The sequence below is a fragment of the Tachysurus vachellii genome, chromosome 2 (assembly GCF_030014155.1).
Source record: "Tachysurus vachellii isolate PV-2020 chromosome 2, HZAU_Pvac_v1, whole genome shotgun sequence".
In the NCBI taxonomy this organism is placed as follows: Eukaryota; Metazoa; Chordata; class Actinopteri; order Siluriformes; family Bagridae; genus Tachysurus; species Tachysurus vachellii.
In genome coordinates, this window is record NC_083461.1 from 33,393,438 (window position 1) to 33,537,616 (window position 144,179).

Sequence of the window (144,179 nt, forward strand, 5' to 3'; positions counted from 1 at the left end):
TACACCCTGGACAGAGTGCCAACCCATCGCAGGGCACACACACACACTCTCATTCACTCACACATTCTGGACAATTTTCCAGAGATGCCAATCAACCTACCATGCATGTCTTTGGACCGGGGGAGGAAACCGGAGTACCCGGAGGAAACCCCCGAGGCACGGGGAGAACATACAAACTCCACACACACAAGGCAGAGGCGAGAATCAAACCCCCAACCCTGGAAGTGTGAGGCGAACGTGCTAACCACTAAGCCACCGTGCCCCCCAAATGTATATTATAACACTTTTAATGGTTCAGTTAAACATTCTTAGCTGCCAAAATGGGTTCTGCTTAGTTTTTAGAACCTTTATCCTAAAGGCAAATCTATCCCAGTTAGGTTGGGGTAAGATGAGTCACAAAAAGTATTTAAGCAAGCAATAAAAAAAAATCTTTTGAAAGTATCTCCAGGAAGAAATAACAAGTTTTATTCAGTATGTGGAAAGAAGACCACAAGGATAATGTGGAAAGTGATTTATATCCAGAAATTTAAATTTTCTCTTTCCAAGTACATTCTGTTGATGTCAGGATTACGATGAAGTAGAGGCATTTTCATATTTAATTGGTTTTCTCACAAGATATGATGTAAGAGCTGAAGAAAAACGCAGAATTAGCCTTACCTGATGTAGATTTGTCAAAAAATAGCAAAGGGGTAAGATGAGCCAGGCTAGCTGCTTACATCCTTTTTATATACAGTAGGAGCTACAATTAAATAATTCATCAAATAATAATAATAATAATAATAATAATAATAATAATAATAATAATAATAATAATAATTCATTCTTGAAAAGATGGCTTAAGAAACCTTTCCAAAAAACATTTAATCACCTAAAAATAAGGAAAAATAAATTCATTTATAAAGTAAATGTATAAAAATATATAAAAAATTATAAAATTGTATTTATTTATTGTATTATATAAAGTTATCATTTAGTGCTGTTGGTTTTTTTTTTTTATATATATCTTGTAGCATGTAATTTTATTGGTTTAATTTGCAATAATTTAATATACAAATTAAAATTTCTGTCATTGGACCAATTCATATTGTAAACAAAAAGGAAAAAGAAAAAAGAACTTCTCTAATCCAAAGCAAAAGCTGCAACAGTGTAAGAATGTATAGCAAAATATTAACACATCTCTATGTACCAGGATGGCAGTAACAACATATTAAAAATTCTACAATCATAGCATTAAGGGTTTTCGTTCTAACCAACATTCACGTTACAGATCTGTAGCTCTGACTTATTTTAATGTATTTAAATAAATGAGGATTAGCACACTTAGTCATAAGTGATAGTCGATCATTCAAAACTAGCAAGAGTTGTAACAATCACAGTACCACTATCTGTATAGTTCTCCAAATATCTATCTATGTATTCAGAATGCAAAGAGAGTAGCCTGAAGCTATTTTATTCTTTCGTATGAAAGATTCCAAAACATAAACAAAATATTAGCCCATGTTATATCACCATGACTCTAACCAGGCAGTTACTAAGGATGAATGAATGTATGCTGTCCATCTGTTTTATTTAACATGGTCTTGTTTTGTTGCATTCTGTTAGATCCCAGTGCACACCTCTAATCACAGACCCTGTGGATGTTTCTTTTTGATTAAAAGAAATTTTAATACAAAAAAATCATTAATACATATTATTTTTATATCTGTTTAGAAAACATTATTTCTTTTTTTCCTTCTGAGTCATCTATTCATATTACTGCTAACTAATATTTACGTACATATATTCTGGCACTGGTGTTTGAAATAAAACAAGCCCAAATATTATACTTGTGAAATTCTGAATAAACTCTAAATGCATTTCCATTTAGCTGAACAAATATCTAATATATATAATTTAGCTGAATTTAGCATTCCATTCCCTTTCAGTTAGCTGAACAAATGGAGCCTCATTGGATGGTATAAAGTAAAAACGGAAAAGAAAATTAGATGAGGTCATGCTTAGCTGTTGGCAGAGACTGTGTTCACAAGTGGCACACAGAAAAACCCACTAAACCAACCACATTCTCTCTCACACACACATACACACATACACCCTTAAATCTATTCACATTAAATGAGGTAAAAAGGCCTATTTATCAAACCGTGTAGTGTCAGTTCCCAGTTTGTACTTCCTTGTTGACTGATACCATATTACGTTGCTATCTTGACATACTGGTTACACCGTACATAAAGTAGCAGAAGAAAGCGAGCCAGATAATGAAGCCTAAGTGCCTGGCACATACACCAATGGCATTTGAATCAAGCAAAGCCAAGAGGGAGAAAAAGAACTGATTAACACTAAAAACACAGGACCAAGGGATTCCGTATGCATCACTACAGAAGCTGTTTATTATCCCATAACACATATAATCATCTGTACATCAGGAAAACCATAAGAAGACTGGCTGAAAATATGGTATGAGAGTTTTCCTTTCTAGCAGTGAATCCCTTTAAAGGCAATCGATGTAACATTAGTGACATCTTTGTGTGCATTGCCAGCTTCTGCTATGGCAGGAATGAATTTAAGCAGCTTAAGACTTAACTTTAAGAACTTTCAGAACTACATCCTCAACCATTTCAAAGATCATGGATTTTCATCTCCTAAAACCTCAGACACACTTGGCTGAGGGAAAAATATTTAGAGATGTATAAAAAAGATGGGTGGACCAAATTTTCTCTCAGAACAGCTTTGGTTATTTGTGACATAATATAATAAAATGGTGCTGGAAATTATAATTGTAGACTTCCTATGAACCCTGTCAGCCTTTTTTCTGCCTGTTTAAATCATTGCCCAACATTATTCAAATGTTTCTTGATAAACAAAATGATGCTGGACTCTAGTTACATTCTTTAGCTGTTTTTTTAAATCTTCTCCCCTCTCTAATTATTTACTTTAGTCATAACGTGTTTTTTTTAGACATTGTTGCCTGGAATTGTAATAGTAGGATCACTTTATCCCTGATTAAATATCACCCTCGTCCTCACTCTCACCTATCTTGCCTTCCAAAGATGTTCGGCATACCAGTGGGTTTTATTGACTTGTTGGAGCAAACACAATGTGCAAGCTCTGCCTTGTAAAGCATGCTTTGGTCACATTCAACAACTGCTATTAAGCAGTGTGGGTGGAGTGGGGGGGTATAATGGGTCTGCTAGGTTTATATTATCATCTACCATTCAAGTGGAAGTGAGTTAACCCCAATGGCCTGGTACAGTTAACTCCTGAATTACTGGTACCCTTCGAAACTATCATTCTCTCTCTTTCTCTCTCTCTTTCTCTCTCTCTCTCTCTCTCTCTCTCTCTCTCTCTCTCTCTCTCTTTCTCTCTCTCTGGTTCATGTTGACTTGATTGCATTAAACAATTCCTACAGTTTCTTTAGATGAACATTTATGCTGCAATTCTCTTGTTCTGCCATATCCCAAAGGTTTTAAATCCACTTTCTAGGAAGGCCACTGAACAAAACTGAACTCATTGTCATGGTCATGTAACCAATTTGAGATGACTTTTGCTTTGTGGCATGGTGCATCATCATTCTGGAAGTGCTGCATTCAAGTAATGGATTGAGGGATATTAACTTGCCTAAAGTGTCAGAAGAAAACATGCTCCTCATTATTACACCACCTCCACAAGCCTGGACTGTTGACACAAAGTAGTATGGGTTCAGGGAGTCCAAATTCTGACTTTACATTCTGTGTGCCTCAGCAGAAATCGAAGACCAGGCTACATTTTTCCAATCTTAGGCAGTCTAGTTTCCCTGATCCTGTGTTCACTGCAGCATCAGCTTTCTGTTTTTGGCTGCCAGAAGTGAAACCCAACATGGTATTCTGCTTTTGTACCTTATACACCTCAAGGTTTGACATTCAATTTTGAATTTTGAAATGCTTTTCTGTTCATCACAATTGTAGAGCAATCCTCACTTATCAATAAGGCATTTCTGCCCATGGAACTGCTGCTCACTGGATGTCTATCTCTTTCCAGCAGCCAAAATCCCAGCAGATCAGCAGTTATAGAAATTCTCAATCCACCCCATCTGGCACCAACAATCATGCCACGTTTAAAATGACTCAGATTACATTTCTCCCCAATCTGATGTTTGATGCGAATATTACCTGAAGCTACTGGCCTGTATGTGCATGATTTTATGCTGCCACATGATTGGCTGATTAGATATCTAAATAAATGAGTATGTGTACTGATGTTCCTAATAAAGGTGCTCAGTGTGTGGGTATGTGCAATAACATTAATGCCACTGAGAGGTGAAGAGAATAACACTGAATATCTCCATTGGCGCATGTCAAGTGGTGGGATATATTTGACAGGAATTATGCAGTCAGTTCTCGCTGTCATGTTAAAACCAATAAAAATGGCCAAGTGTAAGGATGTGATGGTTAGATTACTGGATCAGAGCATCTAAAAGTTTCACACACATTGCAAATTGTTTGGAGGCTTTTCTAGGCTTTTTTCAGGAAGTCCTTCTGGAAAATGACTTGGAAAATTCTGTGCCTCAACTTCACCAACCAGATGTCAGAAACAGGTGCCTCCTTGGAAACAAAAACCAGACCCAAATGCTGGGCTAACAATCAGATATCAGTTTTATTTATTTATTTGTTTGTTTATTTATTTATTTGTTTGTTTATTTATTTATTATTAAAAAAGGGCAAAAGATAACACTAGAAAGAAAACTATGCAACAACAATACAAAAACAGGATGGGAAACAAAAGAGGCATTTAACTACAAGGACTCGGCAAACAACACATGTAAGACAACTGGTATAAATGGGGAGGCAATTAGAGAAATATAAGGGAGGGTGAAGGGGATCTGGATCCTGCAAACACACTTGAGCACAAAATAGTCCAAGCCATCCAATGCACCAGAAGTGGCAGTTTACGTGTGCAAACATATCAAACATTTTACATTTAAGTCTCCAGTCTAGACAGATAGATAAATAGATCTAGAATCTAGAAAAAACATGTCTGGGCAAGTCATGGCCTAATGGTTAGAGAGTCTGACTCCTAAACCTAAGGTTGTGGGTTCGAGTCTCAGGCTGGCCACGACTGAGGTGCCCTTGAGCAGGGCACCGAACCCCCCCAACTGCTCCCCGAGCGCTGCAGCATAAATGGCTGCCCACTGCTCTGGGTGTGTGTTCATGGTATGTGTGTGTGTTCACTGCTGTGTGTGCACTTTGGATGGGTTAAATGCAGAGAACAAATTCTGGGTATGGGTCACCATACTTAGCCGTATGTCACGTCACTTTCACTTTAAATAGTGAAATTTTATGCTAATTTTCATGAAGAGTGCCAATAATTCTGTAGCTGACTGCACTTCTGTATGAAGTCCAGCTGTATCCAGCTGAACAGTAGCATGTTAATGGTATTTCCTATGGACAAATACTAGCACTCTGACAGTTCTGCCTTAAAGGTGCCCTTCCACACAAAACCGTTTTTACTTGTATTTTTTGATATGTGTTAGGTCCATATATGTTTGTGTTATGTCGTGAATTTGAAAACGAACTGTTACCTCCCCGGTCAGTTCTAGCCACTTAAAAGAAATAAGGGGAGAAATCAGGTCAGTTGGAAAAGCTGGTCACTCTGACGTCAGAGTGACTGAGCTCATTACTATTCATGAGCTCTCCCACTTGAGACCGCGCCCCCAGAATTCGTGTAGCTCAGTGAGTTTCCTATACAGCAAGGATGGCTGAACGTCAACGGGCCTGTGAAGAAAAGAAGCCATTCTGCCGCAATTCAAGGTGATTGTAAACAAATTTCCTCTAGCCTAGGCTACTTATTGCGCTGGGTGAATGAATAGTCATGCTCTCATATCCTAGCGGTTAGCCAATCGGAGCCAAGCAGCATAGCTCATTTGAATATTCATGAGAACTGGCGCAAATCTTCCTGCAGGCTTTCTATACCACACTAGAATGGCTTGAAACAAGGTAACCAAGGCATTATATCCACAAAAGAATGTTACAGAGTCCATGGTAAACTTCAGACATTACCACAAAAGTAATGAAATACGTGTGGCAGGGCATCATTAAGGTCCCACAGCCTTCCAGCCATAGCTGGTAACAAGTGAGCTGCCTGTACTCATACTGACCTGTGTCAGAACTAAACTTAACTACACTGAATTTACAATATTGTCAATAAATGAATCAAATCAGTCACATAATTAAATAAATGTGAAATCAAAATGTTGGACACCTGAACTGTTACTCAACTGATATCTCTGAGCTGCAGCACAGAAAGTGTTAACTGCTAGGCCCTTCTAATGTAATAATTCTGTCATGACCAGCAAACATGAGGAAATAATGAGTTATTAAACAGTATAAACTTGCCCTCCACTGCATTTTACAAGAAATGTTACATGTACATGTCATCAGGGTGACTCCTCTCCTAAGAGAGCTGTACTAAGGATCAAGCTTGTGCCAGGAGCAATACAGTGGGTCTGATGCTGAAGGGCCAGTTAAAACAAGAGCAAGTGTCCTGTATCCAGAGTGGAAAAGCTGTAAGTTGTTGATTAAGCCTATAAAGTAATGAGCTAATCGGGCGAAGTCTTAACCACAAATCAGGCAGGGGATATAAATATACTAAGTGTTTATATGAGAGAAGATCGGGGGAATGGCATTGGTGCTGATAGTAGCATTAGTAGCAGCACATCTACTAGCGAGTAGTAGCATTGTTTTACATTCGTTTCTGGTTAGTTGGTGGAAACTCAGTCGGTCAGTTCCCTAAACCGTTCAAGATTATAGGGTCTTAATGAAATGTTCAACCTTCATTCAGTTTGGAGCTCCTGTTAAGCTTGACACTCCAGAGGTGCTGTATGATTAAAATGATGGAATTACAAAAATGGAATATTCCATTTAGACTCAAATATTCGGGAGCAATCGAAATAATATTCTTATTAGATTAATGAACTTTATGTGGTTTTTGGAAGGTGGGGGACACAGTGGACAGGGTGCCAGCTCATTGTAGATCACAATCACATACACGTTTACACATTACAGACAATTTAAAGATGCCAATTAGCCTATAGTGCAGGACTGGGGCAGGAAACTGAAGTACCCAGAGTAAATCCCCAAAGCACAGGAACAACAGGTTAACTCCATCCATATAGATATAGATGTGAAGCAAACCTGATAACCACTGCACCCTAAAATGGCTTTTGCATTCAGGATAGTACTATATTACATCAAAAGCAATTTACAACAACACAAAAACCATCGATCTGTCAGTGTCATTGTATCAGTGTCAGTGTAAATGAGCGTGAAATATTACTGAATATAAAAAAAAAACATCTACAATGGGGAAAAACACCATGGTTAGACAATTTACGTTGATAGTTACACTTAAAATCTGTCATATTCAGTATGATCAGTGTCACTTCAAATGATTTGCCACTTACATTTTATATGTCTTACAGTTTTATGGCATTTCATGTCATTTCTGGCATACACGTTTATTAGAAAGTATGTTATTTTGCCTGGTAATAAAGTAATGCAACTCAAGTTTTAGTTGTCGGGAGTGAAAAAGGGGATACTTCAAGCACACGTCCCTGTATGAAGCAATACAATGTTTCATGCAGCACTGTGCAAACCTTAATCTATGTTAACAATGGTATATTGTTGTGACATGCACAAAATAGGGTTCATTAAAAGATTTGCTCTGAAAGTGAGTCATACAGAATGAAGGTGAATGAAGAAGATGGGTCGTGAACATACAGAGTTGTTTACCGCTGCAGACTGAGTGCTATCTACACTGTCAAGAAGTGATTCAAGCAGATCAGATGCAGAATTCCAGCAATGCTTATCTCTGTGCCAAGCTTCAGTGGATTGTTGTTTTTTTTTTCTTTTCAGTTTTGCCATTATTCTTCTTTGCCTAGCAAGGAGTGTTTCCAAAGATTTCCTATAATAAAAAAAACATATACTGCACTGAATACAGTTACTAAGCTCCAGAACTAATCTGTGGAAAAAATACATTGCTGTAGTACTTTTTTTTTTCCTTCTTTAAATCCTCTCAGCAATTTTTCTATCACTCTAAACCACATTTCACCACTTTCTTTATTCATTCTATTGTCATGCGTCACTAATTATAATTCTCTGTCTGCTAATGCTACTGTTTTGCTTTGTTTAATCAAGATGCTTAATTCCTGTTGCTCCTGTATCCTTGGATTGCTCTAAATAACCTTATCCTAACAATTAAAAAGATAACACTGCCACCTGCTGGGAAAAAGTAAAAAGTTTCATTATTAAAAATCAGTCTATTTTTATTCTGAACTTAGATATTAAACTTAAAGGAGTTTAAATTTATAAAAGAACATGTAAAACATAACTCACGTTAAAGGCTGAATTTACATACAGACATTTCTCTCTCTTTACATTTATGGCATTTAGCAGACGCCCTTATCCAGAGTGACTTACAATTTATTTCAATTTATACAACTGAGCAATTGAGGGTTAAGGGCCTTGCTCAGGGGCCCACAGCTTGATGGATTTGGCATTCGAACTCATGACTTTCCGGTCAATAGTCCGACCCCTTAAGCACTAGGCTACCACATTCCTCTTTTTCCCTCTCTTTCTCTCTCTCTCCCTATATAGGGAGAAAATATATAAATATATATAAGAGGAAAAATAAATAAATAAATATAAATATAAATATATATATATATATGAGCTGAATGGCCTGATGAATCATGTGTCTTGAATTATTTTGAATCATTTTGTGTTTTTGTGTTGCTTACCTGGGGAAGAGATGAGATGGCCTAAGGATGAATGTTCTGCTGGAACACCTTGAGTCCTGGCATTAGTGTGGAGGTTAATTTGAAACGTACCACTTGAACTTCTGCAAAAACTGTTCAGAACATGACAAAGAGCTCAAGGTGTACTTGGCCTTCAAACTCCTCCATACATCGTTTGGACATGCTGGACAAATCTCATCTTCAACTTACAGGACTTATAGAGGACCTTCAGAGGTCTAGTGGAGTCCATGACTCAGTGGTTTTGCCAACACAAGGGAGAACTACACCATATTAGACAGATGGTTTTAATGTTATGGCTGGTCCATGTAAATATCTGTGGAGTTCAGTGAGAGTGTCACCAAAAGTGCTTAATGAAATATTTTTAAGCAATACGGGTAAGCTGAAGAGGCAGCACCCACCAATGCCAAAGTTACAGTTAACTTAGTATATGTAGTGTATGTAGTGGTGTAAAAATGTGTTGGGGCCCTTCCTGTTTTTTTTTTTTTGCATGTTTGTCACACTTTAATGTTTCAGATCATCAAACAAATGTAAATATTAGTCAAAGATAACACAAGTAAACACAACATGCAGTTTTTTAAACTATGGTTTTTATTCTAAAGCTTTAGAAAATCTTTATATCCTTTCCAGACTGATACATCTAAATCACTTTCTTTCTCATTTGTTCCTGAATTTCTTTGGATCTTGGCATGATGTGTAGCTTTTGAGGATCTTTTGGTCTTCTTAATAATAAAAACCTTCATTTAAAAACTGCATGTTGTGTTTACTTGTGTTATCTTTGACTAATATTTAAATTTGTATGATGATCTAAAACATTAAAGTGTGACAAACATGCAAAATATATATATATATTTTTTTAAAATAAACTTTTCTTATCCCATCTGAGGATGTTGGGGTCGGAGCGCAGGGGCAGCTATGATACAGGGCCCCTGGAGCAGGGAGGGTTAAGGGCCTTGCTCAAGGGCCCAGCAGTGGCAGCTTGGCAGTGCTGGGGCTTGAACCCTGATCAACAACCCAGAACCTTAACCACTAGAGCTACCACTGCTTGTGAAATGGTCTTACTATACACCAATGCTGACTTTGCATTGATTAATATTGAGGCACTGCTTTGTTTGTGTGTAATAAAGAAGCAATCCACCTATATAAAGTTCATGAACGAATTGTTGTATTTAAAATTAAAAGTAAGCTTTGTGTGTAACCTGATGGAAACACATATATTTAGTCAGCAGGGACTAATAAACTGATTAGCATCAGTGTGTGTCAAAAAGAGACTACAGCTTCATAAATGCAAGCAAAAAAAACAATTTAAACTCTACTACTCTACTACTTTATTCAATTACTACACTCTGTCAAAAAACATTATCACTCTCAATTTACTGTCAATTACTTTTATTGCCCTGACATACAGATGGGAACCCAGATTTCTTCCTACATGTGTTATCTGGATTTACATGGTGCACATGTTTTAGCCTTCAACACCCCGATACCTGCGTTCGCTTTGTTGCGTTTCCAATCTCAGAGCGCAGCGTGGAAGCCAGGAGTCCCTGCAGCTACAGTATATGATACTTCCTGTAGGTGGCAGAACACAATAACCGGATCTCCTTATTGTGCATATTGTGCACTGAGGGTCGATGCCTTTACTGCAATATAGGGAGTCTATGTAGGGAACACGGGTACATTTGGTATACAGCTCATGCGCTCTCGCATCCATCCGGTTGGCCGCTGCACACACGAGCCAAGAAGGTTGATGGAGTAACAGCAGAGCATCTTTATTCACAGCAGCTCCTTTTGTATCGGGATCACCATTTCTGGATCTCAGACTTCTGGAAGTTCGTTTGGATGTCGATATGGGTTTTTTTTCTTATTGCGTCTTGCACGCCGTGTGACAGGCCGTTAGGGATGTAGTAGGGTTCAGCAGGGACTGACATTCGTTAGCTCGAGCCGGCCTGAAAACTCAAATATGTCCATCCGGATGCCTTTACCCACTGTAAACGAGAGAGAGACTGAAAATGTAAGTATGGAAGACTTATTACATATTTATGCGCGCTCATGTTGGATACAGCCTTTGCTTTGGTTTGGATGGTTGTTTCAAAACACTAAAAACATCAAATACCCGAGTCATTTGTACAGTAGTATATTTATTTGGTCAGGGTGTTATTATAAATTGTTGTTTGTATTTTGTGTTAGAACTAGATGTGGTTAATGAGGTGCTCTGGAATTAACGCGTACTATAACACTTATAGCCGGTAATAACCACTGTTCACATCCTCAGACGTTCCAAGTTGAATTTTTTTATTTAAAGACTAAACAATGAGCTGAAGAAGGACTTCTATTAGTTCCTTTGTGGTGTTCCTAGATGTCCAGGCTACAGGTGTTATAAAGGAAATGTGTCCAATTTTATAGTTTATTTACATTTTATTTGGCAGTTTTCCAGAAAAAATAAATCCCTGTTTAGCAACTCGGGAGCAAGGAAATACTCCCTGAGAAGACATGAGGGGAAAAAAACTTATGATGAACCAGAGTAAAAAAAAGGAATCTCAGGTTATTAAGCATTACTCTTGTACTACTGCATTCTGTATTGTCAAGCAGCACTAAGGATGTTTAGTATGAGCTTACCAAGAGAGTAAGGCTCCTGGGATGAGCGAGGAAAAGTCTTTATGATTACTGCAGTTTGTTAAAAGTCCACGGAAAAAAGGGTGAGAAGGGCATAAAAATAAGCATCGTTCTGAGTAGATGATCGAAATAATGTAGAAATATATAGACATACTATCTGTTTAGATGTTCTCTTTAAAAAGTAGGTTAACATGTACTGTAGGTTTGAAATTATGTCTCAAAATCCCAGATCTCAGAATTTATGTCTCAGAATCCCAGATCCCAAAGTACAATTTTACATCTCTGTTTTCGATCGTATTAATATATGACATGAATAATGCACAAGTAACTTGAAAATGAAAGTTTACTCAGAGCTATTAAAAATGTATTAAAAAAAAAAAAATAACCAGTTATTCATGTTAGGAACTCATGCTCAGGAACTAGCTTTTCTAAGACAGCTTATCTTGATATCCCAGGGAATATATCCAGTCGACTGCAGGGTACCGTATACACACATACACACCTAGAGACCAATTTAAAGTAGTCAGTCCACTATGTACTGTACCAGCATGTTTAACATTGCTAAACCTTGCCTACTCTCATCAAACCCAATACTGATTTACTTCAGTTTTATTGTTTAGCACTTAGCACTTAGCACTTTAGCACTTTTAATAATGGACGTTGCTGCAAATAAGCTTTACAGAAATTCATATAAATCTAAAATGAAATTAAAATTTTATTACTGTTGGATTTATCTAATGGATGTAATTGTGTTAATTGTAGCCATAGTCCTGCACAATGAGGATCTGCTCGGTTGTAGAACCACAGTTACATTCATTCTTCTTCCTTTATCACATACTGTACTGACAGTTTTTAAATCTTGAAGTTGTTTGTAGCTGTAGTAGCGAAGTCCTGCACTTCAGGGTCTACACCTTGTTTTTGTTAAATTTTCAAATACAGTGAGCTACTGAACCAAATCCAGGGAGCATTGCCATGGTGCTGGTACAGTATCCAACAAGAATCCTACATTTTCTTTTTTTTTTTTGGGTTGCACGATGATGTACTTTGACGTAATCTTTGCAGCTCCATCCATCCGATGTTGCAGTTTCTGAAACCCCAGCTTAATGGGAGTGTCTTGGTGACAGATGTCTCTTTCTTTCTTTTTCTCTACATATTGACCTGTCAATTCTTTTGTCTCCCAAGACACATGAAACCAACCAACCACATCTTTTCCCAGCTGCTGCTCTTGCTGCATCACATCTCAGTGTAACACACTTGGAGGAAAGTACTAACTGTCCTCTTCCACGTGATTGAGAGAACCTGTCATCTTTCCTACAAAGAAAGCACAGCCGATTTTGTTCTCCTGACTCCCAGTCATGGATGGCTGTAATATTGTCAGTATGTGAACTTGCTCTCTACTGACAGTACTACAGATGTAGGTCTTAAGCAATGACAGCCAAGGGTGCCTAAAGGTAGCCTGCTGCCTAAAATTGTCTAGGACAGTGATAATGCAGGAAGTGATAATATAGTGCCTGCCAGGCCTATGTGCCACGGACATGCCAGGATTTACATGGACTGTTTTGTCAGCCTGTATAGCTACTGAGACCATCGGTGACTCTACTGGTGGAGTTCATTTCAGCCTTCTGCACATGCCATTGCAGCATTTTTTTTCTCAGGCCTTAGACTCACTATACTTTTGAGTGTGTATAAAGGCTTTTTAATGCAGTTGATGCCGTGTGGGATAACCCAGGCACTCGCTTGCTTGACTATACCACAAATTAGATTAGCCGTTCAGTCAGATTCAGTTTCACTATGGCTGCTTTGGAATCAGAGTGTGCGTGCTGCTTCTGAGCCACACTCCTGCATTATACTCTGAACATCAACACCCAGATGGCCTACTAACTAAAGTGTTTGGCAGAAACTGAAACTTTAGGATCTGTTTCTGTATGTATGCGAACACTCCTGTGCATTTCCTTAGAGCTGTTTCCGTGCCAATAAAAAGGCAGCTCTTGCGTTAAGTCCATGCCTGCTGCTCGGCCCTCTGCTGTGGGATTCAGTAAAAGCACTCGCTCTTCTCCTCCCATGGGGCTGATCATCCGTGTCTCCTGCTCATTTTTGTTCCAGCTGACGCAACGTGGTGAAGGAGAGTACTTACATTTCGTCCCATCGAGCGTTGCAGCCGCATACTCTGCTTACTTCACACAGCATCAGAATCAGAAAAGAGGAAGGGAACGAAGAGCCAGCAGTATTTCCATGACCTGCGAGGAAGCAAGGAATTCCATAAAGTATTCAATATAGTAATTCCATAAAGTAATTCCAACATGTTATGAAGGATTCATTGCACGTGCACCAATACTGTCATGCTACTAACACACAAATCACCATAGTAATAAGTAAAACCCACAGAGAACTGTCTTCCTCAGTGCACAGTAACACACACTCCTTGGACATTGCGGATTTACAGGGAAGAAAAAAAAAAGGATTAGCACAACATACTCAACATCTTTGCATCCATTTATTCCCTTTTGATGACATTGTTCTTTATTCCCTCTTGATGACATTGTTCTTTATTCACTTGTGAATAAACAGTAATCTTTTATCATATACCACTGATGTGAGGTCATTGTAACAAGGTCAAGGAAATATTCCTGGGATGGAGAACTGATAGCATGAAGAACCTACAGTATGTAGACATGTAAAAAAAAATCTGTATATATATTATTTGGAAAAATAAAAGGGCTTTTCACAATGTACCCCAGGGTTTAGAATGAGCCAGAATTAAATTAGTGTGAAAAATCCTAATTTTTTTTATCTTAAGGTCTTAAGGCATGTTTTTTTAAATATACATCATCATGCTGAAAGGTTAGGAAGTTGTTGTGTTATGAATATTTAATATTTGCACAGACATAGACAGGAAAGAGCAAGGACATGACATCCACAATTTATGTGCACGCACACACACACACACACACACACACACACACACACATTCATCAGAGTTGTTCTTGAAGGAAACAGTGAGTGCTTTTCATTTTGGAAGTTGGTGCTTTTATCTGTGCATCATCAAGGGCTCACAAGGAAAAGCATCCAGCGTTCAACCTGTGCGGTCTCGATTACATAGCAAAGATAAAAGTGAATAGTCCCTGCTTTTTCTCACTTTATTTGTTAGATAGATAGATAGATAGATAGATAGATAGATAGATAGATAGATAGATAGTTAGATAGATTGCATAGCGCAGGTACATAGCAATGAAATGTTGGTGTTAATTCTGGTTTTGTGGAGGCGCTCATTTACCTTCATGTCATCGGGTTTCTGAAATTTTGTAAAGATTCTATGTATAGCTACATATAAGTGTACAGTAGGACAGAATGAACAGTAAAGTTGTTTTCAGTACCTGCAACTTGCCTAGCTACTTACAAAACTGTTCACCACAGGATACAGCAAAGGGGAAATAAATAAATAAACATATATATATATACCATGTTCCTGATTATGATGCAAGTAACATATCAGTAGGATTTCATTAAAATAAATATTCAGGTTTTATTTTTATTTCAGAGAAAGTCTTTCTTATGTTTTAAGACAACTGGTGTCAATCTTAGACAGGTTACGTAATTAGTTTGCCATGTGATCTTAGTTAAAGGGAAACTAACTTAAAGAGGTTGTTCAACATTATTAATCAAGTCAAAGTTCTTATGCAATATGGGGAGGAAGAAAGATCTTTCTGAAAATGAAAAGCGTGAGATTTTATTCTTGCAACGTCTTGCAAAAGGCATGGAAACAATTGATATATCGCTAAATCTGAAAAAGAGATCATCGAACTGTCAAAAGATTTGTCAGTGAATTACAGCCAAGAAGAATTAGATCAGATAAAGGTTTATTAAGAAAGGTTTCTGTCAGACAGATTAATGTTATTAAAAGGGCAGCTATGAAAAAGCCACTGTTGAGCAGCAGACAGGTATTTGAAGCTGTAGGCTTCTCTGGAGTCCCAAGAACCTCTCGAATGCAGGATCCTTCAGAGGCTGGCAGTTGCAGTCTGCTATGGTATCGAAAGAAGAGTCATGCCTTCCGGACTAAAATGATTTTCATGCAGTATAACGCACCATTCCATGCCGCAAAAAACACCATTGATTCCCTGATTGCTTTGGGCATAAAAAGAGAAAAAAAATCATGGTGTGGCCACCATCATCCCCTGACCTCAATCCTATTGAGAACCTCTGGAGCATCCTTAAAATGAAGATCTATGAGGGTGGGTGGCAGTATACTGTACCTCCAAACAACAACTCTGGGAGGCAATACTGGCATCTTTAAATGAAATACTGCAAGAAACTATACATGGACTTACAAGTTCAATGGATGAGAGAATTGTTAAAGTTATCTCCAAGAAGGGTGCATATACAGTATTAATATGTAACTTGATCTGTAAATAGGTTTTTTTGTTTTAAATTGGGTTTATTCTTGGAAAAATGATCTATCCATGCAGCACACATGACAGAGTTCTGTTTTGGGTTTATTATAACCTATTGAATAGTTTCAAACTGCAATCTGCATAATTATGTGGAACATATTTTGCTTTTTTTTTTCCTTCAAAATATCAATAAAACTGTTTGCAGGACAAAATTAATCCTTAACCTCTTGAGACCCGAATGTCCTCATATGAGGACATAACAACTTCATTGTCTATATATTTATTGTACCAACCTTATATGAGGACTGTTACTGTAGGTATAATTCTTTTGCCAAACTGCTTCCTTGAAAACACATTAAATTTACAGTTAAAAGCTATGAATTAAGAGAAACAGTCAGTAGAAATAGTAGTGTACACAACAGTAGCATACGGGTCTCAGGAGGTTAATGATACTGACTGATTTGGAAAAACAATAAAAAATGGCATGTGCATAATAATTTGGAACACGGTGTATATATATCTATATATCTATATCTATATCTATATATATATATATATAAATATATATATATATATATATATATATATATATATATATATATAGATATAGATATATATATATATATATAGATATAGATATAGATATATAGATATATATATATCTATATATCTATATATATATATATATATATATATATATATATATATATATATATATAGATATTTATTTTCGGATAAGCAGTAGAAAATGAGTGAGAGAGATGAGTGAGATATTTATCCCCTCTAAGAAGTGCTTGGTTTGGTAGGGTCTTTCAAAACACTAAAAAGATCAAATACCCAAGTCTTTTGTAGTATATTTGGTCTACATGTTATTATAAATTGTTGTTCTAGTTAAACATTTAGATATGTGTTATAACTAGTGTGATGTTATTCGTAGTCCACCTGAGTTTATAGAGTGCAGGTGCCACTTCAGTCCTCTTCAGATGTGGTTAATGAGGTGCTCATGTAATAAACACTGTTCACGTCCTCAGACGTCCCAGGTTGAATTCTTTATTTAGGACTAAACATTGAGCTGAGTAATGACTGCTATTAGTTCATTAGTGGTGTTCCCAGATTTCCAGGCTACAGGTGTTGTAATGGAAATGTGTCCGATGTTTTAGTTCGTTTGCATTTTATTTGGCAGTTTTCCAGAAAAATAGATCCCTGTTTAGCAACTCAGGAGCAAGGAAATACTCCCTGAGAAGACATGAGGGGAAAAACCTTAAGGTAAAAACCCTACATATATATGTACTGTATATACTGTATATAAAACCCTGGAGTTCAGTACTTGACCAGTGGAAACATTATTATTATTATTATTATTATTATTATTATTATTATTATTATTATTATTATTAAGAAGAAGAAGAAGAAGACGAAGAAGAAGAATCCTTAAATTATTGTCAAATTAGCATCGTGCTTTGATTTAATTAAAACCATTGGGTTCTATTCAGTAAATCCGGCTTAATGCAAAGAACCATATTGGTTTTCCATAAACTCTTAAAAATAAAGGGACCAGTTTCTTTGTTGTGGAAAAAGCTACTTTGACTATAAATATTTTTTTAATGGCACTAAAAAAGGGTTTTTTAAAGAAACATTTACTGAAATGAATGAACTGAACCTTTTTCCACATAGAAAATATTTTGTGCAAAAGGTTTTCACAGTGATGCCAGTGAAGAACCATTGTTTATGAATGAACCTTTCAGTGAATGGTTCTTAAAAGAACCCATTTTTTCTTAGTGCCCTAAAAAACATTTTAATTGTCTGAAGAACCTTTTTCGACAAACAAAACCTTTTTGCAATGGAAAATTTCCGTGGATGTTTTCATACAATCATGCAAAGAAAAAAGGACCAGTTAAGAACCTTTGTTTATAAGAGTGTATATGGATCAAGTTATATGATGGAGCTTGTTGATCAGGTCATGAGCTGAATTCCCAGGACCACTAAGCTGCAAGGCCATTAACGCTCAACTGCTTAATTCTATAAAGGAGATAAACATTGCTCTGGATGAGGGCATCTGCCAAATGCAGTAAGTGTGAAATTCAGGCTCTATATAGAATCATTCCTTTAATAGTGTAAGTCATGCAAAGACTTCTTAAATGAATTTGGCTGTATATTTGGAGTTTTTGTCTTGAACCGCCTGTCCTCTATTAGTATTTATGTCCAGTACAGAAAGTACAGAACCAGAATTCTATATAGAACCTCAAAAAGCATGTGAGTCATGAAAATCCTTAAAAATCTCCCACTGTTTCAAGTTAAAGTTCCTCAGGATCGACTAGGAGCGCTGAGTAATCCTCCTACCGCTACACCCATGTCCCCTTGTCACTATAGCTGGATATTTTTGTTCTTCCTACAATTATCTTACACTTTTGCTGCTGATGGAAGTGTGATCTTTCACCACTTTTTGGTTTATCCTAAAAACCAACAAAGAGAACGTTGTCATTAATAAAATGTCCTTACAGAAAGAGGTTTCTTTTCCTAACTCTAGATTAAATGACCATAATATAACCCCTGTATTTTCTTCTGAATGATGAGTATATATTGAAAAGTAAAGAGGAAATTATAAATCCATTATTGAGCCCCAATGAGTTATTAAATGAGAAAAGGTTGGTTTAGGTTAGGAACTGCTTCTTGTTTGTTACAGTTCAGTACAACAGAAGCTCTAACTACCACCTGTGGTAAAGAAATGGACTTCTTACAATCAGTATAAATAAATTAATACAGTATAATGATCTAAAATGAGTCAGGACTCATGCTGGCTTCCAGGGTGAGACGTGTTTTTCCCTCTGTTGGTTGAAGATTACGGTCAATTTTTAGATCCTTATGAACAAGCACTTGGGGCATCTCACAGATATGGGTTTGAATATCATCATTTGCTTTGAAGAAACATTTGTGTGAAAAAAAATAGTTTTTAATTTCTTTGAATATGTTGCCCCTAGTAGGCTAGATAAAACCAAACATACTTTACATTTTTGAAGCCTTCAGTGTCTACTTTCATATGAGTCATTAATTACCACTGTGGGGTGTGACATGACAAATGCCCCCTTTTCCACCAGAAAGAAAGGGGTGCTGGTACAGAGCTAGTGCTGGTGCTTGTTCGAAGTTGGTTCCACTGGCGAGTCTTCTAAGAACTGGTTTGCCTTTCCATGGGCTAGAGAGCCATCACAGAGCCAAGTCTTACGTCACTGTATACAACGTTATACAGCAACGTTAGCGCAGCAGCGGCAAACACAAACACAACATCAACAATGGCGGATGTTGCTTTACTGTTAATGCTCATGGCTTTGCGAATCTACATTGGCATTCAAATGTGGCAAATCCTAATTTAAAATGATACAAGTATGGCGCTAACAATGTTCTCTTTTGTCTTGTTGGTCCCAGTAGCCCCGCCCCCAGCCCCTGACGCAAGCGGTTATTAAGTCTAAACCATAATGTTTTCGTGCTACTTAAAACCACTTTTCCTGGTTCAGAGCCGGTGCTTTGAGTGTCGAAAAAGAAAGAACTGGTTTTAAATAAGGCTCTGGCTCCGAACCAGCACTCAAACTGCCTAGATGGAAAAGGGGCAAAAGAGAGATAATGCTGGAACCGGACACAACAAAACAGGAGGAAATTCCCTCTTTTTTTTTTTTTTTGCCCTGTGGGAAAAACAGTTAAGTTGCACCAATGCTTGATGCCATATCTTATCCCAAAATCAACTCGAATAAAGAACACGAAGTCATGCAATAGAAAGTTTGTTCTTGTAAGGGGTTTGGTCTTGTTAGTAGCCAGTAACACATAATACTATTTCACTTCTGGTAACTAAAGATTTTAAGCTAAAGCCTGAGACGCGAGTGATGCGAGGAGATTATTATTCTCAACAGCGTGAATTATTTTCATGCCTCCAACAGCAGAAATCTTAAGCTTTAATGTCTAATGTCACTAATGTACAAAACCCAAAAGACTGCACACTCATTCACCCGAAATTGTTAAGTGTTGAATGTTGGATGCTTCAAGCATTCAACGATCACAGCTTTGCTTATTTAGCAGAAGAGCGACGGGGCTACGAGGCACTGATGCTGGAGGAGCAAAATTGTTTAATATACAGTAGCTGGCAACAATCCAGCGAACAAAACATCTTACATATATCTTTTAAATTATTTTAAGTTGTTTGATTCCTTTTTCAACATTTCAACCAAGGGAGTCCAGTGTTATCCTGAAAGGGCTGGTGTGGGTGCAGGTTTTTTATTCCAACCATGTCAAACCTGAGTCTATTAAAAGCCAAGAATATCTGATTAAACAGGTGGAATAAGGTGTGGATTCTGCTCAATTGGTATGAAAACCTGCACCTACACCAACCCTTTAAGGATATGATTGGAGGTCCTTGCACCAGACAGTATGGTACATAGTGCATAGTGTAAGTGTGTAGTGTGTAGTATGTTATTTGGGAAACAGCAGTGGTGAGTGTCCATGTATGTACTGTGTATTCATATATATTCTCCAACAGCATCTAGTTTATTCTTATTGATGGCTGTTTTAGCAACTCATAGATGGGTGTAAAACTCCTCCGCTGACAACGAAAAGAACACAGAATTTAAGTTGTTTAACAGAAGCTCCTGTGGTTTTAGCAGATTGTTGAGGCTAGTCAGCTTTGCAGGTCCAATCTAAAGGAAGCTATTCCACCAGGAGATCATAGACATATTCGTTCATGAGTCATCCTACCAGAAGTCCTGCTGGCTCTGTGGCATAGCAGCGACATCACTGATGAGCTCAGGGTCTCTGGGCACAAAGGTGATTTCTTTTCTTTTCTTTTTTTGGGCTTTCTGTAGCCAAAAAAATGCTAATGCTGCCAAAAATGAATGCAACCTAGTAGGAGCCACTTAGCATGGTGTGAATGAGATCATGCCATCTGGTCCCTGTTAGCTTTCATTCACTGCTAGTGATGGTCAGGGCTTTATTAATTTACTGCTCTTCCATGCAGTAGTTTAAGACTGTTGAGGCATAGGAAAACTTTGCAGACGAATGCAGGGAAAGTTCAGAAAGGTTATTAGATTTGACGTAAACAGAGAAATAGGTCATGCAAAGCTTTCTACCAGGAACGTGCACGCAGAACGTCCCAATCAATAGGACACAAAAGGGAGAACAGGACAGCCATTAAGGTAGCCTGATTTTAATCTAAATTTCTCTTGTTCTTCCTAATGATATAATAGAACCCAATTTAATCAGAAGTCATTTAATCTGAAACCCAATAATCAACATTGTAAAGCCCTGTCTGGTGCACGCTTATCTGGGGGACATTGAGAGGAGGAGCGAGTTTCTAGCACGTTTTATATATTAGCTACATGTGATCCTATATTTTATTTCATCCAAAATTTCAAGAACAATTTAAAAATACAATAAAAACAATAATCACAAAGTATACAAAAAGCATCCATTTTCTTTTCATAACTAAGAAAGTGGTTCATATCCAGATTGGGTCACTGATACATGCAGTACGAGACTAAATACTGCAAGTAGCAACATCTGCTTGTCCGACTGCAAGGCGACGTCTGTATAGGAAATCAGAGACTTTGTAGGCAGACCGAACTAAAATGATCAGACAGCCACCGATTTTGGCGAAAACAGGAAGTAGTGCGGCCATAGATTGTCTCAGAGGAGAAGACACCAACATGACCGATCTGGACGGAAATCCGTCCAATTCTCAGAGGAGAATCTAATTCTGTCCAGATCTGGCTTAAAACTGCAGGATGATCTCAACTCAAAACTATCCGTTATGATGTTTGATTATGATTTTTCAACACCTGGGTTCAGTCATGGAAGCTTAAAGAAATTTTAGCATATATTAACTAAACAAAATGATCTTCATTAAAAGCTGAATTCATTAAAAGCAGGAGCTAATTTGACTTACGGTATAAGAGAAATAAAACACTTAAGCATGGTAAGAGTAACCTTTCCTCAGCTAAGGCTATCATGCTAGTTTAATAGAACCTGAAAACAGCCGCAAATAGCTCAGATAGGTCAGTGGAGGACAAACAAGAATCTAGCTCAAAGACAATTAAGTGTGTTAAATACTAACGACATGCAATATCTTGGCTGCCTGAATCCCCCTTAAACCATCAACAATAAGCCAGCTGAGCATGTAGAATAAAATCAACACATATTATACACGCAGCCAGTCATCAGATTGTAACAAGAGTAACAGAAATAAGAGACTTTTGCACCTCCTTATCCAAGCAAAACCATATCAAGAAACAAAAGGTCAAAAACAGTCATTGTTGGTAGAAGTTCCAAAGGGAGGAACACGAGAAGCAGGAGAAATACCACAGACTTAAAGAGTGTTGGGGAAAATGAAGGTTAAGACTAAGACACCCAGGGCTGTGTCACTGGCCTAAAAATCCAAAGAACTGAAAAAAATAATAAACCACAGTCTCAGTCTCTGACGCTGGTGTATCATATGAGCTTGTGTCTACACAGCAGAAGCCCCGAGTTAAATTTACACCCTAATGTGTTTATATACTGTAGTATGTCCAACTGGAAACAAATGAACTCTGGGAGTTAATTTAGCACCAGGACTTTTGTTCACCAGTGTGTCCTTAAAAACGTTTATACCACACCCTGGGTCGAATTCTCGTATCTGATTGGACAGTTTTATTTTCTGTAACTTCACATCTGATCCAAATTTCAAGTGTAATTCATACGAATGTTTATACTCAAAATTTGTGTGGAAAATTGTTTTATTTTTTTTTTTAAATGATTTTATTGATGGTGTTTGTTTCTCACAGCAGTGTTTGTAATGTTCTCTGTACTGTTACAGTTACACACTTCCATCCAAACACAGACAAGGTTTAAATACATTTTCCTTTTATGCAATCCTGGATATCTGTGTGCTAAGATGGTAAATACTGCAATATCTATACATTAATCGAACTATCCAGTGGTATTAGACCGCTGACAGGTGACATGAATAACATTGATTCTCTCGTTACAACGGCACCTTTCAAGGGCTGGGATATAATAGGCAGCAAATGAACAGTCAGCGCTCAGAGGTGATGTGGTGGAAAAGCAGTAAAGATGTGCAAGCGTAAGGTTCTGAGAGGCTTCGAATGATGTTTTTTTTTTACCCAGAGAAGAGATGGCACCAGGATGCCATATGGGAAGGAGTCAAGTTGATGGAGGCAGTGTGGTACACAGTGCAGTGCTGCAGACCAAGTCAGACTTAGCCTCAAATTCCCAAGTTCTCAGTTTAATCAAACATCTCTGGGATGAGCTGGACAAAGAAGTCCAATCCATTAAGTCCAATCCATGATGGATTTAATGTGTTGGCTGAACTGTGTATTAATATACAGTATAGAAAGACAGCGATAACAGTTTGCAAACAGAACATGATAATGTATCTAAAAATATATATACACACAAATACAATAAAAGATTTAATGGGTGATGCTAGCTTGGCCTATCCATGTCTCTCTCTCTCTCTCTCTCTCTCTCTCTCTCTCTCTCTCTATATATATATATATATATATATATATATATATATATATATATATATATATATATATTTCTCACTCTCTCTTTATCTGTCTTTATTGTCAGAGGCTATTAATGCTCCCAAAGGAATCTGTGGATTCTTAGATTCTTACATTTCACTATCATAACAGACAGCCTTTGCTTTTCTTCCTTACTGTATCTCTTTTGCTCAGACACAAACACACACACACACACACACACACACATACTGTACACACACACACGTGCACACATTGAAGAGTGTAGGACTACAGCAATACATACAATATTGTTATTAGTTACAACTAACTAACTCTGCATTTACATAGCAGTCTTTTGTATTGAGAACCTGGATGATATTTTACTACATTTGAGGTGGTTCTCTTATTTATTGCCATTTGTTTCAATTAAAATACGGTATCATGCAAACCGATATTACTATGTAATTTATCTTTAAAGATAACAATTGGGTTTTTTTTACCATACAGTTATGCTGTTATAAACCTATTATAAAATGGCAAACTTTGCACTTCAGCAATGCGCAGTGTAGCATTACAGCGTAACCCGAGCCAGATTTTGTTCCCAAGGCCAAAGACAGACAGCAACAGCTGCCCAGGCATTCTCGATGGCACAGGAGCATCTTATTCAGCTTCCATTCTCGCTGCAGCACTAGTTTTCCACTTACATTTTTAAGAGTTCATTGAAACGAACACACTAGGTTTTTTTTTTTTTTTATCTTTTAGGGGTTTTTCTTCTTCTACTTCTGCTTCTTTTATGAAAGAATTGTCTAGCTCAGTTGTTTATTTGGAGGTGGCAGCTCAGTGTGTAAAGTGTTAGACTATTGGTCGGAATTTCGTTTCAGTTCATTTCATTTCAGATTGAATTACAGAATAAACATCACGCAGCATAGGTCGCTACAGAGGATCACGTGGTCTGCATATTACATTTGGTATATTTTACGTCGGATGCCCTTCCTAATGCAACCCTCCTATTTTCTCCGGGCTTGGGACATCAGTTGCTGGGTTAACTGCCTGCTCGGGAATCAAACCCAGGCCATAGCAACAAGAACACAGGATCCTTCCGCTGGACCACCAGGCATTGATCTACATACAGATACAGTTCCAAAAAGTAATGGCACTGATTTCACCTCATGACTTTTTAGAATTATAGAACCACATTGATATAAAAGCTTCACTGCTATCCAAGACTTCTACATACATTAATACAGAACCCCAAGGAGTATATGTATAGCTACATCAGTTAGTCTATAATGTACAATACCATATCAATAACAGCTTTTGTATTCATTGTAACAATTCATTGCAGTTCAATCGATAATCCCAGAGCAGTCCAACCTGAACATAGCAATGTAGCCCAAAGTATGCAGACACATGACATTACACCCACATGTGCTTGCTGAACATCCCATTCCATAACAATAGAAATTAATATGGATTTTGTTCACCCAACTATAATAACCTCCACACCTTTAGGAAGGCTTTTCTCTAGATGTTAGAACGTGGCTGTGGGGATTTGCGCTCATTCAGTCCCTAGATTGAGTTCAGCCATTGATGTCGGGTGATGAGGTCTGTGGATCAGCCAGTGTTCTATTTCATCTTAAAGGTGTTCAGTGCGATTCAGACCATGGCTGTGTTCAGGACACTCAAGCTCTTTTACTCCATACTTGATGAAGAAAGACATCCTATACAATTAGGTGCCTCCATGATTGTGGCCAAAGTTGCAACAGGAAGACACACACACATTTTTACATACTTTTGTCCTTGTGTTTCTTGACTATTAGGTGCATCATAAAATAAATAAGGAATAAAACGTGACAGATTGTGACGTTATAGGAAAATAATCAATGACAGGGTGTGACAGGTTGTTCCCACCACCTATAAGGGCACATCATAATGTGCTTTTTATTTTTAATACTAGAGCAATTTGCCAATGATTACAGTTTAGAGGTGTAATTATGACACAATGCATCGTGAAACAAAAAAGTGATGATTGTAGAAATGTACAGTGGACAACCTCTCTCACTCTCTCGCACTCATGCATTTTCTACCGCTTATCCGAACTACCTCGGGTCACGGGGAGCCTGTGCCTATTGTATCTCAGGCGTCATCGGGCATCAAGACAGGATACACCCTGGATGGAGTGCCAACCCATCGCAGGGCAACAGTGGACAAATCAGCCTTCTGTTAATTACGCATCTAATACTATTCAATTCGATTTTTGGGAGACTTTAGAATTCAATTCAATTCACAATTTTTACAATGGACATTGTCTCAAAGCAGCTTTACAGAACATAAACATAGAGCAGAAGGTAAACATAAGGAGAAGTATAAAGAATTAATATAATAAAAATTCAAGATATATATATAGTTCACAGTATGTATGTATGCATGTATGTATATGTATTTATCCCCAATGAGCAAGTCTGAGGTGACTCAGGCAGCAGTGGCAAGGAAAAACTCCCTTAAATTGGTAAGGAAGAAACCTTGAGAGGAACCAGACTCAAAGGGGAACCCATCCTCATATGGGTGACACTAGAGGGTGTGATTACAAATATACAGTCAAACAAATGTAAATGTATTTATTTTTAGGATATGGTGAAGCTGTAGTATAAAATATTAAACCTCTTTTAACCTACAGACAAAAATGCACACTTAATTTCACTGAAATGTTCACGTGTCTGGAATCAAATTGGATCATGACCACAGTGTAGCCTTACACCACTATAAAGTTAAGCATTTAATGATGTGGGATGTCCATTATCAAGCACTATAAAAAGTAATCCTGTAACATCTTCTTGAAGTTAATAAGACAAAATGAAGCTTGTTTACTGAAAAACTGCCAAAGGAAAAATATCTCCTTCCTAAAATTTTGGTAGAAAATGACATCTTTTTGCCTCTGACTGATAGAAAGCAAAGACACTGGAGACTTCTTCTAAAAAGAAATTACGAGGTAGTTACATGGTGGGTGATGCAGCACAATGGTGATGCAGAAAAGAATTTGTAGAAAGGTGTTGGCTGGTTTGTTGGAGTAAGCGTGTCCCGGCTTGTGCTCAGGCTCCGTTTTCATCATGGTGTATATTTTATGACCATCAATGCAGATTGTTACGTGGGGCCAAGCTTAGGGTTGAAACCATATATTTTTAAAATCAATTCACATTCGACTTAGTACTCAGATAAAACACTTGATTCCCAAATTTATGACTCAGTGCACACCCACTGTCTGTACCTTTCCTATTTACTCCACTTACTGCCCAGATACGCCAGGTTTCTCTCTCAGTAGTGTTATAAATTTGGGCGAGCCAGCTCTTCAGCTCTCACATGGCCATTATTCGAGATTATTGGAGCCACAGAGCACTTAGTAGCTTCCACTGCAGTGTCCAGGCTCTCGGATTCGGCTTACACACCATCTCTTTGTGATGCAGTCTCTAACTCACTTGTGCTGCTGTATCAAATAGCAGTGCAGAGTCAGGATGGACAACACAAATTGCTATAAAGAGAGAGTCTTTTTAGCTTGAAATGCATCCCCAATCTTTCTTTCACATAGCATTAGTTCCACAACGGAAAGTGTCAGACAATGTTTAGGCGCTGTGTAAAACATGGAGAATTGTTTTTAAAATAAGTGTTAAAGATGTCATACACCTAAAAGTATTAGTCTACTTACACTTACAGTACTCATAAGTATCTATCGACTTGGCTGCTTCGCCCTAGAATAACTCGTATGTGTGGTTAGACTTTAAGCCGTAATAAACAATACAAGTATTTATTTGGAACTTAGAAGATTTTTTACAATGATTTTTTATCCTTTTATTTTTTCTCCAGCATACATCCCTGGATGGCTTTTCCACCAAACTGGCAAGCCGCCAGAATCTGCCCCGCTGCAGGAACTCGCTCAGTTCCAGCGTAGACGAGCAGCCGCATGTCGGCAACTACCGCCTACTCAAGACCATCGGCAAGGGCAACTTCGCCAAGGTCAAACTGGCACGCCATGTGCTCACTGGACGAGAGGTGAGGGTCACGAGAGAGCGTTGCTTTCAGGTTATGTCCATGGTGTCCCCGCAGTGTCAGGTTTCGAATTCAGATTCCTATTTTCTGTGTCACATGGAAATATGCTAAGAATTGCATTTTATTAAAATTACAATAAAAATAGATTTACCTATAAATGTGGTCAAGGGACGGAAGGCAATATGTGGAAAAAAAAATCAATAAAATATACATATGCACGCAGGCTGGCTGGCTGTAGAACAGTATGACCATTGTTTGTAAAGTGCAAAAAATGTGCAATATCACAATTAATTTTGTTTAAAGTAAATAATAGCGTGCATTTTGCCTTTTGATGCCAGACTTCAGATTCATTTCAGAACTTGCTTGTAAATGTAGTAGAATAATTGTGAAATGTTGCTGTTCATTATTATAATCATGCTGTTTTTGGTATTATTTTTAATATGAATTGATTTATTTGCTTGTTTATTTTATTTAAAGTAGAAATATACAATATTTTTTTCCATTTGTTAGCTGCTAATTCTAAGCTGTAGCTTGTTATGAATGAAGCACCTGCCTTGTCTCCTGACCGCCACCAGAGGGAACCTTCACCCGAGTTCTAACGACTCCCGAACTACATCTCCCACAAGCCACCGCTCCTGTCATTACCACTACCAGCTGATCCCAATCACAGGCGTTCTAATAAACAGGATCTTGAACTTCCCTTCTCTGCGAAGTCTCGATTTGCCTCTGCTATCGGTCTGAGCGTTTGTCTGTCAGTGAATTCATGGTTTTGACTCTGTTTTGGTTTTTGCTCCCCTTTGTTATTGTCTGCCGCCTGCCCCGACCTTCTGCCTGTATTACCGTTTCTGATTTCTGCCTCACCTTTGATATTGTGACTGCCGATTCTGACCTACGCCTGTCTGTACCTCGAGCTTGTATTAAAAGCGTGCACATGGATCCTCAGTCTCATGACCTGTCATTACAGAAGACTTCGCCGCCACATGATCCAGCCGCTGCCTCACAGCTCGTCTCTCAAGTTCAGCCAGTCAGCGACCACTCCCGACAGCTGGCTCACCTCGCGTCGCTCACGGGAGAACTTGTCACAGCCCTGCAGCACCTGCAAAGTATCCCCACAACCGCCAGCATGATCCCCGCGGCCACTAATCCACGGCTCGCCTTCCCGGAAAAATTCGACGGTGACCCGGCGAGAAGCAGGGGTTTCCTTATGCAGTGTTCGCTGTTTGTGACACAACAACCGGCTATTTATCCTACCGACGCCAGCCGTATAGCCCTGGTTTGCACCCTGCTTACCGGAAGGGCTCTGGAGTGGGCCACCGCCGTATGGAGAGAGGATGGATCAGCGTTCTCTTCCTTCAGCCACTTCCTCGCCCAGTTCCGCAGCGTATTTGATCACATCGCTGGAGGAGAGAGCGCAGAGGAGCGTCTCCTGAATATTTCCCAGGGGAGTCACAGCGCAGCGGAGTATGCTTTAACGTTCCGCACACTCTCCGCTCAGACAAATTGGGGGGAGAGACCTCTCAAGCTCCTTTTCCGGAAGGGTCTGAGCCATGAACTGCAAGCCGAGCTCGTTTGTCGTGATGAAGGGAGAGGTTTAGCTGACTTTATGGATCTGTCCATCCGTCTCGACAATCTGATCCGAGCACGGCGATCGTCCACCCACTCTCCGTCCTCTGAAGGCGCTCCGCCCCCACGTCATGCCTCCGCTCATCTCACTCCCGCGGAGAAAGCACGTCGCATGCATAACCGGCTCTGTTTATACTGCGGCGCGCCCGGGCATCGTCTGCCCTCCTGTCCCGTCAGACCACAGAACGAGAGCAAGTTAGTGAGTGTGACTAGTTTCGTCTCGCATACGCAGACAGACGCCCGATTCGCCGTGCGCCTGAACGTACTCGGCGGAAGTATTGGATTAGAGGCACTCATTGATTCCGGTGCTGCTGGAAACTTCATTTCAGAGGAGTGTGTCAAAGCCAATGCCATCCCCGTGACAGAGTGTGAGGTCCCCGCAGCCGTCGAAGCGATAGACGGTCGACCCGTCGGGGAAGGACGGATAAGATTCGTTACCGAAGAGATCGAGCTACTGGTGGGTTCCCATCACCGCGAAACGATCCGGTTCTACGTCATTACCTCTCCCCGTCATCCTCTGATCCTGGGGTTGCCATGGCTAAAGCTCCACAATCCGATCATCTCCTGGAGAGAACCACGGATTATATCATGGGATCCAGTTTGCGCTCCTCATAACCAGCCCTCCAAAGCCCTGCTTCCACTATACTCCGCAAACACCGCGCTGGCCACTCCCGTCAACCCCGACCTCCCGGCCGAATATCATGACCTCATAGAGGCTTTTAGCAAGGTCAAGGCTACCAAGCTTCCTCCTCACCGTCCCGGTGACTGCAGCATCGAGCTGCTTCCCAATGCCACACCCCCGAGAGGCAGAATCTTCCCGCTCTCTCAGCCAGAGACCGAGGCCATGAATACTTATATCGAGGAGGAACTGGAAAAAGGGTTCATCCGGCACTCCGTGTCACCAGCATCATCCGGCTTCTTCTTCGTAAAGAAGAAGGATGGGGGCCTCCGTCCGTGCATAGACTATCGAGCTCTGAATGACGTGACCGTCAAATTCCGCTACCCGCTCCCCCTGGTCCCCTCAGCCCTGGAACAGCTGCGCCGGGCCAGGTTTTTCACTAAACTGGATTTACGCAGTGCTTATAACTTGATCCGCATCAGAGAGGGGGACGAATGGAAGACCGCCTTCTCCACCCAGTCCGGCCATTACGAATACTTGGTCATGCCGTTCGGCCTATCTAACAGTCCATCCGTGTTCCAATCCTTTATCAATGACGTGTTCCGAGACATGCTGGATCGATGGGTAATCATTTACATTGACGACATACTAGTATACTCTGAAACCATGGAGGCTCACGTCCAGCATGTACGTGCAGTGCTGAAAAGACTGATTCAACATCAGCTCTATGCTAAAGCAGAGAAATGCGAGTTCCACCAAACCTCTACGTCTTTTCTGGGTTACATCATCTCCGCTGGAGGGGTCGCCATGGACGAGTCCAAGGTGGAGGCAGTGTTAAAATGGCCCCGGCCCCAGACTGTCAAGGAATTACAACGCTTTCTCGGCTTCGCTAATTTCTATCGCCGCTTCATTCGTGGATTCAGCACCGTCGCGGCGCCACTCACGTCTATGACAAAAAAAACCTCATCCCGTCTGTCATGGTCACCTGAAGCAACTCGAGCGTTTCACCTGCTGAAAGAGCGCTTCACAACCGCTCCCATCCTGCATCACCCTGATCCGGTTCGGCCATTCGTAGTAGAGGTAGACGCATCCAGCACAGGCATCGGAGCGGTGCTCTCTCAACGACAAGGTCCGGCTAACAAGTTGTTCCCATGTGCTTACTACTCTAAGAAACTATCTACCGCGGAACACAATTATGACGTGGGGGACCGTGAGTTACTGGCCATGAAAGCGGCCTTCGAGGAGTGGAGACACTGGCTAGAGGGCGCCCAACAGCCGTTCACGGTTATTACGGACCATAAGAACCTCGAATACCTACGCGCGGCCAAGCAGATGAATCCCCGTCAGGCCCGATGGGCCATGTTCTTCACACGGTTCAATTTCACAGTAACCTACAGACCCGGTTCGAGAAATATCAAAGCCGACGCACTTTCCCGCCTGAGTAATGAACCTGACCAACCCTCTCGGACAGAGACCATTATTCCCGAGACTCGAATTATCGCTCCAATCCAATGGGACATCATGACCCAGATCTCCCAGGCCAACGCGCTATCTCCACCTCCCAACGATTGTCCCGCTACCAAAACCTACGTACCCGAGACCTTACGCTCCGCCCTGTTACATCTGTTACACACTACACCCAGCTCCGGTCATCCCGGCGTATCAGCCACGCTCCATCTGGTACGAAACACTTTCTGGTGGCCCTCTCTGTTCCAGGACACCCAGGAGTTTGTAAGGAGGTGTGCCGTGTGCAACACGTCCAAGTCATCACATCAGCTCCCGGCAGGCTTACTGCAACCTCTACCCATCCCTCAACGGCCCTGGTCTCATATCGCCATCGATTTTATTACCGACCTGCCCAAGTCCGATAACTGTACCGTCATCCTCACAGTCGTAGACCGGTTCTCCAAAGCATGCCGCCTGATTGCGCTACCCAAGCTACCCACGGCTTTCGAGACAGCTGAAACCTTGTGCAGTAATGTGTTCCGGTTCTACGGCATTCCCGAGGACATCGTCTCGGACAGGGGCCCACAATTCACTTCCCGAGTGTGGGCAGCTTTCTTCAAAAGACTGAATATGAACGTCAGCCTAACCTCGGGATACCATCCACAATCCAATGGGCTAACCGAACGTCTCAACCAGGAGCTCACTCGCTTTCTTCGTTCCTACTGTCACGATCACCAGACTGACTGGAGCAAATATCTAATGTGGGCAGAATACGCACAGAACTCGCTCATCAAGCCAGCCACCGGTCTCACGCCCTTTCAATGTGTCCTCGGATACCAGCCTCCCCTGTTCCCCTGGTCCGGTGAACCCTCTGATCTACCTGCCGTAGATGATTGGTTCCGTAAGAGCGAGGAAACCTGGAGCGTGGCACACCGCCAGTTACAGAGAGCCATCCGCCGCCAGAAGCGCCAAGCCGACATACGGCGTAGACCACATCCTGACTATCAGCCAGGGCAATGGGTATGGCTCTCCACCCGCGACATACGACTCCGTCTCCCCTGCAGGAAACTCAGCCCCAGGTTCGTGGGTCCTTTTAAGGTGCTTAGACAGGTGAATCCTGTTTCCTACCGCCTGGCACTTCCACCAGGCTACCGCATTTCTCCCACGTTTCATGTTTCACTCCTTAAGCCTGCCGACGGTCCGAGAGGGGGGCGAGAGGAAACTGCCGAACCACCAGCGCCACCGCCCTTGCTGATCGGGGACGAGGTAGCGTACCAGGTTCGCAGCCTCCTTGACTCCAGACGCCGGGGCGGCCAGCTCGAGTACCTGGTCGATTGGGAGGGATACGGACCAGAGGAACGGTCATGGGTGAGAGCACGGGACATCCTAGACCCCTCACTTACTGCTGAGTTTCACCAGTCCCATCCAGACAAGCCAGCCCCTCGACCTCGCGGGCGGCCCCGACGGCGCGCTCTTCCTCGCTTCGGGAGCCGCTCGCAGGGGGGGGGCTCTGTTATGAATGAAGCACCTGCCTTGTCTCCTGACCGCCACCAGAGGGAACCTTCACCCGAGTTCTAACGACTCCCGAACTACATCTCCCACAAGCCACCGCTCCTGTCATTACCACTACCAGCTGATCCCAATCACAGGCGTTCTAATAAACAGGATCTTGAACTTCCCTTCTCTGCGAAGTCTCGATTTGCCTCTGCTATCGGTCTGAGCGTTTGTCTGTCAGTGAATTCATGGTTTTGACTCTGTTTTGGTTTTTGCTCCCCTTTGTTATTGTCTGCCGCCTGCCCCGACCTTCTGCCTGTATTACCGTTTCTGATTTCTGCCTCACCTTTGATATTGTGACTGCCGATTCTGACCTACGCCTGTCTGTACCTCGAGCTTGTATTAAAAGCGTGCACATGGATCCTCAGTCTCATGATCTGTCATTACATAGCTATTTGACTAGGCAAGTCGCTGTTATATAGCTTGCTACTGTAGCAAGTCTCATCGTTATATCCGTACACTAACAAACTCCTGAATGTTTATTCTTGTTTGCATCACTGGATGTCACTAGGCACACTGGACACCGGTAGGCTATGAAACAAGTAGCTATCTCAGCAGTATTTAACTTCATCCACATACATTTATTTGTTAATATTCTCTCAACAAGAGCGTTTACTGAGGCGTCGGAGCTTCGGGCAGTGCAGGTGGAGATCCTGTTGCGTCTCACATCCACATTCATAGTGAGCAGTTTATATTGAAAAAAACATATATATATATATATATATATATATATATATATATATATATATATATATATATATATATATATTATTTATTCTTAATTTCTTTAAAGTATTTTATAACTGATGGTAAATGGAGCCAAAGAAACACAGGAAAACATCAGCTATGGTTCAATGCCTAATGTTTAATTCCTTATAGGTGAAATGTTAACCTGATTTGCACGATAACATAAACAGGTTTCTTCCTCATAACATCTCAGGGAGTGGAAAAACTCCACATAATTATTAAAATTCAGACTTGTACTTGTAAACATTGTGTGTAAAAATGACTAAGGTGTAGGAGAAACCAAACTCCTTCTTTCCATCACATCAGCATGCGCTAGCATGAGTTTATTGAAGTGTTCCTGATGTCTATCTCTGTTTGACCTCTCACACACACCTAACATTCGAAAACGAACGAGAACGCTTAAATAAAGAGCATTTTAAAGGTTTAGTGCTTTCCATGGTTTTTAATGAATAAGCAGACCCTGGAGCTATACTGGATCCTTGTTAATTACAGCCAGGCAGCACCAAACTTCCAACCACAGACACACAGGTCATATTTTGTAACAGAAAGTCCACAGAAAGGTAATTTTCCTCATCCCTACTAGACAGTTCTTTAGAAGCATCAGCAAACGCACCATGTGTGCTGCCTCCATGAATAATGTACCACATCACACGTGTTGCCCTTCTGTCCGTCGAAGGTTAAATTATTTACCGGGAAACATGTGAACTCCAGTGGACATGGACGTAGAACCGCATCATCTGAAAATTCACACCGAACATAGGGATAAAGCAAAATTTTAACTTCAAATGTTTGTATTATTAGGAAATGAAAATATCTCATCAAAAGGATGTGATTTTTTTGTGTGTGTCTCAATTACTGGCAGAAATCTGAAATACAACTAAAGCATGTTCTCATTTGTGTTTTATATTCCTAGATCAGGACGTGCAGTTTCACTGGGGTTTAAATACGAGGTGACACAAAGTCATCGTTATGGAGATTAGCCAAAAGTGTGTTGACTTTCTTAAATCATTAATAACTGCCCCACACAAAAGAAAACATAAGGAACGGGGCAAAATGATCTCTAAGGACAACAGTTGGAGTGTTTTAACTCTAACATGCTAACTAGAAATGCTAACCTACTTGCTATGTAGGGATGTGATAGCCTAGTGGTTAAGGTGTTGGATTACCAATCGGAAGGTTGTGAGTTCGATTCCTACGTCCACCAAGCTGCCACTGCTGGGCCCCTGAGCAAGGCCCTTAACCCTCAATTGCTCAGTTGTATAAAAATGAGATAAAATGTAAGTCGCTCTGGATAAGGGGGTCTGTAAATATAAAATGTAAATGTAAACTATAGCTAAAAGGTGTGCCTGAGGAAAGACTACGCTTTCATTTAACCACAAATATAAGCACCTTGAGTTTATTGGATGGAAACTTGGTTCTGTGGTTAGTTAGAAAAAAAACAGCCTAATTTTGAACAAATACTCAGGATGATTTGGATATACAAAGAAACACATACAGAAAAGGATATAATCCCCACTGTTAAGTAAGTTGAAGGATTTATTGAGAATCTGTGAAGTTTGGAGGATCTGTGATTTATGGGTTACTCTGTCCTCCATAACATGATCAAAATGAGTGTCCACCATAAGATAGTTTAGGACAGATTATTTTCAAAGACAAATAAAGAAATATCATGAGCACTGCTATACAGTACGTTCTGAACTCTGCGCAGTGTCTTTGAAATTTAACAGCTTTAAGCTACCAGCGCTTCCCAGATCAATGTGATCTCAGGAGACAAAAGCAAACCCACGTCACGGTCATTTCAGCAATTCCATTATTACAAAGGTCTATAGCAGACATTTCACACCAGATTAGTTTACTGAACCAAAGCCAGAGGGTCAGTGAGTGCTGTAAAAGAACAGCTGCAGAATTCATACACCAGTGTGTGGAAGAGAACATTTCCATGCTAATAACATGACTAAGATGCATTATTATGCGTTATTTGACCTGAACCCCTTTTGAAATCTAAACTGAACAAGAAAAGACCCCAAACTCTGAGAGTTTGTGTACTGAGATGGTCTCAGATTTTGTTTTCCATACAATCACATCAAGCATTATAGGAGCAAACTATGCCATCACGTTGGTGGAGGAAGCTTGTCTCACATTTTCAGTATAGTCATCTAACCACAGACATTTTTATGTCTATTTTACAAAGATTTTTGTAGCTGACTGTATTACAGTCTGGGGAGCATAGAGAGGCTCACCTATGCTCCTTTTGGTCCAGGGAAGTGATTTGTGAGCAGCGTGAAAGGTTGTGATCAGAAACAGAGTGTGGACATTAATGAGTTCAGCTTGTTATGAAGTGCATAAAGGATGCATGCGCCGTCTGCTCGCCTACCCACCCGAGAGGAGCTGAAAATAGATCCACCTGCGCATATCGTCTCTCTCTCTCTCTCTCTCTCTCTCTCTCTCTCTCTCTCTCTCGCTCTCTCTCGCTTTCTCTCTCTGTCCCACACCTACATCAACTGAGTTGCCAGTGAGCTTCTCATGACCAGTCTGGCATTCTATCCATATAACACTGGACAAACATTACGAATTATTGCCAGTAAGTGACACCAATAGAGGCTCGGCATCGTCGCAGAGATTGAACAAGAGATGGGCTAAATTTTTAATATGAATTTATTTTCTCAACCCTGCATCTGCTTTGACTGACTATGTCAAATCATATCTCCTGTTAGGGTTTATCCATCCATCCATCCATCCATCATTTCATTCATCCTTTCATCCATCCATTCATCTTCTGTAGCATATCCTACACAGGGTCACAGGGAGCCTGGAGTCTATCCCAGGGGTTTCGGTGCCAAATTTTTACAGGAGATGATATCATGTAAAATGTCACTTCTTAACTGCAGTGTCTTTTTTTTTCAACACAGGTGGCTGTCAAAATAATAGACAAAACCCAGCTGAACCCCACGAGTCTGCAAAAGGTAAGCTTCTATGAACATTTCATTTGAATGCTCATCATTTGAATGAAATGTTAAATAACATGCCAGTTTTATAATTGTATTTACTTCAAATTTACTTCTTGCATTCCAGTTCCTACGTTTTCATCACCGTAGAGATTGAAATTATGCTTTTGCTTTTGTGCAGTTTATTCTGTTAAGTTCGTTGAAGCGCGTCTGGAGAGATCCCTGAGGCCGATTCCAGACTTACTTACATCGTTGTCTCTTGCATTTTACATTCACATATTCGTGCTTCTCTGCCTTTAGTACCTTAGGTTCTGTGTAATGGCAATTTTGTGGAACCGCCGCTTCCTCTTTTGCTTTGAAATCTTCTACTGAGTGACTAGAAATAACAGTGCACTAGCGTCACACTGATCTCTGCTGAAAATCCAGAGCAGACCATTTAGGGAGTATATAAGGAAGTGGGTCTTTAGCTGTTTTTTTGAAGATAGCGATGGATTCTACTGTCCGGATTCCACCACTGAGGGACAGACAGTTCTGAGGAATACTGTAGTTCTAGAAATAGAGCTCATGCCTTGCTGAGATGGCGCTATCAGGCATCGGGTGTTAACTGATCGCAGGTTGCAAGAGGGAACATAATCTTCAAGGAGAGTGTTGAGGCAGGGGTGTGCTGTTCCAGACAAGGTCTTGTATATGAGCATCAAGGCCTTGAATATGATGTGGGTGGCCACAAGAAGCCAGTGCAGGGAGACACAGAGTAGACTGATCTCTGAGAGCATTTTGATGTGTGATGTGGGTCATTTTGGGTGAAATCATCTTAAAGGGTTTGATGGTAGTTGCTGGGATCACCAGACTTAGTCTCTATCTAACTATCGATTCTGATTGCTCCGCCCCATTGGCTTATCTACCATGGTCTTTTGAATAATCCCAGCATCAAAACTGTATTGCCGTGTTGGTTTATACTGTACCAGTTCATCACAATACTGAATCAGAAGCTGTATGTATGGGTGGACAAAACCCTAACCAGGATGCCTGACCAAATTACGCATCAGTTGTCCTAGCAGGTACAGAAGACTGATGTTACTTTTTAATATCTTAAATTTTACTTGCCAAGCTACCCATTCAAGTATTATTTGCTTTTCTGGAAACTACAGTGTACAAAATCTCAGGACCACCAAACCGCCCACACGATCTGTTGTTTTGTGGGTGTAGCAGCACGCACGCTTCACAAACGATCACAGACAAGGAACACACACTATACCCGAGATCCCCAACAAAGCATGGCCGAACCCCAAGTCCTGCTTTCTGAAAAAAAAATAAACATAAGAACAGTTGGAGTGACGTTGACAGCTGCTGTTGACTATTACTCTTGCCAATGACACAAGAAAATATCCGTGCATCTGTGAAGGCTTGCAAACGGAAAAAATTGCAGCGCTGAACCATGCGGATTACACAAGCATTTGCTACAGGGGTAAATGTGTGTCAGCTTTAGTTTCCTTTTTAGGTAAACACAGTTTATTTGCCATACAATTAGTTATCTAAACTTTTTTATTGATTTTGTGTTTTTTAGGCATTTCATGATGGATTATCTGTGCTACTTGAAACCACTCAATTCAAGGAATTTCCAGGGTTTGGGCCAGTAATCATTTCTATAGTACATAAAAACATTGTTGCTAATTTGCCAGTTTATGTGACTGTTAGGGGGGCACGGTGGCTTAGTGGTTCGCCTCACACCTCCAGGGTTGGGGGTTCGATTCCCACCTCCGACTTGTGTGTGTGGAGTTTGCATGTTCTCCCCGTGCCTCGGGGGTTTCCTCTGGGTACTCCGGTTTCCTCCCCCGGTCCAAAGACATGCATGGTAGGTTGATTGGCATCTCTGGAAAATTGTCCATAGTGTGTGAGTGTGTGAGTGAATGAGAGTGTGTGTGCCCTGCGATGGGTTGTCACTCCATCCAGGGTGTATCCTGTCTTGTTGCCCGATGACGCCTGAGATAGGCACAGACTCCCCGTGACCCGAGGTAGTTCGGATAAGCGGTAGAAGATGAGTGAGTGAGTGAGTGAGTGAGTGAATGAAATGTGACTGTTAATCGCATGTATCAACACTAATGCATTGCTTCTACATGTTAATAGAACACATTAGGACTGTCCTTTCCCTGAAATATAATAATCTGATCTCATAATAATAATCTTTTCACAATGTCCTTTGTTTAGAAATGAGTCCAAGAGCATTTTCATTGAAGTACGAAACAGGAAGCCGGCTCGGCTGGGATTGCAGGATTGCAGTGCAAAAAAAAGTTATTTTTACCACAGACATGAGTTGGTGGTGTCTCAAAAGCATGGATGAAATAACAAGCAGTCTACGTTGACTTCTGTGATGCGATCGATTTTCACTCGTGCGTGCCCCGATGCAACACGATATCTCATCATAGCTGTTAATCTCAATAAAAATTAGCAAACTGAACATCTAAATGATCCGGGCTGTCATATTTCCACCTCTAATCTTACATGTAATGTCACAAATCTTATGAAACAAATGAGGTAGAGCTGAAAAGTCAGGGATGTGGCAACGCTGCATAAGACAATTGGCAACGCTGCATAAGACTTGGTAGATAAAGACAAGTCGAGGCTCTCATTATTCTCACTCCAGAATGCCACGTTGTCTGCGTGTGAGTCAGAGCTGAATATCGAGAGCATTGAATAGCATTGAATATTGTTCTCTCATCTGCTAGGCCCACACGTGCTCATCCTCATCCTACTGTTTCTACTCTGAGTCACGAGAGGCGAGATGAGCTCACGATTGAGTCTCTATAACCACAAAGTTTGTTCTGGCATTGTTTCCCTCCAGGAAGTATGATTCGGTTCAACTGCATTGGAAAGATGAGCGACAATAACAGAGAATATGAATGGAACAGAAAAAGGATCTACACTGAAAAAGGTTTATCAAATTTACTTCATTCAGATAATATCCCTGACCACATATTGCTTTTTCTGTGTTAGAAGATTCTAAAATTTGGATCTGATCATTTCAAACCATCCAATTATAGGATCCGTTAATTTAGAAGCACATTACTGTACACTGCGTTCACACTAGAAAGCTACGAGATGTCATTTGTCTGTTGTTCATCTGTAGCCTCAGTCTCAGAGGAATTGTCATCTGATTCTACGATCCTGGTTGGATTCTACAGGATTTCTAAGAGACTCGTGTCGTGTAGAAGAAAGCCGACATGTTTACAGCAGTGACAATGAACGCTTATGAGGATTCTGGATTTTCCAAATGATGCAAAGTTCATGGTATTATGAGACTCATTCATTTGCAGAACTTTGATAAATGAATGATCTGGTTGCTTTACATGTCAATCAGATGCCCTCTCTGAGCTGCTATGGAGTTCAGACCTTCTGCAGTCAGTCTGAAATTCTGGCTATGTGATGAAACTAGTGGACATCGAGCATTTATTTAATTAGAAACAGTAGTGGCTGAAATTTGTAGCATACAACACACTGTACCATACACATTAAGCTAAGTTTTGATGTATGCGTTACTAGACTGTGCACTATCTTCACTGGCAGAGTAGCAAAGCAAGCTAATTTTATTAGCTATGTACTCTGAACCAGAGGCACTAATGATCCCTGTTACTTCATTTCAAGCTTTATTTTTTCATCATAAAATATCTAAACATTTAAAATTTCAGAATAAAAATTTGATCATTTTTTAAGGATAAAAAGAAACCAGATGTCCTCTAGTTTTTAAGGTTAATCGGTAAATGAGAACAAATTGCAAGCAGGGAACAAAGTTGTGAGCAGGGAACTGAGGATCTTTCTGTAGGAGTATTTAGAAAGAATCAGACAAGGCAATTCATCAATTCATCAATAATTTGAATTTGTCTTTTTAACGTGTCATACTTAATTTGCATTAATTTCTACCGCTTATCCGAACTACCTCGGGTCACGGGGAGCCTGTGCCTATCTCAGGCATCATCGGGCATCAAGGCAGGATACACCCTGGACGGAGTCCCAACCCATCGCAGGGCACACACACACACTCATTCACACACGCAATCACACACTACGGACAATTTTCCAGAGATGCCAATCAACCTACCATGCATGTCTTTGGACCGGGGAGGAAACCGGAGTACCCGGAGGAAACCCCCGAGGCACGGGGAGAACATGCAAACTCCACACACACAAGGCGGAGGCGGGAATCGAACCCCCAAACCTGGAGGTGTGAGGCAAACGTGCTAACCACTAAGCCACCGTGCCCCCTCATTATTACATTGTCTATTAAATTTCTAAATTAGCAGGACATGAGAGAACTTTTTTTTAAATTTATTGCAAATTCTTTAAATGAAATCTTTAAGCACAGAAAATCCAGTTCAGTGCATATCCAGAGTACAGGGCAAATTCATGTGATAATCATTACTATAACCCTGTTGACAAACCATTTCATCCACCACATACAGTCGTTTCTTTTCTTCTCGCTTCTCTTCAGTTCAGTCCTCCTCAGCCACTTATGCCATGTTAGCCAAAATGGAGACATTCACAAGGTAATGCAGCATGCTCTCTTCCATCTGCCCTTGACTCCCTTATTGATTTTCTATAACTTAAAACCCAGCAGTCTCTCATGTGTGCTACATTAAGATCCCTGCATTTTCTTTACAGCTCAGTAAGCAATCTGTGCTAGATACTACAAGATACTTTCTAGCTTTCTCAAGCCACTTTACAATTCGGTCTCCAAGTAGACATATCTAACAAAAAAAGCTCAGCTTTTGTAAAAGCTGCTGAATCATGGCTTGTGTGTTTATTTTGAGGACATACTGTAAAGGTGGTTAAATGGGGTAGGGAATTTATTGAGCTTTGTGGTTGATTGAAGGAATAAAAAATAGGTGATTTTTCACTTGAGAGTCTTACATATTGCCCTGAATTTCCAATCATGTTTATGATGATTAAATTACCATTCACATTTTTCTCAGGAGCTTTACAGCCAATCATGCAGGTGTTGAATAGAATAGAAGAAGAATACATAACAGCACAGTGAATTTATTTCTTTGCATATCCCAACTTTGCTTTAAAGGTTGGGGTCAGAGCATAGGGTCAGCCATGATACAGTGCCCCTGGAGCAGAGAGGGTTAAGTACCATGCTTAAAGGCCCTACAGTGGCATCTTGGCAGTGCTGGGGCTTGAACACTGATTGTCCAATCAACAATCTAGAGCCTTAACCACTTGAGCCACCACTGTTCAACATTATCTCTGCCTGGTAGAATTCCCCAGCACCTTGTATCCATGTACAGGATCTCAGTGTCAGTGTCAAATGAAGAAAACTGGACACTACAGTTAAATTACCAAGAACAGGACATCCCTCCACAGACAAGATGAAAAGTTGCTGAGAGACCTGCAGCAACATTAAAGAAGCTTCCAAAGTACTAGTCACTTCCTGCATGTGAAAACAATCTCTGGTATTTTTTACATGTCTGGGTTACAGGGTAGGATGACCAGACAAAAACCCATCTTCATAAAGGAACAAAAAGGAAAAAACATCTAAACCTTCCTTAATCACCCCAAATGTTTTCTGGTCTGATGAGGTCAAGGACATTTTGTACAAAAACAAGACAGCTTATACTTATATCTATGGTGAAGCACCATATCTATGGTGGCAGCATCATGCTGTGTAGCTGTGTCCCTTCGGCTGGGGCTGGGGCTCTATTCAAGATGCAGGGAATCATGGATAGGGAAGTCTTTCCAGCACTTTTAGTACAATTACTATGGGGATTTACCCAACTAGCCACAGGAGCATTAATTAGGTGAGGCAATGATTTTAGGGACGAGGCCTAGCAAACAGTCAGCATTCTAATTCATCCCAAAGTGGGGGTCAGTGAGTTTGACATTAGGGCTATATACTGGACACTCGGGTTCTTCCGCATTGGCAAACCGTGTCTGTATAGAGCCTGCTTTGTTCACAGGGGCATCGTCATGCTGGAACAGATTTGGGAAATCTTTCAGCGTACAAAGACATTCGGTACAATTGTTTCCTTCCAACTTTGTGGCAACAGTTTGGGGAAGAACCACATATGAGCTTGATGGTCAAAAAATAACAGTCCCAGAAGGTTTAATTTTTGGTTACTGAGGTTAAGGTTGAGTTAACATTTAGGTGGAGGCAGAACATTAATTAGCTTCATTAGTTATTATGTCAATGGAAGGTCCTAACAAGAGTGAGAGAGAGAGAGAGAGAGAGAGAGAGAGAGAGAGAGAGTGTGTGTGTGTGTGTGTGTGTGTGTGTGTGTACAGACATTTGAAACCTTGGGCTTACCATCTGGCCCCTCAGGGCACCATGCATAGCACCTGGCATAAGATCATTTACCACTGAACACTAGAGACCTGTGTTAAAAAAGCTTTCAGTAACTAAAACGTCTCTCAAATGAATTCGAAAAGGAATTTCATTTCTGTGGAAATCATAGCTGACTATGCTGTAGGCTAATGTCTAGTGAAAGTTTAGAGAAACCCTGTAATAGTCAGTTGATGGTTGACACCATATGCAATCATCCAGCTCGTTTTAAGCGGTTTTAGATGCACCTTGTATACATCAACTGCCATTGCAGCAAGGTGCTAATAACCTCAAAAAACCACACACATTTAAATCTACTAAGGGCAAATAATCTGAACACATGTTTTTTTCCGTTTTCTTCATCTATTGCATATATAACTGTCATGCACACGATAGAAAAGGTTCTGCACATCATATATAAACTGCCTGAACTTACACTTTGCCTTTGTTTGCAGAATTGTATTTTATTTTATTAGATCCTCTTATTCTTGTACTTTATTGTCACAAATAACAGCTAAAATAATGTATAGTGGAAAAAAAAAATAAAATATGGGTATTAAAAAATACCCAAACCATGGACCACATCCATGTTTTTGGTTCCCAGTAGTTTAGTGCTAGGCTGCCAACTGTTTGTTATCCTCATATTCCTTGCTCTAGCTTTAATCCTGCACCAGTTCTGCGTCAGAATAATGATGAAATCCTGTCAAAATACATCCAGGTAATAGGGGTCAGACATGACCAGAATAGAAACACTGCTTAGAGGATGGTGAAATATCTGTATTTATGTGTGTATGGTTGTTATTATTAGTAATAGTGTTATTAATAGAATTATTTATTGTCTATCGATTGTTTGCCAATGTTGTCTTATCCTGACAGGGTCCTATGATTCATTATTTTATTTATTTTCCTTTTTGGAAACACAGAAATTATAGTTAGTTCACGTAGTGCCAAATAGATTGCTTATAGATAGAGTACTTGTGCCAAGAATGAGAAGATGCACACACACAAAAAAGACATTGAAGTAAAATGTGGGAAAAAATAAAATAATAAAATAAATAAATAAATAAATAATAATACTAATAATACTAATAATAATAATAATAATAATAATAATAATAATAATAACAACAATAATACTAATAATAATAACAACAACAACAACAATAATATTTATAGTCATCCACAAACATAAATAAATGTTTAATGTTTAATTGAGGTACTTAGAGCTCTGACCATTCATATTTCATGTTCAGGATGAGTGCTGTATGTTGTATGATGGTGTGTTTGAGTAGGAAAATGAATCTGTCCAAATAAATCTCATTCTGGAAAGAGGAAAAGGTTTCAGTCTGGTGTGTTTGGAGTCCTGTCTTTGACACCCTGATGTTTGTAAGAATATCATTCTAAAAATACTCTACTGTCTCCCACATAGCTGTGCATCTCTATAATACTTCTATTTCCAGTGGTTGCTTCACACAAGACACTGCCTCTGATACCAGGCACACATTGTATGACTTAAGGCCTGTTTTAAGTCCAATGATGCCCCAGCAATTACAAATAATTAACTACCTGGCTCATTGTAAATGTGTAAACGTATGTGTTCATCTTCTTTTATTAGTTGCATGGTTGCCTCAGCACTACATATTTTAATCAAGAAACCTAAAGAAGTTAGTTTTTGAACACAGAAATGAAGATCCTCTGAGAAATATTCAAGTTTTATTTTTTTAATGTAGCAACAGATGGATTGCAGTAAGAAATCGCATACTTGCGCTAGTTGAAACTAATGAAATGGTCACTGAGTGTACATGAATACATAGGGCTCTATTCAGAGTTGGGTTACACAGGTACATAAACATGTTTTGTTTTGCATGTAGTTCACTCTACATAGTAGGCATCTTCTTCCTCCAATAAGACATGCATGTGCATTTTAAACACTCAGACATTTTGGTGAATAGAATATGCAGGCTGAAGAAATTACTCATTACTCAGCAGCCTGTAAAAAAGCACTTGATCCAGAACATCCTATTACCAAGCATTTATTTATTTATTTATTTTACAGTTAAATGTGCACATGTATCCAGTGAATTCTGAACCTAGCTTATGAAGCCATACTACTGCATGTGTGTGTAGTATATGTGTGTACATATATACATATATATATACACACACGTGTATATATATATATATATATTTTTTTTTTTTTTTTTTTTTTTTTGCTATTTTGTGTCGTTGAATTCAATGTGCATTTGTTGTATTAAAAATGAAAAAAAATGATCAAGCTGAGCAAGCACTCATCACTCATGAGTGGTACAGTAACCTATTGTAGCTTACTCTGATGTAAAATGCAGTGTTGGTGCACAAAACATGCCAAAACATTTTAACGCTGAGGTTATATTTTTTGGTATTATCGATCTATAATAAGTCAGAGACAGTTGGATTGAAACCATAAGCAGAGTTTTAAACAGAGCAGACAATCTAAACTAACAGGCAAAGACGTGGTGAGAGGGAATTATCTGTGAAGCTGTTACAGAGTCCCCTACCTACTGTAGGAACACCTCCCAGTGCTTCTACAGGTTTGGCTGTGGGGACAGGGAGCAGGGTGGTTGGGATGGTACTAGTGAAACTCCTCGATTAGGAAGGGGCCTAACACATTGCTGGCAGGGACCCAGGATATTTTCCATGGCCTGTAGCTATTCCAATCGTCTACATAATGTATCGTTCCCCTTCTGCACCAAGAGTCTGTGTGAACCTGGTAGGCTGCGGTGACAACGACTTTGATTGTTGGGGGTGGGGTGGAGGCTTGTTATTGGTGGTGGATTGCGGAGTGTGTGCTGTTTTTTTCAGGGGAACGTGTAACGATGGGGAGATGTGGTAATTGGATAGCAGATGATGGTACATGACTGGATTCATCTGTCAAATGATCCTGAATGGTTCAATGAATCGGGGGAGTTTTTTGCAGGGCAGTTTCAGATGTAGGCTACAGGTTAAGGGCCATATCCATTGGCCGGGTTGACATTTAGGATGCGGGTATCTCAGATAGTCTGCTTGCTTTCTATGAAGGTGAACGGCTCTCTGTAGCCTTACATGGACACTTTCCCATATCGCTTTGCTCTGTTGATACAAGCTGTCCATGGCTGGCACATCCATGATCTCATCCATGATAGTTGCTTATGGATCTATGCTATAGAAATTAACAGCATAATTAGTGGCAGTGTTTCAGCCTTGTCGTAGCTTTAGCGGCTGCATGGAAATGTCCAGGCTCACCACTGGATACACAAACACCCCACAATGTTGCTTAACAAAGTAGCTGTAAGAGCTATGCACCTGGTGGTCATTATCCCAGACCAGGGCCACCCAGTCGAGTTCTTTTATAGTAAGTAATTACATCAGGAATGTGCGTTTGGTGTCTTCACGGTAAACTTCTGGCTGGTGAGAGAAGATCAAATCGCATTGTTGCAGGAAACCATGACAGCAGGTAGTGGCTCTGTCCAATTTCTAAGGGAGCGCCATTTTCACAGACTCAGGCCTAGTGAGGGTAGTGTTTGTATTCTGGAGGAAGGTTAGGAAGACAAGCGTCTGCAACTGGGTAATACCCGCTGGATTTTTTTTGCAGACATAGTATTCTGTAATGATAGGCCAAAGACAGGCGGATTAAAATCCATGTGCAGTTTTATTGATCAGAGCAAACAATCCAAATTGACAGGCAACACCATGGTGAGAGAACAGGCAGAACAATCCAATACACAAGCAATCAGTCCACGATGCAAACAAACTCAAAACAGTAAATCCAAACAGCGTGATTCGAGAAAAAGTCAATGGTCATAGACAGAAAAATCAATGAAATAACAGCATGCTTCGGTAAGAAATAGAAACTAACAGTACTTTGTGTTGATGCTAATACTCACCAGGCATTCAAACACTAAACCCCGGAAGTGAACTTGAAACCTGGGAGGGCTCAGAACTCGTGTGATGTCTCCCTCTGGTGGCGGGTATTGGGAATTGTCTGTGACGTCGTACTACACTCTCACTGAATCATGAAAATATAATTTGTTTCACATAAACTGTACAGCTTTGTCACTTAGGTTGCTGGCCATCCAAAACATGTTGAGCCAGGACAGAATTACTGTATTCTTGACAAAGTTTTCTTCAATTCTTAAGAGACATTTCATTAATTTGGATGAGTCAGTGCTCCTGGGCAGCTGTATGTAGGTCAATGATGAAGCTTGGACCAGTGATTCTGTGTGTATTATGTGTGTGTGTCTGTGTCGGTGTGTGTGTGTGTGCGTGTGTGTGTCAGTGTGTTTGCCAGTGTGTGTGTGTGTGTAAATATCAGAGTTATTAGTTTCCAAAACATCATAATACTGCATGAGTCATCTTTCTAATCTTTTCTCCAAATCAGACGATATGAAAGAGATGACGTGTGTATGTTATCCTCTAGAGTAAACCACATTTGTGCAACAGTGGTACACAATAGTGTGTGTGTGTGCATTAAGTAGCAGTGATGGCTTTTGTAGGAAATTATACCTACACTGCTTATTGGTGCAACATCAGGGTTCTGTGTGCTTTGTTAATAATCCCATTCTAAAGAAGAAGAATCCTGATTTGATTTCAGGCTTTGCATCTCCATATTACTGCTTACTTAACCTTGGCTTCCTGCCTCACTTTTAGTGTATTCTGGGCCAAATGCTGTCAGCACTTAGTCACTGTAATGAGCACAGCTTTCCCAAACAACACAAATGCATCCTAACAGAAACCATTATGCATTTTGTAGAATTTATATTTATATGTTTTAAATTGCCATGTATCCAGTTTCAGTGTTAATGAAAATCCTTTGAGCAATATTTAATTCATGTGAATTAATTAAGTCTTGGTAATACCCTAAGGGATACTCACCCAAATGCTTGATTAACATGAGCTCTTCACCTCCTTTCTTGAAAGCATTTTCATCCAGTTCAGAGGAATCGAACATTAAGTTCACCAGTTACCACGATTTGACAGGACCGCACAGTAAACTTGGCTCATTTGCTCTTAATCTTGTACACTCCTTTAACAAATGGGGCAATGGTGGCTTAGCGTTTTGCCTGTTTACTTTGTACCCTTGGGTCTGGTGGTTTGATTCCTGTATATATACATCGTGAGTAGTTTGCAATCCGATTTTATATTTGTAGAAGGATCTTTGGGAAGAATATATTATGTTCCCTTATATATTCATGTTTTCCTCTTCAGTTCAGACCACAGTAGGGTTTGAACCAGATACAGAGACGGTCATTTCAAAATATTGAATTTTAGTTCCTTTAACCAGTTTCTGTGTTGATGTTGAAGTGGATTTGGATCATCATCATCATCTTATTGAAAACTCTGCTCTATCTATTGCCAAGGCTGAAATGCCTGGCAAACCCAAACCTAATATCATGGCATCAGCAACAACTTCTTAACCACCAGTCACAAATCTGCCCAAAGCATCCATTCCATTTATTTTACAGTGGGGTTGCTTATCTTCAAAATGTTGATGGTGTGTATGACCAAAATGTTACATTTTTATATGATTATAATGATGACGATGATGTATTATTATTATTATTATTATTATTATTATTATTATTATTATTATTATTATTATTATTATTGTGTGTATCAGTACTTATGCAGAACACTGTATTTACTTTTACACTTACGAGGTCAGTTGATGGGGTGCAGTAGTGTCCTTAGCTCATATTTAGATTATTAATGTGAAGCAGAATTACCGTCCAGTAATTCCAGCATTATCTTCCGTCCAGGTTTATCAAGAAGCAGCAAGCAAGTGCCTAAACTCAGCATGTAGTTAATTAGTGCAAATCCTATAATCAGAGTCATAGTTTGTAGTGGGGTCAGATAACAGGAAGACAACATCAAACATAATCGGTAACCAGGAGACAGGTTTGAGGATCAAAATGAGGAAACATGGAAAGTAAAAAGTGGCTTAAAACTGAACGAAACTAAACAACAGGTCTTAAATACACAAACTAAACGAAGAACTGGATACAGATGAGAATGATCGTGCAGGGAGGAAGTTTCAAGATAAACCAATAGTAAGACTGATTCAAGACAGGAATCAAAACAAACCTCATATGGTGATGAAAATGGGGAGAATGCATGACACCAGGAATAACAGTAATTAGTCATTTTCTTTTCTCCAACAGCTCTTTAGGGAAGTCCGAATAATGAAGCTCTTGAATCATCCAAATATAGGTATGAATATGTGTAATACAAATTATTAAATACACATAATACACATTTAAATGAACAATTATAATTTGGTTGGTTTAGGCCTTTTTATAGGCTGAAGTTTTGTATTTAATATGCTTTTTTATACATGTCTTTTTTCATTTTCAGTGAAGTTATTTGAAGTAATTGAGACCGAGAAGACACTTTATTTAATAATGGAATATGCCAGCGGAGGTGAGATTTATACTGTAAGATACTGTGAGTTATATGCAATATGCAACATATGAACTCTATTTCTTTAAAATAATCTAGTACAACAACTAGTATTATACACAAACCTCATCATATACTTTAATGCAAACACCTGTAAACCTGCTCATTTATTTAACTGTTGTATTTATTCAACAGCAAATGCATAATATCTTTCAGATACTAGTTAAGGGTTTGATGTTCATCTAAGAATTGAGAACATTGTGATCCCAGAGACTTTGACCGTGGCATGGTTGTTGGTTGCTAGAAGTGCTGGTTTGAGTATTTCAGAAATGGATTATCTCCTGAGAGTTGCAAAACAAGGGTCTTTTGAGTCTGCACAGAATGATGCAAAACCAAACAAAAATCCAATCCAGTGAGCAGCAGTTCTGTGAATGGAGGTGCCTTAGAAGAGATGGTTCAAGCACAAAGAAAGGCTAAAGTAATTTAAATAACTCTTTACAACCATGTTGAGCAGAAAAGCATCTACAGTAAGAACATGCCCCTGTCCAAGGCAAAATGTAAAATGTTTTGTGTTTTCACTTTGGGCTATATAGACTTTCAACACTAGATGGAGACATCCTGAGTTTTGATTAGATAGATTTTGGATTGCTGCTTATTCTTTTGATGGAGCTCAAGTACCTTAAGTAAATATTTTACCTCTGTTTCCTGGAGTTTCACTGCAATCATTGCCTGGCTTGCAGAGTAGTGGCTAAGCTGTCAGGTCATCAACAACTCAACATTTTAATGGGAAAGTGACGGTGGGTTTCTGACTCAATGAGTCATCCAACTTCTTTTCTCACTGGTCCAAGATTGTATACATCACCACAGAGAAAACACTTCCTGTGCCCTATCAAGCCTTCACAGAAGAGATGAGGTTCTGGACGTTGCCTCTAGATGGCTCCCAAGCCTCCAAATTTTTAGAGAAACTGATGCAGTTGGGAGGGACACAGCTCTCTCAGACTGAGTGGACTGGGTGCATGACAGAGAGGAGTTGCCTCTATTCTGAGAAGCCAGGTTATATCTGGTCTACTTGCACAGAGTTATCAGGCAAAGCAGTACTGTCTATAAGAGGTACTGTATGCCTGAAGAAACCTTGACCTCTACTGTTCCATTAATCTGCTCCCAAGCACTAGCCCACATTGGGAAAGAATCTTTTCTCTCTCTGGACATGAGGCCAAAGCCATGAAGGAATCTATTAGAAATTCTTTGCCTGACATCATTCACCCTTCCACCTCCCCAGCAGGTGCAGGATTCTACTTTGTGGAAAAATGATGGGGGTCTTTGCCCTTGGATAGATTACCATGACCTCAACAATGTGTCTATCCATAACCACATCCCTCTTTCACTCATTTAGCTATAGCTTTTGAGCTACTGCACAGAGACACTGTATGCAAAATTCGACCTCTGGTCTGCATCTAGGACAGATATGAGTGGGAGACTGAAATTTAACACCCCAACAGGTCATTATGAGTACCCGGTCATGCTGTACAGCCTGATGAATGCCCCAGTAGACTTAGATTATAAATAGTTCAGGTTTTACATAAAGGTTTGGTTATCTCCAGGCCATTTTGAAAGTGAAAGGACTGAAATTTGGGACAGGACCCATAAGGCTAACACAACAAAAGCTTGAATTTTGCTGCCTTTCCTCTATGTTTCTACCATTGCATCTGACTTTCAAGATCTGTGCTTGGTAAAAAAAAACTAAATCTAATTTGATGTATTGCAGCTTCCGTAATGTGATTTTTAATGTTATTTGAAACCAGATTCTATTGTGGCTTGAATGTGACCTACTCAAACCAGCTACACCAAAACTCACATTTGAGCTTCATCCTAATATGCGTTGTAGCACTGTTAGTAAATTTGGCTCACGTTCTCACGAACTCACGTTCATGCCATGTGTGATCCAGCACCAACAACAACAACAACTGCCATGGTTGGGTCCCTGAGCAATATTCTTATCTATAACCTCAATTGTAAGCTGCTTTGGCTTAATGCAAAGTAAAGATAAATGTTCATTTTAGAAGATGCCCCAGCAAACCTAGTTGAATTGGAAAATAGGGTCATCATTATACCTGACAGCTGTCTGCTTTATCATCACAGGTGAGGTGTTTGATTATTTGGTGGCTCATGGCAGAATGAAAGAGAAGGAAGCCAGGGCCAAGTTTCGTCAGGTAAACTACAACCAAGCAACCGTTATTCCACTTAACCCTGTCAACTGTATTCATTTCATGTCACGATTTAACATGATTTTGTTCTAATTAAGTGTGTATAAGTGTAAAAGTGAAGAAAACAAACAGAAGAAGGATGGTGAAACAAAGAGCTGGGATTTTGTGTGTGTGTGTTTGTGTATACTTGCTGCCTCATTCTCATGCTGTACATCTGCAGCACTGGTGCAGACCAGTAACGGATCTGACCTTTTCAGAGCAATTCACCCTGCTTTAGGTTTTGCATACTAATAAACCGTTGCTCTTACTCCCACCTAGCCTGTGACACTATGCTGACATTGCCATTTTTTTCTGTCAAAGCATTAAGCTGCTTTAATGGGCACCGAAAGACAGTTTGGAGGTTGGGGCACTAAAATTTTAAGCAACATACACATGTTATATACAATGATTAAATTCAATGCCAAAATTTTTTTGGTTCCTTTTGCAATTGTTTATTAATTTGCTTTAAGGGCAGAGAGGTTATAATACACTACTGTAAGTACATGACACACATTCAGCAACTGCTGCTACACTCCAAAAAAATGTACTGTACTTAAATTTTCTATGTTACATGACAACACAGCATTTAAACACTTGAATGATCACACAACTGTTTCTTTTCAATTTGGTCAACTGGTATTTTCCCACCACAGACTGTTCTCCTATATCATGACAGCTACCAGCCACAGAGGGTTTAAGCTAACACGTCTGCTGTCTTCCATATACTCTTGTCACTGTAATTGAAAGGTCAGAGTTTATATACTATAATTCACAGCCAGAGAGCGTGGCTAGGTTTGCTGCATTGGCTCACAGGTACAGATGAGAGGGAACTGTTTAAATGTAAACACTGCACAGTGACAGCAATGGTATATGGTATATAAACTGTAGACTGGCCATTGTTTGTGAAAAGCAAGAGTATACTTGTGAAATGAAAAAGAACTTTGTGGTAGTGCTGACCCCGAAGTGTTTCATTTCACTTACACCACATCATTTTTCAACTCTTTTTTTCTTATTAATTACAGATGACGATGTCCATGAAACAAGTTAGACTTTTGTTATCACTTAAAACGGCAATGAACAGCGTTAATAAAAACATGAATTGAAGTTAGAGTCGAGAATCCAACAGCACTGTGGTATACAGTATAAGCTAATAACTACAGGCTGATAATGTTCACCTGAACAGAAACACAGGTTTCATGCAGTGAGATCGGGAATTTATGTCCATGATAATAGCTAATACTTTAATTCAGTTCCAGTCCTGAAGTAAAGACTATGTGGACAGATACTTCAATTTTCAATTTAAAACTTAATCCTTTGTTTTGAAACAAAGCTTATCTTTAAGTACTCACATATTTAAGGCAGAAGATAAACTTTTGTTTCTAAATGGTACCATCTTGAAATGTCTTATAGTGCATCCTGATACCCCAAAAATTGTCAATTGTTCTTCAGCGTTATACCTTGGATGTCTTTTTTGCTAAATGTTACCTGCAAGTGATTGTTGTCTTTCAGATTGTATCTGCAGTACAATACTGCCATCAGAAGAGAATAGTACATAGAGATCTAAAGGTAAGTACTAATTGTGGAAATTACATTTTTAGAAGAATGAATATTTTACTATTAGTAGTAATATAGCTAGGTTTTAATTCATAACTATCACCTCTTTTTTCCTAACCCAAGGCTGAAAACTTATTACTGGATGCCGACATGAATATCAAGATTGCCGACTTTGGCTTCAGTAACGAGTTCACAGTCGGAAATAAGTTAGACACGTTCTGCGGCAGTCCTCCGTATGCCGCCCCTGAACTCTTCCAGGGCAAAAAATATGACGGGCCCGAAGTAGATGTCTGGAGTCTCGGGGTCATCCTGTATACACTCGTCAGCGGATCACTACCTTTCGATGGACAAAACCTTAAGGTTCCCTTTATATTATGCTATAGCTGTATCAGTAACTTTGCACATCATGATATATGACATATGCATGATAATATGTCAATTTTGCATAGCATTTTTTTCAGCATTACTTTAAAAATAAAAATAAAAATGCAGAAAAAATTTTTTTTTTGTTTTTATAGATATAATTAACTATAATTAATTCTAGCCACAGGGGTTGCAAGCCAGTGACTTCCGGTCCCAAGCCTGGATCAATAGAGAGGGTTGCATCAGGAAGGGCATCCAGTGTAAAAGGTGTCATATCTAAATATGCGAATTGTCAGTGGGAATTCCTTACTGGTCCGGTCGAGGTTCGGATTAACAACGACCGTCACCGGCGCTGTTGACATACAGGGTTCTGGCGGAAATTGGACTACTGTTGGTTGAGGAATGAGAGGAGGGAGAAGGGTTATTAGACGGAGAGAGAAGACGAAAGGCGGGTGTATAGGTCTGAGAATAGGGACTCTTAAAGTTTGTACAATGACAGGGAAAGGAAGAGATTTGGCAGACATGATAAGGAGAGAAGGAAGGTGGATATAATGTGTGTGAAGTGGACCAGGTGGAAGGGGAGCAAAGTATGTACTATTGGAAGGGGATACAATGGTGTTGTGGATAGGAAGAGAAATGGGGGAAGAGTGATACTGAAGGATGAGTTTGAGAGGAATGTTTTAAAGGTGAAAAGAGTGTCAGACAGCGTAAGTTAGAAATTGAAGGGGTGATGTTGTATGTTGTCAGTGGTTTTGCTTCACAAGTAGAAAGAGAAGAAGAGATTCTGAAGTGAGTTAGATGAGGTGATGGAGAGTATTGCCAGATGGGAGAGAGTAGTAGCAGACTTCAACGGGCATGTTGATGAGGGGGACAGAGGTGATGAGGAGGTGATGGGGTGATGAGGTGATGAGGAGCCTTGTTCTCCTTTCTCTCTCTCTATCTTTCTTTTCTTCTTGCTGTATCTCTCTCCCACTTACTCTCTGTCTCTCTCTGTCTATCTCTATCTCTTTATCCCTCTCTATCTTTTTCTTTCATGTCTTTCTCCCTTGTTATCTCTCTCTCTGCCTATCTCTCTATCCCTCTGTATATTTATCTTCTTCTCACTATCTTTCTCTCCCTCAATAACTCTCTCTTTCTGTCTTTTGGACGGTAGTAATCAATTGATTATAAGTCTTGGATTATGTGGTGGGATGGCCGGTGTTTGAGCTGTTACTATAGAAACAATAACATATTAGAGTCATCGCATTAATATTGTTCATGTTACAGCCATAATTACTTTCCGAGCTGCACACACCTTCTAACCACTATTATTATTATTATTATTATTATTATTATTATTATTATTATTATTATAATACATGCATCATAAAATTCTTTATACTATTTGGGCTTATCTGTTGTTTATTAGGAGCTGAGAGAGAGAGTGTTAAAAGGAAAGTACCGCATCCCTTTCTACATGTCTACAGACTGTGAGAACTTGCTTAAGAGGCTATTAGTGCTGAACCCCAACAAACGGGGCAGTTTAGAGGTAACATTCCTGTTTTTTCCTTTGTTTCTTTTTTCCTTCTAACAATTTGTTTACTGTTTGTGATTGGTATGATTTATTTTTTTTTTTTTAAAGCAAATCATGAAGGATAAATGGATGAACGTGGGCCATGACGATGAGGAGCTGCAGCCTTATACTGAACCAGAGATTGATTTCAGTGACACTAAAAGGATCGGTATATACATATTATATATTACTCTTATTGTTTGACCATGGTTGTGTGCCCTGCAATAGACTGGCATCCTGTCCAGGGTGTACCCTGAGTCTCCTAGGATAAGCTTCAGATTTCCTGCATCCCTATAGGATAAGCTGTGTACTGTAAAACACACGCTGTGCGCTAACATGCCCACTTCAACTACTAAGTAGTTGATTAATTGAAGCGGGTGCGTTAGGAGCAGGAAAAACACTGAGACAACGGGGTACTCCAGGGGTACTACTGTACTAGATCCTCTCACGTTATCTTATAAGACATCCTATATGCTAGAATCCATTCTGAAATGATTTTGATTTAATTTACTTTTAAATTATACGAATAGATCTTTAGCCATGGTTACGAAGCGGATTTATAGAAATCTACACATAGTTTTAGCTCCCTGATGAGTCTACAGAATCCAGGTCAGTGGATCCAATGAAGCAAGCTTGGTCTTGGGCATCAAGTTTTAAACAAGTGTAATTTACATAGATTATCCATGTGACACCATCCAAAACAGTAGAAGGTAAGTTATTAGTGCAGAAAACGAGATAAATTAGGCAGCAGAAGTGTGTCCTGATCAGATTAGCATCATTCGAGATCGTTCTTTCGAAGTACATGATGCACAGCCCGATGGGGCAAGAATGAGAGAATTTACTGGAACAGTATAAAAATGAAAAGTGCAAACAGAGAAATGTTTGCAAATCTAACGTTCAAATCATCGAGAAAAGGAATAAAACATTAATTAAGTTTACTGTCCTCATGTCAGGTTCAGGGCTTTATGTAAGCATAATGTAGTCAATAATACAGCTTATAACATGTTTCAATACTCGTGTGCACATATTACTGTATCCTGAATTCTGATAAACCCTGTGGTTTGGGATAAATAAATAAAAACAAATAAAGCAATCAAAAGTACAAAGGAAAACATCTGCACATTTTAGGCTATTTCAGTTGCACAAGAAAATCTAGGTGCATTGCGATTTTTAGTGAAGATTGAATTACAGAATTCATGAGAATTATCAAGGAATTACATACTGATTGTTTTAGAGTCCTGGCGGATTTGATGATTTCAGAAGAATTTATTTATTTATTTTTTTAGTAGGTGTGGGGTGGTGTGTTTACGCCATCTTCTGGTGATGATCACCCCTTTGCATGTTATAGTGTTTCTCATATATACTTCCTGTATGTCCAAATTGTAGTATATAACACTGTAGTAGACACTAAGAACTAAGAACTAAGCAGACACTAATGAAGAAGCTTCATTTTTCAAATTTCGTTCCTTAAATCATTACCTGTATTTGTTTTTTTAGGTCACAGATTGTTCCTGTATTTGTGAGTTTGTATACAGATATCCAATAGAAAGCTCAGCTCTGCTCTCTGTGGTCCTCAGAGCTGATGGTGACGATGGGATTCCCAAAGACTGAAATCACAGAGGCTCTCAAATTACAGAAATACGATGACATCATGGCTACGTACCTCTTATTGGGAAGGAAACCGCCAGAGGTTAGTCCACAAGAGGAAAAAAGAGCTAAGTGTGTGTTTTACAGCACATAGAGCTTCATAGTGTCATGGTAAATGCAGTGGATTCTAAAACAGTGCTATCTAAACGTTGTGTTTTCACTGTTCGACACTCTCACTGAGCTGCACTTGACAGTAATGATGGCAAAAATGTGCTTAAACATGCTATCGATTTTTCCTCTAATTTGTCCTCAGAGAGCCAAAGCTGCCCCGTGCAGACTGAAGGGTTTTAACTAAAGAGTCGTCATTTTAAAGTGTAGTCTAGCAGATGTATGAAAGACAAGGAATGACTAGATGGACAGTGGTAACAAATATAAGGCACAGTGGCTTAGTGGTTAGCACATTCGCCTCACACCTCCAGGGTTGGGGGTTCGATTCCCGCCTCCGCCTTGTGTGTGTGGAGTTTGCATGTTCTCCCCGTGCCTCGGGGGTTTCCTCCGGGTACTCTGGTTTCCTCCCCCGGTCCAAAGACATGCATGGTAGGTTGATTGGCATCTCTGGAAAATTGTCCGTAGTGTGTTATTGCGTGAGTGAATGAGGGTGTGTGTGTGCCCTGAGATGGGTTGGCAATCCGTCCAGGGTGTATCCTGCCTTGATGCCCGATGACGCCTGAGATAGGCACAGGCTCCCCGTGACCCGAGGTAGTTCGGATAAGCGGTAGAAAATGAGTGAGAGAGTGTTCAGAACAATCTTCAGTTTTTTGTATAATATTATGGACATTGTCTCAAAAGAGCTTTAGAGAAATAAAAATGTTTAAGATTAAATTGATAGCATAGATTATTAGACCATAGATTAGTCTCCATTTTCTGTTCATCTGATTGAATTTTTTAAATCACTTTAGCTAGGGCACCCATTACAATTAGAGGATTTTTTTGGTCATAATCATAGTAAGGCTCAACAACCAGAAAATAATAGATGATGCTGTAGCATGACGCTGACTCCTGAACTACACACATTGGCTGAGGCATAGAACATTTTTACTTGTCACATTATTAGTGTCAGATTTAACAGGTAAAAAACACTGTTATGGGGAGAATAAAAAGCACAAGCTGCTTTTATATATACGTTCCGTGTTAGTTGTCATTTTTTCTTTTTTTAAGATTTAAAAAAAGATTCGAAAACTTTCAAAAATTTCAGCCCTTTCTGAGCAGACGTCTCTAGCACTGGAGGGCTGCATTAATTACAAATGAATGTGAGTGAAGAAACCACGGTAGAAGATCCGCTACAGAAGTGTGGAGTCGCTGATCTACATGAAGTGCGTTCATTGGTACTTATTTCAAGTACTCCATTCATATCTCAATACGATTACAATTCCCATGAATAATTGAATTTAGAAAAAGGATTAAAATTTATTTGGCAAAATGTTTTACATCCCTATCGTAGTGGAAAGTTTTGAGCCCTATTAAGTGTTGTTCAATGTTTAACAACGTTAGTTGTAAGTAACCACTGAAGGTGTAGGATCCATACGCGGTTTATTATAAACAGGCAGGGCAAACAATCCAAAAGACAAAGACGGGTCAGCTCTTAGTATTTTGGCGATGGCTCCCTCAGGTGGGTCATAGGGAGAATGGCAGGAGTTGTGGTTACATTAACACACCATTGTGGACAGTGGATAGCACGTTTGCCTTAAGAGTGTTTGATTCCTTCTTCTGCCCTGTGAGTTCCATGCTTTCCCAGTGCTTTGGGCTGCTTCCTGCAGTTTAAATTAAATCAGTGGTACAACAGAAGCAAAATACACGAATCACACAGCACATAGTTTTACAAGATGCTAGTCTGGGTGCTCTTGCAGAAGTCATTTTTCAACTTATTTGTAACTTTTTGTCTACTTTTTAATCATAAAACATACTAAAGTGTAATCTATTTTATCCAGACAGCAAAACAACTTTTTTTTTTTTTTTAGATTGAAGGCATCGACTCTGCGTCCATCAGCAATCTGTGTCCCAGGCCCCGCCCTACCAGTGACATCAATACCAGCACTAGCCAATCCCCTTCACACTCCAAGGTGCAGCGCAGTATATCAGCCAATCAAAAGCAGCAGCGGCGGTTTAGCGATCACGGTGGGGATGATATAAATCCAAGTAAAGTAACAAAGCTCTGGCTTTCCTCTGTGTCTTATACAGCATGCTCTGTGATGTCCACCATGGACTGCCATACAGCATGACGAGTGCATGGACCAGCTTCATTTGAATATATTTTAGCATGTTTAGCATCTTATTAGATATTCATCTATTCGCTATGTAGATAAATAGAAAAAAGTACATTTGCAAGCATGTGTTCTGATTTTATTGCAAGTCTATGCCAATGTTCATTTTTTTATCAGCTAAAAATAATTCAATAATAATAATAATAATAATAATAATAATAACAACAGCACATTATTTTTGTTGCATAAGTTGAAATAAATATAAAGTAAATAATAGTTCATTTTAACCATAACGTTTTTCTTCTTCTTCTTCTTCTTCTTCTTCTTCTTCTTCTTCTTCTTCTTCTTCTTATTATTATTATTATTATTATTATTATAATAATACATAACCTAATGTTTTATTCTGTGTGTGTGTGTGTGTTTGTGTGTGTACCCTCAGTGGGTCCCTCAGTCCCACCTGTTGTGTCATACACGAAGCGCAGCTGTCTAGAGACCGAACAGAAGGAGGAGTGTAAGAACTCACACAAGCTACTAAGCGCCACCTCAAAGGGAGACGTACCAGCATCTCCTCTGGCTGCCCTGGAGAGGAAAAAATCTGTTACTTCTGCTGGAGTGAGAACATGCACTCACTCTTTTATCTTCTCATTCAGCTCTCTCATATATCTTTTCCTGTGGTCTCTGTATATCCATTGTACGAGTGTCCAGTATACAGTGCAAAACAGACACTACAAAACACTTAATATAATACAGTTGTATGTGTGTGTGTGTGTGTGTGTGTGTGTGTGTTTGTGTATCAGTCCAATTGCCGGGAATTCAGGGATTACAAATACTTTTTTTTTGTTCATATATCACCAAAAATGCCAACATTAAGAAAGTCTAATATCTGTACATATTTTAATTGTGATATTGAATTGTTTAATCACACTGGACCAGGACCAGTGCATATTGATTCTAAAAATAATAAAACAGCGTCCTCGGACATCCTCATACTTGTTTTGGCTTAAATCTATGCCCAACACATTACATAACAATTTTAATTGGGGCATTTTGAGCATCTTTTCTGTCTCTCACTCACTCACTCACTCACTCACTCACTCTCTCTATACTGATGTTCTTTACAGACTAATGGAGGCATGGCACGCAGAAACACATACGTGTGTGAGCGCTCAGCCGACCGTTCTTCCGCCATCCCCAACGGCAAAGACAGCAGGTTAGCTCATATATGCCTTTATTTGGAGATGCATGTTTTTAGAATTTTACCAAGACTCCAAGACTGTTAATCAAAATGATGTTCATATACACTACTCCATGTTTGTCAGTGGAGATCAGAAATATTGTACACAACACCCAATGGAACAGCTTCTGATGGCAAGTTTTTTGCCAAATTCTAACCTTCGGGAACATGGACCGTCCAAACATTACATTTTTTGTCTGCTAGAAATTTGATATACTTTTTGTGTGTGTGTGTGTTTTTTTTTGCTGACCATGAACAATCTCTCGCTCTCATTCTCTCTCTCTCTCTCTCTCTCTCTCTCACTCTCTCTCTCTAGTTTAACAGAGGTTTCAGGCAGCAGTACATCAGCCTCCGGTGCCACTTCAGCTCTAATGCCTACAAGACAGAGATACTTAAAATCGGTGTCCTCCTCCAAATCCACCCTGCCTCCTATAGAAGACAACAGCGAATACAAGGGAAGGTGAGCAGAAAGCCTGTGAACACACCTGACGCTCATGCCACACACTCATGCTTTGCTTTCACCCACTCTTGCCTGCAGATGGTGCCATTTCTTGTTTCTGTGACTTACAAGTTTATTTATGCGGTTTATTATATCATGCGGATCCACTGATCCATGCCACACATTAAAGAGATATTCTGACATTGAAATGCACACTGTCCACACCGGGGTTTTTTTTCTGTACATTTTCTCAGTCCAACTGCCAGGCCTCCGTCCACCTCACCGTCCGATCACAGCATCAGCACTCCGGAGCGTACTCATTTCCCCCGAGGGACGTCCAGCCGGAGCACCTTCCACGGAGCACAGCTACACGAGCGCCGCAGCGCCACCTACAACGGCCCACCTGCCTCGCCCAACATGTGCCACGAAATAGGCAACCTCGCACCAGCACGCCGGGGCACATCTACCGGCATCATCAGCAAAATTACCTCCAAGTTTGCCCGCAGGTATGTGGTGCAATGAGATGCTCATCCTTAACGATATTATTGCTGTAGCTGTGAGTTATTGATAGGTATAAAATGTTTTTTAGTCCAACCACTGAATAGCTGTCAACTTAATCAGCAATAATAATAAATGTGATGAACATTTGTTCATTCGAGCACAACTGTCTCTTTTGAATGACAGTGTTATATCTACTCTATTTCTACTTAAAGAAAATGGAAGCAAAGCTCAGTACGTAAAAGAAAAATTCACTTCTTATTCCCATTTTTAACAGTAGTACAGTCGCTCCCTAAACTTATTTGTCCTTGTGAGGTTTGGCCAGCATGCAGCTAAAATGACTCTAACTGGATTTCTTCTGGATGAGCCAGTCAGAATATCCTGATTACCCATTTCCTGTCTCACTGACTGTTCTACATTTGTTGTGTTCTCTTCGAGCACATGTCTGTGTGACTCAGAAAGGATCTCGGAAAACCTAGACAACATTTTTTTGGTTTCTTTTTGCAACAGAAGGATTCTGTATTTTTTATCCTCACAGGCTGCTTGTTCAGGTGTTTGTTGAGTTTCTTGTCATTATGAGACTTTATTGCTCTAAATGATCCAAAAAGCAGCTGAATGACTTGTTTACATCCTGCCTAATTAATTCCACCCCATCCCACTGCTACGCTCCATCCACTGGTTTCCAATAGCTAAACACATCAGATTCAAAACACTGATGCTTGCCTACAACGCTAAAAATCACTTGCTGTTTTCAAACGACGGGTGAAATCCTACCTCTTCCTGAAATACTTAAACTAGCTTATTTGTATGAGTGCTTTATTTCTTTCCAACACAGATTTAGACTCATGGTATCCTTAGTCTGTGATTTAGCATACAATTTTTGATGTATTCATTGATAGAGTCTTCAAAGGACTGTTGTACAACACTCTGGATAAGGGCATCTTCCAAATGCTGTAAATGTAAACATGTGTGTCATGGTGTTAATTATGTGTCCTGATTTATTTGTTTTATTATTATTTTATTGAGGGCTCCAAGTGAAGGGGAGGCAAGCGGAAAGTCAGAGTCGCCAAGGTGAGTTTCTTTGAAATGCTTTTTGTGCAGGTTTTAGAAATAAATTGGAGATTCTTTCTCACTAAGATTCTCACTTTTCCCGACAGGAGCACTTTGGGAGAATCGAAAGATGAGAGCCGCGAGTCAAAGCCACGCTCGCTGCGATTCACGTGGAACATGAAGACGACGTCTTCCATGGAGCCAGGTGATATGATGCGCGAGATCCGCAAAGTGCTAGATGACAACGGCTGTGATTACGAGCAGCGCGAGCGGTTCCTGCTTTTCTGCGTGCACGGTGACGCTCGCCATGACGACCTGGTCCAGTGGGAGATGGAGGTTTGCAAGCTGCCACGCCTCTCGCTCAATGGCGTGCGCTTCAAACGCATTTCAGGCACTTCTATCGCCTTCAAAAACATCGCCTGCAAAATCGCTGATGAGCTGAAGCTCTGACAGAGCCACATAAAGGAAACCCTGTGGTTTTCAGTGGGTAATTCTGGATCACATCTGGCTAGTGCCGATGTGCTGCCTTAACCGAATGTGAGGTGCTCATCCTGTAAGTTTTGCTTTTCCATTAACTTTTATCACCTTCACATCTGATCCCCAATCAGTGATGTTATTTTGATGCTGATGGAATTGTGTGTGTTCTGGTCTGGGAAAACATTTTGCTGTGGCTCAATTCGGTTTCATTTGTATAGCAGCCGTACAGAATTATAGCAATTCAATGTATAAATTAAAAATGGATATATTTTCCTTAATAAGCAAACCAGAGGTGACACGGAAAAACTCCCTGAGATATGAGCAAGAAACTTGGACAGGAAACAGATTCAGAAATGGAAGCCATTCTCATCTAGGTAACAACGGATAGTGCGATTATAAATAATTTATTAAATGTTCCACAAATACAATTGTATAACCAGGATATTCATTCAAGCTAAATATTTTTTAACAGCCAAAAGAGAAGAAAATGAGATTTTTCTGCAATATACTTTGACACCACAACCTAAACCATAAATACACTGTATTCTAACAAAATACAGCATGGAAATGTTTTATTTACTTTTTAATCCTGCCTCAGATTATCTTCCTGCAAAGGTCATATTGGACACAACGGTAAAAATCCATCAGTCTGCTTCAAGGTTTTTAAAATCCTACTAGTTAAGTATGATTTCCTCAGACAGTGAACATCAGGCTTTGTACTGTAGCAAAGCAAAACCAGACATAAGTCTAGACACATACAGGCTGTACTACAGAATCCTTAACAACATTATAAAATGCTTAAACTAATGGTTGTGATAAATGTAAGGAAAGAATTCTATTCAGTTCATGAAAACTTGGTGGAAACAAGTGAACAGCTTTTCCAGGCCACCACATATATACAGTGCCTTGCAGAAGTGTTCACCTCCCTGAACATTTCCACATCTCTGTAGTGTTAGAACCTTGTACTGAATGAACGTTAATTGGATATATAAAATTATTTAACCAAAAAATGCATTTGTTAGTTGCAGAAGTATTCACCCCCTTGGGTAGCACCATAGCCTCCTGGGATTAGGTCTCCATTTGAACATGACATCAACAATTCATATTCCACCTCGTCCATACGAAGATTAATGCGCAGGTTAACGCAACAGACTGCATTTAATCATGTTTTTTTAGCATCTGATCAGCCCTCTTGCCCTCTTCACCCATCAGCAAATTTAGCTAATGATATAAAAATGGAAGTTAACAGCAGGCAGTGGAGCTGCTTTGAGAGGACAATGACGACATACTGTATGCGCACAGCTTTGGGCTCACCTATCGACTTACAACCCTAACGAGGGAGCAGAAAGAAGGACAGAGGCACAGACAAGCAGAGCACTGGCAAGCATACGACCATGTAGATCTGTATATTATTAATCATTTTTATTCACCAATGTTGTAAATAAGAACAGAGAAACGGTTGAGTTTAATCGTGTTGCTTGATTGTTTTTTCTAGAAAACAATATCAAAGTTTAGGTTGGATCGCTGTTCTACTTTTGGTTCAGGTGTAGGCTAGCCGTCTTGCTGTCTGTGAGTCCATGTTTAATTTATTAAGGCATTTTTTCAGCATAGGGCTACGAAAAACACCTTATATTTTTGAAGTGGGATATTAAAATATATTCGAACAAGTCTGAAAGTTAATTTTTCAAAAAATGTCACAGCCTTATCTGGGAACAGGTTTGCATATCTGGATCCTGATATCTTCATCCAAAGTTTTGTTTATTTGGATGAAGATCAGTTTATGGTCATTTTCTTGACATACTGTAGATTCTCGATCTGTTTGAAGTCTGGGATTTGGCTAAGCCACTGTTGTGGTGTTGAATCTTTCCTGTGTATCCTAGATAAGATGCATAAAGTTGTTATCCTGAAGGAAGATAGACGTCTGCTCCAATCTCGAGTCTTTTGCAGACTGAAATAGGTTTTTCTCTAATTGGCCACTTTCCCAGTCCCTGCTGAGGAAAAGCATCCCCATATCATCATACTACCCCCACCATGCTTCACTGTGTCGATGGTGTTCTCAGGGTAGTGAGCAGTTTCAGGCATCAGCCAAAGACAGCGCTGTGTGTCAAGGCCACAATGTTCAGTTTAGATATTATCAAACCAAAGAATCTTTTTTCACAAACTCATGCATGCCATTTAAGTTACCTGTAGCTCCCCCCATCACTTTTTTCTTGCCCCCGAAGGTTTGTTTTTCATGTGAAGAGAATTACTTACGCAATCCACTTTTATGTATTTATTTGGAAATAATTGAGTAAATAGTTGAGGCATGGAAAAGATCAAGGCGGGTCACACGTACGCAAGGCATTGTATAGCAAGAGTGTTACCCTCTGTCAGCAGAGTTAGTAGGTCTGTGTACATTCTGCCACCTTTAAGGGAACGGGGTATATTACTTTTAGTGTACAAGTAGGAATCCATTCAAATTAAGGCCATAATTAAGATGACAAACACAAAAAACTCATTTAAAAAAGTTCAATATTTGTGTCCTCGTTTGTAATATACATGACCAAAAATGCCAACATTGCTACACATTAATGAAAGCTAATGGTCACCAGTTAGTATTATGCAAGTTCTCCTGTGCTACTTCATAGCATTTCATCCTTATTAGCCACATTCGCATTTTGACTGCAGGTACATTCCCAAGTTTTCTCCACATGTACTAAGGGAATAATGTACGACAAGTTTAATAGCCATTTTAAACGTTTTCTCTTGTTCACCGAGCTACCAAATAAAGAGGACGGATTTTCAAAATGTACAGTTTAGTACATAGAGAGACACGGCTATTTATTAAAGACTGTATTATACCAATATGCATACGTCGTCCTGCAGGTGTGGTATGAATGTTCTGAGTGCTGTACAGGATGATGTTTGGGTACATTTTTTATTACATTGCCATGGAAGAGAAACTGGGGACTTCATAACAAGGACTTGTTGCACTAAGTATTAAATTGGGTGGTATAAACCCTCTAATTGCACAACCTGTTGACACTGGAGAACTATCGAGAGCTGGAGAAAACATTTGAAACACGTGATCGTATAGTTCATTTTCTTTTGCTCTTTTGTGCTGAATATAACTTAGCCTTTCTTGTATTTATTCCGTTACACTATGCCTTCTATGTGCTGCTTTGTAGTAGAGAGGCATTTAGTGTTTGATAAAAGAAAAATGAGAAAGGAATTCTATTTGTTTTTATTTTTGTTTTATGGCTATGCATTGCCACCTGCAATAGTGTACTTTATGTCGGATATTCAGGTTTTGCCATAGATAAAGGGAGAGATTCCAAAAAATTAAGAAAATGTTTGACATAAAATAGAAAGCAAAAAAAGATTGTACTGTCGTTAAGGATTAAATTCGAATAAGACGCTTCATAAATGTAGTGAATAACGCATCAATCTGATCGCTTATGGAACCGTGACCAGAACAGTTGACAAGCTGTGTATGTGGATACTGTATCTGTGCCTCATCGACAGTTTGAAATACAGAAACACATAAAAATGGTCTCTGTGTTCTTGCAGATAGGCACACGCTGGTTTGCTACTAAAAATCTGAAGTGTTAAAAAATACAGTCTGGCATTTGTATGTGCACGGCTCTTGTTTAGGACCATCTGAATCCATTTCACTAGTGCACAATATTAAACTTACTTGAATTAAACACAATATGAAAGTGTGTTCATGACCATTTTTACTCTATATAAATGCTCCTCGTATGTTAATCACTGCTGCTGACATTCAACAACTGAAAGAAAAAAAAAAAGGGTTGAGCCTCATGACTGTTTTATTTAAAAAAAAAACAACAATTAATTTGGGATAAATATCTGATAATATACCCAAATTGTGCAGAACATACAGAAAGCGTGCATACGGGTTGTTGAATGTAGCCCCCAACTGTTTTGTGATGTATTATTATCTGTGAAAATAAGAGATTCCTGCTACACAACAGCAGATGCAGCCCCCTGTTGAGGCAGTTTGGCAAATGCGTTGCTCTGGGCAACATGAAATGAGCTGGAATCCTTCAAAAACATTCAGGCCAGAGCATGGAGCTTTCATGAACTTCTCCTGCCCTGCCAGTGAATCGTGGCAACAAAGCCAGTATTGTATGTGCTGATTAACACATGACTATCCAAGGAGTGGCAGACAAAGCTTCAGAGACACAAGAAAACATTCAGACTTTCCAAGACACAGGAGTTCAAAGCAGACCCTGTCTGTCCAGAAACCCGAAGAGACTGGACAACAAGGAAAGAGGAACAAGGATTAAACAAAAACTCACACAGCCTTATAAAACAAGACACGCATGACTACTAATCAGTCCCCAGTATCATGCTGGCTACCGTTTTTATTTCACAAAGGTAAAAGAAAAACACAAGTAATGTGTTGGAATTTTTATTTCAATTTAAAACCATGGCTTCAAAGTTTACACCTTTGGTTTCAAACAATGCAGGCATAATAAATTGAATGAACATGAGCGTGGAAAATGATTGTTGGTCCAAATAGAGTACTGTACGGTCTGTTAAAAATTTTAAATCACATAACTTTTACTGGAGTTAATAATTAAAACAGTGTCTTTAGTTGCGTTTACAGATTATACAAACCAACATCAATAAAAATAATTTCAAAATCCTATCAAATTCTTTTGCTGGTTTGGCCCCACATCTTACAAAAGCGTAATACATATTCAGTTTACAAATGGAAAGCAGGGATAAAATGTAAACATAGAATTTAGCGTATTTGCTTGTTTCAAAGAGGATAATAAATAGAATAGAATTGAAGGTCTATTTTCAGTAGCTGTGTTTACGATAATCAACAAAATCTGAACTCTTTTAGTTACGATAACAAAACACTCAGTGAAGTGTTAGAGCATGGCTTGGCTGAATAGTATGGATTTCAAGCGATGGTGGACACCTACCTAAAGGCATTGGCATGCATATGTGCTACCCATGTGGTCCGTTCTCAAGCTGGGAGGCATCTCTGTTTTCTCAGCACCTTCCCTGTATTTACCCACAAAGTGGAAAGTATCACTGGTAACTCATTCGCCCTCCCTTTTTCCCATTCAATCACTTAAGTCAAGAATCAAGTGTTCATATATGCGTGTTTGCCCCTTAAAACTGGAAGCCAGGAGGAACTCTCGATTATCGATGGACACCAGCAGGAAGGCTCGTGGGGCCTGGATGTTGAGCTCTTGGAAATGAATGAACTGGCTTTTCTTGGCATCCCAGCGGTACACCTGCGTGAAGGAGTAGTCGCTGCCTAGGATGGCGTACTGCCAGTCTGCCACAGTGAAGGGCTGGAAGACCATGGAGCCTCGCGACGGCACACTCTGGACCTCTTCGAACATGGTGCCGTCCCATTTCATCACTTTGGAGTCACCAATGAATCGTGTTAGGCACACATAGAGCTCAGCCTTCACTTGAAAGTGCTTCACGGCATAGACATCCTCCATCTCAGGTATGTCGGTGCGTCTTTCAAACAGCTTGGAGCTCCTGTTCCACTGGTAGACGACGGGCCGCTGCGAGCTGCTGGATAATATCAGGTGCGGCTTGCCAGAAATTTCTAGATATTCAACATCCGTGTCACGGTACCACGGGTGCAGTGACTGGTGTGAGTAAAAGCCGTTGCCATTCCACTTGTACACAGTGGTAGAACCAGCTTTGGAGCTGTCGGCAATGACAAAGAAGGATTCTCCGTCCAGGCGAAACACCTCAACGTCGTTAGGCTTGCGGATTTTTAGGATGTCAATGTCTTGGAGTTTGATGAACTTGTTGGCAGAGATGTCACGCTTGTAGATGTGGGAGCCACCAAAGAGCTGAGCCACTATGACAAACAGCTGCTCATCGATCACCAGAGGTTTGCAAATAACAGTGGAGGTGCCTGTTAGAGAAATAAGCAGTCTAAAACAGTGCTAATTTTAAAGAATCATCCTGTATATATTTTCTCTCACTCATTTTCTACCGCTTATCCGAACTACCTCGGGTCACGGGGAGTCTGTGCCTATCTCAGGCGTCATCGGGCATCAAGGCAGGATACACCCTGGACGGAGTGCCAAACCATCGCAGGGCACACACACACTCTCATTCACTCACGCAATCACACACTACGGACAATTTTCCAGAGATGCCAATCAACCTACCATGCATGTCTTTGGACCGGGGGAGGAAACCGGAGTACCCGGAGGAAACCCCCGAGGCACGGGGAGAACATGCAAACTCCACACACACAGGCAGAGGCGGGAATCGAACCCCCAACCTTGGAGGTGTGAGGCGAACGTGCTATCCTGTATACTGTATATGTTACATTTATTAAATAAGACTTAGTTGGATAATTCCATTGTAAAGAACGTACTTGTTATATTGTCAAAATTCCGAAATTCCATTTGAACATGATCCCATTCCATGAAGCTACATCTTCCGATGAAAGGCTGGGCAAACACCACATACTGGTCACCACCGAAAATAAAAGCCTCCACTGAAATGGACTGAAACTCGAGAGACTTCAGTAAAGAAAAATCTGCAACACAAGGCAAGGTTAATATTGTAATAAAAATCCCAAATCATGGGATACATATTTAACAACTACTAACACCACACATAAAACAATATACACTGACCAGTAGTTATGCAATCAAATGACTGTGGAGTAAGATCGTTGATTTTCTTTCCTTGATAGGCTGGAGGGCTGTTGCAGTATATCTGGTCTACGGTTGCGTTCGTGTGGTAAATCCAGTCCACCAGCCACTTCAGTTTGCAATCGCAGGTGAACAGATTTCCACGCAAATCACTGGAGAGCACGCAAAAAGTAAGCAGTTTTATCATCAGCTCATCCAATAACCTGCTTGTCCAGAGTCAAGCTAACTGTTCAATTAATACATACACTTTTGTCAAGGTGTCCACGCCTTTAAAAAGATCTTTTGGAAGAGACTCCAGATTGTTGAAGGCAAGGCTCCTGTGGAGAAATTGTACAAGTTTTTAGTCTCTTGGAAATATTTAATTTGTAAAAGTAATGCATTCGATATACAGTACAAGTAAATCGTACCTGAATGGCACTGTGGTTCAGCTCGATAGTGAACATGACATTTAAGTGTATATAATCATACCCAAATTACTATTATTTTTATTGCACCAATCCACCAGTCTTTATCAAGAAAGTGTTTTTATTCAGTATCTTTTGCAGTATGTTAGTAATCAGTTTAAATGAAGTGAAGGCAGCTCATCAGACCAGAGACCAACTACAGGGCTAGAGACATTTGTCCTTGAGGGAAATCAGGTTCTCATCAGGTTTTCACAGAACTAAAAACATGGTTTGTATTAAAGTTGCATCCATGGTGTTGGTCAAAAATGGTAGGCTTAATCGCTATAAAACAAAACATAACCACCAGATTGCTGCCATATCCATAGTCACAAACCAATCATTACTATAATCTAATAAATCTCTTGAACAACAGTTCTGTTATTTTAAGGAATGTTACGTAATCATTCGTTAGTACTGTAGATCTTTTTTTTGTAGAAGAGTTGTTGATATGCCGATGACTTGCCTTCCCCACGCTTATTGTTTAACACATTCAACAATGAGGCCTTTGCTGTCCAACTGGATCAAGTTTTACACTTCCACTGAATTATTACTGGATAAGTACAACCACATGTTGGATCATTGTGCAGTTAATCAGTGTTGCCTCTGTTCTTTCAGACTTTTGAGCTAAAATGTCAGTTGGGATACTTTAGGCTGTGCTATAAAATGCTACAGGCCAAATCAGACAGGAGGGACATCTTTTTATGAAACCACACATGCTGCTTCTCGTCCAGCTGTTTGTCTTACTCTGAACTGTTATAACAGGTTATAAACAGTCCAGCTTCTTTCTTAACACTGATTAAAACCAGAAAGTCAAAACTACAAGGTACACAAGTCATATACTGAGGCACAGCGAGATCTCATTGTCAGTACTGATGGATCAGAAGGTGTTGATATATTTTCCATAACGGCACACGTCGGAACTGTCAGGTTCATGTTGTAATGCAGTTGTGGTAATATATATTGTGGTAGTATATTTCGACAGATGTTCGACGGAAGATGCTACGCATAAACGGATTAGACGCTTTGTGTAATTGTTGCCATGGTGCCGTTGTCTGTGAGAAGATTTTATATATCTAACATTTGTGTAAGGATTCTCTAGTCTGTTCCTTTATTAGGATTTGTGAGAAAGAGGGAGAGGGAGAAAAATGCACTGTGTCCTTTTATTGTCAAATTGCTGTGGTATAAGAGGAGTAAAACAGTTCAATGTGCTGTTACTGAAAAAATAATCACCAGCACTCTGTATCCCAGCATCCTATTCGATCGAATGGATTGCTAGTGATGAGATGAAATTGCATCTGCCTACTGATGACTATGTCGTGGGACAAATTGTCTAAAAATATCTGCTGTCTTCAGGAATTCATTAAGACAAATCTAATAAACATCACACGGTTACACAAATGAATGCAATATAACTGAAAACTTGTTTTTGAGAGTTTGATTTGTACTTCCTGAATATAGAAGAACCTCTAAAGGTGTGTGGGATCTGCAGCAGCCATGATGATTCTAACTTTCCTAGTTTAGAATATTCATTCATTCATTCATTTTCTACCGCTTATCCGAACTACCTCGGGTCACGGGGAGCATGTGCCTATCTCAGGCGTCATTGGGCATCAAGGCAGGATACACCCTGGATGGAGTGCCAACCCATCGCAGGGCACACACACACTCTCATTCACTCACGCAATCACACACTAGGGACAATTTTCCAGAGATGCCAATCAACCTACCATGCATGTCTTTGGATGTGGGGAGGAAACCGGAGTACCCGGAGGAAACCCCCAAGGCACGGGGAGAACATGCAAACTCCATACACACAAGGCGGAGGCGGGAATCGAACCCCCAACCCTGGAGGTGTGAGGCGAACGTGCTAACCACTAAGCCACCGTGCTCCCCAGTTTAGAATATTATTATTATTATTATTATTATTACTATTATAGCACAGAATCTTGTGATTACATAGTGATCAGGGTGCATTTGGCGATGCAACTCAGCCTTATAGTGTTAAATCAGTGATACTTAAAGTCATGTCATTTCAAGTTGAAAATGAAACCCAGAAGCCCTTTTCCCAGAACTGGAGTATGACATCATTGTGAGAACTGTTAAGAACGTTTAAATGACTCAGATGATGATTGCTTTAAACTCTTTTTGTGAAACAGCCCAGACTGAACTGCCTGTCCTCGGCAGAGCACCTCACCCCAACCCCAATGAACACAAGAGACATTCTGGGATTATTTCAATTCAGTTGAGACCCTGATCACATGACTGTCCTCTCTCTTGCAACAAATCTTTTGAATAATGTGTCAGGCACGAATAAAGAGTTGTTTATTTGTGAAAAGCTGCATTTCTTTCCGAGGACGACAAAAAAAAAACAACCTAATCTGCTAGGGCTTTCACTTGTTGGCAGGCTGAGAGACTAAAACAGCCTTGGTGTGACTGCAACACTCAGCAACACCTTGGGAAGCATTAAACGCCTTGTTTTTGCATCTTACATTTGCAGTTGCAAAATGCAAACTGACCACACGATCGATCTCAAACCCTCTCAGGAAAGAATTAAGCACTCCTTTCAGCTATTTCTGAAAATAAAACCACAAAAACATCTTCAAAGGAAAACAGCTTACAGTTACTAAGCACTTTATACACATTTCAATACTCACAAGTGTATTAAGGACTTGAGACCTCGGAAGGCAAAAGGTGATATCGAATTGATCTGATTATTTTCAATAAACCTGTAAAAGAAGAAGTAGACAAAATATAACTTCGCTGGACATTTTAGATATCAGGATACAAAACGTCCATCCCAATGAATACTTCTAAAATCTTTCAAATCAAAGCCAATGAACACTTACAGGTATTCCAAATGTGGAAGACCAAGGAAGGCGTCCTCACTGATGGACTCAAACGAATTGGCTGTGAAAAGTCTTACACAAAGGAAAAGACAAACACTATTATTGATTTGATATGACCTTCTTCAGGAGCTTTAAACCTCCAATATGAAAGCCTCCCTTATTAGCCGAGCATTTCAAAACTCTATTAAATCGAAGTTTGTGAAATCAAATCCCAGAACTGTTCCTGCCACCGAGCCACAAGACTTTTGACTCACAGCTGTTTGATGTTTTGAAGTTGCTTAGATGCTTTGATCGTTTAGCAAATAAATTTAATGTAAAAGTTCCTCAGATAATAGCTAGTTAAATAGATAAATACATTAATATACTAATATCCAGGGACCTGTTTAACAGTAACAATATTTTCCCTGTCAGAACCCATTTATTCTTATTGAATACTTGCTTGTTTATGAGGACTTTTCAGGTTTCTATGTTTGAGCTTTAGATCCAAAGTTAACATTATTTATAACTAAATTAAAAAGATTTCACCAACCCCTCCTGACAATCTTAACTCTACTGTTATATATCTATGACTCTACTGTTATATATCTTTATGACTATACTGTTATATATCTATATGACTTTACTTTTATATATCTATATGACTCGACTGTTATATATACGTATGATTAAACTTTTATATATCTATATGGCTCTACTGTTATACTGTATATCTATATGACTCTACTGTTATATATCTTTATGACTCTATTTTTATATATCTATATGACTCAAATGCTAAATATCTATATGACTCAAATGTTATATATCAATATGACTCGACTGTTATATATCTATATGACTCGGCTGCTATATATCTATATGACTCTACTGTTATATATCTATATGACTCTACTGTTATATATCTACAGTATATGGCTCTACTGTTATATATCTTTATGACTCTACTGTTATATATCTATATGACTCTATTTTTAGATATCTATATGGCTCTACACTTATATATCTATATGACTCTACGTTTATATATTTATATGACTTAACTTTGATATATCTATATGACTCGACTGTTAGATATCTATATGACTTGACCTACATATCTATGTGACTCTACTGTTATATATCCATATGACTATACTCTTACATATCTATGTGACTCTACTGTTACAGTATATATCCATATGACTATACTCTTTCATATCTATCTGACTCGACTGTTACATATCTATATGACAACTGTTAGATATCTATATGACTCTACTGTTTGCTACCAATTACATAACACTGAACATACTTTACGATACTGAAATGAACAACATTTTAACTTACAGTAAATTGCACATTATTGTTATCATCATTAGTAGCAGTTGTATTAATATTATTGAGCTTACAGGAGGTGGAGTGCTGGGATGTGAACGAAGCTCTCCTTGGGGATTTCGCTGAAGCTGGACTTCACGAAGGATCTTTATGATAATAAATAAATCAATAATTGGATAAAGAAGCAAAGATGAAGGATTTTACAATTAAAATCATGTGAAGAATAAAAAAAAACATTAGAGCGTTAGAAATAAGCAGGGATTGGCCTTATTTATTCTTCCACTGTTGATATTTAACAGATAATGTCAAGTGGTTTTATGTTTATTATAAGGCTGTATGTCAAAGTAAAAGCCAAAAGGGTCAAACACACGTTTGTTGATCAGTGAGAAGGAAAAAAGAGCTAAAGATAGCCAGGTTCTGGTGATGGACTTACAGTGAGATGACGTCGGGAGGGAAGCCGCGCGGAATGGGGGAGCTGCTCGAGCACAGCGCGGTGTCTTTGGTGCACGTGCAGGTCGCGGGACACCGCGTCGTCCGCCTCCTGCCTTCAGCTACAAGCAGCACGAGCGAGACGACGCAGAACAAGCAAAAGCTTCGCGCGCCAACCAGCTCCATGTTACCGCGCCAGCCAGCTTCCGACCCGCGCGCACGATATCCGCGCTCATGAAACGGAGAGAGTTTGGGGGGGGATTAACACCCTGCGCCTGTGTATCCTTTGTACAGTCGTGTTTTTCCGTGAGATTGCAGCACAACACGCTCGTTTCCCTCGTTCGCTCGCTTGTCTCTGTCGGTGATGGAGATTGGGGGAAAATTCCGTGTGTAAAGACAGGTGCACGCAGTCGGAGATCAAAACCGCAGAGATGAGCTCTCTCTCTCTCTCTCTCTCTCTCTCTCTCTCACTCACACACACACACACACGCACAGCCACGCCTTACATGTAACAACGGGTTCCCTCCGGCGTGGTGGGGGTTTGCTGCGTAACGCATGGAGTTATCCACATGATGCGCTCTGAGACGGGTTCTCCTGTAGGTACTGTCCTTGCTACACACATGTATATATATAGATAAAAAAGGTAAATGATATATATCATTTACCTTTTTTTATTTTAATGACTAGGGGGACGCGCACAACTGCATCGCTGCACCATCACCCTCTGCTCCAACACTGGTGGGCGTTTCTTTCAGGTCTCTATGGAGACGGTGATGGGCGTTGCTATGGAAATCTCAAACACTATCGAACATGGTGTTTGTACAGCATCGCTGTCTGCACACAGTCTGACCTGATGTCAAGTCTTGGATCTTGAGTCTGGTTTCTTACCCATTAAAGATCTAAATATAAATCTTACACCCAGATATCTGCATGGATGGATGGATGGATGGATGGATGGATGGATGGATGGATAGATAGATAGATAGATAGATAGATAGATAGATAGATAGATAGATAGATAGATAGATTGATTGATTGATTGATTGATTGATTGATTGATAGACACTTACATAGATAGATAGATAGATAGATAGATAGAACTTTATTGTCGTTGCATAGTACAGGTACTACTAGAAGTGCAAATAGTATCAATTGTGCAAATAGACAAGTGCAGATAAATATGTAGCATATGTACAGCATGTGATATAGCATAGCACGTTTGTTATAATGTTTGTTGTACAGATAAATTATTTCTCTCCTGTATTATTACTTTTATACTGCAGCAGTGTTGAATTCTTGAATCCGATTGGTCTGACAGCAAAAGTAATTTTCTATAAGAACAGACTTGACAGTATTTTAAGTAAGTATATGTCCTATACATTATATTTGTACTAGGAGATGAAGTTGATTATATAATAGGGGATTGCTGCTTGCAATCTGAGCTGAGTTTGTCCAGTGACTTCACCTGGAGTGAATTAGCCATGTTTTATTTTCTGTCAGTTTGAATTTATTCACACAAAGTCACCAAAATCCAGAAGTTAACATACTCAGTTTCTAAAACATAAATAATTAAATAAATACAATAAATGGCTGGATAAAGAGCTTCCACTAACTTTGCAATAGTCATCAGTTAAACTATTTAGGTTTTCCACCCCAGGGAAGGCTGGTGAGAAATGATGAGATATTATAGCTGCTTTAACATAAATACATTTTTGTGGATGTTTAACAACATTAAATTTAATTATGCTTTTAAAAGTGTCATTCTGTAATTAATAGCATTTGTTGACAGAATTAGTGGTTTTCCATAAGAAAGGCCTACTTTTTGAATACTAAAAAAAAAAACTTAATTATCCAACAAACCATTAAATATCCAATACTGAAGCCTTTTCTGAGAATACACTGACAGAAAGATGGAGGTTTTACTTTACTTTAGGTAAAGTATTTTAAGTATTTTTTTTTTTATATAGATTCACTCACTCATGGCCTTCAGTAATGAACAGTGAAGATCAATTTCAAAGTGAAAACAGAAATCTTTCCCTGGCACTGCTACAGAAATGCCTCTCTATAGTTCTCTCACTCACTCACTCATTTTCTACCGCTTATCCGAACTACCTCGGGTCACGGGGAGCCTGTAATATCTCAGGCGTCATCGGGCATCAAGGCAGGATACACCCTGGACGGAGTGCCAACCCATCGCAGGGCACACACACACTCTCATTCACTCATGCAATCACACACTACGGACAATTTTCCAGAGATGCCAATCAACCTACCATGCATGTCTTTGGACCGGGGGAGGAAACTGGAGTACCCGGAGGAAACGGGTAGAACATGCAAACTCCACACACACAAGGCTGAGGCGGGAATCGAACCCCCAACCCTGGAGGTGTGAGGCGAACGTGCTAACCACTAAGCCACCGTGCCCCCCTATATAGATTCATCCATTCCTTATTTAGTTGAACAAATCTGACTACACACTTTACACCATGTCATCTCTATTTAGCACAGACCAGAAAATTGTCTATGGTCATAAAAAATAAAAATATTTTCAGAAGGGAATTTTATTTCTATGATTTCTATTTTTTTTCTTTTCATGGGAACGAGGTACGGGAATGTTTCTTACTGCAGTGCTGTTATACACAGTAGAGGAAGCAAAAATAGAGAGCGGTTGAGGTTGTTTGCAAGAAACGTGGGCTGTAATTTCACCAGTTTTACCAATACACTGGTGCTCCATTCTGCTGCATAGAAACAGACTTTTGGGATTTTTTTCATATTCTATTTTTATCTAGTAGACTTGGTAAAAACAGAAATGGCATTAGGTTTTACATTTCCAGCATTTGGCAGACGCCCTTATCCAGAGCGACTTACATTATCTCATTTTTATACAACTGAGCAATTGAGGGTTAAGGGCCTTTCTCAGGGGCCCAACAGTGGCAGCTTGGTGGACCTGGGATCGAACTCACAACCTTCCGATTTTTAACACACACAATACTTATGAAAAACTACAAATTCCTAAGTTTCTACTTTCATATGAGCTCATAGTTTGCTGGTTATGCAATTTGTCTAAATAAACATTCATATAAATCTTTCTGAGCTTCACATCCATAAACCAAAACCTTTCATATCTTATTTTATATCTATATCTATCTATATCTAGTTTTATTTTGTGATCAACAGAGAGGTAAGCGTTCCTATTATTGGTCCAACCACAAATTACAGATGTTTTTAATGTGACCATTATGAATGAAATAAAAAAGCAGACATTAGTTGGTTACATAAATATTTAGCTCCCAGGGTCAGTAATTTGGTTGCAGTAATTACAGTTGCAGCTTTTCTGTGATCTTTCAGTCTGCTTTGTATATATGAGTCTTGATCTATCTAAAAGCTCTGTCAGACTGGATGGAAACAGTTTCTTAGTTACGGGGTGTAACTGGGCCATTCCAACATATTTATGTTCTTGATTTGTAATCATTCCAGTGTAACATTAGATAAGTTATTTCTAATTGTGATCTTGAGCAGTATTCTTTCTAGGGTTGTCCTGCTGTTGTCTCCATCAATCTTTCGTTCCAGATTCCCAGTCACTTGTATTTCCCAGTCACTGGTAGAGTCACTGGGATTCTCAGACACAGTGAAAAGCAATGCTACTGACACAATGCGTAACCAAATATAGCAATCTCTGTCTTGTCTCTGTATGGCTTTTTTCAAATGGTATCATTCTTCTCACCAAATTCCAGCTCTGTGGTGTGTCTGGGCTATGGTCGTCCCTACCCATTGTCGAAGAGCCATGTATATAAGCTAGTTTTAGGGAGTGTAGTCTCGGGAGTCAGATTTCTAACTTATGCACTGGGAGCCATGGGCAGTGGTTCTGATGATGATGATGATGATGATGATGATGATAGAAGTAGGTGTGTTCACACATGTTCCTGATTAAAGCTAAGGGGAAGGGAGAACGAGAAGATAGTAATTCAGTTAATAAGTTAATTTAAATCAGTCATTTTGACACCAAAGCCAAATGAAAGGTAATGCACTGTCACCTTTAAACACCTCACAGTGATTCTGTTAGCCTGAAAGCTATAAAAATCCTTGTAATTAGCCATTTGGAGCTAATTTAGAGCCCGCTATAATCTGCTGTCAATTTACACCTTTAATTTTATTTTATTTTTTTTTATTATTATTATAAAGGCTATATATTTATTATTTCTGTTATAACAGTTATATCATTGAATAACAAAAGAAGAAAAGAAAACGTGTAAGGGGATCAATGCTTTTTAAAAGCACTATAAGTGGTATATTACCAGTTAATCCAACTTTTATTATTATAAATTCTTTTTAAAAACTGACTATATATTTTTTTTCACTAGATTAAGATGGTTTGTAAACCATTCCTAACTAAACTAAATAATACTGATGTAATTCTCCACAAATTAATTAATGAATACTAGGTAAAATATATCAGAGAGTTCAGAGCTGGATGCAAGACTTTTTGGAATTATAAAAACAATGAAATTGCTCAATTTATAGAAATCAATATACGTGTTATTCTTATTTATAATCAGATTATCAACATTATCAGATTTCTCAACTTAATGCTTGCCAGATTTAAAGTGAGAACTATCTGAGACAGTGAAACCTGAGACCTTAACCCTAGAGGACCAATGAATGTAATCACAGTCTTGTAGTCTGAAAATGTAGTACAGAACAGTCAAAGTTTCACAAACAAGTAAGCTTAAAACATACCATTCAGTTTTACAGCCATCTTTTTTTAACATCTTAAACAGCCACATACAAACAGAACACAATCTCACATCATTCAAACTTCACTTAGTGATCATAGGGAAGCTAAACTGCTCTATTCTTGTCCGTATATGCACTATATCGTATACATAACTCTTGACCATCACAACAATATATGCTTTTTGAACATCACATTCAGTAATACATTTAATCCCCTTTTGCTGTTTTTATCAATTTCCCAAACTTCTAGGAAGGTCTTCCAGTAGATATTGGAATGTGGCTGTGGGAACTGTTCTTCTACACCAGACGTGGCAAACTTCATACGTCTTCATAGAGCTGGCTTTGTGCACAGGGGCTTTGACATGTTGGAACATGTATGAGCCTCTTAGTTCCAGTGAAGGGAAACTGCAATTCTACAGCATACAATTGTGTTTCCAAACATTATATATGTAATACATAATAGTTTGTAGAAGACCCACATATGGATGTGATTTGTCAGGTGTCCACAAACCTTATAGTCATATAGTGTATGATGATGTCCTCGAATGTCAATGACTTTTCAGAGCAGATCACGCAATCTCTAAAATAAACTGAAATGGAATTGCTATTTCCTATTACAGGAAAAGCTTACTGAGTAAAGAAATTACATGCAAATAGACTAATGGAACATCTCTGTGATAATGTATACCTCAAAATGAATTTATTCACAGCTTATAAATTATACCCATTTGTATTATGGACAGAGAAGAAGCATTGCTGCTCACACTGTACAGTACAATACCACCCAACAAGCCAGCTTAATAAATTAGCTTCTTATAAAAGGTTAAAATGTCAATACTTGTCCTTGTACCTAGGTTACCTGGATTCACACACAGTGAAGTTTATTTTACTAAAATAATCATCAAACACCATCTACAACATAATTTCCTTTTCTCTAATAGCGTGTGACAGATAAGCCAAAGATAATCACAGTTTATGGTGATTTTATTGTTACAGTTTTTTTAGACTACAAACTATAACACACTCATAATTCACAATTATATCATGCTACCAACATTTACCTAAGCTTATTATTTTCTTTTATTGCACCTTGATAGCACATGGGCTACAATGAAAGGAAAGAAAATTGCATTAATATTATATTAATAATAATGTGAACCTTTTTTTTTTTTTAACAAACTGTAGCCATGTGAACCTTTTTATTTATGTTGCTTTTTTTCTTGCAGTACGGTTCTTGTTGATCTATGTAAGTACTTCTTATGTGTTGTATATAATAAGAAAAAGAATTGTCACACATTTATTTAATCAAGTTATCTTAAGAATAACTGAATTACAAAAGAAAGGACTTAGGAATAAGATAAGTACAATTATTTCCCTACTGAGTAACAGTTCTTTTACCTGGTGATCGCTGTGGCACAAAAAAGCCTTTGCCATCTGTGCCTCAGCTGGCAAAGGCTGTAGAGGACAGGGTTCAGGGCTGAGTTGGCCATGGTGAACGTCAGCACCCAGACGAACATAGAGGAGGTAATAGGAAGATGGACTTGGGTGTTGTGTATGAGAATGAGAAAGGTGAAGATATAGATGGGACTCCACATGATGAAGAAAGATATCATGAGAATAAGGAGTGTACGGAAAAGTTTGTAGTCCTGTTTAGACACTGTGCTTGACTGTGCTTGTCTTTGTGATGTGGTCATGTGAAGTCTTCTTTTGGAACGCTGCTTGATCTGTGTTCAGCAATGATTCAGTGTCATGTATTACTATTATTATTATTATTATTATTATTATTATTATTACTACTACTACTACTACATAAAACATTGCTTCTCAACTTGAGGCTTTGCAATCCAGTGTTTTGTTTAATTTTGAGTTTATCACTATCACACATTTTCATGACACCATCTGGTCCATCTTTAGACAAGAGAAATGATTCGTTGCAACAAAGAGGCTAAGACTAATACACTAGGATATATTATTTACAATGTCTTCTACAATGATGATGTAAAATCAATGATGAAAACGAATGCTAATAGTCAAGTGTTGACTAAAATGTTCTCGTCTATACTTTCTGTCAATATTTGATACATGTTTAAGTGAAATAGAAGAACTGTTCACCGTATCTGGAAACCATACATTTCGATCTTTTACCTGTAAGATTTTGGTGTAACTGAGAACAATGCTAGAACCCGGTAGCAGGAAGCCTAATGCAAGGAAGATGGCATACCACCCAATCTCGCCCTTTAAATTCGGCCATATAAGAGCGCATATGGTCATTTCTCCCTGTGAACAAAGACATAGAGCTGTAATACATTCTCAAAACCTGCTAGAACAACATTAAAAAAAAAAGAGTAAGAGAGAGAGAACCATTATAACCTGTTGAGGGGAGATGGCTGTTATCACCCTGGAGAACAGTGACAGAGGTAACATTGCAACAGCAGAAAGGAACCAGATGAGAAATATCACTCCTTGTGCCCATCTGGGATTTAGACTGTGTGTAGTTTTCATCTTCAATATTGCAAGCAGTCTCTCCATACTGATGGCGGCCAGTGTGGTGCTAGTAACAATTCCACTCACGCTGATGAAGTACAGGATCAAGTGGCAGGCAGCAGAGCCCAGCTTCCATGCCTTGGTCCACCTCACAGTAATCACAAAAGGAACAGTGCTGACAAACAAAAGATCCGCAAGGAAAAGGTTCATGGTTAAGTTGGTGGTGTTCGCTAGTTGTCTTTCTTGCAAAACCAGGACAAGTGCACCAATGTTGCCGACTACTGAAATTAAAAAGAGGATCAGTAGAACCATGGTCTCCATTACTGGCACAAACCAGTATGAACGATGCAGCTCGGAGAAGAAGGAGAAATGGGAGAAGTTCTGCCCAGGAGGATGGGATGTAGGTTCCATTACGAGTAACGTCGTCCCTCAGTGACACATGGACTATGTCAGCAGAACTGGGATCTTTTGTTGAGTTAATCTCCTTGCGTCATTCCTTTTAGTATAACCCACAACAATTACAACTTCCCCGTTCCTGCAGCTGTTTGCTGTGATACAAGACTGCGCCCTGTATCTTATGAACTAATTTCTTTGTACTGTATATAAAGGCTTTTACAGCTTTATTTAGGGGACTCTGGATGGAGCTGGAGGAAACCAGACTCTCGGTCAAATTTCTGTCTGGCTTAATTATTCACTCACTACTTCCCTTGTAATCTTCTGTGGCATTAATGCCATGAAAACCTCCTTGACAACAGAGGTGTTTAAAAACTTACTATAACACTTGCCATCTTGGGTAAATACACTGGTCTTCCTGTCCTTTCATTCATTTCATAGTGCTTGCACAATATTTGCGCAAGTCCATTTAGTAATCAGGAAATTTTCCGTTACCAAGAGCTTTATTGAGGAGCTCCATCTACTGACTACATATTTAAAGGTACTCGTTTTTTTCAATCTACAAAACCCTACACAGTTCGTATTATCTTTTATGGTGACAGTTGACGTGTTTGGGGTTATGTGAAGCTCACCTGACCTCCTCATTCACCTCATTTATCACCATACTTTTGAGAATTTGATATCCATCCATACTCTGTCCAGGGTGTATCCTGCCTTGATGCCCGATGACGCTTGAGATAGGCACAGGCTCCAATGATGATGATATCCATCCATGTGTCTGTGATAGTTTTTAGAAGCCAAAATACCTTGTGACTAAAGTCAGGTTAAATGGTTTATTGGACATTTTGTCTAATATGATCAACTAATATGGGGTAAGAAAGACGTACTGACATTAGTGCATAATGAATAAAACAGACGTCTAAGTGTTTAATTGAATGAACATGAAAATAGTTAACAAATACATATAGCAGTGGATATTGAAATATTTAAGCATAACTGAAAACTAGGATTTAGTGAACATGTAATATATCAAAATTCCATTCGGTTTTCTTCAAAAGCCATTCAGTTTTCTTCAAAATCAAAATGCTGTAAACTTTAATTGGATAACATCAATCTGTACCAAAGCAGTGATCAATATGTACCAGCAGCTCTCTATGGCCATTAGTTGGATATTTAACTCTACAAACTGGACACTCCAGAAAACTTTTGTCAAGGAGATTGAGACTTCCAGGAGATGATGAACAGCTCGGAGGACTTTCTTTTGGAACTCTTTCCAGGTCAGCGTAGGCTTTTGACACAGTTGATGATGTCTCTCTCTCTTTCTGCAGTCCACAAGGCACAGCATGACTCAACAGCTCATACTTAATATGCCATGATCTGTGTGGTGGATGTACTGTGACTTGTGAGTCTTACCTCAGATTCTAATATGACCACTTTTTCCAAAGCCTTTTGCAGCTTCTTTAGAACTCTGTGAAGTTGCCGTTGGAGATGCTGATTTTCATGATTCACGTCTCGAAGGTCCTTGGCAGACAGGTGAATCTGAGGGTGGCCAAAAAAATATTATTGTTGACCGTGATAACACACTGAATGAATGAATTAATGAACAACATGGATATAAAATATTATGGGTTCAATCTAGATATATATGATATGATATATGATATGATATATGCCCCCAATCCCACACACCCATTTGATTGATCAGCAAACATAAAATACATACAGTAAGTCCATAAAATCCATCAAATACACAAAGTCTGATTTATCAGACAGAGCAGCTTATGGATTTTTCCCCTTTTGTTCTTGTTTTGAGAGCCTGTGATCTGTTGCATATGTTCCCACGTTAACAGTGATGCTCTATTCTAAGTCTGTATTGTTGCTTGGCCTTGTTGGTTCTGTTTAGATCAGAGCTGACTGTTTTGTTGTGTTTCTGAGACAAGTCAAGTGAAGTATGCTCACAGCATGGACTAAACTTCACAGTATATAAAAAAAGGTACAATGTTAGCATTACATTCACATCTAATGGACAATTTTTATTTCATTTGTAAAACGTCAAAGTAAGTATTTCATTCCAGAATGTAAATGTTTGGATGGGACTTATGGCAGTTATTTTATAGACTAGCCTAGTACTTGTAAGTCAGGGTTCCCGCTCTTTTTCTGAGATCATTTTCCAGGACTTTTCCAGGACATTTCAAATTTAGCAAAAAAAGACAAGGATCACAGATTCACGGCCTAAAGTAATATGTTCTTCTCTCCAGAAGTCTTAAAAACAACGTACACTTTATGGCTATTACTTAACTATACTTTTAAAGACAATTTGTCATGTGAATGAAATTTCAACATTTATAAAATAAAAAGACCGCACATATTAATACCCTTTCCTTTCTCAGGCCAATGCCGTCATGCATGCTTTAGTTTGCTGTGCATTCCCCTTGCACATGATATTCAGATAAACAAGGTTAATATAACCTGCTTACCCGTCACCATTTGCTGAAAACATTCGAGCACTTAAACCATTCCTAGCACCTGAACACAAGACAGCGTCATCCGTCACAGCGAGATTAAACAGCATAACAAAAAACTCGTCAAAACTCAGCGTCCCTGAACAGAGCGCTTTCTGTTACTAACGTTAATTGTTTAGACTAGTTGTAAACTGTTCTTTAAATGATCAAGAACATTTAAAAAAATAATAATTTTCCAGGACAACAAGATTTTTCACAGGACAGTTTATGTTTTCTCTCATTTTCCATGTGTTTTCCAGGACTGGAACATTGGTCATTAATTTTCCAGGATTTCCAGGTTTTCCAGGACGCGTGGGAACCCTGTATGGCTGAAAGGATGAGTGGACAAAGGTTAAATACTAAAATGTTAACATACATTCCTCACCCAAACTATTTTATCGGGGGACAATGTTAAGCAGCTCTTTCCCTTCTGAAGAAGAGGCTGAAGAAGAAATTAACAATTTGATACTGTATGTCAGTGAGTTACAGACTTGATGCAGTCACTGCAAGCAATGAAGATGCGACTAAATGTTTCAAGTGTTATTTACTTTGAGTCCATTATGTTCCTATACTGTTGCTTGGCAAAATATTGGGTGGTCTACTTATTTGTTTGTTTTTTACTGGCTAGATGTAGATGTAAAACTTTCTTCTCGTGGCCAGCTTTTAAGCTTAAGGTCAAATCCCTTTGCAGTATAGTGCAAACAACTGAATTGGTTTTGCTTGTGCTATGGTTGTGGAGGGGACTGTAAGCCATCTAGCACACTGGAAACAGCCATCTAGCACACTGGAGCTCTGATTCTAGCTCCTGTAACAAACAGAGAATGTGTATATCATGATAAGTCACTCAGGATATGGAAACCTAATTGTCATTAATCGTATCAAGCCAAACTGTACATGAATGGCCTAGTGCGCAAAAGCTAAATGTTATAAAGGTATTAGAAGCCGTGGAGACAAGGAGGCTAGCTGCTGTAACAATATACCTTTGTAACACTGTCACTCAAGATATGTTAAATCTAATCTTTATGATTCAGAATTTTTAAAAAAAAAAAGTTGAATTTTGTGAGTTGTACTGTGCGGGACATAGGCTTTTAGCACTTGAATGTCAGAGTGGGGAAAAAAGCTAAAGGCTTAAATGCCAGGTCGAAATCTACTATGTGCTATAAAAATGCAAAGCAGAACTCATTAAAGTTTCTTGCTGTTTCATGAGCGTTGCACAATCCCTTATTATTCTGCAGTGCCAATGACAATACTAATCCTTGTGATGGTAGAACTTGCTAACTCTAGCTGAACTTTACTCTACTGGCCAGCGTAGGTCTGGGAGGAGGAACAATGAACATGGGATGGAATTGGGGCTCAAGAAATAGATATAATCCTAATTCAAATGTTGAACCCTTAACCATCAGAGACAATCTTGATGAAGGCCAATCTTGTGTAATGCGCCTCATAGACACCTGGATTCAAACTTCAGACTTTATAAAAATGTTCTTGTATTAATTCAATTCATTTATTTGTGTATAGCGCTTTAAACAAATGACATTGTCTCAAAGCAGAAGCATATTTAAAAGTTTAAAATTAAATTACTGTTCATCTCTAACACAGATGATCTGAGGATAAAACCTTGAGAGGAACCGGACTCAGAAGGAAACCCATCGTCATTTGGGTGACACTGGAGAGAAAATAATGTAAATGTAAATAATGTCCTTTCTACAACAGTTTATAGTCAACCAAGAGCTCCTGAGGAATTAATAGGTCAGTGTAATGTCTGAGTTCATTACAGAATTAACACTAATTCCTTCCGGTTGAAGTCTTCAAATGTTCACTGATGACGCCGACGCAACGGCAGTTCGACAGTTCAATCGACCGTGTGACAGTCTCCAAGTGGTTCTACTGACCGCAATCCCATGGGTCACAGGCAGTCCATGTAGATCTACAAACACTACTATTTTCCCGTAATGACACTACACTACTCTCGCTATTGCTAACCCTGTCTAGCATTTGGATGTGTACCGCTTAAGCTAAAATCTCTGTCAGTAAGCTAACTAACATAACGTCACTGTCAGGCGGAATCCTCGTATCTCCAAAACCGTTATTTTTCAGGAAATGAAAAAAACGCTGTACCTTATCTGCAGTGCACAGGGTTTAGTCCACATTGCAGTGGATTGTCTTGCGCTACATTCCTGTCCTCAGACGAGCACCAGAACTAGCGGGGGTCAAGGTTTTTTTTTCTTTGAGCCCAGTGTTTTGAAGACATTTACCTCAGAAGACGTGTTGATTCGTTGTGACTCTTATTAAGGAGAAATATGCTGCGAAGCTCTCCCGCGGAGTGAGGAAGAGGTGGACAGTTGAAGTGTCCAATGGAGTTATGAGATTTGCGCTCAAGATATTTTCAAGACTTTAGATTGGTTAATAACTTGTAAAAATAACAGACCCACATGGGGACTGACCAATAGCATCGATATGTGAAAAAATATGAAATTGACCAAATTTGGACATACGAGGTTTCCGCCCGACAGTGACAATAAACTTATCACAAGTACAGTTAACGCTAATGAAGAAAGTAAAATTACTGAACATCCTGAAGCTCATTCTGAAGAAAGAAAAAAAAAATGTGATAGGTGAGTAAAAAAATGTAACAAATGAAACCGACAACACAAATACTGAGGAAAAAGTGAAAATTAAATGGTAGAATTTAAACGCCAACACAAACATAAAGCTTGATAAAACACAGTATGGACTTAAGAAAAACGTTCAGCTAGAAGAAGTAAAGATTACAACAATTCACACTTTAAATACACGATAACTACATACTGTGTATATTAACAAATGAAGTAACAAGCATAAACATATGCTCAGACATTTGTCCTAAGCTCTATACCAGCTTAAACTCCACATCTGGCCAGATGCAGTTCCACAATATGTACTACAGATGTACTACTGGGGATGAGAATAATGTTTGAGTCAATCTAAATTTCCTGGTCATTGCCAGATCTCTGGGAAGCATCAAAATGTGTCTGCAGACAGGAAGCAATCCTTGTCATGGGCTGACAGAATATTTGCTTACTAAATTTGAAATTGTTGTCCATATTTAGCATTCCCAATACAAATGCAGGTAGGATTTGTTGTTAAAATATAAAACAGTGCCAAAAAAAAACAGTGCAAGGCTGTATTAGATTATTGCCTACGATTTCAAAAACTTTACTACAATCTGTTAAACCAGTGTTAAACCTCTACCTGCTGTTGAAGCTCTGCTGACTTCAGCCTCTCCTCTACCAGTTCCTTTCTGATCTGATGGTGTTCACTTAGCAGCTGCTGACCCTTTTGTTGTTCTCTCTCGAGCTCGCCGACAAGCTTCTCATAGCACTGCTGTATCTCCAACTCTCGCTCTTTTACAGGAAAGGAAAAGAATAATACGATTAACTATGACTGTATTAACAGTAATAATAAAATAGGAATTACATGCAAAACTACACACACACCTCAACTAATGACTGACTGTGTAACACGAAGCTCTGACGTTACAACACTTCTCGCTGTACAAGCAGGCCACCGTTAAGGTAGATAATTAGATTTTGTACTAGCACATTATATCAGATTTTCCATTTAATTAATGTTACCATTTTAAAATCAAGTAGCTTGTAAATAGTTCAACTATCAACCAAATTGCAGAGTGACGTTGATAAACTGTGCATGGCTTAATTTTTGGTATCGAATATATTATGTTACGATACGTTTTAGTTCATACGATGCTAATCAGGACACAGCTTTGAGAGAAAGTTTAGAAGATTAGGCGAATATAAAAAGCTCAATAATATGCAAGTGTGCGGGTTATATAGAAAATGTTATATATGATCACACCTTCATCTTCTGTATCAACCGTGATCTCTTTCTGTAGTAGGGCATTTTTGAACTGATGTAACTCCTGCTCCAGCTGGCACCTTTCTGCTAGTACCACCTTTACATAAGACTCTCTCTGCTCATCATACATAAGCCACTGCTCGTTCTTCTCTATGACCTTTTCAACAGCAAACGGAAAGAAGAAGACAACGAACAGTTTCTCTTGCAGATCAAAGATGTCTCAAAGATGATGAGCATGTACCGCCAGATCATTTCAGTCACACTAACAGGATGGCTGCAGTTATGTAAGAGGTGGAACTGGTGAGGAAGCACCTTGCGACCATAACATCACACCTATGTCTATAAGCTGTTCCTGGATCAACGTGGAGTTCCCGGTGGCAGTGTGACCATCTGCAGTGTTCTGTCCACAAATAAAAGACTGTCTAATCAAATGAGTTCATTTCTTAACAATATTTGACTTATTGCAACTAAAAACATTAAATATTGTACTGCGGTGGCCGGAAGTTTATATACACCTAGGTTAAAGGCATTCGAGTTGTATTAGCTATACCCAATGTTTACCCGATGCCTCTGACTGATTTTCCTCCTTTTCTTTTCACAGGAGAAACCAAGGACTCAAACAAAGAGCTGACATTCAGAGATAGACGACTTTTTAAATGAATAAAATTGACAGTGACAGGCTCATATTGTATATTGCATGTGGAAAAAAAGATTATGGTTCTTTTATGATCTTTATTTACAAATGCTGCCATCTTGGGTGCAAGCTGTGAATTGCATTTGGAAACACAGTAGTGTTGAAAACATGGTTTAGATAAGGGTGTGTGTGTGTGTGGGGGAGAGAGAGAGAGAGAGAGAGAGAGAGAGAGAGAGAGAGAGAGAGAGAGAAAGAGAGAGAGAGAGAGGGGGGGGAGAGAGATAGCGAGAGAGAGAGAAAGCGAGCAAGAGAGAGAGAGAGAGAATGAGAGCGAGAGAGAGAGAGAAAGAAAGAGTGAGAAAGCGAGAGAGAGAGAGAGAGAGAGTGAGCGAGAGAGAGAGAGAGAGAGGGAGAGAGAGGGGAGAGAGAGAGAGAGGGAGGGGGGGAGAGGGGGGGGGTGGAGGGTGGGCGGAAGAGAGAGAGAGGGAGGGGGGGAGAGAGAGGGAGGGGGGAGAGAGAGAGAGAGAGAGAGAGAGAGAGAGAGAGAATGAGAGAGAGAGAGAGAGAGAGGGGGGGGGGGAGAGAGAGAGAGAGAGAAAGCGAGACAGAGAGAGAATGAGAGCGAGAGAGAGAGAGAGAGAGAGAGAGAGAGAGAGAAGGAGAGAGAGAGAGAAAGAGAGAGAGAGAGAGAGAGAGGGAGAGAGGGGGAGAGAGAGAGAGAGAGAGGGAGAGAGGGGAGATAGAGAAAGAGAGCGAGAGAGGTTATGTAAGAGAGACAGACCTACTTTGCTTGTTTGTTGTAAGACAGCTTCCACTTTTTTCTTCACCTCCTCTGTCTCCTGTTTGAGGCTGTGATAGAGTGTCTCTCTTATTTCAGCCTCTGCTCTCAGCTGGATGATTTGGGTATGAAGGTTGGTCACAGTGTCTGACCGAAGCATCTGCCAAAGGTAGGCGATTTCCTGATCTCTGGCCAGGATCTGCTGTGAGTTTTTCTCCCTCAGTGTCTCCAGCGAAAGGATTCTCTTCAAAGTTAAAACATCATGGGGGGAAAAAAAAGAGACCTTTGGAAGGACTGTTGTAGAAAACTTTAATAGGATCCTTATAACTAACATGTGCTCTTGAAATGGTGTCCAAGGTTCATTTTGTAATAAAACCTTAATGTATTTCAATTATCGAATGGATTATGTTTTCTATTTTACCCACAATGGTATTTGATAATGATGCCAGTGGGAACCTGCCCTCACTTCATCAACTTCACTGATGCAGCAGCGCAAATTTTTCCTCACCATAACACTCACATTCTGTCATTTGCTGACTCCAAACCTACTGCATTACATTTCTTAATAATTACATCTAATGTCACTGAAAAATAGTAAGGGAGAAAATATTTTTAGGAGATAACAGTGAACTCGAACATTATAATTTTTTTTTATGTTTGATTCGTTCCTTCATCTTCAGTAATGTTTTTATCCTAGTCATGGTGGCAATGGATCGGGAGCTGTGAGGAAACCCCAGTGAACATGGTGAAAAAACAGGAAGCACAGCTCTGCAATGAAGTGAGGAGCCTGGAGCTGTGACGCGAGAACTCTACCCACTGCCCCACTGTTAATACTTGAGACATCTGCTAAAGCAATTTAACCTAAACAGAATATTCCATATATAGAAGTCCAGTAATACCTGCAAATTATATGACTTGAAGTCCAGGTTTATGTTATTTGGTCTCTTACATGTAAGTTCACATGTACATTTATAAGATTTTCAAAAATACTGCTATCACATGTGTAGGTGTGTTTACAGATCCCTTTTTTTGCACAATGGTCCGTACAGTTTGTATACTGGTTGGTGCTATTTTCTCTCCAGACACTGACTAATGCATGTTAAATGGCATTTTGTTGATATCTACCTGTACTATGCAATGACAAAGCTGTCCTGTCCTGACCTCCCCTATCCTGTCCTGTCCGGTCCTCACCTGTCCTGACCTCACTTGACCTGTTCTTACCTCACCTCACCTGTCCTCACCGCACCTATCATGACCTCACCTCACCTGTCCTGTTCTTACCTCACCTGTCCTGACCTCATCTCACCTGTCCCGTCCTGACCTCACCTGTCCTGTCCGCCCAGTCTTTTGGTTTAGCCATAGCTGTGTTATTTTCTGTAGCTATTTGTTGTCCTTATGTAGCACCATGCTACATAATAACCAGATGCTTATATGGACTATTTACAAATACATCTGTCTGTATCCAGGTTCATAAATGAGTCCCAATGTTATTACTGAAGTTCCAATTTACCTCTAAATAAACGTGGTTGTCCTGGGAGACGGATGGCGCCCCCTTGTGGTCAGAAACTTCATCAAGCGTCTTTCGTAAAGAAGTATTTTCCTCCCTTCGTTTATTAATGTCCCCTTCGGAATAACTCCTGGAATTTCTAGAAAGTTTAGAAGCCATTTTCCAGCCCTACAAAACAGCACAACTTTAGATCAAACCCTTTCATTCAGTTTGTATGCTAACCTTATATGCTAACGGTTTTAGCCATAATTAACGTCAATTATAACGGATTAAGCTAATAATAAAAAGTAACACATTCTTGCCTAATTTTCAGCTTCTAACGTTTCGATGTATGTGACATGAATATCTAACTATTAAAATGGCCTTATATCTGTTATAACAACATTATTATTTGGGAAACTTTTTAACTCGCGCGCTTACCTTCGCACGAGCCGTTTATTTAATGGCCACGTCCCAATCTGCATACTTAACGATAAGTAGTGCACTTATTTTATGACGGTAGCACACAGTTTGGAACGCAGCCCTACTCTTTTATCCTTTTCCTACCCGTATTGCAATCATGTAGACATCCTGATGTTTGACTGGTCAGTACCGCCGTGTTCTGTGTTTTGATTGGTTGGTAGTCAGCGCTTAAGGCAAGGTTTACCCAATCATAGTAAAGAAGGCGGGGTTTGTATGAGTTCGGGTGGGTCGAGAAAACGGTTTGTTTGTTTTTACTTGTTTGTTGTGTGATTCACTCGGCAGTTGTTAGGGACGGAGAAGCTTCATGTTGTTTACACTGAGATGTGCAGATGGGATTAGAGTAAGGTTATAACCACAGACTGGACTCTCTACGATGTACGACAGGTAAATATCCTGGGGCTAAAGTGTCGCACTTGTGTAGCTACCGTTAGCTTATGGGTATATGAATAAATCGTAGAAAATTCTCAATTAATGCTAACGACACGTACAGAGCAGTGATGTTCATTACCAAGGTGTTATACAGTCAGGAAATCGATCACATACGTGTTATTATATTTAACGCAATATTGTTATTTGTTATTTTTTTAATAGCTTAGCTTTAGCTGACACCTTTAGCTGTTCTGACGTCACGGGTGGGGGCGTGGCTAGGGCAATTACGTTATCCCAAATAAAACCGGATTAGGATTAGTTTATCAGGGTCACGTGATCATATAATCAGACTCCATCCTCAACATGACACACAAGCAACTCGAGCCAACGTTACAGCAACAATCAGAAAATGTAGTAATAATAATCACAAATCAGGAAGTGTTTCATATCCAGGCAACATCTGCTTCTATGCAGATGTTGCCTGGATATTATAACATTCTGTGGATTAAGCTTAATCCAGAGAATGTTATAATCTTTTCAAAGGACTTGAAAGACACCAACATGAGCAATCTGGTCAGAAACTGCGTAACGTAGGACCCCGTGTAAATGTAATCCTGTCTTGATAGAGCTAATGGTGCTTAAAAGCAGAACCAAATGAGGAAAACAAATTTGTTCCCAAAAAACAGGAAAGATGATGAGTTCAAAAGTTTACCATGATGTGCTGAGTTACAACAAAGCCCCACCTCGACGAATGAACGACCTGTAAGATGATAAGCGTAAATGGTGTTAAGATTTGGAACATGCTTTGTGTGAGGAGGTGAATAGTCCAATAGTAATAAAGTGCTGCTGCATCGCCCATTTTAGGTAAAGATGGCGTTCAGGTTGAATCCCACTGGAAATAGTATTACCGGGCTGTCACGTGGCGTCATAGCTTTATCACATAACCGTATAAGGTCATTAAAGCTGGATTTTTCTTTAACGGTATTAAAGTTAAAGAATAATTATAAGTAAAAATGACTGCAAGTACATGGAGGTATTTTTGAGTTTGTAGTCTGCAAGCACTGAGTCCTGCATATGACCTTTCTCTTTGCCTGCCACTCTGTGTGTTTATCTATAAAGTAAAAATAGAAAACCTTTTATTTTTGCAATTTTTTAACATTTGACAGCAATGGGCAGTTATTGTTGTTCTAATTAAGTGTATACTTTGTGGAAATGGAAAAAAAAGGTAATCAGAATAAAAGTCCCGCCTTTCATACCATTACGGTCTGCATCCATTTTTTTAATAGTAGTTTTGTCATTTGGATCATCTCAATTTCAGTCCACTGCAATTGCACAGTTTAAAACTGCTTTAAAGATCGTTTAATTTCAGATTCAGGCATCATTGTGTGTGGAGTTGTTAATAATCTGTTCATGCTGTCATTCTGTTCTTTGTAGGTGGTGGCTTGTACACAAACATCATGACTTCCCAGCCTGTCACTCAACTCCGCTGTAACCACAAACCCTGGCTGCATTTGAGCGGCCATCGTACAGGTGACAGGCGCCACTGTGCGTCATACTAAGAAAGAATAACGCACTATGAACCGATACGCTGCCCTACGGCAGCTTGGCGATGGCACCTATGGCTCAGTCACACTGAGCCGCTGCCTGGAGTCTGGTGAGCTAGTTGCTGTCAAGAAGTGAGTCAAGTTGTTCTAAAGCTTTTCTGTGTTTGTAGCAGAATGTGTGTTAGGATCATGTAAATATAAGATATGAGATAAATGTAGTTACTTAAGAAACTTTTATCTGTAGCTGTGAGACTGCTTAAGCATTGGGCTACATACAGTGACTTGCCGAGCACAGGGCAGCAGACAGTGACTAGCCGAGCACAGGGCAGCAGACAGTGACTAACCGAGCACAGGGCAGCAGACAGTGACTAACCGAACACAGGGCAGCAGACAGTGACTAACCGAACACAGGGCAGCAGACAGTGACTAACCGAACACAGGACAGCAGACAGTGACTAACCGAACACAGGGCAGCAGACAGTGACTAACCGAACACAGGGCAGCAGACAGTGACTAGCGGAGCACAGGGCAGCAGACAGTGGCTAGCGGAGCACAGGGCAGCAGACCGTGACTAGCGGAGCACAGGGCAGCAGACAGTGACTAGCGGAGCACAGGGCAGCAGACAGTGACTAGCGGAGCACAGGGCAGCAGACCGTGACTAGCGGAGCACAGGGCAGCAGACAGTGACTAGCGGAGCACAGGGCAGCAGACCGAGTCTAGCCGAGCACAGGGCAGCAGACCGTGACTAGCGGAGCACAGGGCAGCAGACAGTGACTAGCGGAGCACAGGGCAGCAGACCGTGACTAGCGGAGCACAGGGCAGCAGACCGTGACTAGCGGAGCACAGGGCAGCAGACAGTGACTAGCGGAGCACAGGGCAGCAGACAGTGACTAGCGGAGCACAGGGCAGCAGACAGTGACTAGCGGAGCACAGGGCAGCAGACCGTGACTAGCGGAGCACAGGGCAGCAGACCGTGACTAGCGGAGCACAGGGCAGCAGACAGTGACTAGCGGAGCACAGGGCAGCAGAACGAGTCTAGCCGAGCACAGAGCCGCAGACCAGGACTAGCCAGGCACAGAGCTGAGATCAGTCAACACGGAGACTTGGCCTGAGCCTAGCCAAAACAGAGGCTTAGCTGACAAAGGCCAGACGTATTAAGACACAGAGCCCTAGACCGAGACAAGCCAAGTGCAGAGATCAAGCATAAGATCAAGGCTATCGTGTTTAAGAGGTTGACAGGCTTTGTGAATTTCTGCGAGGTCATGACTTCAACTCATATCACTTGAAGCATTACGTGTTTGCAGTTAAGCAGCTGGTAATTTGGCATCGTCTTTTCAGTTCGGTGTACAACAATGTACAATGTTCAGACCAGTCACGTAGCCTGTTTTAGCTGTGGTGGATCCCAGGGTTTAAAGCCTTCCACTCTGGTAATTATGTAGACATCTGTGAGGCTTCTGAAAGCCACAGTTAATGCATGTTCTATTTTTAACTTGAGCAGGATGTTGTTATCAGAGAAGGGACATGAACAGGAGTCCTGGAGCGTTTTATTGATTTAAATTAACAACGTATTAAGGAAATTGGTTTGGCAGCACATAGTCATCTAATCTGTAAAGAATGAACAATCTGTAAGAATTATATAATGAAAAAATACTACTCTGCAAAATACATCAACAAGGTAATCAGAGCCTTTTTGGTAAACTGTTGAGGTTCATCCGATGTTCATGTCTAAAGACTGATCGTGACTATTTGTATTTCTTTTTCTCCTTTTTTGCAGGATTTGTTATTTGCGAATTGTATCCCCATGGTTAATGTATTTACCGTCGTATTTTTATCGTCACAAATCAGTATGTGTGTTTATATTGAATTTTGATTCTTTCCTTATGCAGAATGAAAAGGAAGTTCTATTCCTGGGAGGAGTGCATGAATCTCCGAGAGGTCAAGGTACGCACAGTTGCTGTCATGATAGAAAAGATTTCATAAAATCATAAAATATCATGCTTTCATCTCTCTTCATGCTCTCCCACATACAAGTCATTACTTAGAAAATATGTTTGGCTTCAGCTGCTCTGAAGGTGGGGGGATACATGTCCTTGCATTTCTTATGATTGTTTTGTCACCTTTTTGTCCATAATTGCTGGCATACTTCATTAAAAAAAAAAAAAATTCTGCAGCAGCACTGTGAAGATAGTAGGTGACTCGTGTGTGTCTGTCTGTGTCTGTCTTGATATTGCAGTGCTTCTAACTCTGTTTGTCCTCTGTTTTAATCCTATTTAAAAAAAAAACAAAACAAAAAAGCATGCTATCAAGCAGGAAGCCTATCAAGTACATTTACTAGATGTTGATGATGATGAATCCTTTCCAGTGCATGGAATTATTGAGCTTAGAGAGATTTAGAAGTCATTCCAATTGCAAATCAAATCAGAACTATAAATATGAGAACAAATTCCAATCAAGATATTGTCACACACGTAGTATACCGCATAGTCCTATATCAGCACATGCCGTCTTACAGATGGTGTTTTTACCCTAAAAATATACTCACTGCACACTTTATTCAGAATACCAGTTTTACTTCCAGCCAATCACGTGGCAGTAGCACAGTGCATCCTAGTATTACAGAGATGTTCCTAATAAAATGGCTGACACGTGTATGTTGCCTATTTTAAATCCAGGGCTCAAGCTCTTGTTCACAGGCTCCAAAGGACACATTTCGATTTGATAAAACCGTTTAAACAGTTCACCAGCATCAATCATCAGCATCCTGTTTGTTTGTTTTTTTCCTCCTCTTTTATTTATCCCCACGGCATGCCCATAATAACCTTTATTTTTATTTGAAATAAAATATTCAGATTCAGGGGTTTGTTAAAAGTTTGTCGGTCAGTAAAACAGTGATGTCTTTCACTCCCAGTCCCTGAAGAAACTCAACCACGCCAACGTGATCAAGCTGAAGGAGGTCATCCGGGAAAACGACGAATTGTACTTTGTGTTCGAGTATATGAAGGAGAACCTCTACCAGCTAATGAAAGAAAGGTAACCAAGAAAAATGCACCGTGGACTAGAGGCTGACATTTTTTTCGGGATTCCCGCGGGTCACAAAATCACTATTAATCACGTGACTGGAACGGGACAGGAAAAAATGTCAGCGGGAGTGGGCGGGACCGGGAATACACAAATATACCTTTTGACATAAATAAAAATATAATCTGTTTGCTTTGGTATGGCTGGTTAAATGAATGATGTGCTCCACACACCCGTGACAGTTGGTGACAGTAATGTATGCCAACCACCAATAATATAAGAGAAGGCGTCTTCCCCATGCACTCTCTAGAAGCCGCGAAAATTAAAAATGGAGTCAGACCCGAAACTTACACTGCAACGACAACTCTGGGGAAAAAGATAACTCTGTCCGGCTCACTTCTAGAGGCTGACATTTCTTTGGGATTCCCGTGGGTCACGGGATTGGGAGGGATTGGGATGGGACGGGAATTTTTTTTTTGGGAGTGGGACAGGAGAGGTTTGAAAATACACTCCCGTGTCACCCTCTACTGTGGACCACAGACTGTGAGCTTCATCACATCCTCAGAGTGTCCTACACACCCGTATATTTGTTTTTCCAGAACACGCATGTTTCCAGAGTCTGCAGTGAGGAATATTATGTATCAGATTCTACAGGGACTTGCTTTCATTCACAAACATGGTATATTTCTATCTTTCATAAACATAAATAATAATACAAGATCTGGTCCTGTATTCATAAAAAGTCTCAGCGCATAGAGTTGCACCTAGTAAAGAAATTTTTAACTCTAAAATGAGCTCATAAAGTAGAATAGTGTTAGGAGAAGAGAGGAAGACTTTTAAGTGGCTTAAGAGATCCTTTAGCAGAGGAGAAAATGGCTGAAAGGTGAAGAGGGAGAAGAAATGTATACAATATTTAATAATGATAGTGTTAATACAATGCTACAGAGTAGATTGTGTTGGGATTATTTTTGACCAATCATATTAGAGATACAGCGCCGATATGCTAACATCTCCGAAACAGAGCCAATATGCCATAGCGTCAGAAATGGTATAATTTGGCATTATGACATTTCTGAACTGTGTCGAAGATGATTACATTTACATTACAAGGTGATTGTGGCAGCTTCAGTTGTGTTCTGCTTCTTGAAGATTGCAGATATTCAAAGAGAAGTTACAAACGTCATGTGGTCTCTGAGGAAAACAACCTCCTAATCAGTACACAATTGTCAGACTGTATCTGACCGTAGAAAGAACATTATTCGCAATAACGCTCTCTGGTTTTTATAACAGTTTATAATCACACCCTACAGTGTCACCCAAAAGAGGATGAGGTTCCCTTTTGGGTCCGGTTCCTCTCAAGGTTTCTTCCTCTTCCATCTAAGGGAGTTTTTTCCTTACCACAGTCGCCTCAGGCTTGTTCATTGGGGATGAATACAAACACATTTAAATATAAGTCTCATATATACATCTCTAATATGATCGGTCATGAATGTAATCCCAGGGGGCACGGTGGCTTAGTGGTTAGCACGTTCGCCTCACACCTCCAGGGTTGGGGGTTCGAATCCCGCCTCCACCTTGTGTGTGTGGAGTTTGCATGTTCTCCCCGTGCCTCAGGGGTTTCCTCCGGGTACTCCGGTTTCCTCCCCCCGGTCCAAAGACATGCATGGTAGGTTGATTGGAATCTCTGGAAAATCGTCCCTAGTGTGTGATTGCGTGAGTGAATGAGTGTGTGTGTGCCCTGCGATGGGTTGGCACTCCGTCCAGGGTGTATCCTGCCTTGATGCCCGATGACGCCTGAGATAGGCACAGGCTCCCCGTGACCCGAGGTAGTTCGGATAAGCGGTAGAAGATGAATGAATGAATGAATGTAATCCCTACATAATATAGCCTCAAATATCTTAACATAGAGACAAAGTGAAGGCTTATGTTAGACCAGATTTTTAAGGTGCACCTTTTTTTATTAGACAACCAATCAGTGTCTTCAAAAGAATGTCATACAGATGTGTCATACTGACGTGTCATACAGACGTGTCATCAGGGTCGGCTCAGCCTTCTCTCTTAGATAAAAAATGTATTTTCCTTGCTCAGAGCTGCTCTGAGATTGGTCCTCAATCACTCTTAAGCTAAGATTCCTAGTAAGAATTTATAAGTTTAGGAGCTCTTTAATTAGGAGATGTGATTAGGAGAATCTTTATAAATACAGGCCCTGATTGTGTGTGCTATTTGTAGCTTTGTGTTTAATATCCTGAAGTTCCTGCTTAACGATTTTGCCTTTCTTCTAGGTTTTTTTCATAGAGACATGAAACCAGAGAATCTTTTGTGCATGGGTCCTGATCTTGTGAAAATCGCAGACTTTGGACTTGCACGAGAGATCCGATCTTGTCCTCCTTACACTGACTATGTGTCGACAAGATGGTAGCATTTCCTTTTCTTTTTTTCCTTCTCTTGTGATCGTATGAATGATAGTTTGAATAAGGAATGACACAGAATATACAATGCAGAATTGCTGACTCAAGATACAATTACTTAGACATGATACATACATTTTCTATTGATTTTTTTTTTCCACCCGTAAATGCCTTTTTCCCCATGATAAAAGGTACCGAGCTCCAGAAGTACTTCTCAAGTCCACAAGCTACAGCTCACCTATAGACCAGTGGGCCGTAGGCTGCATCATGGCTGAACTCTACACGCTCAGGCCGCTGTTTCCTGGCTCCAGTGAGGTGGACACTATTTTCAAGATCTGCCAGGTTTTGGGAACTCCAAAGAAGGTAGGACATAAATAACTATTATTACAGATAGTAAATAAAATGATCTATTTAGCTTGAAGTTAAAATGTTTTTAGTTGTGCATTTTTGTGAACGTTTTGATTGTTTGCCTGGACCATGTAGAATGACTGGCCAGAAGGATGCCTGCTGGCAGCTACCATGGGTTTCCGCTGGCCACAGTGCGTGCCCATGAACCTAGCCTCCCTGATCCCCAACGCTAGTTCTGAAGCCATTCAGCTGATGAGAGACCTGCTGCAGTGGGACCCCAAAAAACGGCCAGCAGCCAGCCAGGTAACGCAAAGTTACAAATACTTGTAAATATGTAAAAAGTTTGGCAAACCTGGCAACCTTAAGAAGTTTCAGAAGATCCACCCCTTCCCCCGTCTTACATTAATGGTGTTTTAGCCGGTTCTTCAGCTTGTGCTTCTTCTTCATGGTTGTCAGGTCTGAGTTATAATACTGCAAAACACCAAGACAAAATGAGACACTAAAAATCACCATTCCTCATGTTCTAACCCCGTCTCATGGTACTCTTTGAATCTCAGGCCCTGCGCTATCCCTACTTTCATGTGGGTCAGGTCCTTGGTGCACCACAGCAGATTCAGGACCAAGGAAAAACACAGCCTCCGCAACTCAGGCCAAATCCTTCTCCTCAGATCCCAACCCTCCCTTTACCTGATACAACCTATCAACCTCAACACCGTCCAGAGCCACCTAAAAGGCCAGGAAAGACAGAGGTCAGGACAGACAGAGCAGTGCGCAACCGCTTCCCTCAAATACATGACAAAGGCTTGCAGAGCAAGGTGAGCACTGCCACTGTGTTGTTGGAAAGGTGAAAAAAATCTGTTTTCAAAATTGAACACATTCTACACTCAATTGTCATTTTAACAAGAACACCTATACTCCTGCTCATTCACGCTATTATTCAGTTTTATTATCCAATCATGTGACTGCAGTGCACATGATATAGGCTTGAATATTTCAAAAACTGTGAAACTCATGAGATTTTTCACAGTTTCTAGAGTTTGCTCCAAACGGTGCATGCAGGTACTGTACGTACTGGGCACAGGTTCACACAAAACTGATCAGTTGAAGATTGGAAATACATCATCTGGCATTTTTATTAACTTCCCCTAAGCCAGTTTTACATACGCTACCTGATTGAGCCTGTTATCTCTGAAGCCTGAAGCTCTGATGCTTGTCTACATGATTTTATGCACTTGGGCTGCTGTTGCTACACAACTGCTTTATTGGATAATTGCATGCATTAAAATACATTGATCAGATAGTGTATGATCAAACTATATTGTATATTATATAATTGTTTCAGTTATAGTAACTAAGGAATAATGGTTAAACAGCTGAATTCATGTCCAGACTGTTAGCATCTTATTCATAATAGGTTCAACAACCAGACAAAGAAAATGAATGCATTGCTTATTGATCGGCAAAAACATGTTGTTATGTGTTATGCAGGCCCTGTGACATGCCTCAGTGCTCTAAGTGTAGTCTGTGCTACAAATTTAATCCACAGCACCTGCTAAACCACAATAAAAGAAAAAAATGTAATCAGCTTTTAAAGTGAAGGACAATATTCTCAGAATTACATGTACAGTGGTGTGAAAAAGTGTTGGCCCCCTTCCTGATGTTTTATTATTTTGCATGTTTGTCTCACTTTGTTTCAGATCATCAAACAGATTTAAATATTAGTCAAAGAAAACACAAGTAAACACAACATGCAGTTTTTAAATGAAGGTTTTTATTATTAAGGGAAAACAAAATCCAAACCCACATGGTCCTGTGTGATAAAGTGTTTGCCCCCCCCATTAAAACATAACTGTGGTATATCACACGTGAGTTTAATTTCTCTAGCCACACTCAGGCCTGATCACTGCCACACCTGTTCACAATCAAGAACTAACTTAAATAGGACCTGACTGACAAAGTGAAGAAGACCAAAAGATCCTCAAAAGCTACACATCATCCCGAGATCCAAAGACATTTAAGAACAAATGAGAAAGAAAGTAATTGAGATCTGTCAGTCTGGAAAAGGTTATAAAGCCATTTCTAAAGCTTTGCGACTCCAGCGAGCCACAGTGAGAGCCATAGTGAGAGTGGTGACCAAACACGGAACAGTGGTGAATATTCCCAAGAGTGGCCGGTCGACCCAAGAGCGCAGCGACGACTCATCTAAGATGTCACAAAAGACCCCACAACATCATCCAAAGATCTGCAGGCCTCATTTTCCAGTTATGGTCAATGTTTATGCCTCCACCATAAGAGACTGGGCAAAAATGGCCTGCATGGCAGAGTTAAAGATCGCTGCTGAGCAAAAAGAACATAAAGGCTCGTTTCATATTTGCCAGAAAACTTCTGGATGATCCGAAAGACTTTTGGGAAAATACTATGTGGTCTGTCGAGAAAAAAGTTGAAATTTTTCAAAAAATTTCAGATTACATCTGGTGTAAAAGTAACACTGCATTTCAGAAAAAGAACATCATACCAACAGGAAAATATGGTGGTGGTAGTGTGATGTTCTGGGGCTGTTTTGCTGCCTCAGGACCTGGAAGACTTGCTGTGATAAATGGAACCATGAATTCTTCATGAATTCATTCATGAAGTCGCCCTCCACCATGAAAAATCTACCAAAAAATCCTGCAGGACATTGTGCAGCCATCTGTTTGTGACCTCAAGCTGAAGCGAACTTGGGTTCTGAAGCAGGACAATGATCCAAAACACACCAGCAAATCCAACTCTGGATGCCTGAAGAAAAACAAAATGAAGTCTTTGGAGTGGTCTAGTCAAAGTCCTGACCTGAATCCTATTGAGATGATGTAACCTCAGGCTATTAAAGGCGGTTCATGCTCGAAAACCCTCCAATGTGGCTGAGTTACATGAATTCTGCAAAGATGAGTGGACCAAAATTCCTCAACAGCGCTGTAACAGACTCATTGCACGTTATCACAAATGCTTGATTGCAGTTTTTGCTGCTAAAGGTGGCACCAGTTATTAGGTTTAGGGGCAAACACTTTTTCACACAGGACCATGTAGGTTTGGATTTTTTTTTTCATTAATAATAAAAACCTTCATTTAAAAACTGCATGTTGTGTTTACTTGTTATCTTTGACCAATATGTAAATTTGTTTGATGATCTGAAACATTAAGTGTGACAAACATGCAAAAAATAAAAAATCAGGAAGGGTTCCAACACTTTTTCACACCACCGTATGTGGAAATCCTGACAAAACCAAGCAAAATAGTGCAGCACATATAACTGCTGCTTACCACATGGTCACCTTATGTTTTAACATGTGAATAGTAGCTTTTTACTTTCAATGCCAGGACAGAACACCCCCAATGTGTTTCCAGCCCTGACAAAATACACCAGTCGTGTGTTTGTTTGTTCTCTTTAGTCTACATTATTGCACTTAGTTAGCTAAAATAAGCTTGCCTTATGTTATTACATTATGTTTGCTGCCATTAGGCACACTAAGGTTTTCCTTGAATGCGGGGTAACTAATACATTTCTTTTATTTGCACCTGGTGGAGCAAATAAAATGACTTCGGTTCCAGGTAACATAACATGATAATCAATATGAAATATCAATATGGAAGATTGTGTGTTTGTGTGTGTGTGTGTGTGTGTGTGTGTGTGTGTGTGTTTGTGTGCAGCTAACTCTAGAACCCGAGAATGCAAATTTGTCAGGCAGTTTATCGAAGGCCAAAGGAGGCAGAAGGAGGTGGGGTAATGTGACGGGGGTCTTAAAAGGTGAAGACTGGGATGATTCTGAGGACACAGACTCTACAAACACAACACTGAACAAATCCATTTTCACCAGCAATGAAAAACGGCTACAGGGTGACAGCAGCATGAACAGGTGATTACATTTACAGTATTTAGAAGATACCCTTATCCAGAGCGACATACAAATGCACTGTATTATTCTTTATTATTGAATACAATAACTCTTCAATAGGTTCAATAGGTTACAGACATAAAATACCATGAGCCTAAATCACTGTTCAAAGTTTTTTTTGTGATGTTTTTTTATAAACACAGAACAAACAGGGGAGAAAGTGCTAGCATGCTAACGTTCTGAAAGAAAATTCTTGATATTTCAAAAACAACAGTCAGATAAAGCTGAAAACATGATAGTTAGTGTTCATATAGTTGACTTACATTCAGCTTTGCAGAGAGATTTGTTTCATTTACTTGGCATTGTAGTTTTTTTTTAATTTTTTTTTTAATACTTTTTATGCAGGCAGGGAAACGCTTTAGATTTCAGTCTATCCAACGCCAGGAAGGATGGAGTCACAAATATAAACACCACGCTGCCCTTCCAGGAGTCATCCAGGACAGCATCAGCCAAACAGCATTACTTGAACCAGTCAAGATATTTACCAGGTATTTACATGTGCCATCAAAGCTAAAGCACTCAGAATGTTTTTCCAAAATTGAATGCTTACCTGGAAATGGCAATATATATATATATATATATATATATATATATATATATATATATATATATATATATATATATATATCATATAACTCTAATGAAGTTTTCATGTAGATGTATATGTTTTATATTATGTATATATTTTAAATAAATGGTTTCAAAAGAGGCCAAAAAAAATGTATCGGTGATGACTTTGTTCATCACAGAATTTTTTTTATGTCACACTCCACAGCGGTGGTTAATGGCTCATATGAATATGGAGGCAGGATCGCGTGCTTTCATTGCATTGGCCCGGGTTCGATTTGTTTTTAGACAAGGAGCTAACCCAACTACTGAAGCATTAACTCTCAGTGGTGGGCCCAGACCCAGATAAAATGGAAGGGTTGCAACAAGAAGGGCATCCAGTGTAAAATCTAATATGCAGACCACGTGATCTGCTGTGACGACCCCGAATGGGGATCAGCCAAAAGAACAAAAAAAAAAAAAAGCTTTAAAAATTTGTAGTAATTTCTGTTTTTATATAGACTACTAATAATACTAAGGGCATGTGGTACCTAGTGGTTAAGGTGTTGGGCTACCAATCGGAAGGCTGTGAGTTCGATCCCAGGTACACCTAGCTGCTACTGTTGAGCCCCTGAGCAAGGCCCTTAACCCTCAGTTGTACAAAAATGAGATAATGTAAGTCGCTCTGGATAAGGGCTTCTGCCAAATGCTGTAAAGGTAATGTATGTAATGTACTTCAATATTAGTTTACATTGCTTTAGAGCTTAAAAAAACAGTTTATTTTTATATCTTCAAATTAAATGGTTATATCAAACTCATTCCAAGGTAATCTGAACAGTTTGATGGTTCGTGGTAGGATTTATTTTTTTTTGGTGGTGGTGAAAAATTAATCAGTTTGCATGATTGAAAAAGAGTGAGATACTTAGGGGGTTTTTACACCTGGTCACTTCATGCGTTTTCTGTGATCAGATAGCTATCCGATCGTAAAAAGACCAGGTGTAAATGCCCTCCGAAACGGTTTTGAGACGGATATAAATCCGATCGTTCAAACCACTTCAGGAGGTGGTCTGGGACGCATTACAGATGAAACTGGACAGGTGTAAATGAATGTGGTTGTTCAAGCCACATACGTCAGCGCTATACTCCTCCCAAACGGAAGTACGTCACTCGCAAGTGACTCACGAGTCGTGCATCACGCCAGAAACAAATATGTTTTCCCATCAGTGCTGGCTCCGATCTTTCACCCAGGTGTCTCGTTTGGTTTTAAAATACACTGCTGCCGCCAGCGAAAATGCAGCAAACAGTAATTGCTGTTTTTTGTAGCAACCGCATGCACCAAAGCGTGTTCCATTTCAATTACCTCGGAAATGAGGTAAAATATATTTGCATTTTGGGCGGGAGTAAAAAGATCGGATTGATATCCGATTCGCCAAGTGTTTATGTGGCCTAATGTAAATGGAACAGTTTTAACAAATCAGATAGCTATCGGATCAGAGAAAACACATGAAGTGACCAGGTGTAAAAAGGCCTTTAGTAAGCAAAGCAGAACTGAATAATAAAGTGTAGTCTCTATTCAGAAAGTACAGTATTATTTACTGCTGCTTTGGTTTCTATACTGAGTAACCCATAGTGGGAGCAACAGCATTATTCTATATCACACTTCAGCCACAGTAACTGAATTAATTCCTATAACTCTAAATAAAATACATTGATTATCTCTGTAAAATAAAGAAGTAAGTGGAAATCTGTGGCCTCTTTACGTTAGGAAACACAGCAGATTTCCTAATGACTCTTTACTGGACTTGAATGCAGCCATTTGCAGCCTTTTATTTATAATCTCACTCACTGGTGTCACATAAATGAGGATGGGTTCTCTTTTAAGTCTGTTTCCGCTCCAGGTTTTTTACTCCTATCATCTAAGAGAGTTTTTCCTCAACACTCTAAACAGTTTTGCTCTTTAGGGATAAATTCACATTAACATTTTATGTTCTGAAAATCTGCTTTGAGACAATGTCCATTGTTAAAAGTGCTTTAAAAACTAAATTTTATTGAATTGAATTTTTAGTCTCTTCTGTAAATGAAATTAATTTTTTTTTCCAGATCTCTTGTTTAATTGAATTAATTTTAATAAAAACATTTTTAATCAAAACGCTTCCGTAAGCTTACCATTGTGTCAAAGTGTGCCAACTGCTACAGTAGTCTATACATATATCTGTAAGTACAGTGACAATAGCAAAATCTCAATGCTGCCACAATTCAACAACCAGCTATTCTTTTAAATCTCACAGAGGGAATGTCTTTTTAATATCTAATCATAGTCTAATCAAGACAAGGCAGAGAGTGGCATCGCATGGAAGGAGCTAAAGTATGAGTTTGTTCAAGTGCTTTTGAGTAAGCAGTCTATATAAATTGTAGAGCTGAAGCCAAATAATTTGGCAGCATCTGGGTAATTATTTACAGACTGCGCTGTAGATGAACTTCATTGTTTTATCATTTATACTCTGTCCATGAGAGGGTGTTGGAGCGCCATCAGAGAGCTAACACTTACGGTGGCCGAGAAGTGCAAAACACATTAACAAATCCGAAAACACATTAGCAAATCAGAATACACATTAACAGATCCAAAAACACAACGACAAGTCAGACAACCCAGAAACGGTAGTGTATCGTTTTTGAATGGAAACTTACGGATCATTGGACAAGACACCTGTCACTCAAGATATACAGGTATGGAATCTTATGTGTAAAGTTCTCCGTTTAAATATAAGAAAATAGCAGAATTAATCCACAGTAATCCATTCCATCCATCCATTCCAACTTTTCCCTGCGGCAGACTGTTGAACTTCATGTATACCTTGAGTGACAGGTGTCTTGTCCAATCACAGACTATACCAACCGCTTCCTGGTAGTCTGAAATATCGTTGTGTTTTCGGATTTGTTAATGTGTTTTCTGATTTGTTAATGTGTTTCGTGCACCGATTCAGACAACCCGGAAGCGGTAGGTATAGTTTGTGAATGGAAACTTACCGATCATTGGACAAGACACCTGTCATTAAAGATATACAGGTGAATGAAAGGTGTCTCGTCCGATGATGGTAAGTTTCCATTCACAAACTATACCAACCTCTTCCGGGTTGTCTGACTTGTTAATGTGTTTTGGGATTTGTTAATGTGTTTTCGGATTTGTTAATTTGTTTTGCACTTCTTGGCCACCGTAAACACTGCTCTAATTTAAAGCTGAATTGGGATATAAATGTTTGTAACTAAAGTGCTGCAATCAGAACAAATAAATATCCTGATTGAATTTAATTCATCCTCAGCTCGTGCTTTATGTAATAAACTTGTATATGATGTGTTTGCATATGAAAGGGTTAAGCACAAAGAAGAATGTAGCAGTAAACGCAGCAAAGGACTACAGTGGAAACCCGTGGGAGGGCAGCAGAGTTCCTGTCGGAGGAACGCTCCCTAACATAGGCAGCCATGGTAAGAGACAAACACTACATTTTTGTGGTACTTGATGTCAGTGAATATAAAATGTTGTTAATAGATAACATCATGTAACACTCCTAGTCAAATAAAAGCCTCATCAGCATTATTAGTAGTTTTAGTACTTTTTTTGGAGTATGTCGCTTTTTTAAGCTTTTTATGTGGCCAATGTGAAATGTGTTGCAGTTACACGTGCAGGTGGATATGTGCCCTCAGTTTATAAGAAGGAGATTATTTGTTTATTTGCAATTGATCACATCCAGTTAAGAAAGAAATAAATCATTAGCTGTTTGTCACTAATAGGGTGGCTGGCTTGTTACCATAGAACAGATAATGTATCAGAACAAATATTCAGTATCTAAATTCATGCAGATATCAATATAGGCTTCTTCTTCAAAGCTTTTTTTTTTTTTTTTAAATAATCCATAATGCATAATTTCCATAATGTTTTACATAATTCATGCAGATATAAATATAGGATTCTTCTTCAAAGCTGTGCTCTGACCCCAACATTTATATAAAAAAAGAAAATAAAAAGGGTTGACCCCAATGTTTATATATATATATATATATATATATATATATATATATATATATATATATATATATATATATATATATATATATAAAAAAAACGTTGGGATGTCAGTATGTCCCTTAAATGTATATGTGCCCTTAAATGTATATGTGACAAAAATAAAGGCTTATTCTTCAAATGTAATTATTTAACAGCTGGAAAAATGTAATTATTTTGTGCAGTGTTTAGTTTTTATTTTTAAATTATTCTGGAGTCATCTAGGGGGGGCATGGTGGCTTAGTGGTTAGCACGTTCGCCTCACACCTCCAGGGTCGGGGTTCGATTCCCGCCTCCACCTTGTGTGTGTGGAGTTTGCATGTTCTCCCCGTGCCTCGGGGGTTTCCTCCGGGTACTCCGGTTTCCTCCCCCGGTCCAAAGACATGCATGGTAGGTTGATTGGCATCTCTGGAAAAATTGTCCCTAGTGTGTGATTGCGTGAGTGAATGAGTGTGTGTGTGTGCCCTGCGATGGGTTGGCACTCCGTCCAGGGTGTATCCTGCCTTGATGCCCGATGACGCCTGAGATAGGCACAGGCTCCCCGTGACCCGAGGTAGTTCGGATAAGCGGTAGAAGATGAATGAATGGAGTCATCTAAATAATGTGTAGTCATGCTCTTATCCAAAATTAATCCACACTACATGATTTGATTTTGTGTTTTCGCTTATTGATATAGATGAGACTGATGAGATTGATATAGATGAGACATCTATATTGATGTCTTTGTGTTGTGTAATTATTGCATTTATTCCCATGCACTGAATGTCTCGTGTTTCCCCTGGGAAGACTCCAACTGTATTTAATTCCTTTTCATGTGAACTTTGTCATTTTCCAGATTATGCACCATGGAAATCAAGCAGGTCAAATAGTCATGTGGGCACGTCGTCTTACGTGCCATCTCCCACCACAAGCACACACAGCACGCGATCTCGGCCTTCAGTGCAACCCGTTCACGGCCGCACAGACTGGTCTGCCAAATACGGCCGTCGTTAGGCCAAATCCAGCACGCTGCTTTCTCTACCCTGTGATGTACATTTTTTTTTTTAATCTGTCATTTCTTATACAGCAATAAACTTTTACATTCCTCTGTGTAAATGGTTTGTGTATAGTTTTGATATTGATTTTGCAAAATATGCAGAATAATCTCAGTGCTGGTGTCATTGTTTTTGTTGCAAATTTCTCTTATTCTGCATAATAAAAATAAACAAAAAATTTCATCCATTAATATATGTTCATTGGATTTGGTGATGTTACGTCCCTAAAGTTGGCCTAGAAGTATGAATGGGACGTAAGCAAAAAAAAAGGTTGACTGAGGAGAAACAAGCAAATAATTCCACTCCCTCTTTTCACAACAATACCCCGGCATGTAACACCCCCACCCTTCAAACCTATGTTTTCCATAATGTTTGTACGTTAAAGATCACATTCAATAACCAATTCTGTTCTCGAAAGTGCATCAGCAACCACATTATCGTTCCCTTTCTTGTGTCAGATTTCAATATTATAATTCTGGACTATCAGAGCCCATCTCATTAGACTTTGATTTTGATTATATATCTGACACAAAAATGTAAGAGGTTTGTGGTCGGTTTATAAAATCACTGGACATGCAGTAGCCCCAACATCTACCTCAAAATTTTCTAGTGCTAGTACTAATGCTAATGCCTCTTTCTCAATTGTAGACTGATGTTTAGTAAACTTCTTAAACAAATAACAGATGGGGTGAACAATGCCTTCTACGTCTTGTAAAAAGACCAGCGCCTACTCCAACTGCGCTGGCATCCACCTCCAACTTAAATGGTATTGAGAAATTTGGGGCAGACAGAACAGGAGCATTACACAACAACTCCTTAATAGTGAGAAAGGCATTTTGATTATCAGATGACCAAATAAATAGTATTGTCAAAATAAGAAATTCCGTCAGGGGCTTTGCAACTACTGAGAAGTTCCTAAAAAAAGTCTGTAATAACCTGCCATACCCAAAAATTACCTCAGTTCATGCCGAGTCCATGGTTGCCGGGAACACCTTTATGGCTAGGACTTTAGCGTCCACAGGGCAAACTTGACCGTCCCCCACTTGCTTATCTAGACACATCACCATAGCCTTGCTCACATTTGGCCAAATTCAAAGACAGTAAAGCCTCAGAAAGTCGCTGAAGGTTAAGAGAAACACATGTTCTGACCATGTAGACAAATAGACCACTAGGTCATTCAAATAAGCACTGCGGTTCTCTAGACCTGCGAGTACAGTATTAACTAATTGCTGAAAAGTTGCTGGTGCATTTCGCGGGTCACAAAAGCAGATATTTCGGATGCTCATGGTGTCAATGGCGCCTGCCAATAACCTTATCTAACCTAAACATATCTAATTTGCTAACAAATTCAGCAGAGCCCACATTATCGATGCAGTCCTCCATCCTAGGTCATGGAAAACAGTCACAGAATTAACTTTACTATAATCAGTAGAAAATTGCATCGTACCATCAGCTTTTGCCACCAAAAGACACAGAGAACTCCATGGGCTAACACTAGGTTTAGCAAAACCCATCAGAAAGTGCTTTATTGCCAAGTATTCTTATGATGAGATTAACAAAAAATACACCTGTTAAAAATTATAAAATAAATTGAAAAATAAATGAATTGTGCTATAGATGAAAAAAATGGAATAGAATAGAATGTAAGGTTATTGAACATTGTTACTGTGTAATGGGGGAACATTTAACTGTTCAGGAGGTAGATCGCCTGGGGAAAGATACTGAAAAAAAGCCAGTGGTACCATTCAGGTTCAGGTCCAGTATTATTGTGAACCATCTGACCGCGACTAGTTTACATCTGGTCCAGAATGACAGTCAGCAGGCCAAGGTCGCCAGTGTGTAGAGGAATAATAGCACAACATACAGTTCCAAACAGCTTACATACTCTGTTTTCTGGACTACGCTGGATATCAATGATGAAAAGGATTCTGTACAGTCGTAATAGTCATAGCATGGAGTTGTTCGGAAAGTAGGCTAAGCGCAGCTATTGTGTGATTAATAAACCTTTATTGATTATACCATAAGTAGTTCCATCCATCTCAGGTTACGGTGTATTTGGACATGAGGTACAAGCACTGTGCATGCAAGGGAAGATGACTCCAGTTGAGCCCCATGTTCCTCTGGAATACCTATTTTTTCTCACTTCCAATCTACATAAACCTTAGCTTCGGCACCCCAATTCGGAAGAACTGATTAGTTAGTATAACGTATGTATTTAGAAATATTGTGGTATGGGTTAACATGGTCTAACAGGTGCTCAACATTACATTTACATTTACATTTACAGCATTTGGCAGACGCCCTTATCCAGAGCGACGTACATAAGTGCTTAAATCTCTAACATTGAATACATTAATGCTGGATCACTAAGTTACATACTTAAGATACCATGAGTTTAAAACATTTGTTCAAAGTTACAATGAAAGTGTCAAAGGTGTGTTTTTTTTTTTTTTTTTTTTTTTTTTTTTTTTTTTTTTAAATGCAAAAGATAATGAAAGAAGTGCTAGTTGAAGTGTTTCCTGAATAAGTAGGTCTTCAACCGCCGCTTGAAAATAGCCAGTGACTCAGCTGTCCGGACCTCTAGGGGAAGTTCGTTCCACCACCTTGGTGCCAGTACAGAGAAGAGTCTTGTAGTATACTTGCCTCTTACCCTGAGAGATGGTGGAACCAGTCGAGCAGTGCTGGTAGATCGGAGGGTGCGGGGTGCAGTGCGAGGAGTGATGAGGGCTTTGAGGTAAGAGGGAGCTGGTCCATTTTTGGCTTTGTAGGCCAGCATCAGTGTTTTGAATCTGATGCGTGCAGCTACCGGAAGCCAGTGGAGGGATCGCAGCAGCGGGGTGGTATGAGAGAACTTTGGCAGGTTGAAAACAAGCCGGGCAGCTGCATTTTGGATCATTTGCAGAGGACGGATTGCGTTCATAGGTAGACCTGCCAGCAGTGCATTGCAGTAATCCAGTCTAGAAATGACAAGAGACTGAACAAGTACCTGAGCAGCCTGTGTGGACAGAAATGGTCGAATCCTTCTAATGTTGTAGAGAAGAAACCGACATGAGCGAGTCACATTAGCAACATGAGAGGAAAAGGACAGTTGATTGTCCATGGTTACCCCAAGGTTGCGAGCTGTGGCTGAAGGGGAGATCAGATCGTTGTGCAAGGATATAGCAAGATCATGACCTGGGGATGAATCACCTGGGATGAAGAGCAGCTCAGTTTTGCTAGGATTAAGCTTTAACTGATGAGCAGTCATCCATGATGAAATTTCTGCCAGACATGCAGAGATCCGGTCAGAAGCTGTGGCATCTGCGGGTGGGAAAGAGAAGATAAGTTGTGTATCATCAGCATAGCAGTGGTAAGAGAACCCATGTGAGGAAATAACTTCACCAAGAGAGTGAGTATACAGGGAGAAAAGAAGAGGACCAAGTACTGAGCCTTGTGGGACGCCAGTGGAGAGTCTGCGTGGAGCAGATGTCACTCCCCTCCATGTTACCTGATATGAGCGTCCTTCCAGGTAGGAAGCGAACCATTCCCAAGCTGATCCGCATATCCCAAGACTCCTGAGGGTGGCTAAGAGAGTCTTATGGTTGACCGTATCAAACGCTGCTGAAAGGTCAAGGAGGATAAGGACAGATGAGAGATTGGCTGATCTAGCAGCATGTAGTTTCTCAGAGACATCTAAAAGGGCTGTCTCTGTGGAATGAGCTGCTTTAAAGCCAGACTGGTTGGGGTCTTGGAGGTTGTTCTGTGAGAGATAGACAGACAGTTGATTAAAGACAATGCGTTCAAGAATTTTTGAAAGAAACGAGAGAAGTGATACCGGTCTGTAGTTACTGATGTCTGATGGATCCAGAGCAGGTTTCTTCAGGATGGGAATAACCCTTGCTCTCTTGAAGGTAGTTGGTACCTGACCAGATGCTATGGATCTATTGGTGATAGTTGTAATGAAGGGCAGAAGGTCTTGCGAGATGGTCTGCAGCAAAGTGGAAGGGAGTGGATCCAATGGGCAGGTGGTAGGATTGCAAGACTGGATGAGTTTTAGAATCTCTTCTGCTGTTACAGTTGAGAAATGTGACAACAAAGGTGTAGGGGAGTCCATACTCTGAGATGTAAGTGCAGTCGGGGCTGAAGTGAAGGTCCGGCAGATTTCCTCAATCTTCTCCTGGTAGAAAGAAGCAAAGTCTTCTGCAGTCAGGGAGGATGAAGAAGGTGGAGCCGGGGGGTTGAGCAGAGAAGAGATGATGTTGTGGAATTTCCGAGGGTCATGTGAGGAAGCTTCAAGCTTTTCCTTGTAGAAGGAAGTCTTGGCAGAAGTCACATCTGAGGAGAACTTGGTCATGAGTGTTCGGTAAGAATCAAGATCTGCATGAAGTTGTGATTTCTTCCACTTTCTCTCTGATGATCTTAGCTCTCTTCGATTGTTGCGCAGCACATCTGAAAGCCAAGGAGCAGAACAAGAAGTTTTCTTGGGTTTAGTGGACATAGGGCAGAGGAAGTCCATAGTTGAGGAAAGAGATGAGAGGAAAGTATCTGTGGCCGAGTCCAAGGGCAGTGAGGAAAAAGACTCAGGATCAGGAAGGGAAGAAAGAGTGCCAGAAGCTACAGAAGAAGGGGAGACAGAGTAAAGGTTGCGGCGGGTTAGAGCGAGGGGGTGAGAGGTAGTTTTAGGTAGGGTAGGGAGAGTGATGGTAAAGGATACCAGGTGATGATCAGAGACGTGTAGTGGGGTAGCAGTCACGTCTGTAGCTGGAGAAGGACGGGTGAAAACCAGGTCCAGCACATTGCCTCCTTTGTGTGTGGGGATGTAGCTGTTGAGTGTGAGTGTGAATGAGTCAAGAAGAGACAGGAGGGAAGAAGAATGTAGCTTGTCAGAGGGGAGGTTGAAGTCACCAAGCACTGTCAGGGGGGAGCTATCAGAAGGGAAAGCACTAAGCAGTGTGTCCATTTCTTCCAAGAAGTCACCTAGGGGACCAGGAGGGCGGTAAACAACAATGATAACAAGGTTAATTGGAGAGGTAACTGAAATGGCATGGAATTCAAAAGAGGAGATGGTTAAATGAGACAAGAGGAGAGGTGTAAAGCACCATTTCTTTGACAGCAATAAACCTGTACCACCACCCCTGCCTGTTTCTCGTGGTGAGTGAGAGAAAGCATAGGCAGAGGATAAAGCAGCTGGTGTAGCAGTGTTCTGTGGGGATATCCAGGTCTCTGTTAGCGCAAGAAAATCAAAGGAGTAATGGGAAGTTAAAGCAGAGATAAAGTCAGCTTTTTTCACAGCAGACTGGCAATTCCAGAGCCCACCTACCACCACTGTTTGAGACTTACACAACAGAGGAGGGTAGATGAGGTTACTGGGATTGTGACCTCTGCTCTGTGGACGAGAGTGTCTGCGAGTGTAGGAATTGAGTACAGAGATGGGTTTAAGGCACATATTTGCAGTCAAGAGTGAGAATTAAGGTATGGTAGAATATAGCAAAACAGTATTAGACACAAAGTTTACAATGAGAGAGAGAGAGAGAGAGAGAGATACTTACAAACCGCTACAGACGCTAGCGTCTGTAGCGGAGAACCTTCAATTTAAATAGGTAAGCCCTGCCCCCAATTCACACCTTAAGGTAGACTGAAACTACTCCTGATTAATCAGCTGAGAGAACAACAAGGACCAACACTATAAAAATCAACAATGGTATAGAATATAACAATTCAAATCACACTACTCTAGAACAAAGTGAGTTAAGCAGATAGTATACAAAAGTCAGGAACCTACTTTACCAGAAGACAATATATTCAAATGAAGAGAGTTAAAGCACACTTAGTTGTGGTCCAATGCTAATACCATCAGATGGCCTTCTAGATGTGGGACACATAGACGTGGGGAAAGTTTGCATTTAGAGTAATGTTACATGCAGTTTTGGGCAGATTGCACATTTCTTGCGCTCTGTGTGACTTTTAACAATACAGAAAATTGAGTGTCAGAGCTCATGCAGACCTTAAAATTGGTGTGGAGCATGGTTTGCATGATGAGCTTAGTCTGCTGAGCCAAGCTGGACCATGAATCTTGGCAGCTACGCAGGGCAAAAATGTGTGCTATTTCTGGCATTCGTCCAAGCCACAAGGAAAAAAGCTCTGCCCCCTTCTGTAGCCTTTTGTACTTGAGGTACTACCAAATAGCCTGCACCTTTTGATTGAAGTAGGCGTGATGGATCATAAAGGTCACTCTGGCGAAAAGAAAAAACCAAAAGGTCACTCTATGTACTGTGGCGCATGATTAGTAAGTGCTTTATAGGTGAGTAATAGTATTTTGTAATCAATGATATAATAATCAGTGATATTATTAATGTGAGCTTCAAATGAGAGACCGGTATCAATAATCACACCAAGGTTTTTTACTGCTGCACATGATGTAATAGAAAGACCATCCAGAGTTACTCTGTAATCAGAAAGCTTAATTCTGGCTGCCTGTGATCCTAGTAAAAGCACTTGTGTGTTGTCAGAGTTAAACAGGAGGAAGTTAGTCTAATGTCCTTCACACAATCTTTAGTCTTAAGTGACTCACAACTGACTTAGCTGAAACATATAGCTGCGTTTCATCAGAATAACAGTCTAAGCCAATACCATGTTTATGAATAATTGCACTAAGGGGTAGCAATGGGCCTAAAACAGAACCTTGCAGAGTTACACGAACCGACATCTTATCTCCCTGTACAAAGCATTGTGTAGTACCACACTGTCCCCAAAAGTCAATGCCCACCTGGGTTACATTGCCGCTGGCATCTTGCTCAACTAGTATATGCGTATGGGTTAGCTTAGGGGTCATGCTTTACCTTGGTATTGGTTTTTACTGCTAGGCCATGGTGTCCCATTATAACTTTCTGGTAATCAGTGGGGCCGGAAGATTGTGCGCCTGGGTGACGAACCGAGACATTGCCCCTTCGTTCACGATTGGTAAAATCTTTCCTATCAAAGTTATAGAAGAAAGCCAGATATTCTTCCCACGTGGTGATTGTAATGTTAATGCCTACAGCCTCAGTGTATTTATCTTGAGACAAGCGAGGAGCTGACCGAACAGTACGGTTCAGGCTTGTTACATTATTTTGATATGGACCTATTGTTATAAGTTTGCTGTTGGGCACTTAAACCCAAAGTTTAGACAAGGAACATTACAACTCCAGCATAAACCATCAAGAATATCAACACGGCCAGAAGGAACTGTTGGGTTAAAATGCATGTGGGGTGCGTCTAGGTCTCCTGGACTGTCTAACGGTGGAGGAAGTAACTCTGAAACATTGGGAGTATCAAGAGCTGGGGTGTTTCCAGGCAATAAGTCAGGGTGCGGCGGTGAGAAAACTACATCTGGGTCTATTGTAAAGACTGGAGTATGTCCAGGTGGGTCTAGTGTAAAATCAATATCGGCAGGTGGATCTGGGAACGGCTGTTTAGTGTCTGATTCAAAGTGTCTAAGTCTACGCGTCTAAGTGTGCTTTAACTCTATTTGGATATACTGTCTTCTGGTAAAGTAGGATTTTGACTTTAGTGTATTATCTGCTTAACTCACTTCTAGAATACTGTGAATCTATTCTAGAAACTCACTTCTACTGTGAAACAAACTACTCTAGAACAAAGTGAGTTAAGCAGATAATATAGCACAACTGTACATACAATTTATTTATTTTTCAATGTATTTTTGCACATTATTTTGTCTATTTGTGTTTATATATGTGTATTTTTTAAAATTCTAACTTTATTTTTATTGTCTGTGTGAACTGGAAGTGAAGAAATTTGGAATGTCGTTACAAATTCCATGTAAGCTCAAGCATACTTAGCAATAAGCTCTGATTCTGATTCTGATTCTGGTGTATGTAAACACAATATATGAACTATTAACCTGGTCTTAATTATGCCGACTTATTTGTTTCGGCATGTGGACATTTTTTAAATCGCTCGTTTACTTTTACACGAACTGTCGAAAGCTAGTTAATGGCCACGTCCCAATCTGCCTTCTACACACTAAACAGGAGAGTACAAATACAAAGGTAAGGTTGTACAAAACATAGGTTAAACTACTCTTTCATTTTTTTTTTTTATCGTTTTCCTACCTGTAATGAGCGCAAATGTGTACAAATTCTAATGTGTTATTATTCAGTACCATCATATACTTTATTTACATTGGTTAATAGTTAGAGCGTATAGTAAAGTTTACCCAACCATGATGAAGGAGGCGGGGATTGTAACAATAACGTTCGAGAGAACAGTTTGTTTATTTTTATTTTTGTTGTATGACCAAATCACTTCTGAGACACTTCTTGACACTTCTGGGGCAGTGATGTTCATCACCAAGGTGTTATACAGAAATCGATCACATATATGTTTTTATATTATATATTAGTATATACTGTATATACACTTCTATACATTCCCCTTAGTTTATATATATATATATATATATATATATATATATATATATATATATATATATATATATATATATATATATATATTATACGTATGTGTGTGTGTGTGTGCGTGTGTATATATATATATATATATATATACACATACATTTATATATATATATACATACATACACACACACACACACACACACACACACACATACATACATACATACATACATACAGAAAACCTTCAGCCTGAAACCTATGATATGCTACCTACCTATAATGCTAGCAGTATATCCATGAGATGGTAGGAGGAAGGAAGGTTGTGTGCTGCTCTGACGTGGCTAGTGCCATTACATTATCCCAATTAGGACCAGATTAGTTTATCAGGGTCATGTGATCATATAACTCCAACATGACACCCAAGCTTCTTTTCTCTTTTCTTCTTTTTAGGTAAAGTTTAGGCAAGGGATAAATCCTACTGGTAATAGTATTATAGGGCAGTCATGTGGAATCGTGGCTTCATCACAATCACATAAAGTCATTAATGCAGGGTTTTTCTTAAATGTTATTAAAGTTAAAATACAGGATAATTAAAAGAAAACATTACTGCAAGTACACAAACCGCATGAGAGATGTTTAGTTCATGCATGCACCGAGACCCACGTACGTCCTTTCCCCTTGCCTGCCACTGAATGTTATCTATAAAGTAAAAGTTAAAATAGAAAACCTTTATTTTTGCAATTTTATTATAATGTGCTGTTATTATTGTTGTTCTTATTAAGTTTGTATACTTTGTGGAAATGAAAAAAGAAAGGTAACTCAAAATAAAAGTCCTGACTTTTGGCATCCATTTTTTAAAATTGTATGTCTGTCATTTGGATCGTCTCAATTTCAATCCACCCCAGTTACACAGTTTAAAACTTTAAAAAAAAAAAGGTCATTTGATTTCATATTCTAGCATCATTGTGTGTGAAGTTGTTAATAATCTGTTAATGCTGTCATTCTGTTCTTTCTAGGTGGTGGCATGTACACAAACATCATGACTTCCCAGCCTGCCACTGGCCACTCATACTAAGAAATAAAAACGCAATATGAACCGATACGTTGAACTACAGTACCTTGGCGAGGGCACCTTTGGTTCTGTTACACTGAGACGCTGCCTGGATTCTGGTGAGCTTGTCGCTGTCAAGAAGTGAGTCCAGTTGCACAGATGCACTTTATGTGGCTAGGAATACTTACTTAAGTCCTTAGCTCTGTCTTTGTTTTATGTAGCTTCATGGTCCTGGAGAAACGTTGTCTCATTTAACTGTGTACTGCAACAGCTATATATATATATTTGAAATGACAATAAAAGCTTCTTGACTTGACTTGACTTGACTTGAAGTTGTTCTAAAACCTTTCTGTGTTTTCATAAATAATCTTCTAATCAGATAAATTGATTTCATAAATAATTCACTGAATTAAGAAATTTTGATTCTTTTTCTTACGCAGAATGAAAAGGAAATTCTATTCCTGGGAGGAGTGCTTGAATCTCCGAGAGGTCAAGGTACGCACTTTGCTGTCAAGATTTCATAAAATCATAAAATATAATGCTTTCATCTCTCTTAATGCTCTCACATATACAAGTCATTTCTTATAAAATTTGTTTGGCTTCAGCTGCTCTGAAGGTGTGGGGGGGAAACAGGTCTTTACATTAATTATGATCGTATTGTCACTTTCTTGTCCATAATTGCTGGAATACTTTATTAAACACACACACACATAAAAAAAAAATTTCTGCAGCACCAAAGTGAAGATAGTAGGTTAATAAAAACATGCTATCAAGCAGGCAGCTTATTAAGAACATTTAAATGATGATGATGATGATGATGATGATGATGATGAATCCTTTCCAATGCATGGAATTAAAAAGCTTACAGTATAAATTGGCATGTGCTAATGTATGATTCTTATGATGTATGTCTGTTTTTTTTAAATTGGTTTTCAATTTCATTCCATTAAACTTCAAAGCTGAACCGAAAGAAAAAATTCCACGACATTGTGTCACACACTGGATACTGCATAGTCGTATAATTAGCACACGCCTTCTTACAGATAGTGCTTTTACCCTAACAATAATCTTCCTGCACACTTTATTAGGAACACCAGTTCATTCGTGCAGTTTTTCTTTCAGCTAATCATGCGGAAGCAACACAGTGCATGAACTCGTACAGCTCCAGCATCCTACCAAGCATTAGCGTGATGTTCCTAATAAAATGGCTGACACCTGTATGTTGCCTACTTTAATTTAAGTCTCAATCTTTTGGTTTTAGGCTGCAACGGACACTTCTGCTTGATAAAAGTGGTTAATCGGTTCACTAATGCATCTTCGGCATCCTGTTGTTTTTCTTTTTGCCTATAATAACCTATTTTTTTTTTTTTATTTAAAATTTTCCAATTCAGGGGTTTGTTAAAAGTGTTTGTCTGTCAGTAAAACAGTGATTTCTTTCACTCCCAGTCCCTGAAGACACTCAAACATGCCAACGTGATCATGCTGAAGGAGGTCATCCGGGAAAACGATGAACTGTACTTTGTGTTCGAGTATATGAAGGAGAACCTCTACCAGCTAATGAAAGAAAGGTAACCAAGAAAAATGTACTGTGGACCACAGACTGTGAGCTTTATCGCATCCTCAGAGTGTCCTACACACCTGTATATTTTTTTCCATTTATTTTTCCAGAACACACATGTTTCCAGAGTCTGAAGTGAGGAATATTATGTATCAGATTCTACAGGGACTTGCTTTCATTCACAAACATGGTATATTTCTATCTTTCATAAACATAGCATTTGTGCTCTTATATTTTGGTAACAGAATTATACCAACAGATAATTAATACTAAGAGCTGGTTCTGTATTCATGAAAATTCTTAGTTGCCACTTAAAAGATAAGATTCTAGTAAAGATAGAAGTTATTCATAAAGTATCTTAAAGCTTCTAAGGTCAAAAAGTGTTACTAGTAGGGAGAAAGTGGCTGAAATGTGAAAAGGGAGAAGAAATGTATTGTATACAATATTTATTAATGATAGTGAGTTAATAAAATGATACAGATTAGTTTGTGTAGGGATTATATATATATATATATATATATATATATATATATATATATATATATATATATATATATATATATATTGTACTGTGCAAAAGTTTTAGGCAGGTGTGAAAAATAAATAAATAATTATAAATAATGAGTGTTTATTTCTGTCAATTTACAAAATGCAAAGTGAGCAAACAAAAGAAAAATCTAAATCAAATCAATATTTGGTGTTACTACATTTTGCCTTCAAACCAGCATGAAGCGATGGCACGGCTCCCACAGAGCCCTGATCTCAACACCATCTAGTGTGTCTGGGATTACATGAAGAGACAGAAGGATGTGAGAAAGCCTACATCCACAGAAGATCTGTGGTTAGTTCACCATGATGTTTGGAACAACCTACCAGCCGAGTTCCTTCAAAAACTGTGTGCGAGTGTACCTAGAAGAATTGCTGCTGTTTTGAAGGCAAAGGGTGGTCACACCAAATATTGATTTGATTTAGATTTCTCTTTTGTTCATTCACTGCATTTTGTTTATTTATGAAAATAAATGTTTAACACGTCCATTTTTGAAAGCATTCTTTGTTTACAGCATTTTTTCACACCTGCCAAAAACCTTTGCACAGTACTGTATATATTCTGACGCTATGGTATTTAGAGATACGCTAACATATACGAAACAGAGCCGAATTGTCATAGCTGCAGAAATGGTATAATTTGGCGTTATGACATTTCTGTGCCGTGTCGGAGATGATTACATTTACGATTATGTTTATTACATTTGTAACATACAGCTAGCGCATCTCTAATATGATCGGTCACAAATGTAATCCCTACACGATATATTGTCTCAAATATCTTAACATAGAGACAAAGTGAAGTCTTATAATAGACCAGATTTTAAAAGCATTCTTTTTTGAATTTTGCTCAATTGTTTTTTTTTTAAGTTGCTCTGAGACTGAATCACTCTTAACTAAGATTCCTAGTTAAGCTAAATTAGGAAATCATTCATAGAATTTTTATTTATACAGGCAGGCCCTGATTGTGTGTGCTATTTGTAGCTTTGCATTTAATATCCAGAAGTTCCTGTTTGACAATTTTGTCTTTCTTCTAGGTTTTTTTCATAGAGACATGAAGCCAGAGAATATTTTGTGCATGGGTCCTGATCTCGTGAAAATTGCAGACTTTGGACTGGCACGAGAGATCCGATCTTGTCCTCCTTACACTGGCTATGTGTCGACAAGATGGTAAAGTTTCCTTTCTTCCTTTTAGAAATCTCTTGTGATTGTTTGAATGATATTATGAAAAAGTAATGACACAAAATATACAATGCAGAATTGCTGACTCAAGACACGATTACTTTGGCCCAATACATACATTTCAAATTTCAAATTCTTTTCTATTGATGAATTTTTTTTTTCACTCATAAATGTCTTTTTCCCCATGATAAAAGGTACCGAGCTCCAGAAGTGCTTCTTAATTCCACAAGGTACAGCTCACCTATAGACCATTGGGCTATAGGCTGTATCATGGCTGAACTCTACAAGCTCAGACCTCTGTTTCCTGGCTCCAGTGAAGTGGACACTATTTTAAAGATCTGCCATGTTTTGGGAACTCCAAAACAGGTAGTAAATAAAATGGTCTATTTTTCTTGAAGTTAAAAATTTTTTAGTTGTGCATTTTTGTGAATGTTTGATTGTTTTCCTGGACCATGGAGAGTGACTGGCCAGAAGGATGCCTGCTGGCAGCTACCATGGGTTTCCGCTGGCCACGCTGCGTGCCCATGAACCTAGCCTCCCTGATCCCCAACGCTAGCTCCGAAGCCATTCAGCTGATGAGAGACCTGCTGCAGTGGGACCCCATAAAACGACCAGCAGCCTGCCAGGTAACGCAAAGTTACAAATACTTGTAACTATGTAAAAAGTTTGTGTAAACAAACAGTATTCAAACCTGGCAACCTTAAGAAGTTTCAGAAGATCCATCTCTTCCCCCGTCTTACATTAATGGTGTTTTAGCCGGTTCTTCAGCTTGTGCGTCTTCTTCATGGTTGTCAGGTCTGAGTTATAATACTGCAAAACACCAAGACAAAATGAGACACTAAAAATCACCATTCCTCATGTTCTAACCCCGTCTCATGGTACTCTTTGAATCTCAGGCCCTGCGCTATCCCTACTTTCATGTGGGTCAGGTCCTTGGTGCACCACAGCAGATTCAGGACCAAGGAAAAACACAGCCTCCGCAACTCAGGCCAAATCCTTCTCCTCAGATCCCAACCCTCCCTTTACCTGATACAACCTATCAACCTCAACACCGTCCAGAGCCACCTAAAAGGCCAGGAAAGACAGAGGTCAGGACAGACAGAGCAGTGCGCAACCGCTTCCCTCAAATACATGACAAAGGCTTGCAGAGCAAGGTGAGCACTGCCACTGTGTTGTTGGAAAGGTGAAAAAAATCTGTTTTCAAAATTGAACACATTCTACACTCAATTGTCATTTTAATAAGAACACCTATACTCCTGCTCATATATGTACGGTATTATTCAGTTTTCCAATCATACGAACTCATCACCTCATGAGATTTTTCACAGTTTCCAGAGTTTGCTCTGAATTGTGTGTGTGTGTGTGTGTTTGTGTGTGTAAGCATGTGCATGTGTGTGTCTTGTACTTTTTGTGTGTGCGCATGCGCATATGTGTGTGTCTAGTACATTTTGTGTGTGTGAGCACACACGTTTGTGTCTTGTACTTTTTGTATGTGTGTGCATGCATGTGTGTGTGTGTGTCTTGTACTTTTTATGTAAAGCCATGTTGATGATGGATCAGAGGAAAATGGTCAGAATGGTGCAAACTGACAAGACAGGCTAAAGTAATTCAAATAAAAACTCTTTACAATCATGGCGAGAAAAGCATCTCAGCATGGACAAAGCATTGTCCAACATTATGGCAGACGGGCAAAAGATTACATCGGGTTCCAATCTCTTTAGCCAAGGACAGGAATCTGAGGGTGCACTGGGCACAGGTTCACGCGAAACTGATCAGTTGAAGATTGGAAATACATCATCTGGCCTTTTTATAAACTTCCCCTAAGCCAGATTTACATACGCTACCTGATTGAGCCTGTTATCTCTGAAGCCTGAAGCTCTGATGCTTGTCTACATGATTTTATGCACTTGGGCTGCTGTTGCTACACAACTGCTTTATTGGATAATTGCATGCATTAAAATACATTGATCAGATAGTGTATGATCAAACTATATTGTATATTATATAATTGTTTCAGTTATAGTAACTAAGGAATAATGGTTAAACAGCTGAATTCATGTCCAGACTGTTAGCATCTTATTCATAATAGGTTCAACAACCAGACAAAGAAAATAAATGTATTGCTTATTGATCTGCAATGACATAGGTTTTCATGTGTTATGCAGGCCCTGTGACATGCCTCAGTGCTCTAAGTGTAGTCTGTGCTACAAACTAAATCCACAGCACCTGCTAAACCACAATAAATGAAAAAAATGTAATCAGCTTTTAAAGTGAAGGACAATATTCTCAGAATTACATGTATGTTGAAACCCTGACAAAACCAAGCAAAATAGTGCAGTGCATATAATCGCTTACCACTCCGTCACCTCATGGTTTAACATGTAAATAGTAGCTTTTTACTTTCAGTGCCAGTGGAGAACAACCCAAATGTGTTTGCACCCTTGATAAATAACACCAGTTATGTATTTGTTTGTTCTCTTTTGTCTACATTAGTTAGTACTTAGTTAGCAAAAATAAGCTTGCCGTATGTTATTACATTATGTTAGCTGCCACTAGGCACACTAAGGTTTTTCCTTGAATGCGGGGAAACTCACTCAACACCAGATCCATCACCAAGAAAGCCCAGCAGCATCTCTACGTCCTACGAAGGCTGATGAAAGCCCATCTCCCTCGCCCCATCCTGACTACTTTTTGCAGTGGGACCATTGAGAGCATCTTAGCAATTGCACCATCTTGGATCGCAAGATACTGGATAATGAAGACAGCTGAGAAGATCATTGGAGTCTCTCTTCCCTCTATCACGGACATTTACACCACATGCTGCATTCGCAAATCCAACAGCATTGTGGATGACTAAACACACCCCTCACACACACTCTTCACCCTTCCGCCATCTGAAAACGGGTACCGACGCATTCGGGCCCTCACGACCAGAGTGTGTAACAGTTTCTTTCCACAAGCCATCAAACTTCTCAACAACTGAACTGAAGTGTACCGAGCACACACACTCAACTGTGTGAACTGCACTGACCTGCACCAACTATACACTCTTCCAATATACATCCATGTCTACAGCACCATCCATATCAAACTCTTTACGTGCTGTTTTGCACACTGGTTTTGCTATCTTCACATTCAGCCAAAGCAATTGCACAACTCATTACAAAACTGTTAATTCCTTTATTTTTGCACATATAATGCAAAACATATAGTATACACAGTAGTCGGCACTGCTTTTGCGTATTGTATTTTGTGTCTTGCACTATTTTGTATTGTTTGTTTGCACCAGGTTTCACAGATGCACTTTATGTGGCTAGGACTAACTTACTTTAACGTTACTTTAACTTACTTCAAGTCCTTAGCTCTATGTTGTTCTATGTAGCTCTGTCTTTGTTTTATGTAGCTTCATGGAGAAACATTGTCTCATTTCACTATGTACTGCGTCAGCTACATATGGTTGAAATGACAATAAAAGGTTTTTGACTTCACTTAACTAATGAATTTGTTTTATTTGCACCTGGTGGAGCAAATAAAATGACTTCGGTTCCAGGTAACATTACATGCTAATCAATATAAATATCACTATGAAAGATTCATATTGTGTGTGTGTGTGTGTGTGTGTGTGTGTTTCAAAGCCCAAAGGAGGCAGGAGGAGGTGGGGTAATGTGGCGGGGGTCTTAAAATGTGAAGACTGTGATGATTCTGATGACGCAGACTCTACAAACACCACACCGAAAAAACTCTTTTTCACCAGCAATGAAAAACAGCTACAGGGTGACAGCAGCGTGAACAGGTGATTAGGTTCTTGTCTCCAGCAACATTCTGAAAGAAAATTTTTGACATTTTAAAAACAGCAGTCGGATAAATCTGAAACCATGATAGTTTGTGTTCATGTACTTGACTTGCATTCATTTTTGGTGAAGGACTGCATAAAATGTCCTTACAGACACTTTAAAATCTAAAGTCGACATAATGGATCAGTTTACAGACAGATTTGTTTTGTTTACTTGGCATTCTAATTTTTCTTTTTTTATACGTTTTATGCAGGCAGGGAAACGCTTTAGATTTAGGTCTATCCAACGTCAGGAAGGATGAAGCGATGGAGAGAAATATAAACAAAGCGCTGCCCTTCCAGGAGTCATCCAGGACAGCATTTGCCAAACAGCATTACTTAAAGCAGTCAAGATATTTAACAGGTATTTACATGTGCCATCAAAGCTAAAGCACTACAAAATTAAACACTTACCTTTCTGGAAATGGCAAAAAAATATTTGAAATATTTCATCATATAACTCAGTCGTATGCCGATGCTGACAAAGCTTTTGGAAGCTACATGTTGAGAAAAATATAAATGTTTTACCAGAGGCCAATTGGCGACTGTATCAGTGATGCCCTTTTTTTATTGTCATGTCACACTCCACAGTGGTGGTTAATGGTTCATATGAAAATGGAGCTTCAGAGCTTTAAGAATTTTTGAGCCTCCTGCTGGTCGAGCAGCAGGATCCCTCTCACTGCCATTGCCTGGGTTTCATTTCCAGGCATGGCGCTAACACAACCACTGAAGAGTTAACTCTCAGTGCCGGGCCCAAGTCCAGATAAAATGGGAAGGTTGCATCCGATCGAATACCTCATGATCTGCTGTGGTGACCCCAAACACGGAGCAGCTGAAAGAACAAAAACAAAAACAAAAAAGATCTTTGAGAATTTGTAGTAATTTCTTTTTTACATAGACTACATCTGAAATTCTGGAAATGTTAAGATGTTTTTTGAATTTTAATAAAATAAAAACTAAAAAAGAAAACTAAAAGGCTTTCAAGTCACGTGAGTCAATATTTTATTCACCATAGAACTTAGATAATATAACGCATATTTAAACACCACCAAATTTTAATCCACTATATGAGCTCATTTCATATTTGATGAGTGCTACAGGTCTTAAAAAAGATGGCACTGGGTCAATAAATGGCTTAAAAAGCAAGAGGTTTTGAAAAAAGGCTGGGAGATTATCTGATACTAATAAAGCCAACTAAAGATCTATCATGCAAAAAGGAAGCCGTATGTGAACATAGTCCAGAAGCGCCGACGTGTCCTTTGGACCCAGACTCGTTTAAAATGAACTGTTTCAAATTGGAAATGTGTTTTATGGTCAGACGAGTACAAGTTTAACATTCTTTTTGGAAATAACAGACGCCATGCCCCCTGGGCTCCAGCATGTTTTCAGTGTTCAGTTCAAAAGCCAGCATCTCTCATTGTATGGGGTGCATAAGTGCATGTGGTATGGGTAACTTTCATGTTTTGAAAGGCATTATGAATAATCAAGGTATATAAAAGTTTTAAAGCAACTCATGTGCCCCTCCAGACAACCTCAATTTTATAGGGAAGGCCTGGTGTATTTCAGAAGGACACTGCATCCTAGGCATCAAATTTGAAATGAGCTCATTTAGTGAATAAAAGTATAAAATTTCTCATTTTAAACTTTTGTTATATTATCTATGTTCTATTGTGAATAAAATATTGGCTCATGTGATTTGAAAGTCTTTAGTTTTTTTTTAATTTTATTTAAATTTTAAAAACAGGGGGACACGGTGGCTTAGTGATTAGCACGTTCGCCTCACACCTCCAGGGTCGGGGTTCGATTCCCGCCTCCGCCTTGTGTGTGTGGAGTTTGCATGTTCTCCCCGTGCCTCGGGGGTTTCCTCCGGGGGACTCCGGTTTCCTCCCCCGGTCCAAAGACATGCATGGTAGGTTGATTGGCATCTCTGGAAAATTGTCCGTAGTGTGTGATTGCGTGAGTGAATGAGAGTGTGTGTGCCCTGCGATGGGTTGGCACTCCGTCCAGGGTGTATCCTGCCTTAATGCCCGATGACGCCTGAGATAGGCACAGGCTCCCCGTGACCCGAGGTAGTTCGGATAAGCGGTAGAAAATGAATGAATGAATAAATTTTAAAAACATCCCAACGTTTCTGGAATTCAATTGTGATTGTTTTTATAGAAAAGCTTACATAGTTTGTTTTTATTTCGTCAAATTAAATGGTTAACAAAATTGTTTTAAAGTAATCCAAACATTGGTACAAAACGTCTTCAAGACTTTAAATCTTTAAATTGTTAGGGAATTTGCACATCTGATTTCATAACAGTTGGATGGTTCATGGTAGGATTTGGTGGGAAAAATCCTTTAGATTAGGATTTTGGTGGAAAAAATGTAATTTTAGTCTCTATTTAGAAAGTGCAGTATTTACTGCTGCTATGGTTCCATACTAAGTGAACCACAATTGGAGCAACAGCATTATTCTATCACACTCCAGCCACAGTAACTGAATTAATTCACATATCTCTAAATAAAATACATTTATTATCTCTGTACAATAAAGAAGTAAGTAGAAATCTGTGACCTCTTCCAGCCTTTTATTTATAATCTCACTCCCTGGTGTCACCCAAATGATGATGGGTTCCCTTTTGAGACTGGTTCCTCTCCAGGTTTCTTCCTCCTATCATCTAAGAGAGTTTTTCCTTGCCACTGTCTCCACAGTTTTGCTCATTAAATAGCAAAAAACTAGGAACAAATAAGCATTAATTCAAGTAAATTTACACAAACGTGAATTAGCAAATTATGATTGAAATGAATTTATTCTCAGATCATGCTTTATGTAATGAACTTGTCTATGATGTGTTTGCACATGAAAGGGTTAAGAATAAAGAAGAATGTAGCAGTAAACGCAGCAAAGGACTACAGTGGAAACCTGTGGGAGGGCAGCAGAGTTCCTGTCGGTGGTAAGAGACAAATTCTGCATTTTTGTGGCGCTTGATGTCAGTGAACATAACATGATGTTAATAGATAACATCAGACAACATACATAGTGAAATAAAAGCATCATCAGCATCGTTAGTAGTTCACTTTTTTGGAGTATGACGCTTTTCTTAAACTTTTTTATGTGGTAAATGTGAAATGTATTGCAGGTACGCATGTAGGTGGATATGCGCCCTCAGCTAATAAGAAGGAGACTGATTCAGCTAGCCAAAAAGTCCATCTCACACCAGTTGAATCAACAATGTTGAGTGAGTTTCAGAACTAGATGCTAGAATATATGTATATTCTACAGAAAAAAAAACACAAAAAATGCATTTAGAAACAGTTGAGTTCCCCCTCCCCTTCCTCACAGTGGTTTGACCCACTGCCTGCTTTCCCAGTTCATCTCACCTACTCTGCACACACGAGTCAGGTGTGTGGCTGCGGCTCAATTAATGTTGAACTCCATTAAGTGGATTCACTTTAAATAAAGTGATTCTCTTTAATGTAGTTGATGCAGATTCATTCATAAATTAGTTGCGTCAAAAATGCTGATTACCGGTGTAATTTTCCATGAATTTGCTATATTAGCGATTAAAATATTACTTATCTAGTTAACGTTAGCTTGTTTACAATAGCTTGTTGCATAGCGCACTGCAACTAACACGCCAAAGCCGTCGAGAAAAACTTTGAAAATAACCATAATGACACAGTCTCCATGCTACAATAATAATGATAAAAGCAAAGTTTTTCACTGTGGGGACATACTGTATCTTTATAAGTACAATTAGACTGTATTATTTGTGTCCCCCTTCAAAAATTGCTCATGAGAAATTTTAGATTTATTGTCCACCCCTACTGTTAAATGAAATTTACGCCCGTGCTAATAGAGAAGAGTAATACTCTAATACTGAAGAGTTTCTTTATTGTTCACGTCATCAACATCAGAACATCGTAACATCAGAACGGGGAAAATGGGATCTCTGGGACTGGAGTGTTTAGTGCCAGATGGGCTGATTAGAGTATTTCAGAAACAGCTAATCTTCTCACATGCAGCGGTCTCAATGGTTTGAAAAGAAAGGATGGTGTGAAAAACAGCATTGAGCGAACTTCAGTTCTGTGAGTGGCAACATAGTGTTGATAAGAGAGATCAGAGGAAAATGGACAGATTTCTTCACACTGTCAGGGAGGATACGGTAATTCAAATAATCACTGTTTATGAAGCGTGGTGAGCAAAAAGCATCTTAGCATGAACAAAACATGCAGTGGATTCGACTAGTCTGGTCGTTCTGCTCTGTTTTCTCATCATCAAGGTACTTTAGCCTGCAGACCTCATTTTCTTATTTTAAGGGTCTGGGTTTTTGATCGGAGCCCCAGCATGGCCAAACTGCTACTTGAACTAGGCCCTTAACCCTCTTTGTGCTCCAGGGGCACTGCATCATGGCTGACCCTGTGCTCTTTAAAAAAAAAAAAAAAGTTGGGATATCACTATACTGTGTGTATATATATACAGTATATATATATATATGTGTGTGTGTGTGTGTGTGTGTGTGTGTGTGTGTGACAAAAATAAATGCTTCTTCAAATGTAATTAATTAACAGCTGTAGAAATTTAAATACTTATAAATTGTGCAGTGTTTAGTTTTTGTTTTAAAATATAAACTAGAGTCATCTAAATAATGTGTAGTCATGCTCTTGTCCAAAATTAATCCACACTACAGGATTTCAGTTAGCGTTTCTGCACTTTGTCTATATTAATGTCTTTGCGTTGCATTATTGTATTTATTCCCATGCATTGAATGTCTCATGTTTCCCCTGGGAGGACTCCAACTGTATTTAATTCCTTTGCATATGAACTTTGTCATTTCCCAGATTATGCAATGTGGATATCAAGCAGGTCAAATACTCATATAGGTACTTCACCCTACGTGCCGTATCCCAACACGAGCACACACGGCATGCCGTCTCAGCCTTCAGTGCAGCCCGTTCACGGCCGCACAGACTGGACTGCCAAATACGGACGCCGCTAGGCCAAATCCAACTGGATCCAATCCGAATCCAATCCGATTTGGCTGATAGCTGCTCTCTCTACTCTGTGATTTTTTTTTTCATTTGTAATTTCTTATACTGCAATAAACTTTACATTCCTCTGTGTAAACGGTTTGTGTATAGTTTTGATTTTGATTTTGCAAAATATGAAGAATAATCACAGTTGGTGGTGTCAATGTTTCTGTTGCAAATCCTGCATAATAAAAATAAACAAAAAAGTGTACGCGTTAATATTTGCTCAATGCATTTGGTGACATTAAAGGACTTTAAATTTCTGGATTTGTGTTTCTAGATCTTTTATCAGCTTTTCCTCCTCAAATTGTTTTTTTCTATACATTGTATGGTTTTTTTTTTAACCCTTTGTTTTCTGAAATGTTATTTATATTGGGCAATGTTAGAGATTGTAAGACAGTGTTATTTGATTGTTTACTGATATGCTTGTTACCACAGTAAAAAGATTACATTTTTAATATATTAAAAAATGTAATGACAATTGTCAGTCATTCTGTATAACCATAAAAACTTTTGAATACCATCATAACGCTGTTGAACATAAGGTCCTTCTTTCAGGGCAAAGAAGTGGCATTCTGGCACTTTTACAATTTGAGCTTGCGGTCCTTTAATTATTAACACAAAACCAGAACTAGTACGACAAATATTGGTTGATGTGCCTGCCAACATGAAACACTCTGGGGTTATGCTATTATAGTCATGTGATACAGGACAGGCACTAAGCAGAGTTGGAATGGATTATTTTCCAAGAACATGATGTCCCACAGTGTTTTATGTTATACAAAAGACTGATCAATGAATTTTTTTTTTTATTAGCAAATGTTACTTTATGCATTGTTTGGAAATCTTACAAAACAGCTCTCTTAAAGTTAATGAGACAAACTTTCTTGAATCTTGAGGATCAGATGCAGCAGTTTCCACAATCTTGAACATACTTGAACAAACAGCATCATGAAGATCAAGGTGCTATCAGTAAGTAGAAATGTCTCAGTGTTTGCTTATAAATAATATCCCAAAACTATGATGTTATTGATTATACATGAACATTATTACTAACATAATTTTTTTTCTTTATATCCCTTTTGCTTATGTGTAATAATTATTTACTATTTACAAAACACATCTTTTATGAACTGTAATATTTCAGTACATTTCAACAGTACATTTCAGTACTTATTTTGTCCCCATGGTCCTTGGCTGATTAATGGTTAAGTATTATGACTTCTGTCACATGGTTTTGAGATCATGTCAATTTGCATAAAAATAAAATCAGTTGAAAGTTATTTTTGTACTAAACAGTAGATTACACAATAATCATTACTCTACAATTCTGAAATTTTCAGAGATTTACAAAGGAGTGTGATAATGTTCCAGGGCTCTAAAGGGTGTAATGGAAATTTTTACTAAGAAGCTGTTTGAAGGGTCTGACCTTCTGTGTGCATGACTAGAAGTTGTTTGTGACTAGAAATTGTTATTACCAGAGTTTGAGTAAAATACTAGAGTGTCAAAAAGAGCTGGAGACGAGTTGTTGAGGCTCAAGAACATAGGCAGACCTTGGTAAAGGTTAGATTATCCTGATCAGGAGACAAATAGAGATGGTTGTGTTAGGAAGGGCATCCGGTGTAAAATGTGCCAATGTTAAACATGAGAATCGTCAGTGGGAATTCCATACCAGATCTGTCAAGGCCCGGGTTAACAACGACCGCCACTGGTACTGTCGACCTACAGTCTGCCAAAGGAAATTGGACTACTGTTGTTCGAGGAAGGAGAGGAGGGAGAAGGGTCTATAGACAGAGAGAAGAGGAAAGGCAGGAGTATAGGTATGAGAATAGGGACTCGTAACGTTGGTACAATGACAGGAAAAGGTAGAGAGCTGGCGGACATGATGGAGAGAAGGAAGATAGATATATTGTGTGTGCAGGGGACCAGGTGGAAAGGGAGCAAAGCAAGAATGAGATTGTGAGGAATGTTTTAGAGGTGAAAGGAGTGTGAGTTAGAAGAGAAGGAGAGATTCTGGAGTTAGTTAGATGAGGTGATGGAGAGTATTTGTAGATGGGAGAGAGTAGTGATTGGAGCAGATTTCAACGGGCATGTTGGGGAGGGGAGCAGAGGTGATGAGAAGGTGATGGGCAGGTTTGGTGTTAAGAAAATGAACCTAGAAGGGCAGATGGTGGTGGACTTTGCTAAGCGGATGGAAATGGCTGTAGTTAACACTTATTTCCAGAAGAAAGAGAAACATAGAATTGCATATAAGAGTCGAGGTAGGAGTACGCAGGTAGACTACATTCTATGTAGACGAGGGAATCTGAGAGAGATTAGTGACTGCAAAGTGGTGGTTGGAGAGAGTGTAGCCAGACAACATTGGATGGCGATGTGTAAGATTTCTCCGTCGGAGACAGAAAAGAAGATAGAAAAGAAGACCAAGTGGTGGAAGTTGAAAAAGGAAGAATGCTGTGGGGAATTCAGACAGAAGCTGAGACAGGCTTTGGGTGATCAGGAAGAGCTTCCAGATTACTGGGAAACTTCAGCAGAAGTGATTAGGGAAACAGGTAGTAGAGTGCTAGGTGTGTCATCTGGAAGAATAAAAAAGATAAGGAAACATAGTGGTGGACTGAGGAAGTACAGGACAGCATTCAGAGGAAGAGGCTAGCTAAAAAGAAGTACAGAAGAAAATAGATGGGATTACAAGGAACTGCTGCACAGAGTGAAGTGGGACGTGACAAAGGCCAAACAGAAAGCATACGATGAGTTGTATGCCAAAGTAGACCCGAGGGATGGTGAGAAGGACAGATTAGCGAGGCAGAGAGATAGAGATGGAAAGGATGTGCAACAGATAAGTGTGATTGAAGATAGAGATGGAAAGGTTCTAACAGGTGAGGAGAGTGTGCAGAGAAGATGGAAAGAATATTTTTAGGAGCTGATGAATGAAAGACAAGAGGAAGTGGTGAATATTGTAGAACAGGAAATAGCAAAGATTAGAAAGGATGAGGTGAGGAAATCTGTGTCTGCGTCTTTGTAAATTTAGAGAAAGTGTATGACAGTGTGCCAAGAGAGTAGCTAGGATACTGTATGAAGATGTCAGGAGTGGCAGAGAAGTACGTCAGAGTAGTTCAGGTTATGCATGAGAGGAGTATGACAGCAGTAAAATGTGCTGTACTGTAGGTCAGACAGAGGAGTGACCTCAAGGTGGAGGTGGGGATAAGGAAGGATAAGGAAGTCCCTTCTTTGAGTCCCTTTGTGTTTGCTTTGGTGATAGACAGGTTGACAGATGAAGTCAGACAGGAATCTCAGTGGACAATGATGTTTGCAGATGACATTGTGATCTTTAGTGAGTGTAGAGAGTAAGTGAAGGAACACCTGGACAGAATACATATGTATGACCAAGAGAGAGTGAAGTAGACCAGTGAGGTTCCAGGGGCTGAGGTCAAGAAAGTGCAGGAGTTTAAGTGTTTGGGTTCAACTGTTCATTGCGAAGTGGGAGTGTGGAAAAGAGTTGAAGAAGCGCATGCAGGCAGGTTGGAGTGGGTGGAGAAAAGTGTCTGTAGTTTTGTGTGACAGAAGAGTGTCAGCAAGAATCAAAGGAAAGGTGTACAAGAGAGTAGTGAGTGCAGGTTTGCTGTATAGGTTAGAGACTGTAGCAGAGAGAAAAAGACATGAGGCAGAGATGAAGGAGGCAGAGATGAAGATGTTGAGGTTCCATTTAGGAGTGATGATGTTGGACGGGATTAGGAACGAGCGCATCAGAGGGACAGCTCAGGTTATGGACAAGGTCAGTGAGGCGGATTGAGATGGTTTGGACATGTACAGTACAGAGGAGGGAGATGGTTATATTGGTAGAAGGATGTTGGAGATGGAGGTGCCAGGTAAGAGGTCAAGAGGAGAAAGAGGAGATATATTAATGTGTTAAATGAGGACATGAATGTTATTGGTGCGAGAGTAAGGCTCTGTTCACAGGATTGGATCACATGGGATCTACCAAGAAAATGGCAGGAGTAAGCACTTTTTACTGTCATGCAGAGAAGAGTAGGCAGCCAGATATGAAGGTCAAAGAACAGAGAATGGCCACATTCATTAACCTTTGTGCATAACGGGATGTACTATGCAGCACTATGTGACATTTATTATTTGCATTCTTTCAATGAATGCTTTATTCTGGTCAAAGTCATGGTTTGAACAACTCTCTCTCTCTCTCTCTCTCTCTCTCTCTCTCTCTCTCTCTCTCTCTCTCTCTCTCTCTCTCACATATTCTACCGCTTATCCGAACTACCTCGGGTCACGGGGAGCCTGTGCCTATCTCAGGCATCATCGGGCATCAAGGCAGGATACACCCTGGACGGAGTGCCAACCCATCGCAGGGCACACACACACTCTCATTCACTCACACAATCACACACTACGGACAATTTTCCAGAGACGGTTTGAATAACTCATTTCTTTATATCTTGTGAAAAAGAACCAACTACATTTGCACAGAAAATGTACTTAATAAGAGCTATACATTTGTTTCTAGAGAAACAAGTAAAGAGTAATCTTCAGATCTAGGAACATTAGGAGCAGGTGTGGTGACAGGGAGGAGCAGACAAAGGCGGGGCAGACACGTGACGAAGAACAACAAAAGCACATGGCCAAAAGTCCGGGCTGAATCATGACAGTAACGAACACATCTGTTAGAACAACACATTTGTCCTGTTTCTGTCAGAAAGCTCCTCACCACAGCGCTCCGCTATAAGCACAGAAATGCTGAAGCAGTTTAAAACAAGAGATCAGGATTCAATTCATTTCAGTTTTATTTGTATAGCGCTTTTAACAATGGACATTGCCTGAAAGCAGATTTACAGAAAATAAGAAATATAATACAAAAAGTTTAATATTATATAAAAGGTTCAAGAGTAATATTAGACTTATATTAAAATAGGTTTGTCTTTATACACAATGAGCAAGACTAACACTAAAAGGATTAACACTAGAAAGTGTCATTTTAATCTCTTTCATTTAGATTAGATTCAACTTCATTGTCATTGTGCAAGGTACATGTACAGAGCCAATGAAATGCAGTTAGCATCTAACCAGAAGTGCATAGATAGCTTATTTACAAGTGGCAGTGTAATAAATAAGGGTGTGAGGTTATACAGAAGGTGTAGTAATATAATAACTGAATAAGGGTATATATAGTGTGGTTTTTATATAAGTATGATACAGTATGAAGTGGTATGACAAGTATAGCTGTACAAAAGGAATGCCATTATGAATACATACATATATTTATATATATATATATATATATATATATATATATATATATATATATATATATATATATATATATATATACAAAGAATAAACAGAATAAATATGGATGGACATACAGAAGTGTAATGATAGTTTTTGGGGATGCAAGGATGCATGGTTTTAATGTGGTGCCAAATAGTGCAAAACTGTCATTCAGGGATTCATGTAAGATGATTTGGTAGTAAATTGTGCCATAAATGATTAAATAACTAATCCTTAACGCTCCATCTATCTGTTCAGATTGTTACGAGTTACGAGTCTGACAACAAAACACATGACATGCTTCTATAGAATCAACGGAATTTCTGTCAAATAATTGCAATTAAACTGTTCTTCACTTAAAAGAGGTGATTATATAAATGTACTATTTAAATGGAATGGAATGAATGTATGAATTTGTGATTGAAAGCTTATGGAACAAAAGTATGAGAGCGCATTTTTACAAAGCTCAAAGCTTTTCATTATTAAATGTATTATCATCAAAAACCTGAGAGAAAAGTAAACTTGATATGTTGAATTTCTTTTAGTTTCTTAGTATTCTTTTCTCCCTTGAATGAGTGCACAGCCTCCACATAAAACATGCTGATGTGTTTGAGATCAAATCCCATTGTATCTCGTTTGATCGCACGCTACAGTGGAAAGGAAGATCAGCCCTTTTGTACCCAAGAGATAAAATGCTCAGTATCACATATTTATTTATATTAAAATTGGGAAGTGAGAAATTCTTGCACATGTTGTGTTAGACATTTTTTAAACTTTCTTTTTAATAGCAATGTTATAAAAAAATTCCAGATTTTCAATTTGGTCTCAAACTTGGTCTCGACCCTGCTGTATTTGTACTGTACATCCAACCTGACACTGTCACTCTTAAATGAGTCAAACTGAGACCAGTCTATATGAGAATATGACGATGTATATACGTATATACAGTATTAACTGTCCACTTTATTAGGAACACCTGCACATCAGTCTGACATGTAAAAATAATAATAATAATAATAAACTTTATTTTCTATAGCACCTAGCATCTCAAAGCGCTTCACAGAAGAAAAAGGAAACATACAAGTATATAAATAATACATTAAAATAAGTAAGATATAAAAACACACCAAATAAGAACATACTATCAAAACAAGTAAGTTAAAAAAATCTATTTCAAGTAAAAGCTACCCTAAAGAAATAAGCTTTGAGAGAGGATTTAAAAGACACCAAGGGATTCTGCTTGCCTAATCCGAACAGGCAAGGAATTCCAGAGTCTTGGAGCTACAGAAGAAAATGCCCTTTCACCCATAGATTTTAAACGGGTATGTGGGACGATTAAAAGGCCAGTTTCCGAACAGCGGAGAGCACGCACAGGTGTGTAGGGGCTAAAAGCTCAGTAAGGTAGTGAGGAGTCAAACCATTCAAAGCTTTGTAGGTACTGTAAGCATAAGAACTTTAAAATCCACCCAAAATCTGACAGAGAGCCAATGTAAGGACTCCAAGACTGGAGTGATGTGATCATTGCAGGTCACACAGGTCAGTTGTCTGAGACTGGACACGTGAGCAGTGTAAAAGTTTGATTGTTGACATTTCAAGCCTCAGAGACCTGAGAGATTATTTTCTGCTCACCACATATGTTTAGAGTGGTCATTTGACTAACTGTGGACTTCCTGTCACCTCTCTCATCAACGGGACCTTTTCCACATGCAGAACTAACGGTGTTTGCTGTTTTGCTGTTTTCTGATCCATCCAGTTGTGTGTGTTCAATGTAACTCAGTTAACAAAGTAAAAATGTTTGGAAAAATCATGAATTATAGAGGGGGTGTATTTAATGTTTATCCTTAGCCAATCAAAATTCACTAAGCCAATCAAGGTGCATTTTCCCACCTCCTGTTGTAAGGTTGAACCGGCACAGTGCTGAAGAGGTTGTTTAAGATTGAGAGAAGTTGCGAGATAAGAGCGCATGCGTGCGTAGGAGATGTGATAAAAGTTGTTAAAAATTTGTCTGAAAAATGTGTACTCTTCAGAAATTAAAGCGGCCCAGTGTTTGTCTGTTTGCTTATTTTATAAATCAACATCCCTGTATATCTTAGCGAGTGTAATGAGTCTGTCTGTGTTTCTGTCCTGTTTCTGTCTGCTGTCTTTCCCGGTTGTTAATTGTTTGCTCCGCCCACTCTTTGGTTTCCATGGACATTAATTGAACTCATTCATTCCCTCAGGTGTGTTGTCTTTGTCTCTGATTGTCTCCGCTTTGTCATTGGTTCCTGTCAGCTATATATACTCTGTTTGTTCACTTCCCTGGTGTTGGTCGTTATTGTATGTTGGTGTTAATGTTCCCGTCTCCTGTGTGCTCTGTATTCCGCTCTGTTTTGCCTGCCTGTTTGTTTGTCTTGGTTTAGTAAAAGCCTAAAACTGCACTTGGATCCTCATTCGCCTTTGTCGAACATCGTGACAGCGAGTTTCTGTTTTGAGTATTCGTCACACTAAGTGATATGTACTGCTAATTAGTCTGATTTGTTAAAATATGCATCATATTTTAACAGCATACCTTAACGGCAGATCAAAATCACACAATTAAACTTGCAGTATCTTAATAATCGCTTTATCATCAGTAAAATATCCATCCTTTGTTTTAGATCATCGAGATTAGTGGTTTTTTTAGCCACTAAATTAGTTACTATTCTTAAATTTAGTCCTTAGTCATGAGCATTGTTCTGTTAATGTAGCAGATATTAACATTCATGAAGGTCCATAGTGCCGTAAATGAATTCATTCCACTAAAACTCTCTTCTATTTGTTTTTTTTTTTTAATTTTATGTATAATTACATAAGTGAAAGTTTTAATTTTGTTTTGAATTATATTAGTTGTGTTTTGATGTTTTAAATGTGCTGACATCATGATTTCATTCCCGTTCGTCTCACGCTGCATCCTCAGTCTGTGTTTGAGTGTGCTGAGGAGAGGTAAACGATATTTTTGTAATAAATGTGCAAACTGAAAACAAAATTCACAGTATTTATGAGAATGAAGGCTTAACGTTAATCATTACATTTTGAAAATGGGGTTTAGAAAGAAAATGTAAAATTAATGCCAAATTCATTACATGGTGTGTAACACCCAATGTTTAGTTGATAAACTATTTTGGATTATTTGAGTATGACCTACTATACAGAGAAAATAAAGATCAACCATTTTTACTGTAGAATTCGTTAATAATTCCTTTTCAAATTCACCATATCTGGACATTTTAAAGTAATTTCAAAATTCAAAGTCACTATGATTCAATATTACTGACATTTTAATTCATTTCCAAATTCGATTTATTTTTGAATGGACGCTTTAAACTGTTAGTTGACCAAACCAAGTAAAATTATTTCATAATGGTCTATTCTAAGGCCACTATAATGATCATTTTGGAATTTTTTAATATTTGTTCTTCAAAATCACTGCATCTGTACATTCAATCCATGATAAAATGTACATTTCAAATTGTTAGTTGATAAAACTGAATCAGTTCACTTTATACTGACCTAATCTATGCTCCATTAATCTGCTTTTCAACTGATTTGATGATGTTCCTACCCATTCCCCAGGACTCCTCTGTCTGCCCACCATCATCAGCCAACTGATTCTCGGCACCTCCTTGCAGACCCCGTGCCTGCTTACAGACTTAATCCCCCCACCCCCACAGCTCCAGACCCTGTCCTCTCCAACCTGACTGTGCACCTTCCATCTGTTCCATCTTTTTTTGCTAGCATAAAAGCTAGCCGCATGCTGCTAACAATGAGAAGTAATGACAACACCGTTGTATACCATACCGTTTGATTTATTCTTGAAGTTTTTCTGATTTGTATATGACCTTTTGTCCTAAGTTTGTTTGACATATTTGCCTTGCCCTTGTCTGTTTTGTTTATTTTTATTGTTTAATATTATTTTGTGTGCTACACTGGTTAACAAACTCTGTTTTCTGTGGTTTTGCTTTCTGCTTGTCGATTTGGATTATTTTTCCCTTTTAATGAAGCTGTGTTTGTTCTCCAAATGGATTCCACAGACTCTTCCTTACAGGATACTTCACCATCACTGAATCCAGCAGACCTAGCACTTCAGAAAATAGTAGCCAACCAGCATCTTCTCCGGGCCCTGTGATCTAAAATCCTCTAATGGAAAAACATAATAGCAAAGGGACTTCAGTCAGTCCATCCATACTGTTTATTTGCATTCTAGCACCACAGTGTGAAGGCAGTAGGTTTGAAACAAAAAACACCACTCTTCCATTGTTAGGCCTGCTGTTTTTGAGCACTGCCCGGTTTGTGCAGAAGTTACAATTAAAGATGAGTCACCTTTGAAAGTGATTACAGGTTACATTTCAGGGAGATGCTGTGTGTCACAGTACAGAGGAATTAAATTGCAGTTAGAGTTAGAGCTGAACGGTGGCAAGGATGACCCTAAGCAGAAAACAACCCAGAACACTGTATCTGTAATCTTTATATAAATTGACAGAACCTGTTTTGGAATCTGATTGCAGAGATCAAGCACCAAGTTCGTGAGTTTTAAAAGTGATTTCTTGCCAGTACCGAAATAAAGAACGAAAACATGAGAATGTAATGATGAGCCTGAAGCTAATGATAGAGAAGAAAGCAGGGACTGATCTTGACGTGCTGCAGAAGATAATTTAACACCAGTAAGGCTACGGTCTCAAAAAAACACAGAAATATATCAGCAGCAGACATTAGTGGAGAATCGTTATTTGGAAGCAAGTGTGATCATCATTCAGATGGCAAAAGGAACAGAAACTCATTTTTATGTTTATGAAATGGTTGTAAGAAATCCATTAAAAGGGGGATCCCCACTCCGAGTTGCAACATTCCTAAACTATGACTACACAACTGCATGAGTGAATTACTTCTTAAAGGCCAGTTGTGGTTATATGTGATGGATACATTGTGCTGATGCCATCAGTGTACCTTACATTTTGCTAAATGACCCAGGATAACCTCCTATGTCTATACCAATAGTGAACATTTTAGAATTCCAATCTCTTTATCAATGCCTTAGTTATGTCATGAAAAATTAATAATGGACATTTTTAGTAATATAAAACACAAGTTTGTTTTACTCACTCACTCATTTTCTACCGCTTATGCAAACTACCTTGGGTCACGGGGAGCCTGTGCCTATCTCAGGCATCAAGGCAGGATACACCCTGGACGGAGTGCCAACTCATCGCAGGGCACACACACACTCTCATTTACTCACGCAATCACACACTACGGACAATTGAGATGCCAATCAACCTACCATGCATGTCTTTGGACCGGGGGAGGAAACCCCCGAGGCACGGGGAGAACATGCAAACTCCACACACACAAGGCGGAGGCGGGAATCGAACACCGACCCTGGAGGTGTGAGGCGAACATGCTAACCACTAAGCCACCGTGCCCCCAAGTTTGTTTTATTATTATTTATTTTTCAGTGTTCACAAACACTACTAGCTGGCAATGTATTTCTTTGGATTAATGGCATGCACCAGTACACTGAGAGAGATTGATGAGGTTGTATTTAGTGCTGCAGTCTTGTTCTCAAGTACACAGTGGTGAAAATGTGGAGAAGGTCTTTAACAACCTGCAGATGATGCTCACAAGAATGCAGATATCAGATATAAATGAGAAAAACATTTCTCCAGAGGACCTTGTGGTAAACACACACAAATATAATATAATATAATATAATATAATATAATATAATATAATATAATATAATATAATATAATATAATATAGCCACAAGGGTTGCAAGACAGTGACTTCTGTGCCAGTCCCAAACCTGGATAAATAGAGAGAGTTGCGTCAGGAAGGGCAGAAAGGTAGAAAAACTGTGTGTGCAGGAGACCAGGTGGAAAGGAGGCAAAGCATGAGATGTTTGAACAGAATGATAATTTCATTGTTTCTTTCACTGCTTTTTTATTTTTAATAAAGGATTGTGTGTAACGAAAAGGTTAATATAAAGGACAAATGAAACTTTATAATTTATAAAGAAAATTTATAGTTATTTTCATTAACTATTTTAAAATGATTTCTTCCTTCCTTCCATCTTTCTTCTTTCACCAGATCCTGAAAGCATTTTGGTCCATCACAGTAAACTACTTGTGGGTCAGGACATTCCTGAAAGTGGCCCGATGGTCTTGTTTTGGGCACCACTCGATCAGATCTGGCACTCTGTGTAAGCAGTGATGAGATTAAAATTCAACTTGAAATTCAGACATACAGTAATTCGCCATTAAAACATGATTCTCCAATCAACCTTGTCATTATTGTTGTCTACCACCCTCTCGGTCCTCTTGGAGACTTCCTGGAAGAAATGGGCACACTGCTCAGTGCTTTCCCTTTCGACAGCACCCCTTTGACAGTGCTTGGTGATTTCAACCTTCACTCTGACAAGCTTTAATCTACTTCCCTCCTGACTCTTATGGAATATTTATACCTGACGCTCAACAGCTGCCTCCTCACACACAAAGGAGGAAATGCCCTGGACCTGGTCTTCACCTGTGCTTCCCCATCTACAGACATGCAGACTGCTACCCCACATCACATCTATGATCATCACCTGGCATCCTTCACCATCACTCTCCCTATCCTACCTAAAATTAACCAGCCACAGACAATTTCCTCTTCTCTCTTTCCTCAACAATGGACTTTCTCTCTCCACTAAACCCAAGAAGACTTCTTGTTCTGCACCTTGGCTTTCAGATGTATTGCGCACCAATTGAAGAGAGCTGAGCTCATCAGAGAGAAAGTGGAAAATTTCACAATTTGATGTAGATCTTGACTCTTACCATACACTCCTGGCCAAGTTCTCTTCCTTCTTCAAGGAAAAGCTTTAAGCTTCTGCAAAAAACCCTTATAAGTTCCACATCATCTTCTCTTTTCTATTTAACCCCCCACCTGCTTCATCCTTCCTGACTTCTGAAGATTACGTTTGTTTTACTGATCTGCAGGACCTTCACTTCTGCCCTGAATGCACCTACATTTCACAGTCACGACTCCCCTACTCATTTGTTGTCGCATTTCCCAACTGTAGCAGCAGAAGAGATTTTATAACTCTTCTTTTTATAATATGGTCTTTCAATCATATCACCTGCTTATTGGATCTACTCCCTTCCCTTATGCTCCAGAACATCTTGCAAGACTTTCTGCCCTTCATCACCACGATCATCCATGGATCACTAACATCTAGTCATGTACCAACTACCCTCAAGAGAGCAAGGGTTCTGAAGAAATCTGCTCTGGATCCATTAGACATCAGTAACTACAGACCGGTATCGCTTCTCTCTTTTCTTTCAAAAATTGTTGAACACACTGTCTATAATCAACTGTCTGTCTATCTCTCACAAAACAACCTCCAAGATCCCAACCAGTCTGGCTTTAAAGCAGCATATTCAACAGAGACAGCCCTTTTAGATGTCTCTGAGAACCTAGATGCTGCTAGATCAGCCAAGCTGTCATCTGTCCTCATCCTCCTCAACCTTTAAGCAGTGTTTGATACGGTCAACCACAAGACTTTCTTGTCCACCCTCAGGAGTCTTGGAATTTAATGCAAATGTAAATGTAAATTTTTGGATCAGCATGGGAATGATTTGCTTCCTAACTGGAAGGTCACTCATATCAGGTAACATGGAGGGGAGTGACATCTGCTCCATGCAGACACTCCACTGGTGTCCCACAGGGCTCAGTACTTGGTCCTCTCATTTTCTTCTTGAATAGTCACTGTCTTGGAAAGGTTATTTCCTTACACAGGTTCTCTGACCACTGCTATGCTGATGATACTCAACTTACTGTATCTTCTTCTTCCTGCCCTCAAATACCACAGCTTCTATTTGGATCTCAGCATGTCTGGCAAACATATCATTGTGGATGACGTCTCATCAGTTAAAGCTCATTCCCAGCAAAACTGACCTGCTGATCAAGCCAGCTGATTCATACCCAGGTCATGATCTTGCAATATCCCTGCATAACGATCTGATCTCCCCTTCAGTCGCAGCTTGCAAGCTTGGGAAAACCACTGACAATCAACTGTCCTTTTCCTCACATGTTGCTAATGTGACATGCTCATGTAGGTTTCTTCTTTACAACATAAGAAGTATTTGCCGATTTTTGTACACATAGGCTGCTCAGGTATTCGTTCAGTCTCTTGTCATCTCAAGACTGGACTACTGCAACTCACTGCTGGCAGGTCTACCTATAAACACAATTTGTCCCCTGTAAATGATCCAAAATGCAGCTGAACAACTTGTTTCCAACCTGCCTAGGTTCTCACATACCAACCCATTCATGCACTCCCTCCATTGGCTTCTGGTAGCTGCACGAATCAGATTCAAAACAATGATGATTGCAAAAATGGACCAGCTCCCTTTTACATCAAAGCCCTTATCACTCCTCACACTGCATCTTGCACCCTCAGAGCTGCCAGCACTGCTTGACTGGTCCCACCATCTCTCAGGGTAAGAGGTAGGTATACGACAAGACTCTTTTCTGTTCTGGCACTGAGGTGGTGGAATGAATTTCCCCTAAGGGTCCGGACGGCCGAGTCACTGGCTGTCTTCAAATGACGGTTGAAGACCTACTTCTCCATGAAATACTTGAACTAGCACTTTCTCCCCTATTAGTTTTTTGTATGGATTTAAAAAAACAACACTTTGAACAGTCTTTTATGGTATCTCGAGTCTGTAACCTAGTGAACCAGAGTTAATGTATTCAAAAGCACTTTTGTACATCGCTCTGGATAAGGACGTCTGCC

The 144,179-nt window shown here is 39.5% G+C and overlaps 6 protein-coding genes across 8 annotated transcripts; 3 read left to right on the plus strand and 3 right to left on the minus strand.

Annotated features, from left to right (window-relative positions):
* The first annotated feature begins 10,531 nt into the window (after nt 1-10,531).
* LOC132841819 (serine/threonine-protein kinase MARK1-like) lies at nt 10,532-65,993 on the plus strand. Of its 2 annotated transcripts, none has more exons than XM_060864362.1 (18): nt 10,532-10,796; nt 27,147-27,332; nt 36,228-36,281; nt 48,753-48,801; nt 48,946-49,011; nt 51,130-51,200; nt 52,743-52,799; nt 52,911-53,147; nt 54,559-54,678; nt 54,772-54,871; nt 56,280-56,392; nt 58,308-58,485; nt 58,990-59,162; nt 59,672-59,760; nt 60,101-60,244; nt 60,478-60,729; nt 61,748-61,792; nt 61,879-65,993. In XM_060864362.1, exons 1-18 carry the CDS (start codon nt 10,746-10,748, stop codon nt 62,219-62,221), a joined length of 2,328 nt encoding a protein of 775 aa, XP_060720345.1. In that variant the 5' UTR covers nt 10,532-10,745; the 3' UTR covers nt 62,222-65,993. The 2 variants fall into 2 exon arrangements, with proteins under 2 accessions (XP_060720345.1, XP_060720346.1); XM_060864363.1 differs by having other exon boundaries at nt 58,308-58,464.
* A 653-nt stretch (nt 65,994-66,646) lies between these two features.
* lgi1a (leucine-rich, glioma inactivated 1a) lies at nt 66,647-74,427 on the minus strand. The gene is made up of 8 exons (XM_060864359.1): nt 73,938-74,427; nt 73,579-73,650; nt 72,191-72,262; nt 71,999-72,070; nt 69,147-69,218; nt 68,884-69,053; nt 68,619-68,783; nt 66,647-68,147 (listed from the first exon to the last, which is right to left on the minus strand). Exons 1-8 carry the CDS (start codon nt 74,117-74,119, stop codon nt 67,330-67,332), a joined length of 1,623 nt encoding a protein of 540 aa, XP_060720342.1. The 5' UTR covers nt 74,120-74,427; the 3' UTR covers nt 66,647-67,329.
* Nucleotides 74,428-77,799: 3,372 nt separating this feature from the next.
* LOC132841816 (free fatty acid receptor 4-like) lies at nt 77,800-81,650 on the minus strand. The gene is made up of 4 exons (XM_060864360.1): nt 81,038-81,650; nt 80,813-80,944; nt 80,066-80,391; nt 77,800-77,866 (listed from the first exon to the last, which is right to left on the minus strand). The coding sequence occupies exons 1-4, from the start codon at nt 81,560-81,562 to the stop codon at nt 77,845-77,847; spliced, it is 1,005 nt and encodes a 334-aa protein (XP_060720343.1). The 5' UTR covers nt 81,563-81,650; the 3' UTR covers nt 77,800-77,844.
* A 757-nt stretch (nt 81,651-82,407) lies between these two features.
* Nucleotides 82,408-91,009, minus strand: LOC132841822 (centrosomal protein of 55 kDa-like). Its single transcript, XM_060864370.1, has 6 exons — nt 90,823-91,009; nt 89,320-89,556; nt 87,901-88,057; nt 87,277-87,428; nt 82,958-83,083; nt 82,408-82,866 (listed from the first exon to the last, which is right to left on the minus strand). Exons 1-6 carry the CDS (start codon nt 90,976-90,978, stop codon nt 82,654-82,656), a joined length of 1,041 nt encoding a protein of 346 aa, XP_060720353.1. The 5' UTR covers nt 90,979-91,009; the 3' UTR covers nt 82,408-82,653.
* A 485-nt stretch (nt 91,010-91,494) lies between these two features.
* LOC132841817 (serine/threonine-protein kinase ICK-like) lies at nt 91,495-108,720 on the plus strand. The gene is made up of 13 exons (XM_060864361.1): nt 91,495-91,665; nt 93,085-93,326; nt 95,081-95,135; nt 96,103-96,224; nt 96,812-96,891; nt 98,495-98,627; nt 98,812-98,983; nt 99,104-99,271; nt 99,526-99,783; nt 102,653-102,858; nt 103,243-103,385; nt 106,813-106,926; nt 108,339-108,720. Exons 2-13 carry the CDS (start codon nt 93,226-93,228, stop codon nt 108,494-108,496), a joined length of 1,710 nt encoding a protein of 569 aa, XP_060720344.1. The 5' UTR covers nt 91,495-91,665; nt 93,085-93,225; the 3' UTR covers nt 108,497-108,720.
* A 9,281-nt stretch (nt 108,721-118,001) lies between these two features.
* LOC132841820 (serine/threonine-protein kinase ICK-like) lies at nt 118,002-130,385 on the plus strand. 2 transcript variants are annotated; one of them, XM_060864364.1, is made up of 13 exons: nt 118,002-118,125; nt 118,425-118,479; nt 119,431-119,552; nt 119,653-119,732; nt 121,126-121,258; nt 121,465-121,636; nt 121,729-121,896; nt 122,167-122,424; nt 124,906-125,063; nt 125,318-125,466; nt 127,955-128,041; nt 128,228-128,326; nt 129,930-130,385. In XM_060864364.1, exons 1-13 carry the CDS (start codon nt 118,025-118,027, stop codon nt 130,085-130,087), a joined length of 1,740 nt encoding a protein of 579 aa, XP_060720347.1. In that variant the 5' UTR covers nt 118,002-118,024; the 3' UTR covers nt 130,088-130,385. The 2 variants fall into 2 exon arrangements, with proteins under 2 accessions (XP_060720347.1, XP_060720348.1); XM_060864365.1 differs by lacking the exon at nt 128,228-128,326.
* The last annotated feature ends 13,794 nt before the right edge of the window (nt 130,386-144,179 follow it).

Coding starts and splice junctions, on each gene's coding strand:
- LOC132841819 (XM_060864362.1), top strand. CDS start 10,746: ATGTCCATCCGGATGCCTTTACCCACTGTAAACGAGAGAGAGACTGAA. Junction 36,282..48,752: donor ACCCCACGAGTCTGCAAAAG/GTAAGCTTCTAT, acceptor TTTCTCCAACAG/CTCTTTAGGGAAGTCCGAAT. Junction 58,486..58,989: donor TGGGGATGATATAAATCCAA/GTAAAGTAACAA, acceptor GTGTACCCTCAG/TGGGTCCCTCAGTCCCACCT.
- lgi1a (XM_060864359.1), bottom strand. CDS start 74,119: ATGGAGCTGGTTGGCGCGCGAAGCTTTTGCTTGTTCTGCGTCGTCTCG. Junction 72,263..73,578: donor ATCCCAGCACTCCACCTCCT/GTAAGCTCAATA, acceptor CCTTTGTGTAAG/ACTTTTCACAGCCAATTCGT. Junction 68,148..68,618: donor GAATTTTGACAATATAACAA/GTACGTTCTTTA, acceptor TTTCTCTAACAG/GCACCTCCACTGTTATTTGC.
- LOC132841816 (XM_060864360.1), bottom strand. CDS start 81,562: ATGGAACCTACATCCCATCCTCCTGGGCAGAACTTCTCCCATTTCTCC. Junction 80,945..81,037: donor CAGCCATCTCCCCTCAACAG/GTTATAATGGTT, acceptor CTTTGTTCACAG/GGAGAAATGACCATATGCGC. Junction 77,867..80,065: donor TGTGCCACAGCGATCACCAG/GTAAAAGAACTG, acceptor CCTTCCCCTTAG/CTTTAATCAGGAACATGTGT.
- LOC132841822 (XM_060864370.1), bottom strand. CDS start 90,978: ATGGCTTCTAAACTTTCTAGAAATTCCAGGAGTTATTCCGAAGGGGAC. Junction 89,557..90,822: donor ACAACCACGTTTATTTAGAG/GTAAATTGGAAC, acceptor TTAACTTTGAAG/AGAATCCTTTCGCTGGAGAC. Junction 87,429..87,900: donor GGTTGATACAGAAGATGAAG/GTGTGATCATAT, acceptor TTCCTGTAAAAG/AGCGAGAGTTGGAGATACAG.
- LOC132841817 (XM_060864361.1), top strand. CDS start 93,226: ATGAACCGATACGCTGCCCTACGGCAGCTTGGCGATGGCACCTATGGC. Junction 96,225..96,811: donor TACCAGCTAATGAAAGAAAG/GTAACCAAGAAA, acceptor TTGTTTTTCCAG/AACACGCATGTTTCCAGAGT. Junction 98,984..99,103: donor TTTTGGGAACTCCAAAGAAG/GTAGGACATAAA, acceptor TGGACCATGTAG/AATGACTGGCCAGAAGGATG.
- LOC132841820 (XM_060864364.1), top strand. CDS start 118,025: ATGAACCGATACGTTGAACTACAGTACCTTGGCGAGGGCACCTTTGGT. Junction 125,064..125,317: donor GGTGACAGCAGCGTGAACAG/GTGATTAGGTTC, acceptor CGTTTTATGCAG/GCAGGGAAACGCTTTAGATT. Junction 128,327..129,929: donor AGTTGAATCAACAATGTTGA/GTGAGTTTCAGA, acceptor GTCATTTCCCAG/ATTATGCAATGTGGATATCA.